The sequence below is a fragment of the Marmota flaviventris genome, chromosome 5, assembly GCF_047511675.1.
Source record: "Marmota flaviventris isolate mMarFla1 chromosome 5, mMarFla1.hap1, whole genome shotgun sequence".
In the NCBI taxonomy this organism is placed as follows: domain Eukaryota; kingdom Metazoa; phylum Chordata; class Mammalia; order Rodentia; family Sciuridae; genus Marmota; species Marmota flaviventris.
The window spans coordinates 10,073,171-10,195,066 of NC_092502.1; the positions used below are offsets into that span (position 1 = coordinate 10,073,171).

At 57.1% G+C, this 121,896-nt stretch overlaps 1 protein-coding gene across 1 annotated transcript; it reads left to right on the forward strand.

Annotated features, from left to right (window-relative positions):
• Positions 1 to 27,141: 27,141 nt before the first annotated feature.
• Sh3pxd2b (SH3 and PX domains 2B) lies at positions 27,142 to 102,926 on the forward strand. Its single transcript, XM_027938754.2, has 13 exons — positions 27,142 to 27,216; positions 50,642 to 50,722; positions 58,580 to 58,655; positions 62,827 to 62,903; positions 70,880 to 70,971; positions 74,709 to 74,734; positions 80,083 to 80,217; positions 83,439 to 83,543; positions 87,110 to 87,227; positions 90,294 to 90,520; positions 91,167 to 91,216; positions 92,323 to 92,448; positions 96,796 to 102,926. Exons 1-13 carry the CDS (start codon positions 27,142 to 27,144, stop codon positions 98,320 to 98,322), a joined length of 2,715 nt encoding a protein of 904 aa, XP_027794555.2. The 3' UTR covers positions 98,323 to 102,926.
• The last annotated feature ends 18,970 nt before the right edge of the window (positions 102,927 to 121,896 follow it).

The following is a 121,896-nucleotide window of genomic DNA, read 5'->3' on the forward strand; positions in this document are numbered from 1 at the left end:
AGGGTCATGGTGGTGTCCACCAAATAGACTGACAGGAGAAGGGAAGATGGCCCACACATTACTTAATACGTCAGCTTGACCATGGGCCAAGGGTCCCTTTTCGAGCTGGTGAGGACCTGCAGGGGATGCTGGGAGATCCTTTACAGCCACCTTTGTGCAAAGGAAGGAGAGCTCGAGCCCTTGCTGGTCCGCTGATCATCTCGGCTGTATCCCTGCATGTTGCATGAGCTCAAGAGAGACGCCCAAGGGCTCGGCCGGTCCTCTGGGACGAGGTAGGAAAGGAGTTGACAAGGATGAATTCGTGCATCGCTGGGACAGCTTCCAGACTTGGTCCAGGACGTGCCTGTGAAACGCAGCTGGCTCCTGGAGAGAAAGCGGATGATGGGGGAGGAGGCGCTCAGGCAGCTCCCTGGCAGCCGCCCTTGAGCACAGGGAGCCCAGCACCACACTAGATCCCCAGGAAAAGTGCAAGGGTGACTTCGCAGAATGTCAGCAGGAGCGGGCTGGGGCTGGGCTCAGCGGCAGAGCGCCTGCCCAGCACGCGAGAGGCACTGGGTCCAATCCTCAGCACTGCACAAAAATAAACAAATAAAACAAAGGCATGCTGTCTGTCTACAACTACAAAAATATTTTTTTAGAAAATGTTACCAGGAGATAAGTGGACACAATGTGTGTCCCTGAACTGTTTCCTATGGTCGTGTATGAATTGGGAATTATCTCAATACAAAGGGCGTGTCAAGAAGAGACGCAGCCCGGAGCGGTGGCGCATGCCTGTCATCCCAGCGGCTTGGGAGGCTGAGGCAGGAGGATCGCAAGTTCAAAGCCAGCCTCAGCAAAAGAGAGGCATTAGGCAACTCAGAGAGACCCTGTCTCTAAAGAAAATATAAAATAGGGCTGGGGGTGTGGCTCAGTGGTTGAGGGCCCCTGAATTCAATCCCGGTACCCAAAAAAAAAAAAAGGAGAGAGGAGGAGAGGGAGGAGGAGGAGAGGGAGGAGGGGGAGGAAGAGGAGAGGGAGGAGGGAGAGGAAGGGGGAGGAGGAGGAGGAGAGGGAGGAGGGGGAGAGGGAGCCCTGAGGAGTGAGACCAGGGGCTGCGGGACCCAGACACAGAGGACGCCATGTGGCAGTAACGCACCTGCCAGAACTGGGCAAGAGAAGGCTGTTGGGGTGGCTTCTTGGAGGAGGTGACAGAGATGAATCTTTTCAAGGTTAAAGCGAGATCAGATGAAGAGAAGGCTTCAGGGCAGAACTTTCCAGGCAGAGGCCCAGCAACATGAGCCCCAGAGGTGTGGAGGGGCAGGGAACTGGGTGAGGCGGGGCCACCAAGAGTGGCCGGAAAGGGAGGCGAGACTGGCTGCAGCATGGAGACCACCAAGGAGCTGGCCGTCCTCTTTGCAGAGTGACAGCGCTGTGACACCACTACAGGTCCTGGGGACGCAGGAGACTTGCTGGAGTTGGGCCTGCGCTGCCGTGGGAGGTGGCTCTGTGGGCGGCCTGGTCAGGGGCCGTGGGGCCTGGGCGCCTGCAGGCTCCTCACCTGCAGATTCTACCAGCTGCACCCAGAAAATATTTTCTTCTTTCCATTTTGCTCTGAGCTGAGCGCAGACTCTTAGCCAGGGTCATCTCCCTGAGCAGCTCAGCAGGCCGGCTCCCCTGGGCACCCAGGCTCCCCTGGGCACCCACACCGCCTTGATGCTAGGAGTCACCGCAGCTGCTTACTCAGGGAGCGCGGGCACAGGGCACTTCAGGGTCCCTGGGCCCCAGGACCCAGTCTCTGTGCACACCTCGGGGTCACTGCAATTGCAATCACACGGAGCTGGAAGTGGAGGCGGAGGCCTGAATCTGAACAGCAGTCACCAGGGCCTGCGAGGGAGGCGGGGGGCCCTGAGTGACCTCAGGGAAGCTGGGGACACCGCAGAGGTGGTGTGGCAGCACAGGGTGGGTCAGGAGTCACTGAGGTGGGAATGCCAGAGACAGAAGCTCAGACCCGAGAGCAAGGGCAGAAGCCGTTCTCAGTGACACCCGAGGAGCAGGAGCAGGAGCCGGGCTTGACCCTCCCCTGGTCCCTGCGTGGCCTGCTGTCATTTTCATTTCAAGTAAATGAGGAGACTGAGGCTGTCCGCGAGGCCACCCCCAGCTGTAAAGGAGCCTGGGAACGCAGAGGCCCCAGGCCTGATGTACTGTCACCCTGAGAAATTCAAGGTTCCGTTAGCAAGGATGACTCAGGAAATGACCATCAAGTAGAAGTTGATCATCTCTGCTGTATAGAGACTCAGAGAGGTCAAGATATTAGCCCAAAGTAGCACAGCTGACAAATGACAACTGGGCTTTGAGCCCCAGCCCATGTCGCAGTGCACCCCTCCCCCAGCCGCACTGTGGTGACCCTTCCATTCCCTCGCCCATTCGATCATTCACGCCCTGGAGCCCCCCCAGCCGTGTCCAGTCCCCCTGTCTTGGCCTGGAGGAGCGTTTCCTGCTGTGCTGTCCCTCTTCTGCCGCTGGCCTCTGGCCGCGGCCACACCCACCCAAACCCTGACTCCTGTTTGGATCTGTCATTCTTTTGGATTCCCTGTCCTCTAGCCCTTCCCCCCACCCCTGTTCCCCCAGAGGCTCCCGGAGCCCCACAGGCCGCAGACTCGGATGGCGTCACCAGCCCTGGACCTCGTGGGCCCAATTATCAGGCTATAAGTGGAAACGCCCCACACTTTCCCACAGGAAAGTTCCCTCCCGGCCGACCCCGCGCGTCTGGGGATCTTGGCAGCATCCGCAGGTTCCTGCCTAAAGAAAACCGAGCTCTCCCCACGGGCACACGGCAGGGCACCTTCCCTGTCCCCACTCCCGGGAGCCAGCATGTGGGGCCCATGCCCTCCTCTGTGCCCAGGATCTCCCTGTCCTCCCAGGAGACCTTGGGTGGTGGCTTCATGGTGCTGCGACCCTCCTGTCTCACCTTTCACTTGGGAACAGTAACAGCATCTCTCATTAAGTCCCTCAAGCAGGTCTCAAGCACGGTTCCCTTTTTGAGATGAGTGAGCAGCACAGAAAGGGTGAGGCCCTTGCCCAAGGCCACCCAGCCACCCAGGAGGGGTGGCCCCAGGCCCGGGCCGGAACCCCAACATGCAGAGGGCTGGGCTGCCAAGGGCCCTGGGGGCCCAGATGCTGTTGCACTGGGGGCAGGAAGGGGTGGGAGACATGGGGGGACCTGGGGTTCCAGGCCCGGCCTGGGGCAAAGGGCAAGTTAATTCCTTAGGGACTCAGCATTTCTGGCTGTAAGATGGGGGTGACTCCTCAAGATTCCACGAGATAGCCCTGGCTGGCCTCTGCCTTCTGGTGAGGCCACAGGGTAGCACCCCATATCGAGCCTGCCTCAGTGACTAAGGATCTTCCTTCTTCCAATGGGTCATGATTAATTATTCAAATATATATAGTAAAAATTGATCTGAAGGAATTTCATGACCCCAAAAGAAAACCAGGCGGATTTGCCATAGCTGAAGGTGACCATGAAGGTGGACAAAATCAGTCACACGTGAGGTTCTGCAGGTGTCAGGGAGGGTTAGGGCACAGGGGACTGCCTCAGTGCCCTTCCCCTCGGCACTCCTGGTCATGTGGGACAAGTTATGCTACCACCACCCCCCACCATTTCCCCAGGAGCCAATGCCTCAGGACAGGAGCTGGACTTCTTCCCCCAAAGGGCACAGTGGCCACAGCACGCTCATATTAAACTCAGATGCCGGCCCCACTACCAGCCCTGCCTTGGAGGAGGCTGAGGTTTGGGGCTGACCATAACTAAATGTGGCATGTGGCATAGGCCAGGCACATTGTCCCTGGCCACCGTCCTGAGCCTCTGACACAGGGGCTGAACCACTGCTGTACCAGGAACCCGGTGCTCTAGAACCCCTGTGGCTCCCAACGGCCCAGCGGGCACCTCCACCCCAGCTCGGCAGCCACGTTCTCCTAGAATTCCCAGGATGTATTCTCAGCCACTTTCCTCTAAATCCAACCCTCCCCTGGCTGTCCTGTAGGCTGAATGCTCTTAGGCAAGACAGCCACCCGTCTGAGTCCCAGAGCCCCAGGAGGGCAAGAACCTTATTCCATTGGCTGGTCCTGGGCCCTGCTGCCCGGCCAGCAGACCCTGGTGAGGTTGTGCCCCCTCTGGCAACCTCAGCATGTGCTCTTCCAGCCTGAACCAGTGTCTCCAATGTGCCAGTCTCATCTTCTTGCCACAGGGCCTTTGCACTGCTGTCCCCGCTGCTTTGAGAGCTCTTCCTCCAACTCCTGGTCCAGGGACTCTCATGCTCAGCTCTCAGCAAGAGCCACCTCCTTCAGGAAGCACCCTCCTCCATTGCAGTCCAGCTCAGAGCCCAGTTACTGCTCCAGAGACATGTGCCCACTTCGAAGCCCTGTCCAGTTATTTGAGCTCCAGTCCCTCCTACCCCACCCCACTCTGCCACTGGCACTGTGGTCCTTCTGCCGCCCTGTGGCCACAGCTCCTCCTACAGAGCCTGGCACAGGATCCGAGTTCAAGAAGAGAGTGTTGCTCTTTCCCAGTCGTAACCCTCCGCTGGGAGGTGGCCGGATGTCCCCCTCCGCCGCTTTGCTCCTGCGAGGCGCACCGGTCCCTTTCTCTCTCCTAACACAGTCCCCACATCAGTCCGGGGGTAAGCAGGGCCTATGGTCACCCCGTTTTCTGCAGACAAACTGATGCTGGCTCCCGAAGTCCAGAAGCAGCCGGGCCTCGAGGCAGGTGGTCCCCGGACCCCTGGGTGAAGGTCAGCGCTGACTCCTCTTCCACCTGATTGCTCTTCCCGGGAGCCCCAGGGCTTGGGACCCCTGCACCTGCCGCGCGGTTCCCGCCAGACAAAGCCTGGTTCAGATCACGGCACAAGCCAGCGCCACCGCAGAGCCACCGTGGCCACTCTGGGCATGCGCGAAAGTGCCTTGCGTCCCCTGGCGCGGTTTCCGGGGAGGTGGTGGCAGTTTGCACCTCCTGGTCCTGCAGCCTGCGAGCCCAGATCTGCTTTTCTGAGACCTCTCCCGGGGATCTGGTGCTCTTCCAGAATCTTCCAGAACATTCCTCCGTGCCCAGCGTGAACAGTTGCAGTGTTTATCAAACCCACTGGCCCACGCCCTGCGCCTCCCGCTGAGGGTGAGACCCTGCAGGCTGGGCCCTGGGCTCACACTCGGGACACTCTCCTGCCTGGCCCAGCGGAGCCACCCGCCTGTCGGAACCGAGCCCACTCCAGTCTCTGGATGGTGCAGAGCCCAGCCGTCCCCTCTTTCCGCCCTTGTTTTTTGTTCATGTCCACATTTTGTACAGTAATTGGACTGCTTGATTTTTTATTTTTTATTTTTCCTGAATAAACTAGAGTCCTCAAAAAGCACCGTGAAGTGGCCACTAGTTCCCAAAGTCTCTGTTTATTAACGCAACTTTCTGGAGAAGTGCAGTTCACTGCCCAGAGAGGCCCAAATGAAAGGAGGCCCCTCACCCCCCACCCAGAATACTGCATGGCCCTGGGACACGGAGCGCTGGTGTCCAACCTTGGGTGTTCTAAAGGACAAAAGCCGTGCCCTTCTTACTGTGGTCTCTCTCTGAACCCAGACAGATGACAGGTGACTGGTAGGTGACAGATGGGTACGCAGGAGATGATAGATAGAGAGAGATGAGAGGCCAGTGGACACTTACAGGCACAGATGAGGGACCTGGTACCATGATCCGGAAATGAGACGTTCCCCAAAAGCTCGTGTGTGACAAAATGCAAGGACTTTCCAAGGTGAAATGATGAGGTCGTGAGAGCTGTGACCCACTGGTATGAATTCACTGGGTGGCCACAGTAGGCAGGGAGGGCGTGGCCAGAGGCAGGACCAGGGGGCGTGGCTTGGGGGTATATAAGTCTTGTCCCTGGTGAGCAGGGCTCTCTTTGCTTCCTTGGTGGCCATGTCCCAGCTGCTGTCCTCTGCCCCCCTTTCTTCACCTGGGGCCAAAGCAACAGGGTCGTCTGTCTGTGAGCTGAGCCTCTGAGACCAGGAGCCCAAATCAACTTTTCTTCCTCTTGTCACAGCGACAAAAGCCGAAGACTAAGACAGACAGATGACCATGACAGGTGATAGACAAGTAGAAGACGAATCATGGAAGATAGATCCACCAAGGACAGATAATAGATCACGATGATAGGCAGGTGACAGATAGATAGATGATGATGACAGATGGTGGCAGATAGAGGATAAGTAGAGGACGGGTAGACCTGGGACAACACAACAGTGCCCAGGGCTGCCACTCGGGTGGCATCTCCACTGCTTGCCCCAGCGGGGTCCCTGCTGAGGTCTCTTCAGGCCATGAGTAGCTGATGACGCGGGGTCCCTTCCGGAGCGTCGTAGTTGCTGGGGAAACAAAGGCTCTCTGTCTTGCCCTCCCTGATGTGGTCCCTCTCTCTGGGTGACTCACCCGTCACCACAGCTTCACCCTGCTGCTGAGCTCAGTGGGCCCCTCGGAGCCCCAGAGAAGAGCGTGGGTGCCAGTGGGCAGGCCTGGCCCTGCAGTGGCAAGCCCAGGCTGGCTTGGGTCAGCTCACCTGCAGAGGCCAGGCAGCCCCACTCCCCAGGCCCAGCCCTGCTGGCTGGGGCCACCCCAGGTCGAGCCCCTGCCCAGGGACAGACCGTCTGTCTGCACTGACCAGGAACAGGCTCCCCGTGGGACACTTCCACATCCCCTCTGCTGCCTCCCAGCCCCACGGAGGCAATGGGCAAAGTCGTTCCAGGACTGGCGAGTGTCTTCTGAGGCCACACAGCTAGCCAGTGACACCTCTCTAGCTCTGCGTCCACCTTCCTTCTGTGGCACCAGAGGCAACCCCAAGAAAGCAGGAGAACTCTAGGATGTCCCGCCCGACGTCGGCTGAGGCCTGGGGCCACCTCCAGCTAGAGGGCCCGTCCTCCCCAGCACCTTCCCCAGCCCCAGGACAGAAGGGTCATTTCAGGGGGACACCAGGGCCCGCGCTCTGCTGGCCTCCCAGCATCAACAGGCCACCCCTGCAGCTGTGGCCTCCACGGCCCTCAGTCTCACAAGGGGCCCTCTTTCCTCACGCCGAGGCTCCCCTGGGACTCAGGGACCCGGCTCTCCCACCCCAGGCCTGCGTGGCTGAGTGGACTTCCTGCTCCCTCGTCCCGACCTGAGGGATCAGGTCTCCCTTGGGGAACCAGGGCCCAGAGGCTGCAACCCCGGGGGACGCACGTTCTTCAGGACAGGTGACCGTGTGGGGCCTCTGCCCTGCCGCATTCCTCTTGCCCCGGGGACCCCCGCAGCCCCCGACCCTCCCCAGCCTCAGTCCATGCAGAGTCGGTAGTTGGCTGACCCCCGCTCTGGGGCTGACCTGGGACCCGCCTGGCCGCTGAACGTGCCCGTGGCCCCGCTGACCTGCCCTGATCCATCCAGGGAGGGCTGTGGCCCAAGTTGGGGGGTCAGCATGGAGCTGGAAGCCTCACTGTCGAGGCCAGAGGCGGGTGTGGGCTCCCTGCGTCCCGTGGGAATGAAGAGACCGCTACCTGGGCGCTGCCAGAGGCTGCCAGGGCCACCGAGGGAACGGCCGTCCAATAACAGGCGTTGTGGCTGGTGGCCTTGTTATTGGAAGAAGCCAACTCACAGGGAGCATGGAGGGGACCAGAGTCCAGGCAGCCCCCGAGCTCCGCGGAGCAGTGGGAGATTTTCCGTTGCTACTTGCAACCAAGGAATTCCCGACAGAGCCCGGCACACAGCAGGTGACCAAGGAGTGGTGTCACCTAGCGTAGAGCGCAGCACCCCACTGTGGGCGGCAGAGGTGGTGCCGGAGGCCAGGGGCCCCGCGCAGCACCCTCAAGGAGGACAGCAGGAGAATGGCCGCAGAGGCCAAGCCCAGGTCCATCTGATCGTGAGCCCCACCCACCAGAGGAAAGCAGATCACAGTGTCCTTTAAGGACCCTCCTTGGCTTTGGTTTTCACTGTGGCCTGGGCCTGGGTTATTCCATGAGGCAGGTCGAGTGCCCCCTCGGGCGGCGCAGAGGAGGCCGTTCTACCCACAGGAAAGGCTGAGGGGGGCAGGCGCAGAACAGAGTGGACTGGGCACTGCAAAGTTGTCTTCCTTGGAAGGGGCCAACAGGGAGACAGGAGAGGAGCGAAATGACGGATTGGCTAGTGTCTCCTGGGATGTCCCCTCTCCCCCAGGTGGCTCCGAGGGGCCATGCCCCTGGCAACACCCATGGGTCCCCCTTTGGAGGCACCCCTGGGAACCCAGCACCTGATGTGGCCACCAAGTGCCCAGACAGGAGGCGCGTCCTGCAGCTGGAAGCCAGACACAGGGGGAAGGAGCTGAAGGAGGCCTACTATGTGCCAGTGGCGGGGAGCCACCCGGGCGACACAGGCGGCACCACGGGGCACTGGGCACTCGCACAGCCCCACACTGGAGCTTCCCAGCCTGTACGGTCCCCAGCCCTGTCCACACGTCCCCCAGCACAACACATGCAGCTGTGAGCGCAGCAATGGGGACACCAGAGCTATGGTGGCCCTGGGGACGAGCAGGAACCACACTCAGGGACCCAGCTTGGATCCAAAATGTCTGGAAGAACTAAATGTGTCTGTGTCTAACACGCAGACTTCTGCGGCGCTGAAACCAGATAGCTGACCCTGTCTACACAGCGCTGCTGTTTGGACCCAGATGTCCCCCAAAGGCCGGGTGTTCAAGTCCAGGTCCCCAGCGCAGCGCTGAGGGGAGGAGCAGGAACCTTTCAGGGGTGGGGCCTGGTGGCCACTGGGGGGCGTGGCCCTGTGCTGGAACCCAGAGCCACCTCCCCAGCACTTCTATATTTAGAGGCAGGGTCTCCCTAAGTTGCTTGGGGCCTTGCTAAGTTGCTGAGGCTGGCCTCGACCTTGCCGTGCTCCTGCCTCAGCCTCCCAGCCGCTGGGATGGCAGGCGTGGCCCCTGCACCCACCAGCTCCTTTCCTTTCCCTCCATGATGTGCGCATCCTGCTCTGCACCTGCTCCTGCCGCAAATGGCTGCCTCACCGTCTGCCCCAAAGCCACCGGAGGCCTGTCGCGGGCTGACACACCAGAGCCGCGCCCAGATAGACCCCTCTCCATAGTTGATCATCTCAGGCGTCAGTTGCAGAAGTGGGAAGCCCACAGCCTTCGCCTCTGGCCAGGCGAGGCAAGTCTCCTAGCTACGGCCAGGGTGGCCTTGGGGACTTCATCCACGGGGCAGGGGCAGGGCTGGGTCTATACCCTGCAGTGCCGAGGGCCTCTGGAGAAGTGACCAGGGCGGCTCACAGGGACTTGAGCTTCATCTGCGAGTGGCTTTCCTTCCCCACGGCCCCCCACCCCCCGGGGACTAGCCGGTGTTTACCTGGGACTCCTAAGGGTGGATTTTTAAAAATAGAATATGTGTGGACCTGCTTAGGACACACACACACCCAAGTGACACCCGGGATCTGCAGCCTGTGGCGCTGGGCTGCAGGTGTCCAGTGGGGGTCCCTGCTCTCCCGCTCCTCAGACCCTGGCTCTCCTGGTTGGTTTGTGACCAGCCGAGAGGGCCCCTCCTGCTCCTGTCCCCCCAGCCTGCCCTGGCTGCCGACTCCTCAGGCTTGTGACAGAAGAGCACGGTGGCACCCCAGCTCCGCGCCTGCCTTAAAATAGCAGCTCATCTCACTCTCAGGTTCCTCTGAGGCAGCGGTGCCCGGTTCTGTCTGGAAATGGAGACAACAGGCTGCCTGGCAGCTCCCAGGGCCCAGGGGCCTCCCAAAAAGGACAAATCCTTGCACCAAATGTTCCTTCCAATCCAGCTGAGCAGGGGGCGCGGGCAGAAGAGAAGCTCGATGGACCCAACTGCAGAGCCCCGCCTCCAGCAGGGGTGACCAGCCCTCCCCTCGTCCCTGCTGCCCCAAAGAAGGGTTGCCTTCCCAAGGCACCCAGCTTGGTTTGCCTCTGCACAGCCCTGCTCCCCAGGAGATAATGACACTAGTCAGAGTTTTGAGTACTTTTTATACATGAACGCAGTGAGCAACACAAAAAACCCATGTCACAGTCTGCTTTCTGTTGCTGTAACAGAATACCTGAGGCCAGATAAGGGATAAGAAAAAAAAATTCCTTTAATTTATTTGGGTCTCAGTTCTGGAGGCCGGGAAGCCTGCTTGGCCTCTGGTGGGACCCTCCTGTTGCCTCCTGTCATGGCAAAGGCAGCACTGGGGAGGCAGGGCAAGCAAACTCCCAAGTCTGTCTTCCTCTTCTTATGAAGCCACGAATGCCATCCCAAGGGCCCCATTCCCAGGACCTCATCTAACACAATCACCCCCCAGAGGCCGTCCGTCAATGCTCAACCCTGCAAACTCTGCGAGCAGGAGCACGACTTGGTGTTTCCAACTCGGGAGCTTCAGGGGACACATTCGAATCACAGCACCCCAGGGGGCAGGTTCCACTCTCATCCTCCCTGGTAGATGGGGAGACCCAACACGGCTGCTTACCAGCAGAGCCACGCACAGGCCCAGCAGCCTGCACCCCAAGTCCTTAACCACACTCCCCAGGACCCACCTCTTCAGGGGGCATGAAGGCTCTCTTCATGCTGAGAGCCTTGGAGATAAGAGGGCTTACCCCAGAGGACACTGCAAGAGCCACCTAGGGACTGGGAGGCATAGCTCCAATGGCAGGCTTTCTTCACCCCAGGACTTTTGCACATGCAGTGTCTGATGCCCAGGGCATTCTTCCCACTCTGCACTCGTGGATGGCTCCTTTTATCTTTTATGTGAGGAGTCGGGGAAGGCCTGCCCTCCCTCCCTCCTCTTATCCATTCATTCACTCACTCACAGATAGGTTTTAAGCCCCTACTATGTGCTGGGCCTTGTGCTACTGACAAGACAGAGGCAGCCCTGCCCTGCTGAGATTAAGACCCAGAGCTGGCAGAAAGCTCTTGGCCAAGAGCCGGGCACACAGTAGGTCTTCACTAGACAAGGCGTATTTGGATGAGTTTCGGAGGCACTGGAGGTGAAGGCTCTGTACCCGGGAGGCCCCATCCTCTGGGCGCCTCCTCCTCCGCCTCCGAGACATTGCACAGAGACGTCGCTGCCCAACCTCCCGGCTTCTCAGGGGAACCAGGCTGCATGCGTCCTCCCGGATGCGGTTTCCATGGTAGCCGAGTGAGTTCCGCCCGACCGCATCCTGTTCCCTTCATCCCATGATCCCCCTGAATTCTCCCAGGCCACTCTGCGCACCCCGAGCCGGGCCCGAGATGCAGAAGAAAGGAGAGCTCTCCCCCTGCTGGGAGGTCCCCCAGGTCCCCAGGACTGGCCTGCACACCCTCATGTGCGCGCGTGCGCACACGCTCTCCAGAGCCTGTCAATCAGGCACGCAGCATCTCGGGGTGGGGCGTGCACCAGGCACTATGACATCTGCAGCTCCTGCCATGTAACAGACAACCCCAAACCCAGCAGCCTCGATCCACATCCCTGTCTCATGTGGTCCTAGGTCAGGGCCCAAGAGCTGCAGCTCCTGGCCACTGGGCAGACGAGAGGCCAGCCAGGGCTGTGGTGGCCAAGGGGCAGAGGACCTCCTCCAGGCACACTCATGTGGCTGTTGGCTTGAGGCCTCAGCTCCTGGCCACCAGGCTGCTCTGTGGGGATGCTCAGGACATGGCTTCCCCCAGAGCAAGTGATCCCAGAGAAGGGAACAGCACACAATAGAGTAGAAAGCTCATAGTCTGGAGCTGTGGCAGCCGTTTTGCAACCATGAGGAGATTCATCACCAATAATTAAGGGCAAAGAGGAAAGACCTGGTCATGCCTGAATCAAGTAATCCTGGACCTGCCCAACCTCCAGACTGCTTGTCACATGAAATGAGAAAAGTTTCACGGCTTGCAACTCTTGGTTCAGTGTGGCACTGTGTGCCACCAAAAGGCACCAGCAGATGGGCACCTTGCCAAGCATTGGGAGGGCAGGGCAGGCTTCCTGATAAACCAGCTGCCTTTATGTTGGACCTCCTGTTTGGCTGCCTGCCACTCTGCCATCACTTTCTCAGTGACATCTCTGACCACCCCATCCAAGGCTGGGTCCACGTCCCCTGCGTTGCCCGCCGTACTTGTCTCCATCTGGCCGTGCCGCTATCTCAGAATCCCTTGCTCTTTCTTCTCTTGCTGTACCTTGTCCGTCTGTCCACCTGCAGCCATGTCACCCACCAAGTCCCCAGATCCCAGATGGCTTGGGCACAACGGCGAGCACGGCCGACGCTCATCCCCCGAGTGCCCGCCTCCTGTGCTCCTGGGCAGCACAGGGCCACCCTGACGGCCCCCCAGTCTGTGGGCAGTAAGATGTCCCTGCATCCCCCAGCTCAGTGCCCACACATCCAAACTGACCCCTGGCCAACTGCAGAAGAGACCTCGAGGGCAGAGCCTGTGTCTCCTAAGTCCCTCAGGGTCTGAGCCCACACAGACACCCAGCCAGCTCCGGCCAGGGCCCGGTGGGGATGGAGACAAGGTGGCCAAGGGCTTTCTATCTGCAGAGATGACCTGGGGACCCATCAGGATGGCCACCATCAAACAGCCAGAGACTGTGGAAACTCCGATATCCAAAGTCAGGCCCTTCCCTAGAAGACTTTATCATTTAAACAGAGAAGGCGACCCGGACACCAGAGATGACGGCACCCAGGGCAGGAGAAGGGGCCCGGCCTGTGGTCAGACGGGCTTTCATCCCAAACCTCAGCTTTGCCGCTTGCTGCTGTGTGATGGGGGAAAATCCTCAACCTCTCTGTGCCTCTTTTTTCCCTGCTTACAGATGAATATAGTCATTCATACTTCAAAGGGTTGTAAAAACACAGCGTAGCATACAGTAGGTCCTCCATGAGTGACCATCGGGCTTACGGCACCGCAGGCTCAGAGGCCAGTCCTGCCTGTGGCTGCCTTCCAACTGCCCGCCAAGGAGCGACAAGCTGAAGAGTTTGGGAAATGTATAGAAATCGTCTTCAAAAGGCCTGGCAACAGGACTCGGCAGCTCTTATCTCAGCCACGGACTAAAAATCCCCGCCCCGGGTCCTGGCCCGAGAGAGCTCTCCAGACTGTGTCTTAGCAGAGAACGCTTACCTTTGAGAGGTAGACATTATAATACTCACAGATAAAATGTCACAATGAGCAGGGTTTGTTTTAAAATAATCCCGTGTGCAGAGGGCACCATGGGAAAAGAACTGGTGGAGAGAAAGTGGCCGGGAAGCTAGAGACCGGCCGAGATGCAGGGTGAGGGCCTGGGCTTCGAGTTGTGCGATTCTCTGTATTTTCACTGGTGTTTGGAATTTTTCATAAGGAAAAGTATGTTTTAAAAGGTCCCCAAAGAACCTTCCAAGAAACACACTCTAATTTCCCCATTTCACAGAGGACGAAGACGGAACTCAGAGAGGTTAGGTCATTGGTCCAGGGTCACACAGAGTGTTTGGCAGCAGAGTGTAATTCAAACCCAGGTCATGGTGAAGCCTGAACCCAGACTTGTTGGTGACACCAGCAACTTAAAAAGAAACAAAATTACAAGATAATGAAAAATACGTACAGATTTTCACAGAAAGATGTATTTAGTCAAATAACTTGAGTAAGAGTCTGAAGAGGCCCAAACTGACATAGAATTTGAAGAACAGAGTTTCCGCCGTCATCAGTTCTTGGGGGGAAAGGAACACCTATTGTTATTGGGGGTGGTACTGGGGATTGAACTCGCGGGTTACACCCGCCGTCCTTTTAATTTTTTATTTTCCAGACAGGGTCTGGCTAAGTTGCTGAGGCTGGTTTTGATCCTCCTGCCTCATCCTCCCCTGTCCCTCAGGACAGGCGAGGTCATGCTCCTCCTTCCCAGATCGGGTCTGAGGCTAGTGGCTAAGTCCCAGGTGTCAGAGCTTAGACGTGTGCCCTGGCTTGCAACCGAGGCGGCTGCTCTCCTGAGTCCCCCAGAGACGCCCCTCTGGGCCTGGGCACAGCATGGACACCCCACAAAGGCCCACCATGATCCCCTAGAGCCTGGGCTCAGCCCAGCCTGCCCCTTCTTGGCTGGGTGCGGTGCCTGCGCCACTCCTGCGGCACCCGCACTCCTCCCGGTCCCAGGCAGGGACGCCCCGCAGCTGGGCCTCCACTCGCCATGCCTGGCCCACAGGGCCTCGTCCAGCCAGGGGAGGCCGAGGCCGAGGTGCACTGTGACCAGCGAGCAGACCTCAGGCTGCGCTGACCGCGCCCCAGGCGCCCTGAGCCCGAGCCTGCAGCCGGCGACCTGCGCACCCGCCCTGCTGCGTCGTCCACCCTGAGTCATGTCCGCGGGAAGGGGACCCCAGCGCGAGGACTTGGAAAGACCAGCTGTCGGGCCCCTAGCGTCACAGGGGGGGAGCAACCCTGAGAAATGAGCTGGCCAGGGCTGGCCAGGCGGCCAGGCGGCCAGGCATCCAGGCGTCCGCACCTGCATCCGACCGTCCGTTCCCGGAGGTGCCTTGGCAGACGGGCGAGCCCCCTGGTGGTGAGACGGCCAAGGGCACGTGAGGAATGGGAAAGCCGTGACTGCCCCCCTCTGGACGGAGTCAGCAGCCCAGAGGTGGCCTCGCCCCTCTCCGTTAAACAGCAGGTCTGACGGCCACCTACTGCGCCCAGGCTCCTCTCAGATAGCGTCTGTTCCGTCCTCTGTCCTCTGAATCACTCCGCGAGACCCCAGACCACAGAAGAGGAAACCGAGGTTCCGAGAGGCTGGCTGCTCGGGTCATCCCCGCTGCTCAGGAACAAAACCAGGGTCCCAAAGCCCAGAGCTCACCTGCCAGGTGGAGGAGGAGGGGGAGGAATGAAGGAGAGGCCGATCTGCGTCCTACTGCGGTGGCTGAATGGCGACCCCACGAAACGTCCCTGAGCCCAGGGTGATGTATTTGCAGATGGGCCTCTGGCCCATGACTGGGACCTTGAGAGTGGGACCCTGGGGCGGCTTAGTGCCCTTGTAGGAAGAGTCGCCGGGATGCAAGGACACAGGGAGAAGGAGGCCGCCCCTGAGCAGAGCCCTCAGCGGAAGCCTCATCCTGACCCTTAAGTCTCCGGGCGGAGTCCTGAACCCCTGCCCGCCTGGCCACGCCCAAGCTCCTGCCACCCGGCTCCGCCTCTGCCTCTGGAGTGAGGTCCATTTCAAGGGTGGCAGCAGGTGACAGCTGTGTGTTAGGGACTGTAAACGAGGTGGCCAGTCCTGTGGCCTCACCTTCCTCCTGTCCCCACAGGCCATGTCCTGCAGAGGCTCAGTGACCTTGGCCAGAGCAACTGCACGTGTCTGTCCCCAGCCCTCTGCCCCCCCACTCCAGCACCCCCACCCAGCCGACCCTGAGAGATTGGAACCAAAGACAGAGCCGGTGGCCCCCTGCACAGGGTGGAGACCCATCCTGGCACAGCGCTGCCCGCCTGCCCTCCAGCCTAGCCCCTCTGTGGCCCTTGCCCTCACCCAGGCCCAACACATCCCCGTCAGTCACTGGCCTGACCTTGAAGCCAGGGGGCGCTAGAGTAAGGACTGCATGTTCTGAGCTAGGAGTCCTGGGTGCAGGTCGCAGCTCTGCCACTTACCAGCCGGGTGACCACGCCCGGTCGCTGACCCTCTCTGGGCCCCCTGTGCTTGTCTTTAAGTTAGAGTGAACAATGGCAGCCTCGCGAGATGTTTCCTCTAGTCAGTTTCCATTTTTCCTTAGATGCGGCTCCACCTGCCTGTGAGGCAGCAGTGCTCACCAAGGGTCCCCTTTGTTCCCTGCCCCAGGACAGGCACAGCCTAGTGAGCGTTTCCCGCCCTGATCCCCCCTGTCCTCACAATAGAGGTGGACACAGGAGGCTCGGTGGTGCTTAAAGACGGGTGGTGAGCGAGTCCAGCGCCGTGCCCAGAGACGGCACCGCACCTCGCAGGGAGTCCCCAGGAGTCTGCGGGGCCCCTACGGTGGACAGAACGGAGACCACCAAGCAGAGCCGGTGTCACCCCACCTCCTGCAGGGGGGAGACAGCTGTCACCACCTTCGAGTGACAGGCTGGGCAGGCAGGGAGGGGGAAGGCTGTCGGGTGAGAAGGGGACTTCTGCTTGGCCTGGCTGGGGAGGCTGGGAGGCTGGGAGGCTGGGAGGCTGGGCAGGCCGAGGAGGCTGGGGAGGCTGGGCGGGCTGGCCATCAGTGGGGTATCCTGCATGCTTGGCTGAGGCATATTTTGATTGCTATGGTGGGTCTTAAATTGGAAGCAGGGACCTGGTGAGACTCTGCTGGGTACTGATGAAGCCCTGGCCCTTGGGGACCTGCGTTCCAGAGGCTCCTGCCCTGTGCCTGAGCCAGCCCAGCTTCCTCCCCTCCATTTTGCCTCCTGGGCTGCCGATTCCAGGCTGCAGCTCTGAGTTGGGCCTTCGTAGGGGATCTGGCCACCGTCCTCTGTATACTCAGTCTCTCACCCCGGGACAGGGTGGACCAGGGAGGGGCATGGACTAAAGGGGGGATTCGCATGGCCGGGGTCAGGACTGGCCGAGGGACCAACACAGCCCCTCCCCAGGCTGCCGGTCCCCACCCCACCCTGCTGCATGTCTGGGCCACCTGAACCCGACACCCTTTCCCTAAGGCCACATCCGGGCTCTTCCCACAGGGAGTTGTGTTCAGGACACCAACTCCCATCACGGGCACATGAATGACATACCACTGCCACCACCGGCTGGAGCCCCGAGCCCTCCTCTAAGCCCGTTCATGATTCAGGTTCTTTTCATCTGTAAAATGTGCCCCCAGAGAGCCGGCAGTCATGGCCCCGCGTGGTCATCATCCACTGGAGGGACATTTGTATCATCCACTGGAGGGACATTGGGAGAGCCTGCTGCAGGGAGCCTGGGGGAGGTCTTCAGGTCACCGTGGACCCTGGCCTCACCCGCCCTCTGCCCCCACTTTGTAGCAGCCTGGAGGTGAGCTCCCTGCAGCAGGCTCTCCCACAGGAAGCACTGCCAAAGCACTGGGACCTCTAAACACGGGCCCAGTCCACCCTTTTCTTGTTCAGTTGGCTTACGGGCGTAACCGCGGTGGGGAGCCAGCTAACTCAGTGTCCAGAGCTTTGCTTAGGTGCAGACATTACCTTGTGCCCACCTGGAGTCCGAACACGTTAGGAAACCATTCCTTCGACAAGCTTTCTTGACTCAACAACGGGTGAGGATTCAGCATCTCCCCCACCCTCTCTGAAGAAGCCCTTCACATTCTTTAAGGCCCAGCTCAGTTGTTACCCCCTTCAAGCCTGTCTTCGTCTTGTAAGACTGAAGTCGTCCTCCCCGCCTCTGGGCTCCTGATGCACATGGCTTTTCTGTTGCTGTAACAGAATACCTGAGACTGGGACTTTATAAGGGAAATAAGTTTATTTAGCTCACTGTTCTGGAGCCTGAGAAGTCCAAGGTCAGGTGGTTGCACCTGGTGAGGGCTGGTGCTGCGTCATAACGTGGTAGAAAAGCAGACAGGGAAGCCGGTGTGTGGGGAGGAGACACAGGGACCTGGGCTTGCTCTATAACGACCCCCCTCTGGCCATAACCAACCCACTCCCCGAGCCCCTCCCCAGGGAAGGTATCAATCACTCCTGAGGACATAGTTGTGTTGCAGAGTCCCCTCCTTCCCACACAACCACAATGGCCATCGATCAACCTTTAACATGAGTTTGGGGGCACAGCCCTAGCCACACCCCAGCAGCTCGCTAGCGTGTGATGGTAACTGGGGCTGTTGTGGGGTCTGGGGGCCGAGCAGGAGCAAGCCCTGTGCACCTGAGCAAGCCCTAGGGAAGCCGCCTGCCGGAGCAGGGCCATGTCTGCATCCCACAGCCTTCCCACCATCATCACCTGAAGCAGACCTACTGTGTGCTGGGGCTGGGGGAGGAGAAGGCAGTGCCACCCCCTGGTCATGCTGGGGTCTCTGCGGCCAGGCAGCCTGGATTTGGATCCTGACTCTGCCCCCCATGATCTGTGACCCTGCTCACCCTGCCTTGAAGATGCTGAGATTTGCTCATTGTAGGTTTTTTTTTTTTTTCATTTACTTTGAATTTTTAAAAAATATTCCATGAAGGTGTCGTTTGTCTTGGGCTCCTTTCTGAATCTGCTTTGACTCAGTTGCACTTTCAGTGACTAATCCAGCACCTTAGGAGAGGCGCCCACCAGAGAGATACCCATCCATTCACAGGCTGCACCCCAGGACACTAAGACTTCCCCAGGCCCCAGCTCAATGCTGCTCTGTTGAGGAATGAAGGTTCCATGTATGAATTGAGGGACAATTCAACCCGTGACACCAGGCCAGGGACCTGCCACATGGCCAAGGGCTCAGGGCCGGTCTTCCTCTGGAGGCATGGTCAGTCTGACCAGTGGATAGGCTGAATTGCTCTTTTTCCACCTCAGAATGCTAGGTGGGCACAGTTTGAAATTGGGGCTGCCAAGGGCTGAGATCTTGGTAAGCCCCGACCGTGTTTGGGGATCTGAGAAACAAGGGTCACTAAGAAAGAAGGCAACCGGAGCAGGGCTGCAGTTTGGCTTTGCAACATCAAGCCTGAAACCTAGGCTCAGAGGTCCCCAAATCCTTTCTAAAGGAAGATAATGTCACCTTGGACCTAAAACTATCTCTACAAATACCTTCTCAAATAAAATGACCAGGAAAAAAAAAAGAAAGAAAGAAAGATAGGAGAACAAGCAAAAATGAATTAGGTGCAGCAGAAACAACAGATGATAGAAACAGACCTGAAGAATCCCCGACGTTGGGATTGTTAGAGAGACTGTGCAATCGCATGTTTTATCAACTCCAAAAATGCTGTTAGTTATCAGGGAAAGCACTATTGTATGTTCCACTAAAAATAAAAATAAGTTTCCAGTTACCCAGCCTCTGCTTTTTTGAAATGTGTCTTACTCATTCATGTCAAGAGACTTGCCATTTCTCTCACCTCCAGCTGCATCGGAGGTGAGGGATGGGCATTCCTTTGCATGAGTTCAGTATCAAAATGTCACACAGATTTCCAGGCCTGGGGGAAGAACAGGGACCAGATTCACCCTCCCTCCTGAACTAAAAAATAGGAGGAAATATAGGAGCGATGACGGCCAGGATATCGGACTACAGACAACCACGGACCGAGCCTACCAGGCAAGAATAGAGAGGTGGATCTTGTGACGCCCACCACAGCACGTGGGAGGCACCACAGCAGATCCCTGAGCCACGGACAACAGGCTGTGAGCACAGAGAAGCCGAGAGAGCGCCCACGTCATTGGAAAGGAGAAGGGAGACAGCAGAGTATTCAGGTGAGTAAGTATCAGCACATGCATAGGAGAACACCCCCCGGGGAAAGAGCCACCGTAAAGATCTCGGGGAAACACGCACGAACCCCCCAGGCCAGGGTACTGCCCACTCTCAACAATAAGAGTGGAAAATCTCAAAACTCACTGGGCATCAGTTGGACTTCTAAGAAGGATCTAGCCTCAGTAATGAGGACAAATGAATCCTAGATTAAACGCAGCTCTGATGCTGCCTAATAAAGTATAAAGGCAAGATCTGAAAGGATCAAACCATTTCCAGACAACCTAACTGTATCCTAAAATAAAGTTCAAGAATATTTACTTGACTATAAATATCCAATCCAATAAGGTAGAACTCACCGTATCCAGAATCCAGCCACATCCGCACATCTCCACTGTGGATAGCCTAGCCTGGAACACTTCAGCTCTCCTCTGGACTACTGCCACAGCCACCTAGCTTGTAGCAGTCAGGGTAGGCTAGCTCACGCTGCAGCAACAAACAGCACCAAAAAGCCCAATCACTCAACCACCAAAGATTTTCTCACACTCACATTCAATGATTCATGGTCCTTCCAGGACCCTGGCCCACAAAGCAGCCTGCCAGGTGCAGAGCAGAGGCCAAGTTCTCTGTGGGCTCCTCTGCTTGGAGGTGATACCCTCTGCCTCTGTTTACATTCAGTGACCATGTGTGTCGCGTGACCGACTGTGAGTTCTGGGCACAGGTGGGGATGGGGTAGAGAGGCAGGCGTGCAATTTGGGCATGAGCTCAGGAGGCCTCTGTGCTCACCTAGCAGACAGAGTGAGCTCCTTAAACAGAAGCCAGGTCATGCTGCTGCAGATCCCTGAGCCATTCCCTGGTCAAAGCCAGAATTCCTACGATCCCCGAAAGGCTGCCACCTCCCCCCTTGACACAGCCTGCTCCCTCCTTCTGTTGGCCTCTCCCAGGAGCAAGCCCCGCAGGTACCACAGGAATGCAATCAGCTGTTGAGCTGGCTGATGTCTCCCCAGCACCAGGTACAGTGCCTGGCACGGAGTAGGTGCCCAGTAAATACTTCTAACTAGTGAAGGCAGCTCTGGGCTGCCCAACTGGCTGGCACTTTAGGGTCATGCTCTGAAACACTTTATCTGAGCACAACAAGGCGGAGCCATCATCTTCCTGGTCTCTGGAACCATCTTACAGCAACCAAGCAGATTCACCTGGGGCTGACTGTGGGGATGGGAAGCGCTGGGAACCATTCTCGCTCAGTACTTGTTGCTCCTTGGTGACAGGCTGCCACCTTGCGGCTGAGTGAGGAAGTGCAGCTAGTCGGCCTGAGAAGCTGCTCAATGGCAGGAGATGTCCACTTTTTTTTTTTTCTTTAAGAATGTTTTATCAGTTGTAGATGGACACAATAGCTTTATTTTATTATGTGGTGCTGAGGATCGAACCCAGTGCCTCACACATGCTAGGCGAGCGCTCTACCACTGAGCCACAATTTTGAAACACACTTAGTCTCTGTGCAGGCGTCAGAAGCTTCTGGGAACAAGTTGGGAATCCCAGGCTTGGTGGTCTCAGGGGCCTCTGGAGCACGTGCCCGTCGACCTGAACCGCAACCCCAAACTTACTTGTGATGAGCATGATCTTTTGCACACGCACACAGCATGGGTTCAGCCATCCAGCCAGCCAGCCAGGGGCTACCAGGGGCCAGACACTGTCCCTGCTCTTTCTGTGCAGAATACAGCCCTCCACTTATTCAGCGACTATTCGCTGAGAGCCTGCTGGCCCTGGACAGGCGCTAATGAGGGGCTGGTCTGTCAAGTTGACGTGCAGAGACAGAGCGCAACGGAATGGCAAGGATCCAGCTGTGAGGGGAGGACACGGGGCCACTGAGGGAAGCCCTCGGGAGGGCGACAGTTAAACCAAAGCCTGAAAGAGAAAGAAAAGCGGAGGGAACGGCATTCCAAGAGGAGGGAAGAGATGTGCGGAGAGTGGCTGGAAGGGCCTGCGGGAAGCTGGAAGAGGCCAGATTCCGCAGGGCCTTAGGGTCCTGGTGAGATCTTTGCAATGAGAAGTGCCCAGTGGAGCTGAGAGGGGCGGAGCGGGGCGTGGTGGGGCGGGGGCTGGTGGGCGGGGCCTGACGGGGCGGGGCCTGACGGGGCGGGGCCTGGGAGATGCCTTCTGACTCTCTTCTGCTGAAGGCCCATCTGGCTGAGGATGGAGAATAGAAGAGCCCCTTGTCGGTGGAGTGCACACAAAATTGGGACGACTGCAGTTCTGTCCCTGGGGAGCTTGCTTTAATGCAAGGAACATAAGGCGTCCAGCCAGGCATTCTGAGTTCAAGTCCCAGCTCCACAATTTTCCTGTGTTGTGACCGTAGGCAACTGCTCTGAGCTTCCGTTTTTTATTGAAATGAGACAAATGCTCACACTGAGGATTTCTGGGGTATTGCCATGGTCTGGATATGTCTTGGTGTGTGCCCCAGGTGCCTGGTCCCCAGCAAGGCGGTGTTGGGGTGGGGGGGTCTCTAAGAGTGGGGTCTAATGGAATGTGGTTAGGCCATGGGGAGCACCCCCAGGATTAGCAGAGTTTTCATAGGACCTTGATTAGTTCCCACCAAGGTGAGTTGTGAGCCTGAGCCTGAGCCTGTCTGGCTTCCTGTGTTGCCCTGTGATCCACCATGAGGTCCTCGCCAGAGCCTGAACAGATGGGGCCACCGACCCAGGGCTTCCACCTTCCAGAACTGTGAGCTAAATAAGCTTCTTTTCTTCAAAAAACACTTGATCTTGGTATTTTGTTAAAGCAACAGAAAATGGACTAATACAGCACATTAGCTAGACAAAGGGAGATGAAGTGTGTGGTACCTAGACAGGGTCTAGTCGGTGCTCAATAAAAATCACAGGGCAACACACACACACATCCCTTTACAGAGCAGGAAGCAGAGAGATACTGCATATCACAGTTGATAAACACCAAGCAGGAGGACGTGATGCGGAGCTAAAGGGTGAGTCAAGCAGGCCTTGAGTGCCAAGCTAAGCCACGATCAGGGCTTCTGAGTGGAGGAGGATGGTGAACCGGGTTCCCCTTTGGGAAGATAATCTTGGCAGCCAGGAAAGAGGGAGAAGATGGAGGAAACAGCTGGTGCTTTCCCTCCAGCTGGGAGGTGAGATCCGGGCCTCCCCTTATCCCTGAGGCTTTGCCTGGACTCCTAGAATTTTGCTTGAGGTCCTGCTTCCCTATGGCCCTGATCTCTTCCCCAAGGCCCATGGGTACCAGGTTGCTAAGCATTTGGGGCCTGGCTGTGTTAATGAGCAGCATCCTGCCATACCAGCCAACCAGGCTGGGAGAGAACTTCCTCAACCCAGCTGCTCGTGTCCTGGAAAGAAGCCCAACTTGGTTCAGAGACAGGTAAGGGGGAGAGGCAGCCAAGGGGCCGGTGCTGGCCTCCCGGCCTGGCTGTCATCCTGGGGACTGGGAGTACAGGAGCAGTACAGGCTCCCAGCCAGGCAGACACCCAAATCACAGAGACCAAGGTCTAGCTCAAGTGGACGGACTTGGTGCCCTTGGATTCTGTAGCCCTCCTCCCAACAATCCCGCCACATGGAATTCTGCAGCCCACCGGCCCCAGCATTGATGTTCTATGGTCCACAGCCCTCGAGCTTGCAGACCGCACTGCTAGAATGGAAACTCAGGAGAATAAAGTCGGCTAAGGCAAAGACCCAGCTGCTCTTCCCCATCCCCAGCACTCCTGCTTCAAGGGAGAGACCACGGCCCCCAGAAGCGGAAGGGATAGTGGGCTGCTCTCTGGAAATGGACCGCCACAGCAAGCCCACCCTGGAGGCTCCATTAGTGTTCGCAAGGACCGGGAGCAAAGGAGCTGCATGGGGTTCGTCCAACACAGCAGCGCTTTGGGGCAAATAAGGCCATTCTGGCTACTTAAGAGCTTGGGGTCTGGTGAGGGGGAGCCAGATACTAAGAAATGATTACATCCCTGAATCAGGGGAAGGCAACTGTGTGTCTGGGAGACACGGCTCCCTGGAGAAAGGACGGGCCCGCTGGGCTTTGAAGGCTGAGTAAGAGGTCACAAGCATTCAGCGTGGGGAAGCACCAGCTCAAGTCAAGACATACTTAGGAAAGTCACAGTGTCTTCTGCTGGAGGGGACAAGGCACTTCCCTGTTGGGACATGGGCAACCAGTCTAGACGTAGAGTCACGGGAAAGAGGTCAGGAGGAGGAAAGGGTAGATGTGGATCGAAGCAGCATGGAGATTAGACTTAGCTTTGGATTTGGAAGCAGGTGACAGGGATGTTTAGCTGTTGTCAGTCTAGGCAGCACCCTGAGGAGCCCGTGGGCAGTGCTGCCTTATCTCCCTGGGGCCCAGACCAGGCCTGCGAGGGGCGGAGGAACCTGAGGCTCAGAGGGCGGAAGTGAGTGCCCCAGCTCGCACACCTGGCGAGGGGCCCAGCAAGAGATGGCACAGATGGACGGCCAAGTTCAACTGTGAGAGTCAGACTGGCCTTAGATGCCTGCTGCACCCTGGCTCTGCCGTCTCAGAGAGCCCTGACTCCTCACGTAGCTTCCATTTCCGTCAGCAAGTGCAAAGGACAGTATGTGACTCGGGAGGCTCCTACAGCCACAAGCAAGACGCTCTGTGGGAAGCCCCTGCCCTGGTCCAGGCCCGTTGGCTAGAGCCACAGATGATATTAGGATGATGACCAGTTCGAGGTAGGGTTAAACACAGGACTCAGGTTCCAGGCGGGAATGTCCTTCTTTCTGAGTTCACCCTCGCATTTGGGCTCCCTGGTGGACTTGAATTTGCAGAAGGGGTTTGTGCTTCTAACAAGGAACAACAATGGTCTAGTCCCTGTGGACTCTAGTGACCACGGGCTTGAGATTTATCTTTGCAGATAATCCTCAGTTCTCCCAGGCACAGCCTACAGGAGCATTTCAGTCTGAACAACCAGCCTAAACTACACCACTGTCCACCACTCAGTCCCCCCGCCCAAAAGATGCTGCCTACTCAGAAAAGCTCAGGTGGGAGGTTAACGGCAGGTATAGAAACCAAGGGGAAGAAACAACTGTTTCAAAACAGGCAGAGGACTCCACTAGACACTTCTCCCAAGAAGACACAAAATGCAAATTACTAACAAGAACTTGACCAACGACTGTTGCTCATTATCAGGGAAGTGCAAATCAAAACCACAGAGAAATCCCTCTCTGAGCCCATTGGCATGACTGTTTCAAAAACAAAGGAACAGAATATCACAAGCCTTGGTGAGGAGGTATGAAATGGACCCCTGTGCGTCCCTGATGGCAGCAATGCTGCCGGGGAAGATGGCAGAAAACAATTAGGCATAGATTTACCATGTGACCCAGCAACTCCTCCTCCAGGTACAGACCCCAAAGGATTGAAAGCAGAAATTGGAGCAGATGCCTGCACCCCCATGTTCACAGCATCTTTTGCCTAACAGTCAAAAGATGGAAACCATCAGCCAGTGAATGTATAAAGAACAGACAATGGAATATTATTCAACCATGAAGAGGAAGGGAATTCTGGCACACGAAGTGAATTAAACAGACACAGAAGGACAAATGCCCTCTGGACCCCTGTTTGAGCAGCGCCTGGAGTAGTCAAACTCCCGGAGACCGGAAGTGGCAGGGTCTTTGCCAGGGGCTGGGGGAGGGATATTGGGATTATTATTTAATGGATCCAGACAGAGTTTCAGTTTAAGAAGAGCAAATGAGATGAACGTTGGTGAGGGCTGAACCATGATGTGAACCTATTCAAACCCCATCACTGTTGACTTCAATGGTGGAAATGTTAAAAATTCATGTTATGTATATATTACTACAATTGTTTTAAAAAGACAGACCATGTGGGAAGATGCAGGCACAGCAGGTCGGGGGGAGATAGCTTGGTCTCCCGGGGCCAGGCTTGCCCCTGTGACTGCAGGAGTGGACACACCCAGAGGCCTGAGCTCCAGCTCCACCCTCAGGGTGGGCCTGGGGCAGGTCTGCCTCGCTAGAAAATCCGGAAGCTGTCTGGCTTACAGATTTCCTCCAGGACTGCCTTCTGGGCTCTGCCTTATTAGGAAGGCTTGGATGGTGCAGAGGAGGAGGTAAAGGGAACAGAAAACCAGACCTTCATCACCCTGGACATTCCAGGGAGGCCACAGGACCCTTTGACTTGGCAAAGAATCGGCCTCACAGGAATCATGACATCAGTGAGGGTCCTCGTTGCAGATCCTGCCCTCAAACTGGGTCAGTGAGGACAGTGCAGTAAAGAATCCACTTACAAAGAGATGGACAAGGACAAGGGAACCAAAGGACAGGGTTGTACAGCGGCTTGCAACAGCAAGACCCTTAGTGCCACAGTGCTTACAGGAACCCTGAGAGAGTCTGTGTAGAGAAGGTCACCTTAGGTAAGGACAGTCCTGCAGGAAGGGAGCCGGGGAGGGGGGAGGGGTACCCAGACCTCTCTCTCCATGCCAGGGCCTCCCAGTAGCCAAGTCCAACAGGAAGCCAGAGGACAGGGAGCGTGGTAAGGTGCATTCAGGCCACTGCAGCCAGAGCAGTGTGGCAAAGGCTGACAGGGAAGTCCCAGGAGCAAATGGGTGGGGGTCGGGGGTGGTGGTGAATCCAAGTGAATCACCACCACTCTGCACTTGGCCTGAAAGGGTGGCCAGGAAACGTCCCCTTGGCTAGTCCCCACCCTTTTTCAATGGCTGATCTTAGAGGTGCTGGGGAAGGAGCCTTGGGCTCTTTCAGGCATGAAGGGAGAGATGCTGTTTTGTTGAAGAGCCTCCACTTACTGACAGAGAGCAGTGGCTGGGCCTGCGCTTCCCACCCATGCACCGTGTTCTCATTCACTCACTCGGCCAGCGTCTCTGGAAAGTGAGTGCCCAGGCAGTGTTGGGAGCCACTAGAAAAAGAAGCACGGAGCAGCCTACCAGCAGCAGCCCTCACCCTGGCAGTTGTGCTTGGAGTCGGGCAGCCCTGGGCTTCGCCTGCCAGCTCCCAGGCTGTGGGTTGCACCCTCTGAGAAATCGGATCAATTACCTCCCCCTCCCCACTAGTTGTCTTAAGGATGCTGAGTAAAATTCTCTGAAAAGCACTGGGTGCAGAGCTCCTGATGCAGAGTCAGAACTCGGCAGGGGGGACGCAGCGCCTTGTTAAGCATCCCCTGGTTGGCTCATGTTCACCCATCTGCCCTTCTGAGCTGCTTTCTTTGGGATGATGTTGTAGTGAGTTTGTTTCCGTTTTCCTCTTCCTCTCTCCCCACCTCCCAGACCTGGAAGACCCGGTCAGGAGCCTCTAACTCCTCCCTGCCACCCCAGGGCTTGGAGGGGGCTCACAGTGACCAACATTCATACGGTGGCTGGATCCTGCCCATGGCTGGCTTGCATGCACTCGAGCTCGAGAACAGCCCGACTGGTAAACGCAATGCTGGGCCCATTTTACGGATGAGGAAACCCAGCCCAGGAGGCAAAGAGCCGGCGCGGGGATGGAACCCGGCAGTCGGGCTCTCCGAGCCGGCCCAGCACTGCGGCTCCCGGAGCAAGCGAGTGCGAGAACGCGTCCCGGGGCACTCCAAAAACGGACGGCGGAGGCCAGTCCCCACCGCCCGGGGCGCGAGTGCCGCGCGCCGGGACAAAGGCCGGGCGGGGGCCGGACGGGGGCCGGACGTGGCCCGCGGGGGCCGCGCGCCGGGACCTTTAAGGGGCGGGTCCGGGGCGGGGCCTCTCTAGGGGCGGGGCCTTCCGGGGGCGGGGCCTGGACTGCGGGCGGCTGGAGAGCGCGCGGAACGAAGGGCGGCGGCGGCTCGTGCTCGGCGCGGGCTCCGGATCGCGCTCGTCCCCGCTCCCGGCTCCCGGCTCCGGTCCCTCAGCCCGCCCCGGCCCCGCGGATCAGCGGCCATGCCGCCGCGGCGCAGCATCGTCGAGGTGAAAGTGCTGGACGTGCAGAAGCGGCGGGTGCCCAACAAGCATTATGTGAGTGCGGCGCGGCCCCCACGCCCCCTCGAGCCCCTGGCGCCCAGGGCCAGCGAGAGCCCCGGCCCGGGGACGCCCGCCCGCCCGCCTGCCTCGTGCCTGGTCCCGCGCCGCCAGCCCGACCCCGCTCCCCTCCCCCTCGCCTGCTGGCCCCGTCCCCTCCTCCTCCCTTCCTCCCGCCTGGTCCCCTGCTCCCCTCTGCCGCTCCCCTTCCCTTTCCGTCTCCCCCAGCCCTGCAGCTCCGGTGCTGCCCATCCGTGAAAAAGTCCGGCCCCAGCCGGTGTAGGGGACAGAGAGGAAAAGGGAGAGAGACAGAAGCGCCTGCTCGCGGGTCGCCCCTCATTGTCCAGAGGTACCTGACCCGCAGTGCCCAGCCAACAGGTAGCCCCTCTGAGCATTGCCGCGTTTGGCCCCATCCTTTTGGGACACCCAGCCTGAGCGAGCTAGATCTCTGGAAATGGCTCATTGGAGTCAACCCCCCCCCATAACTTCCGTGTAAAACTGTAGGAAAGTTTTCTCTGGGAATCTCCCTCTGTGAAATGAGAGTCGTATTTGGAGCTGGCGAGGACTAGAGAAAATGGGCCAGTAGTGTCCTTTTGCAGATGGGAAGGGTGAGGCTCTGAGGCTGCGAGTTCCAAATCACAGAGCTGTGTTCAGGCCTTCCCTCCTTCTGGAAGGTGAGCTTGGGGCTCCTGGTGACCTGCAGGTGGAAAGAGGCCATGCCTGGGTCCAGGTAGCCCTGAGACCACCTCAGAGCTTCTGGGTGGAGAGATGATAGGTGGAGAGGAGGTCTTGGGGAAGGCCTCCCTCCAGGAGGAAGGGGCTGTGGTGTCTCAGGGGATGAAAAGTGGGCAGCAGAGAAGTTAACCAGGAAGGGGAAAAAAAGCAAGAGGGAGGAAAAGAATCCTAACAAAGAAGTGGAGAACAATGACTAGAAAAGGGCGTTGGCTGTCTAAATTCGGCTCCTGGGCCTCCCTGGAAGCCCTCTTTGCATCTATTTTTTAAAGAGACTCATCCTTACAAAGCAGAGCTACATGCCTTCCATGAATAGCCTATAAAATTCTGGAGATAGTGGGGAATCCACTGTGCAGTCTACAAGAAAGGGCGTGCTGTGCGGGTCTGTATTGTTATTGGCTGGGCAGCCAGCTATTCAGCCCTCAGCTGGGCGGTGGGAAGCTATTTCCTGGACCTGTGGCATCTTTAAATAGAGTGAAGTTTCCCTCGATCCAAGCTGAGCTAAATTGTCTCCCCCCTCACACCAACCTTTTTTTTTTTTAACTGCTTCAAGTGCTGCCAAATCTTGGTTTCTTGTTGGAGCCTGTTGAGTGTGTTAACTGAGTTGCCTTTTTGGTATGAAGATAGTTTTCACCAACATGGCAACAGAAGAAGTCTGGAATTCTCCATGCTGCCTCCCCCCCAGATCTGTGAGCTAGTCGAAGGGAATAGATACAGCCACTGAGGACTGGGCGCCATCGTCCTCCCTCCTGTCCTCACCTTTCACATGCATCAAGAGACCGTTCTCATGCCCCCTTGACAGATGAGGAAACCAAGGTTCACAAAGTTGAGGTTCTGTGCCTGAGGTCACAGTCAGGAGCAGAGCAAGTATGTTGATCCAGGTCTGTTGGGCTCCCAAATTGCTGTCCTATCAGATCACACAGCCTCCCAGATCCCCAATCCCCACACTTTCCCTGGGCAAAGTCCACTTGAAAACTGGGAAATCGGCCATGTCATTTGAGATAAGCCAGAAGTCCTTCATTCTCTGCTCCAGCAGATGCCTTCTTGCTACACGTTTTTTGAAGGGTTTGCAGGTTTGGGGACATCTTGCTAAGCTCTCAGCCACTCTTTAGGGGTCCCTTGAAGCAAGTCTGTGTTCCCACGTTTATTGGCTCAGATCTTGGTCTCCCAGCTTGCTGTGTGTGCTCTGCGCCTCGGTTTCCTCATCTGTAAGATGGGGACGATGGTGCCCTCTTCCAGGGTAGCCACCCTGTGACTGGCAGGAATGGAGTTCCTTAGCTCCCTGCAGCCTGCCTGCCGCATGGTGGCCACGTCACTGTGCTTGGGAGCATGCCGAAGTCACATGGGGGAGGGGAGTCCACCAGGGACTTGTTTCTCTGCATGTGGTTTTAGTCACTGGTGTGATTCAAGGGGCCAGCTCCCTTCTGGCCAGCGTGTGGGGGCGACGTGGCTGAGCTGAAGCTGAGGCATCTGTAGGGACAGAGAGTTTGGTGCCATGAGAGCAAGGGGTTCAGACCTGGAGGGACTGGAGTACCACCACCCTGGTTCCCGAAGCCTGCCCCCATCCCCACCCTGAAAGGAGCCGGTGAGGGAACAGCTGTTAGAAGGCTTGGACTTGGGCTCCCATTTAGTGTCCCTTTAGGAAGCCACCGTGAAGAGAGCGTGAGCTGGGGGCTGGGCAGTCCTGGTCTCCACCACTTCCTGCTGTGTGACTTTGCACAGGTCGGTTTGCCTCTCTGAGCCCTGGCTTTCATGATTTGCAGATTGTGAACACTGCTGGTTTCCTCTGGGACCAAGTTTCTCGACCTTAGCACTGCTGACCTTTGGTCCAGGTCGTTCTTTGTTGTGGGGCTGTCCCTGGCATGAAGGGTGTTTAGCAGCAGCCCTGACCTTACCACCGCTCACCAGGCCCCACTTCTTCAAACTTCCACCCGCCCCATGTGGTATGAACTTCCACCACAGGAACCCCTGGGGGACACTCTACCTCCAAACCTCAGTAAGGAGCGTCTGTCAACAGAATATGCAGAGCAGTTTCAGAGTGTCCAGTCACCACACACCCAGTCCCCCTTCCTGTCCCCCCATTTGCAGCTACCTCAGCCACCATCTGCTCATCAGCAGTCACCTGGGAGGGACAGGTCATGGTGCTGCAGATGTCATTAGAGAGCATGCCTGGAGCTCAGGTCTGGCCACAGGGGCTAGCCACCTGTTCCGCCCCGAGTGGCATCTTCCCCATGTCAGGATGGCGTCCTCTCCAGCCCCAGCCCGGCCTGCCTCACTTGTGGGCAGAGGCTGCCTCAGTGTGCCCAGGGCTACAGGCCAGGTGTGGGAAATGCAGGGGCTGACACTCCCGGGGGGCCTCTGAGACCCCAGCAGTGAGGCTGAATTGACGACGATTTTGTTTGAGGAGGGCTCCCCTGGAGCTGTGGCCTGCTGCTTCTCTGCCCACACCCACCCTGCCCACCCCAGAGCCCCAGGGTCTGGGAGTGAATGGGAAGGGGGCATCTGAGTGTGGCATCCTCTGGAGCCCCTGATTGTGCCCTTCCAGCTCAGGGAGGAGGAGGACTGTGGGACTGGGTTGTCTGGGTTGCCGGTCTCCGGCACTGGCGGGTACCTGGGGGCATTTGGTTTAGCAGAGTCTGGTCTGCGGGGCCGGAAGAGGCTGCCTGCTCTGCACGGGAGCCTTCAGGTCACGGGGAGCAGGACGGGTCATCCTCCTGGAGCCATCCGAGGACAGTTGAAGTGCACCCACTGCTGTGGCCAGGCACCGATGAAGCTGCCTCTGTGCTCAGTGGTCACCATGGCCCTTTAAACTGGGCATGTTGTATTATATGAATCCAGTGCTTCAAATACATAGAACAGAGACCAAAGTAAACACGGGTCAATAGCCTTCACTCCTCCTCTTGGCCAGAGCGCGACGTCTCCCATGTACGCTGCAGATCCGTTTTACTTTTTAAGAAATAAATCATTAAACTGGACATGGTGGTGCACATCTGTAATCCCAGCTACTCAGGAGGCTGAGGCCGGAGGATCGCAAGTTCAAGGCCAGTGTCAGCAACTTAGTGAGGCCCTGGATCAAAATAAGAAATATAAAGGGCAGGGGCTGGGGCTCAGTGGTTAAACGCCCCTGGGTTTAATCCTCCGTACCCCAAAATATACACAGGTAGAGACCAACGGACAGGATTTTTCTTTAACAGCTTTATTGAGGTCTCATTTACGTGCCACAAGAAGAACTCACTGATCTTTTTCGTGGGTTTCTAGAGCTCAGTAGCCATCACCACAATCTGGTTTTAGGACACTCCCATCACCAGCCTCCCCAGGTGCCTCCTGCCCCTGCAGGAGCCCCTCTGCCCAGCCTGCATCAGTGTCTTTGCCTCCCACCTGCCGACCAGCCACCTCAGATTGTCCCGAAAGTTTCAAACCGTGCGAGAGCAGCTGGCTTTAAGAGCTGTGTTAGCCCCGCTGTCCTTGGCGGCTCCAGAGCTGTTCCCTCCTCGGCCCCCATGCCCTAGCAGCCAGCCTGGGGCTTCCTCGAGCCTGTTCAGGGACCTGCTGGGGCCTGGGCTCTGTGTGTGTCTGTGTGCAGATCTGTGGCCTTGCTTCGCCCTGAGCTGTCAGATGTCTCAGTCACACCAGTCTGCTCCGTCCTCACGCCTGCATCAGTCATGTCAGTCCTCTTCTGTGAATTGCCCAATGTCACCCTTCTCCCCTTTGCCAGTGTGGTTTGTTACTTTCTTCTCTAGTTTTGAAGGATCTATTTATATATCAGGATTCTAATCTCTCAGGTAGTTTCCTTAGGGTTCTTTCTTTCCCCTACGGAGCTGGGGGCTCAGAGGTAGAGGCACATGTCTGAGGTCACACAGCAAGGAGTGGCTGCAAGGGAACTGAGCTAGATGGCTTTGTGTTGGTGGAGACAGAGCAGCCCTGCCATCCCACCACCCAGCCAAGTGACCGTGGATGGCTCACTTTTGCTCCTTGGCCCCAGTTCTCCCTTATGTGAGATGTCAGAGCCACCCTGGGCCCTTCCCTGATCCCCCAGTCCCTCCAGCCTAGAGAGACACAGTGAGCGTCACTGCCAACCTCAGTCACCCTCACCCGGGGAGCTCTGGGTGGGTGGTGGCCTGGGGTGCCAGGTGGGCCCGGCCTGTGAAAGCTCCCTCCTTGGTTAACCAGGCTCTGGGAGGCTGCAGTCACCGTGCCACACAGTGGCGTCCCAGGCAGATCTGAGTGTTCGGCTTTCCCGTCCCCGTCCCCGTACCCGTCCCCGCCCTGCGGAGGCCCCTGGCTGGTTGGCTCAGAGGTCTGGAGCCAGCTGTGGCTCTGCTGCCCGGAGTCCCTGTGTGTTTCCAGCACCCCCCCTTTCCCTGGCACCCCGCGGTGGAAACCCGGGGGCCGCGGCAGACACAGGGAAGAACTTGGATGTTGGAGGCGGCACACTGGGGAGTTCTGCGTGGCCACAGCCCCAACCTGGTGTCCACGTCTGGAGACCAGGCACAGCCAGTGCCCTCGCAGCTGTTGCTGGTCAAGGGCCCGAGGGTGCCCACCCTCAGTCTGCCCCTGCGGGCTGGAGGCCAGGGGGTAACTTGTCCCTGGAAAGACCAGCGTCCGCCTCCAGCATGCCTGGGCATCTGTAAATGGGCGGTGGCCCCTGCCTGCAAGTAGGGTGGTCAGCAGGTCCGGCTCATGACACGGGCCCGAGCCTGGTAGCTCCTGCAGTGAGTGGTGGCCATGAACACACTGTTAAGGGTACTGACAGCCACAACCTGAGCCATGTCCCTCCCTGCCTGCTGTCCCAGGCTGGGCACCAAGCTGTAGCTGGACAGACCATGAGCAAGGCTCAGCCCTGGGCTCTTATATCTTGGGGCCCTTGGGTGTGACGTTTAAATGGCAGGGTGTGCCTCCCGAGAGGCCAGCGGAGGCGGGCGGAGGCGCACAGAGGGCCCTAATTGGCGCTGGCCTTCCAGGATGCCCGCGGGCCTGACAGCTGTGCTCCACGTCCTGATCCCCCTCCGGCCCTCTAGTCCCCTCCCCTGTCCACAGTGTCACCTCTCCTACACGCTGGCTTCCTGCAGGTGTCCCAAGGCCAAAGGTTGTGGAGCTGCCACATCCTCAAATTATTTGGGCTGTCAGTTGAGTTCAGACTTTGGATCCGGGCCTTGGGTGAGCAGCTCAGGGTCCAGCCCCGCCGTGCCACCTTCCACCCGAGGCCTGTCTGTGCCTTGTTGTCCTTGGTGAGATGGGGATGGCAATAGCTCCAATTCCGTCGGGCTATTGTGGCACTGGGGGCGACTGTCTCAGGAGCACCGCCGCCCGTCACCCACCGTGGGGGTTGGTAACTCCTTAAACCCCATCAGGAGAGAGCCAGCTGAGGGAGGTGACCGTCTTCCCATGCCAGAGTGCCACCAAGGTGGCCCAGACGCCTTCCCTCTCTGTCTCTGGAACAGTGCGCGCAGCAGCTGGTGAGAGCAGCGTGTGGCCGAGTCCCACCTGGTGGCCGAGGAGGCTGGGAACGGGCGTCTCGGCCCAGGAAGAGAGCTCTCAGAATGGACGCTCTTGCTGTTTTTCGCTTGTCTGTGCTTTTTTCTGTTTTCCAAACGTTCTGCAGTGGGCACACCGTCCTGTTTTTAGTAAAAATAAGAAAATAGGAATGCTCGTGTCAAAAAGGAGCAGTGCCAAGCCGCGCGCCCCCAGCCCACATCCTGCCGCCCGGCCCCCCCCGCAGGCTGCCCGGTTGGCTGGCCAGTCCTCCCAGGCCACCCGCTCTGCTCCCCCAGCCCCGCCTGAGGGAGGGCTCAGGATGTGGCTTCCCTGTCTGGAGCTGAAGAAGCAGAAAGTGCGAGTGTCAGTCCCCAGGGGCGGCAGGCGCCCTCCTTACCATGCACCTCGCCAGGCCCCTGCCCCTCAGCTGAGGCCTGCAGCCTGGCCTGGCCACACCCTGAGGTCACAGGAGCACTGGAAAGACCCTGCAAGTTAGAGTGTGTCCCACACCCGTCCCCTGGGCTTTGCACTCAGCCACTGTCACCACAAGGGGTGCCCACAGGAGCAAGAGGACGAGGCTTCTCCTAGAGGATGAGCTCCCTTTAGGGGACTTCTTCCCCTCGAGGACAAGGCTCCCTCAGGGGACTTCCCCCCGCCACGTGTGCCCTGGTTGCAGGTGACGGGTTCCCTCCTCTGGAAGCTGCTGTAGGGAGAACGACTCTGTGCTCCCATCCTCTGGAGACGGGGCCAGCTATGAGTCTCTGCAGCCTCTCTGTCCCCAGGCCCAGTGGAAGCTGAGGGGCTGGGGAGGCCTGCTCAGAGGCTGTGGCTCTGGCTGGGAAGTGGGCTCAGCCTCGTTCCAGGCGCTGGCCCTGAGTCTCCTTGAGGAAGTGGGCGGCACATTGGGAGATTCAGGAGCTTCTGTGCAGAATGCCTGGGGACACGCACTGCTGGTCAGCTGTCCCTGGAGTTTCCCAGCCTGGGGTCATGCCCCAAAGCCATGTGGAGCTGGCATCCCTTGCCCCCTGGGTGTGTCATGGGAACCATCTGGTAGGAGAGACCCAGAGGCTTGGAGCCTGCAGCAGGGGCACCGGGCTCAGGGGTGGCCATCCCCTTGGGACTCTCCCTCGGGACCTGCGTACTCCCTCTTGGCCGCGGTGGGGTTCTTCTGCCCCAGCGCCAGGCTGCAGGGCACTCTCCCCCATCACTCCCACGTGCCTGAGTTCCTGGCCTGTGGCCTCCTTCCAGTGATGGCCGGAGGCGGGTGGGGCTGTGGGTCTGCCACTCCATCTCCAGCCACCGGAAAGTCCAGGGTGCCAGATTAGCAGATGGAAACCCAGGGCACCCAGCACAACTTGAATTTCAGATAAACACACAGTATCTGGGACACGTTTATGCTAAATGCCGTTTGGCTGCTTCATCATGTCTCTGAAATTCAGATTTTCCTGGGCATCCCGGGCTCCGCACTGTGCTCCCAAAACCACCACCAAAAAAACTCCCTGCATTGTACGATCGCAGTCCTTTCTTGAGAATGTGGGGCACAAACACACGGCGCTCCGGGCCAGGCGTTGCGCAGCTCGGGTGCTGGGTAGGTGATGGCCAGGAGACCCCCAAGTAGGACCTGGGGTGAGTCTCACACCTGTGGCCTCAGCTTCTGGGGAGACTTGGGGACAGCAGCACCTTGAAGGCTGATGTCAAGCATGGGAGGGGTGTTATCGAGGGACAAGGGCAGCGCAATGGCAGGCACCGAGGGCAGGAGGGCAGGACAGGAGAGACTAGAGGGGGGCCTGGGCTCCTGACTGGCCGAGAACCCCAGGGGATGGAGGCAGGGCCGCCCTGGGGAGCCCTGGCCTGGGGCTCAGGAACAGAGGCAGGTGCTGGATGGGAGGCCCTGGAAGAGCCGGCGCCCAGGCCTCCCCAGCTTGATGGGCGGGCAGGGCCCCCCCCCCACAGACCCGCCCTGAAGCAAGTCTAGCCCCACGGCTGCGTGTGGACAGTGGAGCTGATCAGGGAGGGAGGGAGGCCACGAGGGGGGGGGGGTTAAAGAGCTCCAGACCTGTCCGCTCTCCATGTTTAGTGATAGTGTCCCCCGCTGGAGGACAGCCACTGTTGGAGGGCGTCTTCCGTGCCCGAGGGTCTTCTTGCTGCACCTCTGCGAGGCAAGAGCCAGTGTGCAGGTTCTGGATCCAGTGACAGAAGCCACCGATGTGCTGGGAGATGAGGCTGGCAGAGGCAGCGGAGAGCTGGGCACCCAGCCGTGGAAAAACGGCGGGCAGCTGGAGCCCCTGGAGTGGGCATGAGGCTGCCCAGAGGCCACCTTTGGGCCAGCCACTGGGTCCAGTTCCAGGAAGAGAGATTCTGATTGGCCCAGCCAGGTCAGACTCTCCAGTGGGTGGGTGTCATGATTGACAGCGTCACCGACGTTGCTAGTAAGGGACGTAGAGTTGGGGGTCTGCCACTGGGAGGAGGGGGCCTGGGGAGGCGGAGACAGCGCGCGCTCTGTGGGTGCCGTCAGAAGCCCATCTCACAAACGTGGAAACTGAGGCCGAGAAGGGAGCCCAGTTTTCCGGGGATCACGCTGGCCCTGCTCCCGTCACTGTCTGAAGAGGGGCACAGCCCGCCGGCCACCCCCACTGCACACCCTGGGGTTGCCTGACGCACAGGAGGATGGGAGCTACCCTGCAGACCCAGCAGAGCCAAACTGTGGCCCTCCCACTGGGCCCTGGAGCGGGACCCACCAGGGGCATCACCGTTTCCGCCTCCCGGGCCAAGGTGTGAATCAGCAGCCCAGGCTTGGGGCCGCCCTTGGCTTCCGGACAGTTCCACAAATGTGGTTTATTGTCAGCACTTTGGCCCGGGGCCTGAGAGGCTGAGATGACCAGGCTGCATCCTGTCCTCAGAGGGTGGCCCTCTGTTCAGCAGGCCTTGGCCCACAGGGCCTGCAGCTGGCTGCGGGCAGGGAGGGCCAGAGGCTGGGCTGCCTGCCCACTGCTGGGGTGTCCTCGGTGTCAACCGGAGACCCGTGGTTGGGGTCGGGAAGGCCGGCCTGCAGAGCGTTCTCAGCATGGCCCTTGAACTTGGAAGGGGGAGGCTTGATCTGAATTCTCACCAACCTCCAGCTGAAACTTGGCTTGCCTTCTGTTATTAACGAAGGCTACTGCCCATGGTGACAGTAGTGACGCGTGGGACTTTGCCACCTGAAGAAATCACAGTGGCTCCCTGGATCCTCACAGGTCATTTGTGCATCGCACTGCTACTAGTTACTGTGTCCTGTGACCTCCCCCCCCACTGGATTTTTTTGTGACTTTATTGTTTTAATATCGTCCTGGTTTTGTTTTTGAGACATTTTAATGACTGTGGTTCTGTTAAATTCATTTCATTGGAAGTCCTGTGTGTTTCACTCATTTGAAATCATTCTGAGGCTATATCAGATTTCCAAAGGGGTCCTTGGCTCCCCAAAAGCTGACAGGCCCCTGCAAAGAGGTTTCAGAGGTTGGGCTTGGATGCCCCACGGAGTGCCTCTCGCCTGGCTCTGCCGGCTCCTGGCTGTGCAACCTTTAGTGAGTGGTCTGCCTCTCTGTGCTTTTCTGTAAGTTGAGGCAAGAGTAACTGTGAACTGGCCCTGGAGAGGGCTGAGCCCCGACCTGGCTTGGGAAAGAGAAGCGTTGACAGACGGTGGCCTGTAGTCGTCATTCTTATCATCATCTGACTAAGGATGCCTGCTTAGCCAGTGGCCTCAAAGGACCCGACGCAGGCGGTGTGGAGCGCGCTGAGAAAGACACTCCGTGAGCAGTCCAGAGGCGCCCCCCGGACGTGAAGGGGCTCTCCTCACAGGTGGGCGTGTCTGGAGTCGCGGGTGGTGATGGAGACAGTGTTCCAGGTGGACGTCTGTCGTGGCGGCCTGAGCGGGCACTGAGGACCCCTGATGGCGGTGTCCGGAGCGTCCCTGAGAGGCCGCTCAGCCGCCCCTGACTGCAGGCAGAGCAAAGGTCTCGGAAAAAGCCGCCCACCCGCTGCTGCCCTCTGCGCACACAGCCTCCATGGCCGTGAGTCCTGGGCAGGGCAGGGCACAGTGACCGTGGACATGGCGTCCACAGGGCAGAGTTGTAAGTCGTCTGGAGACAGTTAAAGCAGCAGGGCCGCGCGTGCAGGTGTCTGTCATTTATAGAGGGGCCTGAGCACCCAGGGTTGGGGTGTCTCAGGGACAGGGTGGAGGGGTTCCTGGAGCCAGTCTCAGGGGCACGGAGGAATGACCTCTGGGCCACCTCAGCTGTGAAAATGTTTCTGTGCCTGAGAAGGTCTGCGAGGGAGCCCCCAGCACCCAAGCGAGAAATGAGGCGTGGAGGACCTCGGTCCCCACAGACCACTCGCTACGGCCGGGCTGGACAGGTCCCCTGACCTCCTGGGCCTTCTCTGTTCCCTGTGGTACAGAACAGCGATGCAGGATTGGAGGGTGCTAAGATGGGGTGCATCGAGCTCCTCCTAGACCCTCAAATGCTGGAGAGCACATTAAATTCTACGTATGTTTATCACTGTCCAAGCCTTCTCCGGGGAGGAGAGGACAGTGTGAAATGACATCAGAGTCCACTAGGGCCCTCCCTGGGTGGAGGGATGATGCTCTGCCTGGTTGGGAGCTCAGCGAGGTGCAACCCAGGGGCGGCCCAAGGTGCCCACATAATCTGACCTCAGGAGCCACATGCATTTCATGTCTTTACAGAGTTGGCAACCCACACGGGCAGCCACTCCCCTTTACCCAGTACTGGAGCCTGGTCAGTCGTAAGGAAGTGCTTGTTAAATACGAATCCACGTTTTCTTTAATGGGAGGCACTGAGAGGACTCAGGCTACGTGCTGTTGGTAGTAATCAGTTTTCCATTGCTACAACAAAATACCTGAGGTTTGGTAATTTACAAAGAAAAGAAGTTTGTTTAGCTCAGTTTTGGAGGCTAAAAAAGTCCAAATAGCCTGGCGCCAGCTCTGGTAAGGTCCACCCGGCTGTATCATGTCCTGATGGCTGGCACTATAATGTTGGGAGCAGCTTAGAGAGGGAGAGATCACCTGAGGAAGGAAGCCGGGAAGTGGGGAGGGGTCAGCTTGCCCTTCGGATAACCACTCATTCTTGTAGACCTGGCCAGGTCCCTCCTGAGGGCAAGGAGGACTCAGTCCCCCTGCAGCAGTCCAGCCTGGACCCTGCTCCCAACACGAGCCCTTAGGGCAAACTACATCCAAACCATAGCCCTGTGGCAGAGCACCTGTGCCAGGTGAGCAGAGGGGCTGAGGTGGGAGGAGTCTGCTGCCCACCAAGGGCCAGTCTGAGCCGAGGTGCTGGGTGCAGGGAGGGAGACGGCGAGGAGCAGGGTGCGAGGCTCCTCGCTCTGACCCTTCCCACCCCTGACCCCTGGCTCCTCCCTGGGCCCCTGCCACCGGGGGATCCCGCCAGCTCCTTTACCTCCTAGTGCCAGGCTCTGGGGTCTCCCCCGCTGGCTGGGAGGTGTGTGGCCTCTGTGCACCTGTGTCACCTGGCTCTGCAGAGAAGGGTGTGGGAGGAGGACAGCAGCACCCTGTGCTGACACCTGCTGCACACGCCTGGCACTGTGCTGGGGCCCTGCACATCCAGAGTCCCCTGGTCTGGTCCTGGCGGCCACCCCGCCAGCTGGTCCCTTGTACAGCGGGAGTTGGGCTGGGTGGGACTTGCCTCCCTCACAGCTGGAAGTCCAGGGCAAGGTCACGGCCGGGGTCAGCTCCCCCCCCCCCCCCCGTCCCGAGCATCCAGGTTGGAAAGCGCAGCTGGGGCGCTGGCGTGGCTGGTGCCGTGTGGCCCGGGCACTCGGGTCCCTGCTGCCCGCCCGCCCTGGCTCAGGCCCTCAGCCCCTGCTGCCCCCCCTGGCCCTGGCACTCGGCCCCTGCTGCCCACCATGGCCGGGCACTCACTCGGCCCCTGCTGCCCACCCGCCCTGGCCGGCTGCTCCCACCACCGAGGCCCCCTGCTGCTGGGTGGTGGTGGCTGTTTCTGAGGTTTCTCAGTTGACACGTGACGAGTGTCCGTTCGTATGGGGTGCGCCCCGGGATATTTCAGTACAGCGTGACCAGGTCGTGACCCGCATGCCGTCACCTCAGCGTTCATCATGGCTTTGTGTTGGGGACGTTCAGAACCCTTGAGTTGCGGTTTGAATCTGCAGCTGGTTGTCCACCAGGGTTGCCCTACTGTGTGGCCAGGACTAGGAGCTCGTCCTCCTGCCCCGCTGACCGTCCCCCGGCCCTCCACGCCCCCTCCCAGGGCATCCCTGGTGCCACCTTGCTGGGTGGCAGGGTTCATCCTTACGGCTAGCCCACGGACGTTGTGAATGCTCTCGTGTCCTTCGTCCACTCATCCCTCGGTGGTCCTCCCGGCCCCACCTCGGCCTGCTGACTTCAGTTCCTCTGTATACCTGCCTGAGGTGCTGGCGCTGGGTCACACAGGGTGCTGCTCCTAGGTGGTGGTGCTGGGTCACATGGTGGTGCTGTTCCTAGGTCCTGGTGCTGGGTCACATGGTGGTGCTGTTCCTAAGTGGTGGCTCTGGGTCACACAGCAGTGCTGTTCCTAGGTGCAAGTGCTGGGTCACACGGTGGTACTATTCCTAGGTGGTGGCTCTGGGTCACACGGTGGTGCTGTTCCTAGGTGCTGGTGCTGTTCCTAGGTTTCTGGGGCTCCTCCCAGGCTCTCCATGGCGGCTGCACTAATCTGCGTCCGGCTGACGGCGCGTGGCAGCTCCCCTTTCTCTGGGCCTTGCCAGCATGTGCTGTTTTTTGTCTTTTTCTTGATTCCCATTCTAACTGGAGCGAGATGCTGTTCCATTGTGGTTTTGAGGTCTGCTCTGCTGTCTGGGAGGAAACCAGTGCAATTGCTGATGGTCCACGTGACCCTTTCTCGCCTGGTGCCCTCAGTTAGAAAGGGGCCTTCTGGACTCAGGCAAGCCTGAGTTCCAGTTCTGGCACCCTCCCTAACCGCTGTGTGACTTTGGGCAAGTGGACTGACCTCTCTGAACATCTGCTGGTAACATGGGGTGGAAAACAGGCTGCGCTCCGTAGGGTTTCCTAGAAGCAGAGCGCTGGGGATGCAGCCAGTGGTCACGAGGTGCTGGTCCCCAGCTGGGGAACAGCTCCTCCCTCCAGATACCGAGCTGTTGTCTCCTTGTGCAGAAAGCCTCCGCACACAAGGAACAGGACCCTTACCACCCCTTGCCCCGCAGAGGGCTGAGGGGCTGCGGCCTGTGACAGAATCCTGTCTCTGTCCAGTGCCTACCACATACCAGGCTCGTGCTGGGCCTTTGGGTGTGAACCAAGACCCCTCCTGGGCTTTTCCTCCCACGTCTCCTGAGTCTAATTCCTGGCCCTGTCACTTGCTGCTGTGTGACCTCAGGCAAGCCAGTCGCCCTCTCTGACTCTCCAGTAATATACCCTAAGGGAAGCACTTAGTGTCCTTCACAGTAAGACTGACACATGGGCTTATTTTGGTCCTTCCTGGTTGCCTGGAGCGGGCTCCTGGGCCATCCTGACCCGTGCACCCTGGGTACGGGCTCCTGGGCCATCTTGACCCGTGCGCCCTGGGTACGGTCGGGGCTGTGGTCTCTGTGGCTACACAGGGGAGGCGGCCACCTGAGGTCTGGCCCGGTTCCTGCCCGCCTTGCCGGGCTCCTCCGAGGCTGGCACCCCCAGGATCTCAGCGAGGCCCGAGTGCCTGCCCTGGAGGCTTTCCTAGAAAGCCGGCCCGGGCGCCGCTGCCAGCACCTCTGCTTGCCATTGGAAGCTCCCAGTGCCGCCCGGGCCAGATGTGTGGAGAGGTGTGAGCTGGCCGCGGCGCCCGGCTGTGGTGCTCGCCAGTGTGGCCACCCGGCTGCATCTGAGTGCGGGCGCTCGGCCACCAGCCGCCGTGGGCACAGACCTGTGTTCGAGGCCGTGTCACGGAGTCCCAGGGTGACACTCCTGACTCCTCTTAACTCGCCCCGTGTCACAAGGTGTGAGTCGCCCGCGGGGACAGTGGCTGAGTCAGGCAGAGCCTGGGTCTCATCTCCACAAAGCCGATTCCTGGTGGCTCTGGAGCTTTCGGCGGGCAGTGTGCCCGGGCAGCTGTCAGGCCTGCGTCCTCGGTCCCCTGCCAGCCCTGCTGCTGTTCTCCCCATTGCTCAGATGGAGAGAGCAAGGTCGGAGCCTGGGGGACTGTCCCCGCCGCGTCCGGCCACAGAGCCCCTCCGTGTCCGGGCTCCAGAGCGCTCTGCTGTCAGGTTCCTGTCGATGGCTGTAGCAGTGAGGGCTGGTTTGGTTCTTTACCTTCCGAGCAGAGTGGCCCTGCTCCTGGTGTTGTGTTCCCTGACGCCAGGTTCCATGGGGACTGCTGTGGACAGTGCCCGCCTCAGGGGAACGCCCGCCCTCCTGCCACCCTGGGGTGGGATGGGCCTCCTGGAGGAGCGGAGCAGCTCCTGCGTCTTCTCCGCTGCTCCGTCGCTGGCTCAGAGCAGCCCTGGAGGGACGGGGACTCCTCCAGGTCGGGCCAGGCCTGCCTTCCCCTGTGACCAGGCCAACTCTGATGCTGGGCCCCTTGGCAGCTGAGCTCTGCATTCGGCCATTTCAGGAGTGGTGTCGCTGTCCAGGCAGAGAGCCCTTGAGCCAGGTCCTGTGACGGTGGACCGTGTGGGACTATTTGCCTGTCTATTTGTATGGGCTTTTTGCCTGTCTGACTGCCTGTCTGTCTGTCTGCCTGTCTGTTTGCCCGCCCCAGTCATCTCCCCTATCATGGTCAGGAGGCACCGAGGGGCAGGGGGTGAAGGAGGCAGACCCGGCCCTGTCCTGGGAGGGCACCAGCAGAGTGGGTGGCAGCAGAGTAGCCACAGACTCTGGGCTGCACCAGACCCACACGCAGGGGCCTCGCAGGCAGGGGGAGGGGACTCCTGACCAGCACAGAGGAGTGGATCTAAGCGCAGGAGGGAGAGAAGGTGCCCACCAGAGGCAGGGCGCGTGCTGGGTCTAGGCAAGGGCAGCTGGCCCTGATGGGCCCCCAGGCCCCACGTGCTGCTCGCTGTCCTCCTTGGCCATGGGCATCACCCAGCCCATGGTAAGGAGCCGGTACGCAGTGGGTCTCCTGATGCATGTGCCACGTGGGCAAATGACGGGAGAGCGTGGCATGGGGAGCTCGCCCCTCTCCTGGCTGCTGCCCCCTGGCCTGCCCACTGCACCTGTGCACAGTGGACCAGCATCCCCAGCCCCGCCTGCCCCACCTTGCCATGTGCCACGTGGACCAAGAACGGCCGGACACAGCCCTGGCTCCCAGGGGCCTGCCTGATCCGAGCACCACACACTCGAGTCTGGGCCCCGATCCAAGCATTCACTTAATTGAAAAAAAAAAAAACTGGAAAAAGAGAGAACTGGGCAGCCGGCCATCCCAGTGGGTCACTTGCCGTCGCGCCTGAGCCTGGTGATTCCTGCCGCTGATGTGGGCAGGAGAGCTGCAGCCTGGCTGGGGGTGGGGGTGTCCCAGGCCTGTGGACCGGGGTCTGGCCTTGGGCGCCCACCCCCAGCTGCTCTGCTGGGCAGGTGCCACAGGTCCTCGCGTCACGTCCTCCTCCCCCGCCTGAGGCCTCCGCCTTCCTGCAGCTGGAGGGGCGCCGGGTGTGCGGGGAAAGCCCCCAGCACAGACCAGCACGCTGCGGGCAAGGCCACTGCACAGGGACATCGTAGCAACCCCCACCCCCGGCCACCTCCCCAATCCCGGGTTCCTTCCCAAAGGCCCGAGCTGGGCAGCGGTCTCTCCAGGAGGAAATTCAATGTGCTTCCATTTAAAAGAGGAATCCACGATTCTCAGCACTTCCGGTGGCCGGGCTGCTGTGGGCTGTTGGGAATCAGACAAATCGCAGGGTGTTGCAGCTCCAGCAGAGGTGGCAGTCTGACCTACACAGGCAGATGCTGGGCGGATCGAGGGGACCAGGCCCGGGCCCGGGAGGAGCTGCGCCTGCTTCCCGTTAGCCAGGGCCTTGCCCTCCTCCCTCCTGGGCTGCGGCCGCTGCTCCCCCTTCTCGCTTGCTTCTCCCCCACCTGGGCCTGCACATCCACCTCGGCCCGTGGCCAGGTCAGCGCACTGCTGCATTAGCAGGCTCTGCCTGGGACCTGCCAGCCCAGAAACAGCCAGGTGGGAGCTTCAAGGGTGGGGGTCCCAACCGTCTATTAAAGATGGTGTCTGATGCCGGGGTCTGTCGGGCCCCGGACACCCCTGGATGTGTTCCCCAAGACTCTCCGCAGGAAATGGGTCCATCTGCATCTTTTTGCTTTTAGTTAACTTTTCTGATTGACAAACGTAAGGTGTGTGCCCAGGGAGAACAGCGTGCTGTTCAGTCCTGGGTGACGCCTGTGCCCATGGTGTAGGGTCACATTGGGTAATGAGCCTGGCCGTGGCCTTTAGCACTGGCCACTGCTTTGTGGTGAGAACCTTCAGAACCTCCTGGCTATCTTGAAATCTGCAGCATCCCTCTGCTGTGCCCTACGACACCAGAGCAACTCCTCCCTGAGGGACATGGCACCCCTCTGCAGCCTCCTGCCTCACCCCAGCCTCTGGTGGCCCCAGCCTCCTGCCTGCCCGGCCTTTTCACCGAACATGGTGGCCATGGGTGCTGATGTTGAAGTTGCCAAGCAGGATGCCCTGGGGGGCCCAGGCCAGTGACCACCACGGACCTGTTCGGCCCACACAGAAGCCAGCCCCCTACTGTACTTAGAGACTGGGGTCCTCCTCCCTCCATCAGGAAAAGGCCATGTCTTGTCTCCAGAATGAACAGCAGTACCCGAGGGAGGGCCACAAGTCTTCCCCTCCCAAGGGGAGCCTCAGCTTCTGGTTTGACCTCCTCCCTAGTGGCTGGGAGGCTCAGAGGTCTCTGGCCTCAAATCCCTAACTATAAAAGAAAGACCAGACATTCACACATTTCCGTCTCGCCTGAGGCACACAGGGCAAGCCTGTGGGCAGTGGAGCCCAGGCCCTGACTCGGTCTCCGTTAAATGGTCCCCTGGTGTCCGATGATGGCCTGCCGGCTGCAGGGTCCACCTCTGCCATATGCAGAGGAGCTAAAAGCGGAGCTCTAAAAGTGCTGTGGAAACCAGGGTGGACACCCAGACGCCTGCCCACTTAGCTTGTGCGGGATTCTGGAGCTTCTCAGAGGCCAGCTGGCCTCAGTCAACTCCAGAGCTGTCCAGATTCAGTGTTCTTTTAGGTGGGTCCTCGCATAGGAGGCCAGAGGGGCACGGGGAACTTGCAAGAAAATCCAGACACTTGCAAAAGTCGAAAGTGTCCGCAGCTAAGAGCCTAGCCCTAAGCAAGTCACTACGAGGGGTTGACCAGATCAGGAATGTGGTGGGCGCACGGCCACTTAGCACTGGCCCCCCACAGCAGACACTGAGCCATGCCCGTGGTCCCCTCGGCCCTGCGGGAGGCACCCCCCCCACCTGTGCCCTCTCTTCAGGGTTCTCTGCTGCCACCCAGATCGTGGCCACAGGCTCCAGGAAGAGGGAGGTGGCCAGCAAGGCTGCGCATGCCTCCTGTGCTCTTGGCCCTGAGGCCACTGTCACAGGTTTTAGGGCTCCTCGGTTCCCTCCACCTGACACAGCACTGTTCTTGAGCCTGACTCACTTTCGACTCAGCTGCTCTTGAAGGGAAGCTCCAGCCGTCCACCATAAATGGCAAAGCAGTGCCCCAGCTAGGCCCGAGGGAAGTGGCGTTCCAAGGCAGGAGACAGCCCGTGCCGATCTCCTCCTGAGGAGCTCGGCCGCCCAGGGATCCTCTCCCCCTTACGGAAGGAGCCAAGCGAGTGTAGGAGGCACTGTCCCCACCAAAATCAGACACTGCCAGTGCACCCCGAGTGGGATACCTGTCACGTGACTCCTCAGCAGCCCTCTAGCCGGCATCGTGGGGAGATTCAGCCAGACCTAGACACTCTGGGAACCCACCGGACAGGTTTGCCCTCAGGGATTTTATCAGCAGGGCAGAAGCCCCTTCTCATGCTCCGAGTCCACACGGCGGAAACCTGTGAGGTCACTGTGCTCCGGGGCCAGGCGCAGCTGTTTCGCATCGTCCTGGCAGGAGCGGCCTGTCTGGGGGCCCTGGGCCTTTGCAAGAGCTGCAGCCACAGCCGGGATCTGGGTTAGTGGGTGGCAGGAGCGAGGCTGTCTGACCCCCTGGGGCTTTGGGGATCTTGCTGAGGCCTCTTGCTGCCTTTGGCTTTGCCCAGGCCTGGCCCCTCCTGCCTCTCAGGGGCCGCTCAGCTTGATTCTGGCTTCAGTCTTTACTCCTGGCAGAACTGACCCCCCTGACTGGCGCTTGGAAATGGAGCCCAAATTCCTGGTGCTTAGTGGGGCCTCGGTGCGCTGGCCTGGGGTTGGACCTGCCACGGGAGGTGAGGGTGAAGGACGGGACGAGTCACAGAGCATTTCCCTTCAAGTCCCAGTGTGAGCAGAGATTCTGACCAACATTTCTTCCATTTCTGGAGCTTTACAAAAGTTCTCGTTCAGTCCTGTCGGTGGCCTGTGGGTGGGAAGGACCGGCGTCCAACACGGGGGCGTGAAGAGGCTGAGGTCTCACCCCAGCTCCATGAGCTCAGGGGCCTGTCTTCCTGCACCCCACCGTGTCCCCAGCCTGTGAATGTCCTCCTACCCCACCCTGGAGAGCCCTCTGCCCTCAGCTGAACCAGGCCCGGGGCCTGAGCCAGGGCCCAGTGAAGACACGGCTGGGGCTCCTAAGACATCGTCCCCAGGCTGGTTCTTCTGGTCCTAGGAGGTGATGTTCTTTTCTCTGGTTAGAAATAGACTGTTCCTGACTTAGGACGGGTTGACTTGCCATTCGACTATAAATCACACTAAAAATTCCAAATTTGGACCTTTTCCCAGGCTAGCTGTGCCGTCCAACACCCTCGTGACGCTAGGCGGTCCAGAGAGCCACGGCCCAGTCAGCCCCACAGTCATGAGGGGAATGACAAAGTCACGCAGTGTGTGTCACGAGCGATCATTATTGACTCCGTCTGAGGCGCAGTTAGATGCAATCAAGCCTATTTTATTAATGTCCATCACACTCCAGATACACATCTTAATTCTAAGTCCCAACTGAGTCTACACCCAAGGGGCCCAGACGCTCACCTGTGATGTGTCTTAAGTCCAGGTCCCTGGAATACCACCCGGGCCAGGGGAGTCTGGTGCGGGGTGGCGGGGGGAGGGGCAAAAGTGGCAGAGGTCTCAGTCTCTCTGTCCGGTTCCCTGCCGCCCCCCAGAAGTCTGGGTTTTCAAGTCCGAGTTCAGTTGTGCTTGCAACTGATAACTGGGTGGGGTCCGGGGTGGACGCCCTGGGGTGGACTTGCACACCACTCCCTTAGGCCTGAGCTCTGCAGTCACATCCTTGTGTTGCTCGCAGCCTTCTACCCATCGCACACTGATTGGTCCCGTCACATTCCTGGTGCTCCTATCAGTGTGACATCCGACAAGGGGGTGGGTTCGCTGGGCACGGCCCCATTGCAGGTGGAGGAGCAGCTGTACCCGCCACAACTCTAGAAGTACAGAAGGCATCGAGGTCAGAGTCCTCGAGGTCCTGCGTCGTAGCCTGCCGCCCTGCCATGAACCTCGGGCCTGCACACACATCCGGACACGGCACGGTCGGCGACCTGTGTGGGAAGACACGTATCTGCTCGGGTTCATTTATAGCCCCAAGTGAGCACTTGTGACACTCTCGTGAGTGCCCACTGGCTCTAAACAAGTGTCCTCCTCCTGGTCCCTTCAGGGCCATTGTCACCAGTGCACTCTAATGACACAGACTCGCAGGTGTCACGGCAGCCGTGGGAACATGCATACGGCTTACACCACAGCCCGGCCCTCCCCCCATCCCTGCCACTCTCAGATCATCTTTGTCCTCCTAGATTCGCACGTGAGGAGACACTTGCGACACTTTTCTTCCTGAGTCTGGCTCCTTTGCTCAACATGGGGCTCTCTGGCTCCCCCACTTCCCTGCAGATGACTGGTCTTGTCTCCCGCAGGCGCCTTCCCGATTTTCTTTCCAGGCCTGGGGTTGACCCCAGGGCCCCCACATGCTGGGCAAGTGCTCTTCTCTCCACCAAGCTCCCTCTGCAGCCCTGGTTAGAATCTCATCTGAGGCAGGGTCTTGCTGAGTTCCCCTGACTGGCCTTGAACCTGCAGTCCTTCCGCCTCAGCCCCGAGTAGCTGAGATTGCAGTGTGACTCTGCCAGCTCCTCCTCCTCCTCCTCCTTTTCCCTTGGTACCAGGGATTGAACCCAGGGTGCCCAACTACTGAGCCGCATCCCCTGCCCTTTATATTTTTCATTTTGAGACAGGGTCTCACTGAGTTGCTGAGGCTGCTGTGAAGTCATAATCCTCCTGCCTCAGCCCCCGAGCTCCTGGGATCACAGCCAGGGCACCCAGCCTAGCTCATTCTTCTTTATGTCTGATGATGCTCTTCACGCACATGTTTCCTTTATCCATGATGTGCTGATGGTGCCTTGGCTCATGCCGTAACCTGGCCATTGAGCGCGCTGTGAGGGACGTGGCTGTGCAGGTGTCTCTGGGGTGCCCTGGCTCTAATTCCCTGAAGCACACCCCCAGGCCGGTCTATCGGGATCGGGTTTGTTTGACTTCCATGCTTCTTCCCTAGTGCTGTACTGGTTCACACCCCCCAACAGTGTCGTGTGGTGGTTTTCTGTTTTGTTCTGTTTTTGGTGACTGCCAGCCGTTCTGACTGGAGTGAGTCAGAGCCTCGGTGCAGTTTTGATTTGTATTTCCCAGATGGTGAAAGAGGTTGGGCATTTTTCATGTATTTGTTGGCCGTCCCTACTTCCTCTTTGGGGAATCACCTGTTCAGTTCATCTGCCCACTGATCGAATCGTCTGTGTTTTGGTTTTCGGTTTCCTGAGTTCTTCACGTGTTCTGGACATTGAGCCTCTTCTGGAAGAGCTGAGCAGGGACGGCCCCCTGCAGGCCGTCCCTCCACTCTGCTGATGGCCTCCTGGGCTGGCAGACGCTCCTCAGCTGGCCGGCCCCACTTGTCCATCTCAGTCCTTGCTGTTGTGTCCCGAGCTGTTGAGTCCTCTTCAGGAAGTCCTTGTCTGGCCCGTGTCCTGAAGTGCTTCCCTGTGTTCTCCAGCAGTTTTGGAGTTTCAGGTCTTAATCTCTAGGTCTTTGACTCCTCTGGAGAGATGGGGACCTGGCTTCCTTCTGCCTAAGGAGCTGCAGCACTCTTGGCCGGGAGGCTCTTGCTCCAGCCTGTTTCTGGCACCTTGGCCCCAAGTCGATGGCTGTGGCTGAGTGGGCCTATCTCCGTGTCTGTTCCGTAGGTCACGTGCCCGTTGCTCTATGGTGGGTTTTGCAGTCGGGCCCTGTGATGGCCTTAGCATTGCCCTTTTTGCTCGGGATTGATTGCTTTAGCTACTCAGGGCCTTTGATCTTCCCCGTGAATTTCAGGGTTACTTTTCTAGATCTGTGAGTGGTGTCCTTGGTCCTTCAGTGGGGCTCGCACTGAATCCATAGGTTGCTTTCGGTAGCATGCCATTTTTCAGCACCCCGCCAGCCCACCACAGGGTGGGTGGGGCTGCCGTCCTCCAGGTGGCTCTCGTTCCGTCTTCAGCTTTGTGATTCTCGTAGTCGAGGTCTTCCACCTCCTTGGTCAGGGTTAATCCTCTGTGTTTTTTTAAGTTCCTGATTTCTTTCTTAGGAAGTTCATTGTTGGTGTACAGAAAAGCCACTGGTTTCCCTGTGTTGATTCCGTGGTCTGCTATACTAATTTGCTAAATTTATCAGATCTACTGTGCCATTATTTTTTGCACTTTTGGGCTTTTTGTTGGTGGTTTGTGATTTACGATGGCCCCTGCACAGTGCTCAGGTGCTGTCTGGGTTCCTGATGGGCCCCACATGTGTGTGAGAGAGAAGCCTGGTTCAGGCACGAGTCCTGGAGCCACGGCCGTGAGCTCAGAGTTTGAGGATGCACAGTGCGTATTAAATAGGGCTCCTTGCACAGAAACACATATGCAAGAAAGCCGCGTAGGATCACATGATGCAAATGAGCAGGAATCGTAGGACCGCGACCCTGCATCTCTCCAGGGGTAATGATGGAGCATCTGTCAATCAGTATTCTTGGTGACACTGTAGAAAGTGGGTGCTGGGAATCATGAGAGGTAGGGGTGTGAGTGTGTGTGTGTGCATGTGCCTAGATGTTTGTGTAGGGTGAGTTTAATTATATGCCGCTGTTCCTTGGTCTCTGTTGGGATTGGGTCCATGAGCCTCGAAGCTATCAAAGTCCTCAATGCTCAGATGAAAGAATGTAGTATTTACACACAATCTTCGTGCTTTGACCCACCCCCGCAGGGCTTGTGGTCCCTAAGGTCAGTGTCGGTGCTGTGTCAGTTCTTGCCATCTTGTGTCAAGAGAGTAAGGACAGTATTTTCCGTCTGCAGAGGTGGACCCTGCGGACACACAGGGCCAGCCGTGATGCGTTTGAGGTGGAGAGTCCATTGTGTCCCTGGTGAACTTTCCTCGTAGGTCAGAGTTGTCTTACTTGCACAAAAGCCCTCAATGCACCAAAAGGGGAATGAGGCAGAAAGCCCAGGCCCTTGTCATGCGCCATAGAAGCCACAAGCTTGGGTGACACACGATCCCCATCCTTGATTCTGTCAGATCCCGGGTCTGTCCGGGGAAGGGGAAGAAGCCGGTCTTGTCAACAACCCAGTTCACAGAGACACTGGGATGGGAGGGGGACAGTGACATGGCCGCGTCCTCACTGATGGGCAGGGCAGCATGGCTCTGCCCGCAGGGACTCTAAGGCGGCCAGGTGCCACCCCTGGGCTGCCACCCCCCACACTTGACGCCACTTCATCCTTGGCACCAGTCTGACCCTGCAGTTGGTACCCTCCTTCTGAGGGGGCAGCTGGGCTCGGAGAGGGCCAGGAGCCTGTAGCCCACCTTGGCAGGGCTGCCGTGGAGACTGGGTCTGCCCTGGGCCTTGAGCTCCCTGGGTTCCCAGGACCAAGGACCCTGGCTCCCTTCGTTTTGTGGGTGGGTCATTGTCACGGGGAAGATTCTGGAATCCCAGGAGTCCAAGGTGGAGGAGCTGGCGTCTGGACACCCCTGGCGGGAGGACGAGGGCAGGAGAGTCGGAGAGCCACCAAACTCCGTCTTAAGACGCCTGGTGTTGACACTGTCTGTCCCTCCCCGCAGGTCTACATCATCCGCGTCACGTGGTCCAGCGGCTCCACCGAGGCCATTTACCGGCGCTACAGCAAGTTCTTCGACCTGCAGGTGAGGACTCGGGTCCTGCTGGGCTGCGAGTGGGCAGGGGTCCCTTGGTCACTGTGCACTGTGGCTGGAGGGTCTGGACTCTCTGCTTCCTAGACTTAGACGTGCGTCACTTCCCCCGTCGCCACCGTGCCTCATGCTCTGTGCTCTGAGAGGCAGCGCTGTGGTCTGTTGCAGGAGGACCGGGGCCTCCCCATGTGGCTCTGCAGCGCCATCTTGACCTGGGTTTTGAATGCCAATTCATTTGCTGGTGAGCTCAGCTTGTTGGGTGCAGCTGGGCTCTTGGGGCCGCTGGGCTCTGAGTCCAGCCCCATCTCTGGCCCACCTCAGCCTCTCCCTCCACACTCAGCTCCTGAAATGCCCCGTGTTCCCTGACCCGCCCTCGCCGGGCCTTTGTACCTGCAGAGCCTCACCTGGAACATTCCCAGCCCCTCCTGAGCTTGACTTGGGCAGCTCCTCAGGGCACTCGTCCTCTGGAAAGCCTGTCTGACTCTCCCCAGCCAGCAAGAGCCACCTGCGCCCCACGGGCCTGCGGGCTTCTCTGTGTTGACTGCCTGTCTGGGGGCCCAGTGTCCCCAGTGATGTTCCCCTCTAGACGACAGCAGTCATGGGCAGAGGCACAGTCATGGGCAGAGGTACATCTGCCCCAGCCTGTCTCCGTGATGTTCTACTCAATGCCCAGCAGGCAGTGTTTGGTGGACGGATGGACGGATGAGTCAGTGGACCAACACCACGTGCACCTGTGGTCTCAGCGTCCCCCATCCCAGGAGGGCAGAGCAGTCCTGACCTCTGGGCCAGCAACGCCATCTCAGCCAGGAAGGCAGGCAACTCAGAGCAGGTGTGAGAAGCGCTGGCCCTCAGGTCAGGCTGGGACAGAGCTCTTTAAGAAGCGTCTGCCTCAGGGGTGAGGGCCGGGGGAGCTTGCCCAGCTTTCTGTCTGCTGCAGAGAGGCGAGGTCTTCCCTCCAGTGTGTCACTCAGGACACTTCTGTTTTGAGTGGCAGAACCAACTCAGATTTGCCAGAGTGAGCGGGAGGGCTTTAGACTGGTGTAGCTGAATGACCTAGCAGCACGGGGCTCCTGGACTTCAGGCACGGCTGCATCAGGAGCTCCCACAGCGTTCGCCTGCCTCTCCCTCCTTCCACACTCCCTCTTCTGCCATGTAGGCCTCGTGCTCAGACCCCTGGGGCTGCGAAGTGGCTCCCGCAGCTGCAGCACACACTGGGTACGAGGGAGAAGTAAAGGTCACATCTCAGAGGCCCAGCAAGCGCGCCGTGTGTCCCAGGCTTATCTCCACCCAGTCAGCATGAGAGAGAGGTTGGACAGCCAGCTTCCCTGAGTCCCTGGAGTCCCAGGGTGTGGACTGAGACCTGGACAGAGGTGGCTCCAGACACAGCCATGATCAGAGGTTAGGTAGCTGGGCACCAGAGGACAGGCCCCGGCCCTTCCCCATCTTGTCCCTTCTCCTCGTGGGTCTCTGGCAGCTCAGGTGATGTTAATGGCAGACATCCTTGCTCCTGAGAATGTCACACAGACAGCTTTCAGAGCCCGTGTCCTACCCAGGAGGGGAGGAAGGATGTGCTGGTCATGGGTTTCTCCAGTACCACTGGGCAATCCTGCCGCCTTCAGAAGACCCCGGACGTGCAGCATCCCACAAAGCAGTTGAGATGCCAGTTGCTTAGTGATTTAAGATGGAGTGAACTCGGTTTTGTTCAGCAGCGAGCAGCCAGACCAGACATCATGATTCTCTTCTGCTCTGCTGCAAGCATCAGGTAAATATAACAACGAAGAGGACCCGTGGTCGTGATGCTGGGGTGCCATCTAAAATGACGTGGCGGGACCAAACCCCAAGGCCAGAGGCCCGGGCCCAGGGTCAGCCCTGCACAGACGCGCCTTGCCCAGTGACGTGCCGGGGAGGGCTGAGCCAGGGTCTGACCGCAGCTCTTCCTGACCCTGGCCCCCGGCTCCCCGCCAGCCCTGACTCAACTTTATTCCGACCAGAACTTGAAAGTTAGGTTTCTTCCCAGCTCAGCATAATTGGTGGCAGTTGGGGGTTTGCCGTCACGTAAATGGCTGCCCAGCCCTCTGGCCCCACCACAGCACTGTCCTCCAGAGGCCGCGCCCAGCCGAGCCGGCTTTAAGGAGTCCCAGATGGGCAGCCGCGGTGGAGAGTCACGGGATTTCTGGGGTCCTCGTCACCCTGGGAACAGCCTTCCCCACCCACAGGGAAGCAGACGAGGTCAGCCAGGGCCGCAGCTGTTCCTCATGATGGGCGGGAGGCAGCCCAGAGGGGCCACGACGCCCCGTAGATGATTTCATGATTCCGCCACCCTCCTCCCCTCTGGCCCCGCGCCTTGGTGTTTCCAGAAGTAACTTGGCTCAGAGAGAGTGGGGGGGGGCCGAGGCCTCGCCGAGGGGCAGCCTGGCCAGCGTGTTGTAATGGAAAAGCAGAGGGTTCGGTCAGGAGGCCCGGGCCCAGCTGCCCACTAGCTGTGTGGCCTTGGGCACCCCCTTAACCCCTGTGTGCCTGATGGCAGCAGAAGCAGCTGGCATTTCCAGAGCACTGGATGAGGGACCCATTCTGCTCGATATCTAGATGTAGCTACTCATTTAATCCTCGTGACAAGCTTGTCACATTACACAGACGGGGATCTAAACAGCCGGGCAGCCCCTCCGTCTGCAGCCCAGAAAGGTGCCCTCATTTGCCCAAGGTCACGCAGCTGGTGAGCGTCGGAACTACTCAGACTTGGGGCTGGATGGGTGACCCCAGAGTCCACCCTCTTGGCCACGTTGGTCCCCACTGCTGCATCCCAAGGTTCTGATGAGTTAAAATTGACAGTTGTGTCCAGGACAGGCCAAGACCAGCAGATAGCCAGGAGTCACCAGGGGCTAGGAGGGGGACAGGGAGACCCTGCTTACGGGACCTTGGGGGTAATGAAATGTTCTAGACGCAGATGCCAGGCCTCATGTGTGGACATGTGGATATACTAAAGACCACTGCTCGCTTCTAGAGGGTGACTTTAGGGTACGCAGCGTCCCCATTCTCTGTGCGGTGACGGTGTACACACAGGCTCTCCCGCTCTCCCACCAGCGGTGTCCGCTGTTGGGACTGGCGGTGGGCGCGGTGGCTGCTGGGAGTTAGCTGCAGGCGGAGCGGGTGGTGGTGCAGGTTGTGAAGATCCTGGGCATTGGAACGAGGAGGACTAGGCTTTGATCCAGACCCTCCCTTCCTAGCTGCCTCGAGGTCCTGATTTAGTCAGAACCATCCCGGGGCAGATGACGGGAGCCCAGTCGAGGTGGGTTATTCAGACAGCACCTTCATTACCCAGTGGACTGAGAAATCCTGGGGCCCTTGGCTTCAGGTGTGGCCCAACCCAAGGGTCCTTGGCTTCAGGTGAGGACCAGCATGTCTAGGAGGGCTTGTCTTCCTCCACTGTTGATTTTCTCATGCCCAGGCCAGGAGGGACAGCATGGTGGCAGCCACAGCTCTGGGCTCTAGCTAACAGACCAGCACAATGATGTCAGGGAACAGAGAAGCCCCTCCCCAGCAACTGGAGCAAATCTTATTGGCTCATCTTGGGTCACATGATCAGGTCATCAGGGTCAGCCAGGGACTGAAACAGAGTCAGCTTCCTGCCTTGCCGATGTGCCTAGACCCAAGGGTGGACATCAGGGATTCCCCAGTGGACATCAGGGAAATAGGCGGTAGGTGACAGAAAACCATAAATTGTCCTCTCTCCCTACAGGACGGGCAGCGTCTACTCTGCAGAGGGTGCTTCTGCCCAGACCATGAGTCTTTGCAAACAAGCCTTAGACATGTGAGGACCACTTTGCCCTTTGCCATGTAACCTTTGACCTCTGTTGGTCAGAGGTCTGTTGTACCCCCAGGTCATGACCATCGGTGAAGCCAGGGCCTCCCTCACACAAGGCAGCTAAAAATTTGCTGACCTAGACCCTGGACTGGCACGGGGACCTGATGAGCTTCTACTTTCTGAAGCTCTCTGTGCAGTGGGGACGTATTACCCCAGTAGAGCCAGGTCAGGGTGCTCCCAGGGGGCCTCTGACCACCTTCACCAGGTCAGGGTGCTCCCAGGTGATCTCTTGACACCTCTCATCAGCGGCCTTCTTAGAGGACTGGCCTCCTGGTGGAGGTGCAACCTGAACCAGTCTTGACAGTGGATAGGGAGTTGGCCTCCACCTAGTGGGTAGGACACTCCCAGCAGGGCGGCTGGAGTCTGAGCTGGGCTTCTGCAGAGCGGGTGGGACACAGCCACTGCGTCACTCTGTTTGCCAGGGAGCGCTCTCTGGGGCGGAGTGCCAGCTGCATCTGTAGCAGGAGCACACCTAGGGGAAGTCCCTGCATGGGGTCCAGAGAGGCCCTGCAGCCCCCTGCTGCCCCCATGCCACGCCGCAGGGCAGCGGGCAGGCCAGGGCACAGGTGCAGCTGTCTGGAGGGCATCAGATCCATCACACGGCGCAGCTGCCTTTTGGTCTATGCCTTCCTCCCATGGGGCACAGAGAGGCCTGTCCCCAGTCATTCAGCCAGCGTCATGTCCTGTCTCACTGGGAACAGGACTGAGAGCCTAGTTGTCCCAAGCTCTCAAGAGTGTGACAGTCCCCAGTGCACCTTTTGGAGGGTTTTCTTCTGTCGCTCTGGGGGCGGGCATGGGGCTGGCAGGACCCGTTCTTCCTCAGCAGGCAGCTTGGCCCTGCTGGGCGAGTCCCAGAGACCCGGCCAACACCAGCCTGAGGCGCTGGGGCCACATCTGTCCCCAACCGCCTTTCCTTGAGTCAGATGCGCTCTCCTCCCAGACAGCCCTTCTGAGATGGGAGGTGCCACCAGCCCTCGGTGCTCCCTGGAGGGAAGTCTTCGTCCCCTGGAAGTCCCTGCCTTAGTGAGGGCGCAGAGCTAAGCCAACACATGGTCGTCTTTTTCCACCCTCTGTGCGATTCCTTCTTTCTGAAACAGCAAGAGACCTGATGGCCTTGGGCAGTGGCGTCTGGACGCACAGCCAGGCCTTGGTGTGGCTCCCTGGCAGCTTCTCTTCTCCTGGGCGGCGGCTGACCAAGCCAGCGAAGCACGTTTTGAAATTCTGCTCTTCTGTTGCAAGAGCTGCTTTTCGAGTGCTCGGAAGCTCTGGGGGCCAGTGGCCACGTGCTGGAGGGTGCAGACGAGGCCAGCCCTTGGCTCCCTAGCCACGCTCACCTGGGCCAGAGCGAGTCAGAACAGGCCGAGGGTGGCTTCCCAAGACCAGTCCCTGGGGGAACTCTGGATGGGCACTCAGGGGAGCCCCAATCTGGGAGTGGTCATCTGGATGCGTGGGTAGGGAGCCGTGCATTCTTTAAAAACACGTTTCCCCTGATGGTGTCTCCGCACTATCTCCACAAACAGATCCGCGGAGGGAGAAGCACTTAGAGCAGCAGGACCCACAGTCTGCAGGCCCTGCCCCCGAGGCCAGCGGATCCCCGTGCCCTGCCCACAGGCTAGGGCCTGGAACTGACCTCAGTTCCGCTGGGTTTCGTGTTCATATGACCCCCTGAGGCCTCCTCAGAGTGACCTCGGGGAAGGTGAATGGGCCTCAGGCAGAGGTGCTGGGCCGGTTGCACCCCTGCTGCATCCCATGACCCTGGGAAGGCCACTGCCCTCTCTGCTCCCCTCGCCCTCACCTGCGACTTGGGACCTAGGGTCCGTTTCCTGGGCTTGCTGCAAAGGTCAGATGAACTCGTGTGTGAGTTGCTCGTCGATGGCTGCCCAGTGTAGCAGTGGTCACTGAGCACCATTCTGTGTGAGTGATCTGAATATCATTCATCAGGGTTACTTGGCAACATCTCTTGAAGCTGCTGCCCCAAAACTTGTCTCTGTTGCAATCATTCATTAGCCTTTTTAAAAAATTAATCAACTTTATGTTTTAGAGTTGCTTTAGGTTCATAGCAAAGTCCACTGGAAAGTGCAGAGCATTCCCGTATCCCTGCCCCCTTACAGTGCCCCCACTATCAGTATCTGGTTCTCCCAATTTTTATTGAGTTCCTACTATGTGCTGGTGTTGAAGAGCTCTTGAACTCCAGAGAGGAAGCCTGCCTCTTCCAGACAGGGCCCTGAGTGGCCTCACCAGTCTCTGAAGGACAGTGGACCAAGTATTACCTGTCACCACGCAGGACAGAATAGGGCCAGTGATTGAAAGCTACAAGTAAAACCACAGGCTACAGGGCTGGGAGGGTTTGCCCAGCACCCCTGAGGCCCTGCATGCCGCCCTCGGCACAGGGAAAAACCCACAGCTGAGGTGTCGAGCCAGGCTGCTGGCCAAGCCCGTACCTCCCGGCAGCCCTGCGATGCCCTGCCAGGCCGAGGCTGGCCACCTCTCCGGGGCCAGGAGTTAAACAGCTCAGAAGGGCAGGGACCCAGCCTGAGAAAACCAACCAGCTTCTTCATAACTGTCTCATAGCTCCAAGAGTGGGGCGGTGACCGTGGCACATGAGTGTCAATCTCTGGCCCTTCTGCCTTGTTGGCCACTGCCTGGGCAGATTTCTTCCTGGATATTAATGTCCATGCTCAGGGTGTGCCCTGAGGACTTCATGAGGGCGTGTGTGTGTGAATGTATGTGTGGGTGGGTGGGTGTGAGTGTGTGTGGTGCTGGGGATCGTACCCAGGACCTCACGAATGCTAGGCAAGCACGCTACCACTGAGCCACGTGGCCAGCCAGGGCCTGAAGACCTAGTGCATGCCTGGCTAGGGCTGATGCTCAGTGGAGCCTTCTGTTCCACCTGGGGAACTGCTGTTCCTTCCAAAAGGCCTGCAATTAACTAACCTCATTTCTCCTCGACTTTTCCAAGCTTCTTTGATTCTATCAGAGAGAGACAGATCTGGAGAGACAGAGTGACCTTTTCCTTGAAATGCAAGGACAGGCACATTTTTCACCTGCCAAACATTACTTTGGGAGGCTTAGGACTCCCTCACCGTCTGCTTTGACTTCTTGACCCATGTACTAGTCAGGATAGCTCAGGATATGCTGCTACAACAAGTGACCTCACGAGACAACTGGGCGTATTGTTGGATCTTACTCCAGCAACATGGCCATCAGAGGTGTTGGGGACTCTGGACCCTCCCTTCAGGACCCCAGCTGGCAGAGAAGTCATTCTCAGGAGTGTGGCCAGTCCCCCTGGCAGAGGGAAACAGAAAATGGTAAATAGGTACCAGTTAGTAATCTCCACCTTTGCACAGAGGGAATCAGTGGCAGACCCTTGGGTTTGGGATACTGGGTGAGGTGATCCACATTCACGCCTCAGGGCACTGAAAGGCTTCCATGTGTCACAGTCTGTCCCCATTCCTGCTTCTCCCCACCCATCCCATGGTGCCTCCAACACTACCTGCAGTTACCAGTGTACAGCTCAGTCTCCTCCAGACCCTGTGTCTTCACTGCAGTGCCCACACGTCCAGCCCGGCCAGGCCCGATGCTGTCTGCTGAGCCACTGGGCAGCTCTTGGGTCCTGCGGACATGATCATAGACCTAACCAGTCCTATTGTGGTTTGTTCTTCAACACAACCTGGCCGCTCTAGGAAGCAGGATGATTCCCGTCCCTGAAAATTCTGGGGCCTCTGAGGGTGCTGTTTGCATGTCCTTCAAATCCCAGGGCAGGAAGCCCCAGGGAAACCAAGAAAGGTCCTGCAGCCCCGAGCCTTCACAGTCTGCAGCTTGGATGTAAAGAATGGTTTGGGGGCCCCAGACCAGCTGGAGTGGCCTTCTCCGTGGGGTCTGAAAAGCTGGACAGAGCAAACTCTGGGTCTCACGTAATTCCTTTGAAAGGTCAGAGGCTCACGGATTGTGCTCCGAGAGGTCTGAGGTTTGGTGTTCTCTACCCTCAGATGCAGATGTTGGACAAGTTTCCCATGGAAGGAGGGCAGAAGGACCCCAAGCAGCGCATCATCCCCTTTCTGCCAGGTAGGCCACCTGCACCATCGGAGGGGACGCCGGGGCCACAGAGCAGCTCCAGGCCTCTCAGGGCGGCTCGCAAGCTCCTCCTCCGTCATCAGGGAACACTGTCCCACTGACCAGAGTGCCTGGGACATGGGCCCCACACACCGTTTCCTAGGCCCACGACTGGGCCTCACATCCACCTCCAAACGGGAATGGCCGACGGCGCTGCCCTGGAGCGCGGCTCCCTGCTTGGCTGCCGGGCTCTTTTCTGCTCCGCATCTCAGACGCAGCTCAGCAGCCCTGAGCGACCCCATTCACCCCTCACAGCTCAGCAGGCGGCGACCAGGCTGGCTCCTGGGTTCTCTGTTTAGGGCCTTAGGAGGCCAACGTCCAGGTGTCGGCTGGGCTGAGGCATGACCTGGGGTCTGGGGAACACACGGCCCACCTCGGTCACCTTGTGGCACATCCCACTTGCCTGTGGGCTGTCTGCTGACCCTCGGTGTCTCTCTGTCCTTGTTGGGCCCACCACAGGGCAGCAAGTCTTTGTTGTGCTTCAGATCCCTTCGACGTCCCCGTCTGCCAGTTGGAGAGCGCTGTCCGCCTAGAGGGCTTGCGCCATTTATTGACTGTCCAGGACGGGCCAGTTGCTGGACACCTTCAGTCCCCAGCCACCCTGCAGGGCAGGCATTCCTGAGCCCAGAGCACAGATTAGGAAACTGAGGCTCAGAAGAGGGCAGAGCTGGGGTTCAGACGCAGGTGGGCCTGGCTGGCCACCTGCACTTGGGCCACCTGGCCCCACTCCCAGGACCCCCTACTCACTACCTCTTTTTTTTGAAGGGCACGAGGTTTCCCTGTTTTGTCCAGGCTGCTCTCAAATCCTGGGCTCAGGAGACCTTCCTCCGTGTTCAGCCTCCCAGTGGATAGAGCTACAGGCCACCGTGGGGCCTCACCTCCTCTGAGTGACAGCTGTTGAGTTTTATCTCTTCATTCACAAGTTAGAGCTGATAAAGGGACTTCAGTGATGGGACAGGAGGTGTAAATGCATGGAGGTGGCCAGGGGACATTGGCCAGGGGTCATTGACTCTCATGATTGTTTCTACACACAGATGGTCAGCAGCGGTCACCCCCCAGTCACAGGGGTTACAGCTAAAGGGCTGCATAGGTCTCCTTCTTATTTCAGATGAGGAAACTGCCACTGGGTCACATGAGCATCCGTCCTCCCGACCCTCCGTCCAGGGAGCCAGTGGTCTTCAGAGGCCAGCAGCCTGGGCAGGTGTAGAGACAGGGCTGGACGGTTTGCCCGGCCCCCTACTGGGAGCGGCGTTGCCTGAAGCTCACACCGTCTAGTCCCACCCCACCCTGGGGAAGCCCACGGAGCAGGCGCATCTGACAGACAGGCCTCCAGCCTGTGGCTTAGAGCAGGGCCACGCCCGCTGGGCCTCAGTTTCCACTGCTTTAAGGCTGAGCCTTGGCTTCACGAGGCTCAACTCGTGGCTGGGGTAGGTTCCCCGTAGACAGGGTCCTGGGACGTTCCTTAGGGGTTCTATGGCAGCCTGTGTTGGGGCTATCCTTAAGTGACCAAGACCTTGAGGGATAAGTGACTTTCAAGTTAAACTGGGCTCTGAGTACAGGGATTTCTTCAAGAAAGGAAAGGAAAGAGTCAGCGCTTTTTTCCTGCATGAAAAGCAAAAGCAGCTCTGGAAAAGCTCCCCAAGAAGAGGACTGGCCTGGCCCCCAGCTGGCCCTCTCCCAGCTCTAGAGCTTTGGTGGTTACGTAAGCCTGTCCCACCCAAGAATTAGCCAAGACACTGCTCTCCACCACTTGGCCCCTTTGTCCCTGCTCAAGGCACCCCTTGTAGCTTGCAGAGGTCCCCTTGGGCCCCAGAACCCTGGCACGTCCCTTCTGAGCCCATCTCCTGCTCCTCCCAGAGGCCCGGGCCCAGGGCAGGGGAGCACAGTCCCCTCTCCTTGGGGTCACTTTCTGTGCAGACTGCCGTGTCAGCAGGACAAAGGCAAGTCTCATGTGAGCACAAAGGCCGGGGGAGGGGCCAGCCCCGGTTTCCATCCCAGCAGGAGCCCAGAGCCAACTTGGCAGAGGAGGCCGCTTGAAAAATAAGAAGTACAGTTTGGCTTCCTCCACCAAGCGAGCGAGCGAGCGAGCGAGCGGAGTCCTCGCCCCAGAACACCCTTTCCACGCCAGCGAGGCAGCAGGCGCCCCTCTTCCCAGAGCCACACGGTCGCAGCAGGTGCCGCTGCCCCTCAGGCCCTCCACCAGGGAGGTGCTGGCCCAGGAGGCTCTGGCCGCAGGGCCCTGCCCCTGTCCTGCACACCACTCTGCTGTGGGGAAGGGCCCTTGGCCTGCCAGAGGCTGGGCTCAAGCAGTCGGGGGCAGAGGAAGATCACATGCTCTTAATTGCCAAGTGCCACGCAGCGTCCTCCAGATTGCTTCAAAGAAAGAAAAACCAGTCATGAGTCCTTTGTGTGCACCTACTAAGGGCCAGCCCTGTGCCGGGAGTGTCCTAGACCAAGTGTCCTTCCAAGAACAAGGGCTGCTTTCCCATCTTACAGAGGAGACAGAGGCTCTGAGAGGACCACACTCCTCAAGGCCTCAGCAGCAGAGGCTGGGATGGGCCTGTGGCCTCCCCAGCAGGCCCTGTCCCATGCCCTTGCTGGGACTGGAGTGGAGCTTTTGTCCTGTGTCACACGCCCAGGGAACCCTGGAGGTGCCTGGGGTTTCTGTCCTGAGCCGTGGGTAGATCCTCAGCCCTGAGTTTTTTTTATTGTTTTTTTTTTTTCTTTTTTGTAGCTGTGATGGACACAGTACCTTCATTTTATTCATTCATTTTTATGTGGTGCTGAGGGTCCAGCCCAGGGCCTGACATATGCAAGCCAAGCGCTCTGCCGCTGAGCCCCCGCCCCAGCCCCACCTTGAGTTCCTAAGTGGTCAGTGACCTGGGGACGAGCTTGTTTTTCTCCAGGGGCCAGCAGTGGCCCCGTGCTGGTTGTCAGGGTCTGAGCCTGTGCACAAGCTGTCAGCAAGAGGCCTGGTCACCGCCCTCTCCGTCTCCTGGGCCACAGTGTGGGCCAAAATGGAGCCACACTCTTTGGGGCGGGGTGTCCCCCCTGCCTGGAGATACACGGGAGGGCACTTGGCACGCAGGTTCCCCACACGATCCTGGTTTCTCCCAAAGGTGGGGACACTCCTAGGGGTTCTGGATGGCAAGAGTCCCACCCACGGGGACCAGTGAGATGGGGAGTGGGTCCTCGGTGGTCACAGTGAGGGCCCCGGCTGGGCCTGGGTCTGAGCCTAGGGTACTGGACCTTCTGCAGGGTGGGGGCCTGAGGAAGCCACCACAACTCCGTGCCCCCCGTCCCTAGGAGGCTGGCCCTCAGGATCCTTCCACGCATTTCCTCCTGAATTCTTACCAGGAGGCACGGGTGTGCCAGGGAGGCGCAGGAGCATGAAAGAGTGTGAAGTTTGGGGACCGGCAGGCAGGACAGAGGGGGATGGTGGGGAGGGGCTGGACTGTCAGGTTGTGCAGCCCTGGGCCGTCCCCTGGGCTGTCCCCCGGGCCACTCGCCCAGAACCCGCCCACAGGTCACTGTCCTCGGTCAGCGCAGGTGGGGGCCTCCTTCACGGCTGCCCCCGCCTCCCTCCATCAAAACTCGCTGAGGTGAGGCCCCGAGAGACAGGTGCTGCGTGTCCTCAGGGACAGGGAGGCTGAGAGGCTGGTCCGCAGGACAGAGTAGGAAGATGGCCAAAGACCGTGAGGCAGAGGGGAGAGGCTAGGGGAGCCAGGGACCGCAAGGATGACTTCCCCCACGTTCTGCGGCACAGAAGGACCTGCACGTCTCAAAAACACTGTTGGAGAGGACCTTGCACACTCCTAGGGCAGGTGTCTGGGGTGGTGAGTGGGCCAGGGACCTGCTCTGTCCCCAGCTAGTCTGCATGTGTGGAAATGTCACACCGTCCCCCATAAACATGTATAGTTACCACGTGTCGATAAAAATGTGTTTATAAAACTTCCTCAAAACTTCCTGTTAACCCGTTCCCCAGTCCCGTACCAGAGCTGCCAATGGGGCGTTGGGGACACTGACAGGGTTACCAAGCCGGGTCAAGCACAGGCAGGCAGCCCCCACAGCCCACCCAGGACACCCTCCGGGCTGATGCTCAGCACACTCTCCCCTCCTGCAGGCAAGATCCTGTTCCGGAGAAGCCACGTCCGGGATGTGGCCGTCAAGCGCCTGGTACCAATTGACGAGTACTGCAAGGTAAGGCTGAGAGCACACGGCCTGTTTAGTTTGTTTTTCTTTTCTGGCTACAAGATACTTGTTATGAAAATTTTTGTACAATTGGAAGAAAATGTAAAGTAACTAGAGAGAAAAATCACCCATGATCCCTCAGCCAAGAAGAATCTATCAAGGGTTTTATATGCGTCTGTGCCATTTTTCCTTTGTGTGAGTGACTCTTTGTGGTGTTGAGACCATCCTGTGTGTATACTTTTTTCTGCTCTTCATCTGTTTACTTTGTGACATAAGAATTTCCTCATATAATAGAAATCCCCTTGAGCCTACTTTTAATGACTGTATAGTATTCTACTGTGTGTGAATGTTTGAGAAGTTGTTCAGCCAGCCCTGCTGTCAGGTGGTACAACTGCTTTCCTGTCCCTTGAGTATTTGAAACAAGTGCCTGCCTTAGGTTGTATTTCATTTAATTAGAGGCTGTGGTCAGGAAAGAAATATTGTACACACACACACATATATATATACGTACATATAATATATATGTATGTATATATAATATGAAACATGGATAATATGTATTAATGGATAATATATATTTATATTTCATGTGTGTAGTTTCTCTGAGTTTTTACTTCTTCAGGTTAAATAGCTTTAAGAGTAGAAATAAGCAAGAGATGCCTTAAAAATGGAGGGCTGAATGATTTCTACCTTAGATGGGTAACAAAGTGAGTATGTTGACCCTCACCACCCCCACCTCCTACTGGAGGGGCAGGCCAGTGTAAGCACACAAGAAAGGAAGGAAAGGCAACCGGACTGGAAGAAAGGAGTGCAATTGCCATGACCCACAGGTGGTGCGAGTCTCTATGTAGATAATCAAGAGATCCATGCACAAAACACACAACTAGGAAATGAGCTTGGTAAGACACCAGGATACAAGATGAACATATAGAACTCGCTTGCATTTATATGATCTACAAATGAACAATCCAGAAATGGAATTAAGGAAACAATTCCACTCATAATAGCCTCATGAAAGAATAAAATACAGGGCTGGGGCTGGGGCTCGGAGGTGGAGCACTCACCTGGCATGCCGGGGCACTGGGTTCGATCCTCAGCACACACATAGAAGTAAAATAAAGGTATTGTGCTCACCTACAACTAAAAAAAAGTAATAAAAGTTTAAAAAAATACTCAGGAATAACATTTAACAAAAAGAAGTGCAGGATTTTACACTGAAACTACAAAGCATTGCCAAGAGAAGTCAAAGAAGGTCCAAACTAGTGGACAGGCATCCCATATTCATGGATTGGGAGACTCAGCATCTCTGTGTTGAGTGTGATTCCTCTTGAAATCCTAGGAGGGTTTGTTTGTTTTTGTTTTGTGTTGCTTTTTTTTTTTTTTTTCTTTTTAGAATTGACAAGCTGATGCTTAAGGGCAGTTAGAGGAGCCGTGCTGGCCATTTCCAGAGCTCGTACACACTGCAGTATTGGAGATGCCTGGTACTGACACTGGGGTGGCACATAGATCAGGGCAACAGCACTGAGGATCAGAAATGAGCTCACGCAAAATAGTATGCTGTCCTTATTCAGTGAAGATGCCAAGACGATTCGGTGGGAAGGGATCGGTAGTCTTTTTATACACAGTTGGGACAGCTGTGTTTACATTAGTTTCCTAGGGATGCGTAACAAAGCGTCCCAGACAGTGTGGCTTGAACAATAGAAATCCGTGTCCTCGTGGATCTGGAGGCCGGAATTCGGAGCAGCAGGGCTTCCCAGGGCTGCTCCCTTTGGCCTGCAGACAGCCTCATCTCCTCCCTATGACTTCAGGGAACCTTTCTCTGCACCTGTCCACGCCCTGATCTCTCTTCTTGTAAAGATGCCAGTTACATTGGGCTGCAGGCCATCCTCAATGACTAAGATCACCTATTTAGAGGCCCTGTCCATCTCCAGGTGAGTCACCTCCCAGGCCATGGGGATTGGGGGGGAGAGGGTCAGAAATAAGGAAACTGGACCCTGCCCCCACCACGTGCAGAAATCAACTCAGATAAATCTAAGAGCTCCCAGGAGGAACCCTCCATGACCATGGATAGGGAAAGAATTTTTTGATATGACAGCAAGAGTATCAGGCCTAAAAGAAAAATTGATCAAATTGAACTTCACCAAATCCACTTAAAACTTTTTTTTTGCTTCAAAAGATGCCACAAGACAATGGAAAGGCTTGCCCTCAGTGTCTGGTAAGAGACACTGAGAATGCACCAAGAAGTCAAGGGCAAAGGGCAACCCAGTTTTAAAATGGGAAGAAGACTTTCCTCTTACCTAAGAGACATCGGGGTGACTGTAAGACCACGCAGCCCAGTCTGGTCAGTCATCAGGGCAATGCGGACAACAGCAGGCCGTGCCGGGCAGCCTGGGCAGTGGCCACAGCAGCAGGGCAGTGGGCGTGGGTGGGGACGCAGACCCTGGAGCCCTCATTCTGGAGAGGAAAAGCCGCTTTGGAAAACCCTTGGCAGCCCCTCCACCCCTCCTGGGCATGTGCTCCAGAGCATGAAGACCTAATGGCAAAGCTTAGGTGCGAATGCTCGTAGCGACCGCAGCTTGTGGTAGCCAGACCCTGGGAGCAGCCTGCACGCCCGTCAGCAGGAGAGTGGACAGAGGAGTGTGGGGTCCGTGCCGCAGAATGTGCTTGCTCGCGTGTCAAACAGCAAAGAGCAGTGATGGGCGCCCCAACCCGACGGATCACCCAAGCACCAGGCTGAGCAGAAGCCGGAGGCGAGACTCGGACCGTGTGGTTCCGTGGGTGTGAAATGTGCAGCAAAGGCAGATCCGCAGGACAGAACAGACCTGGCCTCCTGGCCCCGGGCGGCAGGGTAAAGATGGAGGGCAGATTAGGCTGGAGGAGAGGCTGGGGCAACAGGAGGCCCCAAGGCTGGGTGGAGGTGATGGCCGCACAACTCTGCCATCACCAGATGTCACCAAGTTGATTGTGCATTTATAATGGGTATGTTTTATGGTCTATAAATCATACTGCAATAAATCTTTTTAAACATTTAACAAGGGGCCTGGTAGGGACCAATGACCGCCCCTCCACCCAGCAGGGGACATCGAGGAAGGACAGACAACCACTCCTGAGGGTCTGTCTTGGCGGGGCCTGACCTCACCTTGTCCCTCCACCAACGCTGATGAGATTTTACTACTGTGCAGAAGAGGAGATGGAGATCAGAAAGGTCATTGAAGGTCACAGCCACTCCTACACCCTGCTGGTCACCTTCCACGTGGCTGAGGAAGTGCAGGGGCGGGGGGCAGGGATGTTCAGCATGTGCTGGGAGCAGAGTCAGGCCGTGGGTGGTTCGTGTGTCCCCCAGAGACTCCAGAGTTGGAAGGGTGGTCCCCGGTGTGTTGGTGTGTAGGGGGTAAGCCTTTGAGAAGGGGGCCTGGTGCAAGATAACCAGGTCCTGGGGACCCCAGGAAGGGGTGAGTGCTGGTTTCAAAGGGAGGTGAGTTCTCTGAGAGCAGCTTGTTACAAAGCGAGGCTGCCCCACCCGCTGGGCCCCTTCTGCACACAGCTGGCTCCTTTCCACTTCTCCATCACATCCTGATGCAGCAACAGGCTCTTGCCAGGATGCTGGCACCATGCTGTTTGGACCCTCCAGCCACCAAAATTGTGAGCCAAATGAACCTCTTCACCTTATAAAGTACCCAGCCTCAGGTATTTTGCTATAGTACTACGAAAAGACTGACATAGGCAGATGATTCAGATTCATCTCTCTCATGTGTATCCTTAAAAAGGGGTGGGGGTGGGGACAGGGACAGCATTCCACCTCAAGGATGTCTTTGCTGCCTTCCAACTTTCAGAGGAAAATTCACGTCTTCACTTTGTCCTTTTCCAAACCTCTAAAGCTTGAAGTTCCCACTCTGGAGACAGCCCTCCTTGCTCAGGCCCTGTGGGGTTGCCTCGCCCAGCTAGGAAGCAGCAGTCGCCCCTCAGCCCAGCTTCCCCGGCCCACGCTCTGTAGAGTCAGGCTCCCTTCCTATCTAGGGGGCCCAAGCCTCCGGGGATTGGATGTTGGAAGGGAAATTTGAGCCCTCATCCTGGAGAGATCCTTAAGCAATAAGGGGAAGCAACAGCTGTGTGCAGCTGTCTGGTACCTGGAAGAACCAGAGATCATCGGGATTAGCCACAGAAGAGACGGCTTGTGTCACGGGAGCCACATGGAAATATGCAGCCCTGCCAGTAGGAATCGCAAGAGAGAGCAGATATCCAGGGATTGGAGCTGGCCGCCTAGAGGGAGTGGAAATATGCCTTTTGTCACCAGATCTGCCGTTCTTCCCAGGCTCCGCAGGATGGTCCTGGCATTCGGGTGTCTGCTGGCGACTCGCTGTGAGCCAACTGAAGCCAGTCTGGTCCCAGGGCTCACTTCACAGCGGTAGACGTGGGCGCGCCCAAAGGTGCAGGTGGATGGGGCTACGTGTCCCAAACTCGCCCTGCTTGTGCACACAGCGCGCTTCCTGCTCCACCAGGCAGGCACTCCCCCGGCAGGACATTGGCACCCGGCAGAGGAGACACTGGCCTGGAGCTGAGGACCAGCAACAGGCCTCACGCACCTTCTGACACAGCAAAGGCCACTTTCTGGGTCACCGAGGAAAGACGGGATTCCTCGGTAGAGGGGCACCCAGGTGGGAAAAGGCAGTGACAAGGACTGACCTCCCTCGCGTCCCACGTGGTGTCATTTATAAAGTCCTGACAGTGAGAGGCAGTGCCATAAAGGATTTATACACAGGACAGTATCTTCATCATCTCTAGGGACAGGGGGATTTCCAAAGATGCAAAATGTACCAACAGCTAAAGACTGGTTTATTTGACCCCGTTACATTTAAGAACTTCTGCTCATCAAAAGTCACAACGAGAATCTGACTCTGCTGCGGGCTGCCCTGCGCACCGGCCGCTCGGGCTGTCCTGGGAGCGTTGAAATACCCACCGTCTGTGTGATGCCACTTGGCATGAACGGTTCCTGGAGGCAGACACAGGACCAGCTAATCCTAATCCCGGGCTGATAAGAGGCCAGTTCAGGGTCCTAGGCCCAGGGCCCGGTTCTGAAGGATATGTGTGTGACATGCATGAGCTGCCCACAGTGACCTCAGCAAGCAGGACTCTCTCTCATCCCCGCATTTGTGGGGAACAGGGTTCCTTCTGGAAGCAAGCACACTTTGGCTGGAACCTCGGAGCTCTGTCAAGCCCAGGACGCCTCGCGGTGCGCAGAGGTCACGTCTGAGGATCAGCCAGCCCACGACACCAGAGGGTGTCCTTGCACATGTGGCGCTGTCTTTCACTGGTGCCTTGGTGTGTTTCCTGGTGCAGATTGGGTTTGGCTGTTCGTCCCAAGGACAGCCCAAGACCAGAGGAGACTCGGCGCTGTCCGGAAGTCTCCATGGGCCTCCCTGTCCCACCCCTCGCTGGTCCTCCTGCGCTTCTGCCTTCTCCAACAAGAGCACCCGGGACCCTCCAAGCCCAGACACCCACCTCGGAGCTCACACCCCACACCCACCTGCCGCCCTCCAGCAGGCCCCGTGCCAGGGCCAGGCCTCCCCCTCATGCTGCTCATCCAGCCTGGTGTCATGGTGTGCCCAGCGCTATGGAGGAACGCAGGGAAGGCACGCAGCCTCCACGTCTGCCCTCTGTGGGTTTGAGGTAGAGGCTGGAATCGGCCAGGCCTGGTCCTTCTTGTCCAGATCACCTCCTCAGAGTCTCCGCTTCCCCGGCCGCCCAGGGTGACATAGGGAGACCGTGCGTTCAGGAGCCAGCGGTGCTGAGCCACCCTCAGGAGAGCAGGGATCTCAGCGCGTGGAGGCCACACCACACTCCAGCATGTCATCAGCTCCTTCGTCATGGGCCTGCAGAGGAAGGGGAGACCCAAGGGGCGGGGCACAGGCAGCAGCTCGTCCTGGGCAGGAGAATGACACTGGCCGCCGGCACCAGGACAAGGAGGAGGCTCAGAAGTAGGAGCGGCCTGTCCTGGGACTCTGCCTCCAGCCTGGGACAGGTTAGCCCTGGGGACAGGCTGCAGAGAGTAGCTACTTAATGGCCAATAAAAATATCAGCGAGCCCTTTAAGTCATTGTCCTCTACTTGAGAAGTACGAAGAGTGTATAGTGACAGGCCAGGTGCCCACTGTCACTTCACATCTTTCCACTCTAAACCTGGGGCAGGTCACACGAAGGGAATTTGGCAAAATTAGAGCCTGTGACTCTGACCACATAGGGTCAGCAGCCCAGCGTCCATCAATGGGTGAGAAGCAGCACGGGGCATCCACAGACAGCGGGGCAGCCGCAGCCCCAGGAGACAGGATCTCACATGCTGCAGCAGGGGTGACCCCGGATGGTGGATGTGCTGAAGGAAATCAACTGGACAGAGAAGGACGGGTTCTGTGCATCCCTCCAGGGAGGGGCCTCAGGGAATTCACAGCAGGTGGAGAGGGCAGGGCTAGGGGATGCTGCTGTTCCATGGCTGGAGTTTTTGTTTTGCAAGATGAGAAGAGTTCTGGGGACAGGAGGTGCTGGCAGTGTGACAATAAGAATGTGCTAATGTCCCTGAATGCACAGTGGGGAAGATGGCAGGTTCCAACCCTGTGTCTTGCACAACTAAACATTTCTGATTGGAGGAGAAAATCACATAGGGTCAAAGTATCCCCGAGCCCTGTGTGAGGTGCCTGTTGGAGACCTCCAGCCTCTCTCCAAGTGGCCCCTCTGCGCCCAGGCCCCCTGCAGGTAGTGCACTTGGGTGTGGGACAGTGGGCTTTTAAGGGATGTTAGAAAACACTGGCATGTCTCCACCCCAGACAGCAGAGTGACACATCCCCACCCCAGACTGTCATCATGGCCAGGGTGTACGAAAGGAACCAAGGAGCAGGGCCTTCTAGGGCAGAGCAGACAGCCACCTCACTGCAGAGCCACCACTTGCAGGGTGACAGGGCTGGCTGGGTCACCTGTGATGTGTGAGGGGAGGGGCACTGGGAATTGGGCCCAGGGCCTCACACATGCTGGGAGACCCTCACCCCCAAGCTACCTCCGGCTCTCTGTGCAATTTAAATCACATGTATGCGTGTGCAATCCCCCCCACGGGCTGTGATAAGATGTGCACGCCCCAGCTCCACTGCACACAGACCTGTGTCCCCGTCTTCCCGATCCAGGACCTGGGCCAGAGGGGCTTCAGTCAGTGCTGGTTGGACTGAGCAGCTTATCAGGAGGTCTTAGTTTCAGATCCTTCATGGACGGGACATACGCTGCACTTCTCTCCCATGTGGCGGAGAACCTTGCACAGGGCCCACAGGACATGCCTGGTGACACACTGAATGGAACCTGTTGGTGAAAAAACCAGGATGACGATGCCCAGTCCCACGCTGTGCCCTCCTCGTGCAGCCCCCTGGCAGGTGTCCTTGAGGCTTCTTCCTGTCCTCATGTGGCAGAGTGACATGAGGTAGCCAGTGGGGGACCCGGGATGAGGCAGCCCCCCGTCGGCCTGGACACCTCCATCTAGCCTCTGTCCACATTCTGAAGCAGCCCCTTGTGTAATGCTCCAGTCGGGCAGTTCCAGCACACGCACACGCATATTGGAAGCTGCATGATGTCCACCTGTAGGCAACCCAGTCTCTGCACAGCGAATACCCAGTATCCAGTGCCCGCGGTCTAAATGCCGGTTGTGGTGAGATCACCACTTACTGTTAGTGACAGCATCTCTTACAAACTGGTACGCAGGGTGTGGTCGGATACTGTGTGAATGTGCCCATACAGTTTGTCCAGATGTGCCCACTATACCTCTGGGCACATATGCACATACACTGTGTGTGTTTCTTAACCCAAAATACCAGCATCACCACTTGACAAAATGCACAGGCCCTGCCCCCGACCTGCTGAGTCAGGACCTCGGGGCTGGGGCCACCGGGTGATCCCAAGACCCTGGTGTGCAACCCGTCACACCTGCTTCCTTCAGACCCCCCTCTCTCCTCTGCAGGCCCTGATCCAGCTGCCCCCCTACATCTCTCAGTGTGATGAGGTGCTGCAGTTCTTTGAGACAAGACCCGAGGACCTGAATCCCCCCAAAGAGTAAGTTGGTCTGTGAGCCCCCTGCATCCTGCCCCGCCTGCCCTGCTGGTCCAGCCAGCCTGGGGGAAAGTAATGTCCAGCCAGAGTTCACTGATTCCTCCCCGCAAGCCTGGCCTCAGGGGGCCTCGAAGTCACTGTGAGGGTCATACTGGTCCCCTTTGGCAGGTGAAAGAAGCTGGCAGGGTTCCTGTAATCCCATAATGCTCTGCAGCACTTGCCAAAGTGTGTTGGGACCCAGTGGGGGGTGGCCCTGTATGGCAGTGACTCTGGTCGGGTCCCCTCACCTCACCGAAGAGCCAGGTGTGCTCAGGAACTGCAGGCCTGGCCCTTCCCCAAAGTGCTTGGGACCAGGAGTGTTGGGATTTCAGGTTTCCTCAGATCCTGCGACGTCACCTCTTCCCAGGGCGGGCAGCCATGCTGACTTTGCCAGGAGGGAGGCTGGCTGGGTCCCTGCGGCTCAGCCCTGCCTGGCTCAGGAGTGCAGCTTCCCCGGCTCTTCCTCCTGGAGTCGGCCATGGTGCTGGGATCTTCTGCGGAGCCATAATGGGGAAGGGATTGATCTACTGGTTTGCTCCAAGTCTCCGGGCGGAGTTGGGTCCCCGAGAAGCTAATCTCACACAGGAGCCCTTCCAGGAAGGCTAAGGAGGGGACTCTCATTGACTGGGCCTTCCAGACAGGACCCCTTCCCCCAAGTCTCTGAGCAGAGGCCACCGTGGACAGCGTCTGCTCATTCAGATGCGTTCATTACCCAAAGTTGCCCACAGCTGCCGCGCAGCCTCGGGTTGTGCTGAGGTCTGGTGGGCGCTGCTGGAAGGAAGAAAGGGTTAGCTTGACCTCAGAGTGGTCTCAGGAAGGGGAACCCATTGAGACACCCACATGAAACACAAAGCACTGGGCTAGAGGAAGACGGCAGAGCAGCCAACGGCTTCCCGAAGGAGTGTCACCTGGTCCCAGGAGGCTTCCTGGAGAGAAGGATTCAGAGTCTGGCACCCCTTCCACCTGTGCGACCTTGGGCAGGTGACTGGGCTCCTGAGAGGGTGCAGCTCCCCTGCCCGTGGCCAGCTGTGAGATGCAGCAGCCTCCCCCGGGAAGGACGGTGCAGCACCCTGGTTGCGCCTTCCTGGCTGAGCCAGGCTCTGGGGGACGGAAGGAAGGTGGCAACGCAGTTGTGGGCAGCTCTGGGGCCCCACAGGCCATCTCTGCTGATCCGGTTGCTGGTTCCGGGTGTGACGAGTGGCCGGGTGACTACACGGGCTTGGTCTCCTGGTCAGGAGCTGGAAGCTCAGACCCAAGTTGGGCTTGAAACGGGGTCTTCTCTGGCAGTGTCTGGCGGGGAGACCAGGGCCACAAAGGTGCTGTTACAGGAGGGTTTTGCTGCCGGGATAAGCACGCGGGAGCCCCCAGGCAGGCCACAGAGCAGGTCATGTGCCTGTTCAAGGGCCCTGCTGCCGCTACTACATGGACCCATGGGCCCTGCTACCCGCACTGCCTGCTCCAGCTGGGACGGCGGAGGCACAAGCAGGGTAGGAGTGGCCCTGGTCACAGGACCCAACACCGCTCTGGGGGCAGCATATGCAGAAGCAGCCAGGGAGGACCTCGTGGTGCATCCTGCAGCAGCCACCGAGGGGGACTCTACCCACAAGGACGTCCAGGGGACTGGCCAGGCCGCGCTCTAGCTCCCTGGGCCTCAGTGTCTCCTCCTGCCAGATGGGTGTGTAAATCATGAGGTTTCAGTGAGCAGTGCAGCACAGCTTCCTGACCAGGACCCGGGGACCTGAGGGTCAGCTGGCCCTCCCTGCACCACAGCTGTGGAGTTCCTCCTCACGGAGAGCATCCTCCAGGCCCTGCCCAGTGGCTGCTCCCAGATGCTAAGAACATAGCCCAGGGTCCTGGGGTCGGTTTAGCCCCCTGCCCTCCTGAGGATGCCTCAAAGCTTCATTCCATGGTGGTTAAAAACCAGACTTTCAAGTCAGACCTCGAGTGGACGTTCCTCCAAGAAGACCCCGAAGGGCTGGTAAGCGTATCAAGATACATGAGATCGTTAGGAGGGGATGCAGTCCAAGCCTCCTCAAGGTTCCCCTGCTCTCCAGGCCACTGTTGTCAAGGATGCAGAGAAATCGGGGCTCTCACACGTCGCTGGTTCGAAGGTGAAATGGGTGCCGTGGGAAACAGTCTGAAGGCACCCAAAAAAACTAGCCCTACATTTATGACACGACCCAGCATTTCCACCCCTCGGGATTCCCCCAACATGGAAGCTCACAGAAGCATGACTCATGATAGCCAAAGAGTGGGAGCAGCCCAGCTGCCCACAGCCGGAGCACAGATGGACCAAACATGGCCCATCACACGTGGGATGTCCCGGCCATAAGAAGGACGAGAAAACTGCTTCACACTGTGACATGGGGGAGCCTTGCAGACACGCTGAGCAGATGAATCCAGACACAACAGCCACCGTTACGGGACTCTGTGTAAATGAGTGTCTAAGTAGGCAGGTCCGCAGAGACAGCAGGAAGACCTGTGGTGGCCACCACCGGGAGGAGGGGGACGGGAGGTGACTGCTACCTGGGTCTGGGTTCCTTTTTGGGCGATGAAAGTGTTTTGGAATGAGATAGTAGTGATGGTTGCAAAACCCTCTGACTCCATGAAAAACAAATCAATTGTGTACTTTCCAAGGTTGAGTTTTATGGTTTGTTAATTATCCCTCAAAATTTTTTTATTTTTAATATATTGATTTTATCCTATTTTTGGTGCTGAAGGTTGAACCCAGGACCTCATGCACAGAGCTATGTCCCAGCCCTTTTTGGATTTTATTTTGAAACAGGGTCTCACTAAGTTGCCCAGCTGGCCTTGAACTTGCCCTCCTCCTGTTCCAGCTTCCCAGGTAGCCGGGATGACAGGCATGCACCACCACACCCAGCTGTCCCTCAATTTTTAAAACATTTAGGTAGACCTGGCTTACCTTACCAGCTGTGTGACTCAGGGCAGTTACCTGACTTTTCCTGATCCCATTTTCCTGATCTGTAAAATAGAGACAAAGTAACACTTATTTCCCAGGGTTGTCCTGAGTTTTAAGTGAATGAATGGCCCGAGCCACTCAGGGCCTGGCAGAGGGCTGCATTTCATGATCATTGAATGATGGCACCGGTGCCACAACGCCCAGCCCAGCCCAGCCACTGGAACCTGCTCATTGTCACTAATGAGATATTAAGTGATATGTGAACCCTGATTTTTAGTATTTGCAGTACAGTTGTACCTACAAACTCCGACCTGTATGTACAAACGTAAGAGCCGTCAGCCTCATTCCCTGTGGATTCCAGCCTCAGCAGCATCCCAGGTCACCTTCAGGGAGATGCACTGTGAGCGCTGCTCTCCCCACTAAGGGGCAGAGCCTCTGCTCCTCCAGCGAGGCAGGTGCCAGGCCCTGTGCACTGTGGGGTGTCAGGGCTGTTGCAGACTGTGTGGCCCTCCAACTCTGCCTGGGCCCCTCCACTCTGCGAATGCTTGGGGACACTGGTCCTCAGGGCACCAGAGCACTTATCAGGTAAAGGGAGATAATTAAGAGGATTCTTTCTGTTTTTAAGAAATCGTAGGTCCCTGGGGTTGGCTTGGATTTCATTCACTCACTGACGGTGTTGTGGGATGGAGAATTCATTTTCTAACAGAATTTTCCTGTCAGTACATGACAAATACTAACTATTATTCATTATTCTTTCTTGCCCCCATTCTTTCCTGTACAGGGAGCACATTGGAAAAAAGAAATCTGGTAAGAATATTTTCCATTTTCCTCCCCCCTCCCTCCCTCCCCCTCCCTCCCTCTCTCTCTCTCTCTCTCTCTCTTTAATTGAAACCAAGGGCATTCTGCTACTGAGCTATATCCCAGCCCTTTTTATTTTCTTTTGAGACAGAGTCTCACTAAGTTTCCCAGGGTGGCCTCGAACTTGTGATTTTCCTGCCTCAGCCCCCTGGAATAGCTGGGATTACAGGCATGTGACATCGTACCCTGCTCATTTTCTTCTCTTCAATCAGTGTTTAGCATACTCCTACTAAGTACCTGCCAGGTGCAAGGGCTGTGTTCCACACTGGGGATGTAGCCATGTGGATGGAAGGATGGATGGAGGGGTAGCTGGGTGGATGGATGGATGGATATCTGGGTAGATGGATGGATGAATAGTTGGATAAATAACTGGGTATCCATATAAATGGAAGGGGACTGGCTGGCTGGCTGGATGGCTGGGTTGATGCTTGATTGATTGGTTGATACTCCAGCATGTTTCCTAAAAGAAAGATTTGGGGTCATTTCACCCTACAAAAAATTACAAAGGGGATGATGTCTTTTCCTGAGATCCCTCTATGGAGTACAGGGTAGGCGTCTTCCTGGCCACACTATCAGGGGTTAGAGGCCGTTACATAACAACTTGGTAAGCTCAGAGTGTTCTTCAGGTGCTGGAAGGTCAGAAAAGAGGAACGCTAGATTATAAGGAATGAGCAGAGGCATCCACCCAGCAAAGGGCATTCTGGTCGGAGGGGACAGCGAGCCCCCAGCTGGCAGGCAGGAGTGAGCCGCGAATCTGGACCTGGTCCCTCTGACACCGCAGCACCAGCCCAGCCTCTGCTCTGCTCCAGTCAGCCACGTCTGGACCGTGGCTCACGCGTATCCAGTAGTCCCCGTGCTCACTTCCCTTTCCCTGCAGTGACCTCTGCCCTTGCATAACAATCTTCCCGTTTCTTGGACAACACAATTCTTCCACCAGAATCAACCATGGGAAAGGAGAAGGCAGGGGCCCAGGGCAGGCGCTGAGTTCCCACGGGCCTGGGCTGAGTCAGAGTCGACATCAGCAGCAGCCCTATTTTGTCTTCCCACCACCCAAGATCACCCCTGCCTCTGCAGAGGCTGACCCATGCCAGACCTGGAGCCAGTGCATCTCCAATGCATCCAGAATTCTAACCTCTTTAATTTCCTAGGACTCCAGGGAGGTAGAGGGGGTTGGTGGGGATGGTGGTGGGGCTTGGCACAAGCAGAGATCTCAGACGTGAAACGGAGGACTTCTCTCCTGGGCCTCGGTTTCCACATGTATTATTACGGGACATAATAATACTGTTTTCTAGGATTCTTATAAAATTTACAATATGCATACAGTACTTAGAGTAGGATCATGTCCAGTGGATTTGTATTACTCCTGCTCTAACTGAAAGCATGTGGATGCCCCTGCCCAGCATCAGCAGCGGCTCTAGATTCCGTGGCACTGGTCAGTTGCCTCCTGGGTCTGGGGCCTGTGGTCAGCTTCAAGGGCTCCAGGCCGTCACTGGAGGAAGGTTTGGGAGCCTCGCCTCTGGAGTGAACCCTGGCATCTGCTCAGCCAGTGTCCCACTTTCTTCCTGGTTTAATAGGCACTGGCCAGGGCTGTGGCATCCTGCTAAAGCTGCAAATAGCTCCCGAGCCCCAGGGATAATTACCTGTTTCTTAGAAAAGGGCAAAGAGGGGCTGCCACTCCTGGGCTGGTCACAGAGTTCCTGGCTTTGACTATGCGGAGACTTTCCTTGGAAGGAGCTGGTGGGAGGGAGGGAAGAGAGGAAAGAGACAGCTCTGGTTTGTGAAAACCAAAGTGCCAGTTGGAACAGGCTTGATGAAGGGAATTGTCTGGAAAAAAGAGAGACGGCTCTAATTTGTGGTAACCTCTGTTGACATCACTCACCTGCAATGGGGGGGGGTGGATTTATTTATAGTCCAGCTGGGTGGAAAATGGCACCTTTCTTCATTCACACCAAGAGCCCACGCTGGGCTCAGCCTTATGTTTTATCTGACCTTTGAACACTGCCCTTATTTTAGAACCTGCCTTCTTGACTGAATTTTAAAGGATTTAAGATGAGCAGACTTAACTCCCTGAGATTTCTGAGCCAGCACCCTGAATTGGAGGAGGATTATCTTCTCAGCATTTCCCAGTCATGACTGGCTGGCTGGCTCTTGCAGACTTTGGCTAATGTGGTTTCGGATTCTGCTCATCCTGTAGGAAAAACATCTTCTCACCACCATTTAAAAGATCCTCTGATTGCTTAAGGGGTGTCTTTCTGCTTGATTGTTCTATCCTTTACTTATTAAGTATTCTCTTGTTTATGGATTTTTCCAGCAAGCCTAGCAAAACAGCGAATTTCTGGAAGGAAAATCTCACTTTGCCTTTACTCGTCATTTTAAAAACTCAACACATGTCATCACAAAGGAAAAAAATAGGCACTATACCATTTGAGAAAGATTTTTAGCACTTAATGATAAAAATCATCCTTCTACTGTCAAATCTTCTTCCTCTTGACTTCTTCCCTCTGTTCTGTTTCCTGCTGGACTACGTGACATTTCTCACCTGAGAATCCTCTGATTTCACACTTGGCATGTCCTGGAACTTAGCTGCTTATCCCAGCTTCAAGGTACTGCAATTATCATTCATTGTAGAGCTTGGCTGCAATGCCACACTCCACCAGGAGGTGTCTCCATGCAACACCCGAGTGGCTTCTGGAGGTCAGTGGAGACCGTCAGACTCCTGATCTCAGGACCCTATGCAAGGGGCACAGTTGGCTTGGGAGTACTGTTGTCCTGGAGGCTAGAAGAAGTCAGCCCTTAGCCTGACCTCTGGGGAGGTGGCAGATGAGGAGAGGGCTGCCAGTAATGAAGATGACCTTTGAGAGCCATAAGGAACTAAGGCTTGGCTTGACTGGACCCTGGGAACTCACAGGGAAGGACAGCCAGCAGGCCTCAGGCCATCCTTCCTTCCCTGTCATCTTTTCTTTCCTCGCCCACCTCTTAGCCATGCCCTCCCACACTGGAGAGCGTTGGAGCCAGGTGCACAGTCTGGCTTTGACAGTAGCCAGCTACATGACCCAACTAAGTCACATCATAACGCTGAGCCTCTGTTTTCTTGAGTGAAACACAGGGCTGGTGGCACCATCTTCCAGGGCAGCAGTGTCGGGACATCGGTGCGCAGGGTGCAGCTGGGAGAGACGTTCTCTGGGGCTGCCCCGATCCCATCTTCTAACCCTCCATCTTGCATCTGCTCCCTGTCCTCCTTCCTCTGTCCTCCTGCTTTCTCCACCCAGGGTGCAGGTAGCAGGGTTCTCTCTGCCTCCATTTCCCAGGCAGTGGGGACAGTGGCTGGAACACAGTCACATATCCAAGAAGCAGCACCCTTTGCCAGAGGAGGCCCACACCAGACTTCACACCACACAGGGCTGACAGGGGGCTTCCATGCTCCTTCTGGGTGCCAGTGGTGTGCTGGCAAACACCCCGCCGCAGCTCTCCGCAGAGGAGCCCAGCTCTGCAGCCTCCGCCAGTTGCCGCCATAGCCAATTTCAAGCTGCCAACAAGATGTCGCCCCCCCCAGAGTTGGAAAGAGACGCACAAAATCAGCTCAGGGTGCACGACTCCCACGGCACTCAACTGCTGGGTGCATTTGGACAGGAAACAGGGATCCTGGATATCTACATGATTTGTGGAGATTTATTTTGTTGATTTATGTTTACGTGGTGCTGAGGATGGAACCCAGCGCTTCACACATGTGAGGCAAGTGCTGAGCCACTGCCACAGTCCCCCTCCCCCATCATAGGAATATTTTAAATCTGAACTGTGGCCATGAATGTCCTGCTGTCCTCCCCCAGAGCTGAGCCTGCTGCTCCAAGTCACACCACTGTCCCCTCTCTTTGGAGTCCCTGAACTCAGGTGTCCCTTCAGTTTAAATTGCCTGTATCCTATGGTGTCTTTCCTGTGTTTATCGGCTCTGTCCTGGCATGGAGCAGGGCTGCCCACTCCAGGGGCACTGGGGCCCCTCCACACCATTCCCTTCCCACTGCCACTGCCCTGGTCCAAAGCCACTGTCACCTCCTGCCTGACCTCTGCCTGGTCTCCATTGAATCTCCTGCTGTCTTTCTTGCCAGCCTGGGCTCCGCCCTCCACGAGGCAGCCAGTGGGTGCTTTCTGTCCTTCTCTTCTTACCACCCTCGATCTCCTTTCTCCTTCAAAGTGAAAAAAACAAAACCCTCTTAGCTTGGCCCTCCAAGGCCCTGTCCAAGCTGCCTGCTGACCTCAGCACTGCCGCGGGCCCCAGCCCCTGGCGCTCACCCACTTGGTGCAGACTCGCCCGTGCTGCTCCTCCCTCTCCTCGTGGCTGGTCCTCCCCAGACCTCCGCTCTGTCACCTCCTTCAGATGCTCCTCTGACCACCTTTGGTACAGCATTGCCTTTCCCAGTTGTCCCCTGCCTGGGTCCTGGCGGTTTCCAGCAATTCCTCTCCCTTGGGTCCTGCGTGTGTCGGTCTCTCCAACCAGCCTGAGGGTTAGAGGCTGGACTCACACCTACCTCTTCCACTTTGGTACCCATGGTGCCCAGTGGAGTATCTGGAACATCACGGGGACTTCACGAGCTAATAACAGATGAATAATTTGGGGCAATCAGGTGTTGGGTGATGATGAACGGATGTTGGCTTGATGGCAGTGGGCGGCTAGGCGGTTGAAGGCATGGTGGATGGATGGATAAGAATGAATGTGTCCTAGTCCATGTTCAGATGCTATAACAAAACCATAGACTGGGTAATTTATAGAGAAAATATATTTCCCAAGTTCTGGAGCCCAATATCACAGTCTGGCACCTGGTGGGGGCCTCGCCGCAGCATAACATGGCAGAGGCATCGCATGGCAAAAAGAGAGTTGGCCGGTCCCCCGTCATTCACCTGGTGCCATGACAAATACCTCCGTCCATTCTAATTATCTGCTAAGGATCCACCTCCCGACACTGTCATAGTGGCCGTTACATTTCCACTTGACTTTTGGAGAGGACATTTGAACCACTAGCAGTGAGCTCCTGCTGGGCCGTCAGCTTCTTGGGGGCAGGTACCATGTGTCAGTCACCTTGGGACCTCCAGGGCTTGTTCAGAATGGGCACTTGATGAGCTTTGGTGGCTGAGTGAGCAGATGGATAAAGGGATGCATGGATGGGTGGCCCTGGAGAGGAGTCCTGTGACAACTCCCTTCTCCGTTTGGAACGTCCTGCTGACCCACCGACTCCCCTGGCTCCTGCTCCTTCACACTTGGGTGGTGGCCAGAAGTGACATCTGATTGCATTTCCTGTCCACAGGGGGAGACCTGACCTCGGTGGACCCCATGGTCCTGGAGCAGTATGTGGTGGTGGCCAACTACCAGAAGCAGGAGAGTTCAGAGATCAGCCTCAGTGTGGGGCAGGTGGTGGACATCATCGAGAAGAACGAGTCAGGTAGGGACATAGGCCAGCTCCCTCCCACCCTGCACTGTCAGTGAGCCCCTTGGCCTGAAAGTGCCTGGAAACTCAGGGACAAATCACCAGTGCAGGCCGGTGCATCTCCCCAGGTCCAACTGAGGCCTCCCAGGCCTAGGATTGATCATAAGGCTCAAGTAACCACTTGGCCACCACTTGCTAGCATCCCACTGGGTCAGGTGTCAGTGATTTGTCCTGAGGTTCACGTTCCTTGCACACTCCTGGTCCTCAGGCACCGGGAGACACAGCTGGGCTTACACTGGAGATCTGCTCATTGATTCCTCCATGGGAGTCCAGGAAGGGTCCAACAGCTCTGGGCTCAGTGTCCCTCAGCATCGCTGCCCTCAGGGGGCTGCAGGACACTTGGCTTATGATTCCTCCTGACTGCCACGTCTCACAGTTATCCGGCCTGCCTCATTCATCTGGCCATCAGGTTCCTCATCTGCAAAATACAGAAAACTCCCCCAGAGAACCTCTGTGAGGATTCAGGGGATATGCAGACAGAGGGCCTGAGCCTGCGCCTGGCCCACAGTAGGTGCTCCCAAAATGTCCGTGGCCTCAGGGCAGCCTTGCATCATGACGGCAAAGAGCGGGAAGAAGGAAGGGGCCAGAGAGGCCTGTGTCCTCCCTGGGGGCTGTGGCAGATGGTGGCAGGGCTGATAATGTCATCAGGGGCCAGACTCTGTGATGCCCCCGTGGACAGCTGAGGTCCAAGGAGCAAAGGGAAGACATATGTGGCCAGCGTCTGTGGGTCACGTTACCCTTAGTCATGTTGGGTGTGAGACCTCAGCTACTCAATCTAGGAATTGTCCCTGCTCCAAAGAACAGGGGATGGCAATGTTCCTGGCATCCCCTGGATCACGTTACCGCTAGCCATGGGACCGCGTTTGCTGGCCAGACCTCCTGAATTACGCAACCCAGGAAGTGGCCATGAATGCAGGACCCAGGAACGTGCTGCTCCCAGCTCATCTCGATTTCTCCTGTGACTTGCTTACAGTGCACGTCACTTCTGTGACCTCAGAAGGTGTGGGGATTTCTCCCACCAGCAAGCAAGCAGGCGGTCCTGCAGTGGACACCCACTGGGTGTCCTCTGACCCAGTTCATTCTGTCCACCCAGAGACGGTGTCAGATCCCGCAGGCTGCGGGCTCCGTCACTGTGACTGCCCACCACGTCTAGGGCCAGGTTGTCTCGACTGTGCATCCAACTGACAGCTACAGTCGGGGTCCCCGAGACCTCCTCCTGGGGTTGGACTGTTCTGCTCAAGTGGCTCACAGACTCAGGGACCCGCTTCACCAGTCTATTATAAAGACCCCTCAATGGGAAGAGGGGACTGGCCAGGCGAGGCAGTGGCAGGGCACAGCTCGCAGGTCCTCTCCAGGGCACCGCCTTCCAGGAACCTCCAGGGGTTCACTAAGGGAGCTCCCCTGTCCCCTGGGGCCTTGGGGAGACTTCACTGTAGGCATGAATGAAACACGGTTGGCCCTGTCAGGACGGGACTGTGTGGAGGGGTCTGATTGACCTGTGGGGACCCCGCAGGCTCCCGGGTCAGAGTCTCCGTGGCCGCCCTGTGTAGCCTTCCCCACTCCTGGCACAGGGCAGGACCCTTCCAAAGTGGAGCTGTCCTCACCTACCATTAGCGTAGGTCACAGAGCACATGGCCAGTAGGAGGGACTGGTCAGTGGACAGTCCATGGGTGGTAGGAGGCAAGAGGGTGGAGAGAGGCCTCTGGGTCACCTGGGGCCCGACGGCCCAGCATCCTTCTGGACTGAACACTGGAAGTACCAAGGCCTGCAAAGCAACAGGTCAGGAGCCACAGTGAGGACCAGGACCTGTCACCCCCTGTCATCCCTGCATCGTAGCTGAAGAAGCCACGGCTCCAAGTGACCAGTCACTCACCTCGGCCTGATGCCAGGCAGCCCGGCCAGGGTCCCAGACCCTTCCAGCTGCCCTCAGGCTTGTGACTCTGATTCCTGAGGCTGGACATGCACAGAACACATGGGTGGCCAGGACACGCCCTCGGGAGTTCAGCATGACGTGAGCCCTGGGCCACCTGCTCAAGTCAAGTCAGGAAGGACGGCCTGCCGGGAACAGGAGCAGGGTCGGGATGGGGGGTTGGTGTATCCACAGGGGTGGATGTTCAGTCCTCAAGCAGACAGCGGGCTGCAGACGGTCACCCCTCAGCATGGCAGGGGACTGGTTCAGCACCCCACAGGTTCCACACTCCATGGGTGCCCAAGGCCCTTGGATAGAATAGTGCGGACTGGCATGTCACCTGGGCACATCTTACTCGAGTTGTTCAGGGAACAACGGTGAAGGGCGTGGTCCTTATGGACCTAGGGGGCCAGTGTCCAGGTGCCGGGGGACACCACCTACAGGCTCAGCACAGACGCAGGCGTGTAGTTTTGATTCAGTGGTTGGTTGAATCTGTGGATGCAGAGTTGGCAGGTGCAGAGGCTGACTGTTTTCTGGTGTGAGGCCTCTCCAGCAGTGGCCCTGGCAGCTGGACATCCCTTGACATGCACAAATGCAGAATCCAAGTCCTGGAGAAGCCATTAGGCCGTGCCCCAGTGGCACACAGCCCTGCCCTGCCACCGCCTGTGGATGTGGACCTGGGTTCGCCCCCTCTGTGCGGTGGGCTGGTGGGTGCTGGCTCTGAGACGGTGGGGTGAGGGCCCGGCCACGGTGAGCCTTCTCCGTTCTCCCTGAGCTGCCCCTTCACTCCCTGTCCCAGGCTCGGGAACAAGTTTCTCTCCGGCCTGTTTTTGGCGGTGAGCTGCTGATCTGGGCCGTCGTGTCCTTCCGGGATTCCTGGCTCTTCAGCCTCCCTGAGCCTTAACTAACGCAGCGGCTGAGGCTCAGCGGCCTCCGTGTCCCTGGCCCGCATCCTCAGATTCAGCCAATGTTCAGGGCAAAAAGGCATCGAAACTGACCACGTCCATACCGCTTCCTGTCACTATCCCTAAACAGTTCCTGGAGCCACTATTCACATAGCATTTGGGTCACGTGAGGTCTTGTAGGTCCTGCAGAGGTGATCTCAAGGGGACCAGGAGGTGTGATTGGTCATGTTGTTACTGCCCCATCTTGTATATAGGACTGGACATCCTCTGGACCCTTGGGGTGCTGTGGCCAGTGCCCAGGTGCTGGGGGACGCCTATGATCCCATTCTGAGACCACTGACGTCTCTGCTCTCCGTCCCCAGGTTGGTGGTTCGTCAGCACGGCTGAGGAGCAAGGCTGGGTCCCTGCCACCTGCCTGGAAGGGCAGGACGCTGGGCAGGATGAGTTTTCCCTGCAGCCTGAAGAAGGTAGGGAGCCTGGGCAGCTGCTGCCCCGGATCACAGGAGGCCACGGGCTCGGCCCAAGGACAGCCTGTGGATGAAGCCCACTGTGGGGTGGGCGGGAGGCTGTCCATCCTTTCTAGGGGCCTTTGAGAGCCCCTGGGGTGAGCGTGGCCGAGCTGGGCCTGACATCTTCATGGACCCTCAGGAGGGCCCCAGACTGATCCAGGTCCACCCTTCACTGTGCCTCTGGAGTTCTTGTGGCAGGACACTCAGATTCGAGATCTTTGACCCCGCCTGCTTAAAGATGTCAGCTCTCTGCAGGTGTAAATGGCCCTGGCAGTGCCCATGCTCCGTCTCCCCAGCACCCTTCCCTACGGGGGTCCTGACACCTGTCACACTGCAAGGCTAAGGCTCCCTCTCCCCCAGTAGCTTCCTAAAGCCAAAGCCCCCCTTTACCTGCATCAATAGACAGGTGCCATGGAGCCAGGCAGACTGGACCTGAATCTCAGCTGTGCCACACGCTCACTGAGTGGTCTTGAGATGGACATTTGACCTCTCTAAGCCTCAGCCTCCTCATCTGATAGTGGCAGAGTGATATCTACAACATGGAGGTTTTTAAAAATTAAAAGAAATGCTAAATGCAAAGCAGCAGGAACAGTAATCATGGGCAGGCACTGGACCAGCTGCCCTGTGCCTCAGCTGGTCCTGGACCCCGGGGAGAAAGCACAGAGCCATCTTAAGTCTATATGTATCAGAAGAGGGGGCAGGGACAGTGCACACCTGTGACCCCTGCGACAGGAGGATCACAAGTTTGAGACCAGCCTGGGCAACTTAGCGAGGCCATGACTCAAAATAAAAAATAAAAAAGACTGGACTATAGCTCAGTGGTCACTGCCCCTGGGTTCTGTCCTCAGTATTGCCAAAAACAGGGTAAGAAAAAGGAGTGGTGCCCTCCAGCTCAGAGGTCAGCAAGAGGGGTTGCACGTGGCTTTCATGTAGTCAGACCGCAGCCAGCACACCTCAGAGTTGCTTTGCTCTGTGTCTCAGGGGCCCACCGAGTGGTAGGGGCCAGCCAGCTCAGGCTGAGGAAGGCGGTCCACTACATGGGACCTGGAACCCCTCAGGCAGTCCATGATATGGCGTGTGCGTGCCTCTGTGAGGGACTGAGTACTGCTCCCACCTAACAGACGGGGAAAGGGTTCAGGGAGGTAGAGCACTTGCCCCAGGTCCCACAGCTGGAGGGAGGCAGAGAGGCCATGTTCTCCCTCCTCTCCCACAAGGATTTCCCTTGGTGCCATCTCCACTTGTGCTAGGGATAGAATCGTGTCCACTGGTCCCCTCTCCACTCAAGTTCAAGGTGATAAGCAGGTGCTCGGCCTCCCTGAGACTCCAGGGCCTCAGCACTGACTCAGGATTCCTCTCGGGGAACAGGGGCCTGTGCCCCCTTGGCCCCCGGACACTTGGGTACCTTCTTCTCACCTCTGTCTCTGCCCTCCCCTCCACATGCTGCCCGTCCAGTCTCCTGGAGGTACTGGTCTTTGCCCCGGCCCGTGGGCCGCCGCCGGACGCTGGGGGACTTGTACTCCTCCAGCTGGCGCCAAGGTGCCTACCGCGGAGTTGTCTGCCCGTTGGGTGCCTGGACATCTGCATGAGCCTCTGCCCGGCACTGCCCGTGCCTGTTGCATGTGAGAAGCGCTGGTCTGTCCTCCTGTGTGTGTGTCGGCATGGGGGTCAGGGAGGGGGAGCCCGAGCCCTGTCAGCCCCGGGCCCGGAACTTTCCCAGCTTAAAAACCGTAACACTGACCCCGCAGCCTGCTCCTGCCATCAGGCCTTCTGAGTTGGGTGGGCAGAAGCAAGGTCTATTCACTCATGTCCCTGGAAAGCCCAGCGGAGGGCTAGCTTCAGGCATGGCTTTATCCAGGGGCTTGAGAATGTCCTCAGGACCTGCAACTCTTGCCACCTCTCTACCCTGTTCTCTGCCTTGTTGGCCCCATTCTCTGTGGTGACAGTAGTTCTAGGCACCTTCAGGGACATCCACCAAAAATAGGGCTTCTCCTTCAACTCAAGCCCCAGGATTGGGTCCTGCTGACCCACCTGGGTCCCATGGCATCCCTGAACCAGTCACAGAGGTGGGAGGGTGCAGCACTGAGGCTGGCCGGGCTCACCTAGCCATTCCCTGACCCAGGAGGTGGGAAGCCTGGCCTCCCCAGCCTCCCCAGCCTCCCATGGGCAGAGGCTAGCAGACCACCAGGGGAGGGCCTATGGGTGCCAGACAGGCCACTTCAGCACCCATGACACTCCTACAGGGACTTCACTGCACCTGTCTGGAATTGCTCGGCCTCCGTGGTCCCAGAGAGAGCCTCGTGGGTGCTGGGGAATCCCGTGCCATGCAGCCACAGGGTGAGGGGACCCGGGAGGCCAGGGTCAAAGGGCTGACTGCGCCCACACTCGGGCCCACACAGCAGCCCTGCAGCCCAGACCAGGCAGAGCCTCTGTGCGGCCTTGAGCACCCCCTTCTGCTGACCACGGCCAGCGCCCAGCCTCGGCTTCCGTGGACCTGGGAGCTGCTAACTGCTGAGGAACCGTGCACCCCCGCAGAGCAGGTCACCTGCCAGGTCCTCACACAGACCCCAGTGCTCCCACCTCCCTCTGCAGCAGGGGGTGGCCCCGATGGCTTGTAGCGTTTCTCAGAGTCACCGAGGCCACGCCAGCATACAGCCTTGGCACCTGGCTCCGTCACCTGGTGACTGAACTGTAACCGGAGCAGGCAGCCTCCCCTCTCCTTGCCAGGCCCCAGGATGGCATCCACATCTCTCCACTTCAGCCCCAGGGCTGGCCTTGCTCTCTGGAGCCCCTGCCTGGGCAGCAGTGAGCAGCGCCCCGAAGCCTGGTCCCGGGCTGCCCGCTGCTGGGGACCCAGGGCCTCGAGCATCGTTAGTGAAAGGTCAAGACCTGCTGCCAGCTAGGGAATGGACGTGGCTGGCCGTCCCCACCTCGGGGGTATTTCAGTCTGAAACTTCTGCTGCCCAAGTCCAGCTCATCTCTGAATTCTCCCCTCTCCCAGGCGAGGAGCCCTGAGGGTGTAACTAGCCTTGTGTGAGCAAAGTGGCTCCAGCTGGCCTGGGGACTTGTCCAGTTATTGAGTGCTGGCTACTTTACCCGTGAGCAGCGATATCCCAGGCTCATGCCCAGTGCTAGGGGAGGGACTGGCCGGGGCGGACACAGCTCGGCTCCTGGGTTCACAGTCCAGCGGAGCTCACAGACGCAGGACAGGACGCGCAGTGTGTGCGTGTTAGAAAGCCGTCCCTGGACGGGCCATCAGCCTGAGGACGGGGACGCGGATGCCACGAGCTGGAATATTGCATGAGGTGGTCGAGGACACTGACCTTGAAGGACAGGCCTGGGAAGGGAGGGGGGAAGTGCTGCTGGTGCTTTCAAGGGACTGGACCTGCCCTGGGTCCTGGGTCCTGATGCTGCTGGCACCTTGGGAACCACAGCAGGTGAGGCCAAGTGTGCCTCCGCGTCACCCCAGGGATCAGAGTCCTGGGACACTTAGTCTGTTTCTCACCCGATGTCCTTTCTCCCTGCAGAGGAGAAGTACACGGTCATCTACCCATACACAGCCCGCGACCAGGATGAGATGAACCTGGAGAGAGGGGCCATGGTGGAAGTCATCCAGAAAAACCTGGAGGGCTGGTGGAAGATCAGGTACCGCCGCTGGCTCCCGCTGTCGCGGGCGGTTTCAGGGTCATGCAGGCTCCAGCCTCCAGGTCTGTAAGGGATTGCAGATGAGGGAAGTTTCTGCCTGGGCTGTGGAAGGACGCTTCTCGGTGCCGTTGGCCTCCTTCCCTACCCACGTCCTTCCCTAAAAACCCTTAATAAGCAAAATTGCCTTCTCCAAACACATGGAGCCAGTCAGCGGGAGCCCTGTTAAGCAAGACTGGTCTCCATCTCCAGATGTTCTGTGATGAGTGACCGGAAGCTGAGGCTGCCCACGTGAGTAGTCGCCTGCTGCAGCCCCACTGAGACCATGTGGTGCAAACCCCGCACCACGGTCACCCTCCTCGGGCCTCTGGTTTCATTTATCCCCAGATCCAGCTGCAGGGCGGGAGGCTGCCCCCGGGCACTTCCTTAGCCTGCGGTGGAGCCGAACAAGCCCCACTGGTTCCCCAGCAAGAGCGAGTGGGGACAGTCACCACAGAGCAGGGCGGCGAGGCTGCCAGAGTGCTGCAGGGACGTGGGGGGCGCTGGGGTGCAGAGAGGGGGTGCTCCCCCGCTCAGGGGCTTCCTGAGGGAGGGGACCTCAGAGCTGAGACACGAGGGAGTGAGGAGGACAGTGTCAGGACGTGTGGTCACGAGCCACACAGCAGGGTCGCAGGGACAGCGGAGACCACAGGGACACCAGGAGGAGCGCCCTGCAGCTTTCAGCGGAGGTCCCATCCTCTGGTGGCGCTGTGACCCTGATGGTCGCCTGGTGGCGCTGTGACCCTGACGTGGTAGTGATGCGCTGTGCCTTGGCCATTCCTGTGAAAGTGCAGCACGGCCGTGGGACTCCACGGTACTTGGCAAAGGTCACAGACACCTGTTGTGCTGGCCACCGTGTCCCTGTGCTCGCTGCTCTCAGTGCCTCCACGCCAGGCTCGCTGAGCCCCGGGCACCTGTGTTTGCACCATCTCTGGAGTCCCCGTTTTCTCTTGCTGGTGGCCCTGGGAGCAGGGGGCTGCATGGTGCGTGGCGGCTGCACCTCCTGGTGGGCTTCGCACAGCACTGGGGCCACTGGGCACATCCCCGGTTCCTGTCACCGTGCTGGGAATCCAGTCATCCTGGAGCCAGGGGGCTGGCACTCAGGAGCCACTGGGTTGCACCTGGTCTCCCAGGAGGTTATGGTAGGATGGCCGACAGGGCAGCCGAGCCCGTGACTGAGGCTCAGAGGACCCTGGGTAAGCCTGGGCCTTGGCCACCCGCTTCCGATTGCGGGCTTCCTCCCCGTAGCTTTTGTCCCTGCGTGACGACCTGTCTGCAGCTGAGGACGTGGATCATGTGCAGCCTGATGTGGACCAATTAGGTCAGGTTTTATTCCTTCTCAGAATACTCGAAGGCTGAGGGACGCTGAGCGGTGGCCTGTGGTCATGGAGGCCTGTTCTCATTGAACCCAGGGCTGTGACCCTCTAAGTGGCTCTTGACAGGAGGGCGGCCTCCCACTGGTCTGTTGGGTCTGTTCTGCTTTCTCAGAGGCATGGCTGGCTGCCCCCTCTGTGGGTGCTGGCCAACGCCGAGCCCACGTGCTCCGAGCTGTGATGCTCGACAGTTTCCACAGTGTGGCTACTTCCACTTTGGCCAATTTCAAGCTAACGGCGTGAAGTCACTAAGCATGGAGTCCAGAAGGAGTGTGCACCCAGCGGCTGCCCCGGCACACCTCTGTCCAGGAGGCCCCCTCCGGTCATGGCTGTTGATCTCAGCCCTGCCGCGCAGAGGACTGAGTGGCCACTGTACTTGGTGCGTTTTGTCTGGGGGCCGTGAGCTGCTCCGTCCGGGACCCGAGCAGCCCACAGTTGAGTGGCAGCTGGCCCAGGCCGGCTCCTCGCCCCCTGGACAGGCATCTCACCCAAGGTGAAGCAGCCTGGGTGGGGCCGAGCTCTGCACCAGCACAGGGCTGTCGGGAAGAGACGGCAGCTAAGGGGTCTGGATGCCCACCTGCCAGGCTTGCCCGCGACGTCGGCTGGGCGCTTCTCCCCTCGGCACTCGGCCTCCGTCTGTAAACAGACCCCATCCCAGTGCTCGGCACCGGGCGTGGGGAGGATTTCAGAGGTTTGAGTTTTGGAATAGTGGCACGTGCGGACTGAGGTGACTCAGGGACACACCCGAGTCTGAGCACGGAACTCGTTCTCATCTCAGAGGCACCTGTTCACAGAGCCGTGAGATTTCGTACGGTATTTTGGGTGCACCTGCATCTCCACTGTACTCCTCCATCACCTGAGGGCAGGTGTAGACATTTAGGCTTCAGACTCTGGAGCATGTCACCCGGGGGGGGGGGGGGGGGGGGCGCTCAGCCTGCCTCCCTGCCCCCGGGTCTGCTGGTATTAAGTACAGAAGTGGTGCGAGGGCGAGGGGCAGGCTGCCAGGAGAGTGCCCACGAGGCCAGCCTCCTTGCCACGCTGTCGTCCTCACCGCAGGGTTGCGAGGGGACCACTGTGAAGCCGTCACAGTGGTGGTGACAGGTCTGTGGCGGTTCCCTCAGCACCATGCCCACTGGCATGTCTGCCGTCCTCCTGTTCCCCCTCAGCTCACACACCCAGGCACCAGTGTGGACTTAACTTACCGTGCCCTCCCCAGCACTTCATTCCAACTGGTGGTGCCACCGCGTGTCATGGCGCTGGGATGGCAGAGCCTGCCGGAGACATGAGGGCAGCGTGGAGGTGGGCCTCCTCCCCAGGAGGGTGGGAGAGGCTCTTGTGAGGAATGGAATCGAGCAGAGCCAGGAAGGAAAGGGACAGTCAAGGATCACCAAGGGCAGTATGCACCGGGGTCAGAGGCTCGGGGCGTTTAGGAGACTGCAGCTGGGCAGAGCAGTGGCCTGGAGGCTGCTGTGTGAGGCCATCAGAGGCCCCGTTGGAAGGGTCTGCAGTGCCTGGCAGAGGGCTCAGTGTCATCGGAAGGCCTGGCCCCGGGCAGTCCGGCCTGTTGTTCCTACCCACTGGGGCCTGAGAGTGACTCTCAGCAGGAGCCTGGTGACCTCCCATGGGCCTGACCACATTCCCTTCCTCCTCCTCCTAGGTACCAAGGCAAAGAGGGCTGGGCCCCCGCCTCCTACCTGAAGAAGACCAGCGGGGAGCCCTTGCCCCCGAAGCTGGGCCCCGGCTCGTCTGCCCCCTCGGGCGCCCTCGACCTGGACGGCGTCTCCCGGCAGCAGAGCGCAGTGGCCAGGGAGAAGGAGCTGCTCAACAACCAGAGGGACGGCCGCACCGAAGGCCGCGTGGCGCCCGATGGCGATGTCCGGCAGAGTGAGTGACTTTTCCCCTGACCAGAGTGGTCTTCTTGTGGACCCCGAGTCCCAGAGCTGGGCAGCCTGGCTCCAGGGTGAGGCCCCCAAGCGCAGGTGTGTTCGGCTGTGCTCACCTGGGGCATCGCTCAGTCTGGGCTTCCCCTGGCCACGAGCCAAGCCCAGCAACATCTGTTGCGTGCCCACCGCTGGCCAAGAGCCTTGGCGATGTTTACGTCCCCTGCCCAGGAGGTGCATGCTGTGCCTGTTCCACAGGACACAGCCTCGTGGTCCAGAGAGTCCAGTCACCCATTTGTCCTGTGCTGGAGGCCCTCGAGCCTTGGAGCCAGGCCGGGACCCTTCTCCACGTGGCTCTGAAGCCTGCACTTCTTGCCCTTGCTGGAAAGCTCTCTGTTGCTTGAGGACATACTCTGTCTCCTTTGGTTCCTGAGTGGAAAAGATCCAGGCAGTGCCACACTGACAGGGTCCTGAGCCACCCAGGGAAGAGCGCAGACAGCCCTTCTCTCCCGGGAGGGTCTCGGCAGCAAGCTGACTGGTACGGAGCTTGCGCCCCACCCTCTGCAGGACAGCTGGCCCCTCCTGGTGTCCACGTCAGGAACTTCACACACGGAGCTCTGCCGTGATGGAAATATGTCTCTTCTCCACAGGATCACCAAAGATGAGGCAGAGACCCCCTCCTCGCCGGGACATGACCATCGTAAGTGGACCCTGGTCTGTGGTCATCAGGGATGCCGCAGGTCTCCCAGGCCCTTGCCCTGTCCAGAGCTCTCTTCCTGTCCACGCAACAGCCTCGTGAAGCAGGCAGTGCAGATCACTGTCCCCTCTGCAGGTGGAAAGACGGGTCCAGGCAGGGAAGCCATCGGCCCAGTGTCCTCTGCCTCTGTGTCCTGCTCTCGCCCCACTTCTCCAGATCCTCTGCCCAGGCCCAGGCTGAGGAGGCTCAGGGATGGCATCTGTGGTGCCGTTCTGATGTCCTGCTCCACGTCTGGGGTTCTCCAGCTGCCTTGTTAACAGGTGGAGCCTCCCTTCTCTGAATATCCAAAATCAAACTTTTTAAGCACCAAGATGACACACTACGGAAAATTCCACACCTGACCTCACCTGCCGGGCTGCTTTCAAAACGCAGGCACACTAAAAATATAGTCTAACGCCATCATCAGGCTCTGTGGATGCAAAACACGCATGAGAGAATTTCACGCTTGGACTTGTGTCCCCAAGACTTCCCGTTATGTGGTGCTGGTGATCCCAACCCAAAGCTCTCCTGGGCCCACGCGTTTTGGATAGGGGTTGTCCCACCGTGCCGTGAGCTGCTGTCCTGTTTTGGAAGGCCTGCCATTCACTGAGCACCATGCAGTGCACTGGCCACTCACTGTGGTGACTGGTGTAACCCTTGCAGCCGGCCACCAGGCTGAGACCTTCCATGTTCCCTCTGCCTGAGGCCAAACTGAGGCTCAGAGGGGAGACCACTGCCCAGGGCCACACCGTCACCAGTTTTTCCCACCCAGATAGCCTGGCCCGCAAGCCTGTTCTTCCCGGGCCCTGCGGCCACTTCACCTCAGACCTTGTCCTGCCCCACACTTTCATGGTGCAGCCAGATGCCCTGTGTGTCCACTCATCTCCGAGGTTGGAGGGTCAGTGAGAACTCACTGGGAGATGCCAGTGGTGTCCTCCATGTGTCCGTCAGAATTAAGTCGGTCCACCAGCACCTTCCATGGTGACCGCGTGTTCCGGGCCCCTCTTCTCACCCCAGTAATGTTGTGGTGCTTGTTCCCCCTGAAATGAGCCCTGTGTGTGTCCTCCCAGCCTCGGGGTCTCAACCTGCCCAAGCCGCCCGTCCCGCCCCACGTGGAGGAGGAGTACTACACCATCGCCGAGTTCCAGACCACCATCCCCGATGGCATCAGCTTCCAGGCCGGCCTAAAGGTCGAGGTGAGTCAGCCACTAGAGTCAGAGTCACTGCAGAACACCCGGCACCCCCACCTGCAGCCCTGGCCGCCCGCCCCGGCCTGCCGTCTGCGGGTGGCCTGCCTGGACACTTCACACAGGTGGATGCGTGTGCCACATGCTCTCAGAGGACCACTGAGCCACATCCTCAGCCTATTTCATATTTTAGTTAGAGACAGGGTCTTACTGAGTTGCTTAGCGCCTCACTGTTGCTGAGGCTGGCTTTGAACTTGAGATCCTCCTGTCTCAGCCTCCCGAGCCTCTGGGATTACAGACGTGGGCCACCGCACCTGGCTAAAGTAAAGATTCTTGATCCCTTCTGTGATTTCACTTTGCTCTTATTTGAGTCAAGAGATAGAGGGATGGAATTTGGAGGAATCCTGAGTTCTGTTTTAACAGAAAATCTGCCCCGATATCATCATTAATTATGCACATGTGTACCTAGTGCCTCCATGTGAAATGTAAGGGACATCAAGATGTCATTTCCGTGGGACTTGGTGGAGATGGGCCTGGGAGGGAACATTATGTGGCTGGAGCTGAGCGTGAGGAAGCCGAGCAGCCTGAGGGTACCCCGTGGAGCTGCCCAGGGGGGTTGGACATCGTGTTTGAAGAGGAAAGTGACCTATGATGGCAAACGGAAGCTGTGGCTTCCACTTGAAGGAGCAGGTGATTGACAGTGTGTTTGTGACACAGGAAGGAAGTACCCAGTGGAGAGGTGGGAGCATCAGCCTGATCACAGGGGTGGGAAGCACCGGGAGGCAAAGGAATGGGGACACTGGTCGCAGGACGCTTTAGGAGCTCGGCTGTGGAGAAAGGCAGGAGAAGTCGGGGACAAAGGCAGGACGTGAGCAAGTTGACACTGGCTTCTGAAAGCTCGGTTTTCAGCATACTGGGAGGAATTCTGCTTTGAGGTGCCAGTGTGCTCAGGCAGCCCGAGCAGGGGTCCTCACCGTCACCATCATCATGGCCACAACACAGTCACCATCACCACACAGGTGCTGTAGGTCTGCTTCAGACCTGGCTGGCAGAGGCGCCTGGTGTGGGCGGGGCTTTGTCTCTGCTTGTCGCCACTGTCCTCCAAGCCCAGTCCATCCAGACCATTCCCAGGAGCAGGGAAGACGGCCCCAGCGCCCCAGCTCCAGCCTGCCCGCTCAGCAAGCCCAGGGGTCCCTAGGGCCAGGGTTCCGGCCATTCCACTGGCCTTCCCACTCCTGGACCTTGGATAGGACAAGAAGCCCAGGGAACTCGAGGCTGCTGTTCCCAGAAAGAGGCTCAGCTCCAGGCACACAAGAGCAGCAGAGGGCCCAGCCCCGGGCGTCTCATCTGCCCTCTCTGAGGCTGGTTGGGCCTCCGAGCAGACCACACCTGTTCCCTCTGGCTCTCCTCCCCACCTTCACTGGCGCTGACCAGCGAACGCCTCATGCACAGCCGTCCTCCCCAGCAAGCGCCCTCCAACTCAGCCTCGAGCCTCTGCCCTACTCCCCATGACATCAGGCCCCGCCAGAGGTGACCTGAGGGACGTGGTGGGAAGGAGTGGTCTGAAGATGGTGGCTTAGGCAGAGCTCTTTCCTTCTGATAAATCCCACATGCTCTGTTCTCCCTTCCCATTTTTGCCTCCTGGTTCACTTGACAATCACCAGAGTCTTCAAGATGTCTTCACGGAGCCACAGCTTCCTAGCAGTAGGGCTGCCGCAACAGCTGGGCTCCTCGTCCAGGCTGCCGGGGGCGTGGTTTACGGTGATGATGGTCACGGTGGTGGTGACAGTGATCAGGTGGGGGGTGGTGTCAGTGGTGGTGATGATGATGATGGTCATGGTGGTGGTGACAGTGATGGGGGTTGATGTCAGTGGTCGTGGTGATGTTGATGGTCGTGGTGGTGGTGATAGTGCTAGCGATGTTAGTGATGGTTATGATCATAACAATGGTGGTGATGGTGATGTGGTGGTAGTGATGATGGTCATGGTGGTGGTGGTGACAATAATGAGGTGGTGGTGGTGGTAGGGATGATGTCAGTGATGGTGATGATGATGATGATGTTGGTGATGGTGATGGTGACAGTGGTGGTGATATTAGTGACGGTGACAATGATAACAGTGGTGGCGATGGTGATGGTGGTGGTGGTGATGGTGGTGGCGATGACGATGTTGGTGGTGGTGGTGGTGGTGGTGATAGAGGTGGTTATGATGATGACTGCAGTAGTGATGATGATCATGACAGTGACGGTGGTGACGATGTGATGATGATACACGTGCCTCTTCAGCGCATGTATCTTGTCAACTGACTTGATAATGAACCTTTACAGAAGTCCTGCGAGGTCATAATCATCAGCCCCTTTTACAGATGAGCCTCAGAGGAGCTGGGTAAATGGATCCCCAAGGTCACACAGCTAGTAAGTGGCGGAGCCTGGGTTGGAACCAGGTCTCTGTGCCACAATCCTGTGCGCAGAGCAGAAGCGTAACAGATCCTCCTTGGTGCAGTCTGTGGTCCTGTTTCTGCTGCCTCGGGTGTGGGACTTGATCTTGGCACTGCGGGTTCACGCGAGCGCTGATGAGGACCCTGTGCCCAGCGCTGCCCTCGCGGTCAGCGCTCACAGCGCTCATCCTGTGCTTGTCCAGTGCCGCCTGCTTTTTCCCAAGGACCTCCGCTCCAACTGAAGGACGGACCACACTGGCTGCCAGCACTTGCCGGGCGCCTGCCTGCGGTGCTGTGAGCGGAGTTCCCAGGTGGATGTTGCTGTTTTCATCATTATCCCGGCTCGGGTTGGAATCTGGGGCACGAGGCTTGCCCAGGCCGTTTGGGAAGCAGGCCATGAGCTAAAACTGACCTCAGGACCACGGGCAGGCCCAGCCTCCTGGCTCCGTCTGTTGGTGCCATCCCTTTCCAGCCTCCGCGCCGCAGCAGCAGAACCACGGCCACAGTCCTCTGCCCCCGGCAGCCTCTCACCCAGGCCTGGCTCCTCCACAGGGTCTGGCTCTGGAGCCCGCCTGCCTGCCTCCTCAGTAGGACGACCGTCCCCGTATCACAGGGAGCTGAACGCATAGTCAGACCTCCTGTCGCGTTCTGCCAGGGAGGGCAGCGTGTTCGTCTGCTGGGGTTGCTGGACACAGCGCCACAGGCAGGCGGGTTACACAGCAGTGGTTTGCTTCCCACAGTTCTGGAGGCTGAAGTCCAGGATCGAGGTGTCAGCAGGTCTGGCTTCTCCTGAGACCTCCCTGCTGGGCTCTGGGTGGCTCCCTGTGTCCTTGTGTGGTGGGCCCCCAGCCTCTGTTTCCGAATCCTCTCCCCCTATGAAGACATCAGTCACTTTGGACTTGGGCCTCCCGTTGTCACTTAGTTACCTCCTTAAAGACCCCGCCCAAGTACAGTGACGTTCGGACATACTGGGTAGGTTAAGGCTTCAGCGTGTGGATATCGTAGCACAGTTCAGCCATAGTCTCTGGGCTGTGCACCTTCACCCATGTGAATCCAGCCATCTGATCCTGCACCAAAAAGAACCAAGAAACCCACGATCTTTCAGACTGTGGGTGATTCCAGCCACCGCTGCAGTCGGTGGGTGTGTGGGTGCCAAGGAGGCTGGACAGGAAGGAGCCTGCTGACTCCATCAGCCTCGGCACCCTGGGTATAGCGTGAGGGTGTCCTGGAGCCACTGGGTGACTACTTCATCCGGTGCTCAACCAAGGAAATGGGATCAGGGTAACTTGGGCTCTGTGTGACATGTCCCTGCAGGCTGGCAGCGTCCCACCTCCCAGACGGCAGGGGAGTTGATGCCCTTGTTGGGAGATGCTGGTGGCCACAGATCAATGCCCCACCCCCGAGGGACCCTTCTGAGCACTGTCTGCAGGACCTTCAGGTGGTCCTTGGTGGCTCACGCCCCAGTTGACCTCCCCTCTCCCCTGCTCCACTTCCCTACTTGAAGGCCCTAGGCTTCCCTCTCAAATTAACTACCTGCACTCAAGTCCAGATCTCAGTGACTGTTTTTGGAGGAATCCAAAATTGTATAAGAACCCGCTAGGTGCGGTGGCACACGAGTATAACCCTGGCTACTGGGGAGGCTGAGATGGGAGGACGGCTAGAGCTCAGAGTCCCAAGGTGGACTGGGCAACAAGGCGAGACCCTGTCTCAAAAACACACACACAAATCATATTGGATGAGAACCTGCCCTCTGTAAGATGTGCTAAGGCAGGGGAATGGCTCCATAGGCCTTTAGGAGAACCTGCCGAGTTCAAAGGCACAGCTGCCAGTGCTGGGTGGCATGTGGGTTCTTCCAGACCATTCTGATCTGCCTGCCCTCATGTCACACTGCCACCGTGCTAACCTCTGTCGCCCTTACAGGTGATCGAGAAGAATCTGAGCGGCTGGTGGTACATTCAGATCGAAGACAAGGAGGGGTGGGCCCCAGCAACCTTCATCGACAAGTACAAGAAGACCAGCAATGCCTCGAGACCCAACTTCCTGGCTCCCCTGCCCCACGAGGTGGCCCAGCTCCAGCTGGGGGACGCAGCGGCAGTGGAGAACAACGTGGGCAGCGAAGCCATGGGCCCCTCCCGGCCCCTGCCTGATACCCCGCACGGTGCCCTCGACTCTGGGATGTCCTGGTGCAAAGACTGGAAGGGTGGGAAGGAGGCCCTGAGGAAGACGTCCGCAGACGCATCCTCATCGGCAGGCTACGAGGAGATCTCAGACCCCGGCCTGGAGGAGAAGCCCAGCCTCCCTCCGCGGAAGGAGTCCATGATCAAGTCGGAGGGGGAGCTGCTGGAGAGGGAGCGGCAGAGGCTGGAGCAGCTCCGCGGCTCCTCGCCGAAGCCTCCTGGCATGATCCTGCCAATGATTCCGGCCAAGCACTCCCCGGCCCGGGACGGCAGGAAGCCAGAGCCCAAACCTGAGAAAAGCAAGTTATTCCAGCTGAAGAATGACATGGGGCTGGAGTGCGGCCACAAGGTCTTGGCCAAGGAAGTGAGGAAGCCCAACCTCCGGCCCGTCTCCAAGTCCAAGGCTGAGCCCGAGGAGAAGCCAGAAGCCGTCCCCCAGAATCCATTCCTGAAGTCCAAACCTCAGGTCAGGCCCAAACCAGCTCCTTGCCCCAAGACAGAGCCACCTCAGGGCGGAGACCAAGTGGATATCTGCAACCTTAGGAGTAAGCTCAGGCCTGCCAAGTCCCAGGAGAAATCCTCACTGGACGGGGAGAGTGCCCTGGCTGCTGGGGGCCAAGACATGGCCTTCAGCCGAAGCTTCCTTCCAGGTGGGGAGGGACCTGGCCATGCCCAGGATAGGCCTGGCAGACAGGACGGACTCAGCCCAAAGGAGCTGTCCTGCAGAGCCCCCCTGCGGCCAGCCAAGACCACCGATCCTGGGCCCAAGAATGTGCCCGTCCCTGTCCAAGAGGCGACCCAGCAGAGACCTGTGGTCCCACCCCGGAGACCACCGCCCCCCAAGAAAGGCTCCTCCTCGTCTTCCTCCAGACCCCTCCCGGAGATCAGAGGGCCACAGCAGGAAGCCAGCGAAAGCAGGGCGGCTGCTGCCCCCGGCCGTGCCCTCCTCGTGCCCCCAAAGGCCAAACCTTTCCTCTCCAACTCCTCTGGGGGCAAAGGCGGGCTGGGGCCGCGGGCAGCCGGCAAAGCAGAGGACCACAGAGAGAGGGCAGCTGCGGCCTCCTTGCCCGACATCGACGGCCTGAAGGACTCTTTGTACGTGGCCGTGGCCAACTTTGAAGGAGACGAAGACACGGGCAGCTTCCAGGAAGGGACGGTGTTCGAAGTCCGGGAGAAGAGCAGCAGTGGCTGGTGGCTGTGCCAGGCCGTCAGCGGGGCCCCTTCCTGGGAGGGCTGGATCCCCTCTAACTACCTCAGGAAGAAGCCCTAGCGCCCTCCTGCCGGAGGCCCACTGCTGCCCACGTCCTCCCCACGTATTTAATGGCCTCTTAATTTATCCGACTCCACAATTCAGCTCCTCCCCTGGGAGGCTGGAGAGTGAGCGGCTGACCCGGAGCCGGGTCTCCCCCTGTGGTGGCATCCCAAAGGTGCACGCCACGGCCCCCGCTCCATGGGGGTCCTCGCCAGCACCCTGCCTTAACAGACCTGCTCCTCTTGACCAGTGGCGGTGACCCTCCCAAGCCTCCAGGATCAGCTCCTGTCACCAGGAGGAGTTCCACACTGGCTCCCCCATTGCCTGGAGAGGCACAGGACGGGGCAGCCTGCCCGGTCCACCATGACTTGCCCTGATTCTCCATGTTTCTAGAAGTCCAGGCGCTTTGCTCACTGTCTCCCAAATGCCTGGTGCCAGGAAGAGTGGTGACCGGTGGGCATCAGCTCCGTTGCCAGTCCCCAGGAAAGTGGCCTCTTCCCCGAGCCCCAGGCCCTCCAGCTTCTGAGGCCCCAGCAGATGCCTCTCTCCCAGGAGGGGCCTGGAGGTCCACCAGCCACCCTGCTCCTGTCTTCTGCCTTGGACCTGAGCAGCGCCACAGGCTGGCCCTGGCCCCAGCACGCTTCACTTCCTGCTGCAGGCTCTGCGCCACCTGGGGCTCTTCAAGGAGAACTCCTGTCCCCTGCTTGGGACATTTCATGTTTGTCTTCCTAGGACCAGAGGCTCGAGTTTGTCTGAGTAAGGGTCCCTTCACAAGCCACGCCCCTTGTGAGCACCGCCCCCTCCCCCAGTAGCCAACAGGTGCCAAATATGAGGTGGCACTTAGCCCTCATGGTTTAGTGCTCACAGAGACCTCCGTCACCAGGCCCATTCATAGATGAGGAAACTCAATTCAGCCAAGGACGTGCTAGCCAGGAAGAGAGCAAAGAGGATTTCTGACCAGGCTGCCCGAGTTCCCCCACAGGGAAAGGCAAGCCAGTAAGATGGAGGGGGCCGCCAGGAGAGGTGGCCCCGTGGCTTCCTTGTGGTGTGAGCAGGGGACGCCTGCTCCCCCACCTGATGTCCCTCCCAGGCCCCTGCAGCATATATAGCAGGCTGCCCGGAGGTGAGCAGCTGCTGCCCCAGCTTGGGGGGACTGTGGGGTCCTGATTGGCTGGCACAGACCCTATTCCCTGCTCCTGTGCTGGTGCCCCTGAGGGGATGAGGCCGATGGGACAGAGGGAGCTGAGGTGGCCTCTCCCCTGCCAGCCACAAGGGGCTCTGGTGGCTCACAGGCCAGCAGCCGGGTCCCTGCAGAACGAAGCATGGTGATTAGGAGCCCAAGAAGGAGGCAGGCGCCCAGGACCAGGCAGAGGCCGCCCGTCCCTCTCTGTCCCTCCCTGCCGTGGCTTCCTGCTCTCTCTGGCACATGGAGGAGATCTTCCTGTGTGTACACCCCAGGAGAACCAGGGCCACCTTCTACCGATTTGACTGAAGAGGCACCATTCTGCAGAAGTAGAATCGGGACCCAGGCTTTCCAGCTCCCATCCCAGAGATCTCTTCTGTGTGCCGGCTGCTGGTGTGTGACGAGAGCCCTAGAACCCAGCCCACTGCCCTGCCCTGCCCCAGAGACCTCCGGTGCACAGCGTTCACCTGCTGCCACGTCCCAGTGTCCCTCTGCTAGAGGGAATGCTTGCATCTACCTGCCGTGCCAAAGATCTGTGCAGAGAGCCTTCTTCTGCACCCCAGCCCCGGGCGGTACCCTGGGCTCTGGCCACTTCCACAGGCGTCCCACTCAGTCCACGGTGGCACGCCAGCCCTGCGTCCTTGGCTCAGCCTGAGCTCTCTCTTGCAGGGCTTGATTTGTGCCCCGACCTGGAGGAAGGTGGCAGTGCGGAGAAAGGGAGGTGGGAGAGGACCACCCCTATGTGAGGCCCTCCGCGTGGGAGGCCCAGCATGGTTTTCCTGCGGTTTGGACCCTGTTGATCACCCTGTTTGTGGAGCTGCTTTACGGGGTTGACTACCTTTCCAAAGACACAGCTGACTGGTTTTCTTTCTGACTCGCCTCTGGTTTCAGTGACACTTTCAGGCATTTTGTAAGCACCTACTGCGTCTCAGACGCTGGGTAGACCAGGGTGTGGGGGCTCCAACACAGGCTGTGAAGAGCTCCACGCTTTGTCCACTGAAGGAGTATCAGTGGCCTCGCATCCCTCTCCCACCGGGGTCAGCCAGTGGGACCAGACCTGCTCTGCCCTCCTGTGGGTACGACGTTTTCCTGCAAGTCAAAGAACTTGCCTTTTAGACTATTCTAGCGCTGACGGGAACTGTGGCCGTGGAAGCCCCTTCCTCCATGGTGGCTGTTCTTTGCTGGGGTCACCTCTGTGGCCTGAGGACTCCTGTGTCTGCTCACTGCTGCAGTGGTGGACATGCCCCCAGGCGACTAAGCTGCCTGGGTCTCTATGGCAGAGACCCTCCTCGCTGTTCTTGCTTGGGGACTTAGGTTTACGGTATCCCGGACGATGCTCACTAGTCTGGGAGCAACTGATGAAGCTTATGCAGAATTCCCTGGAGTCTTGGCCGGGAAAACATCTGGGGCCATCAACGACACCGTGCCACATACCAACAGGTCACCTCACCGGCTCTTCACCACGTCCCCTCCTTTATTCTCGAGACAATCCTGCAAGGGGAACAGGAGCCACTCGGTGCACAGCGATGCATGGAGGGTGGAGTCCCGTGCCCCACCTCATGCAATCAGTGCCTCACTGGGACTCAGGTGGGGGGGCTTGCTCTTCCTCGTGCCCTGACCTTCCTGCTCCTTCAGAGGTGAAATGTGCACTGGGCTCCCAGGGGGCCAGTCTCTGAAGTTAGCTGTCACCACCCCTTGGTCAAACATTTAAATAGGTCACAAGAGAAGTGCCAGCCAAGGGTGGGCACTGGTGGGTTTTTGCCTACTCACTTCCGCTCACTGCCTTGTGCCGGCCACTTTATCTTACAAGCTGGGGCAGATGTGCAGCTTGTCCTAGTGCCACCAAGTCTGAAAAAATCTGAATTTGAGAACCACCACTTGGTAAAACAGGATTTTGCTCCAATTCTCTGCTGAGAATCAGTCTTCACCATTTGGTGACATTGGCCTTTGTCCCAGGCTGAGACTTGGGGAAAGCTGAGCTCCAGCTCGAACCACTTTTCATGCCCCCACCCTCCTAGGAAACTGCTAGAGCCACACCAGGCTTTCAGGGGTCATTTGAGCCTCTGTCACAAGGTGCTGCATAGAGTACGTTTCTAGGGCAAAGTTCTTAGCCTTAAAGTGTTTCTGAGCCCCCAGGGATTTCAGTGCCAGGTGGAAAGTGGAGGAATGAATAGATGTGCCACACTGAAGGACAGGCGCCAAACTGCCCAGGACTGGGGAAGAATATTGGGCCGAGAATTGGACAGTACTTATTACTAAGTACTTATTACTAAGTGTAGTACTTATTACTAAGTGTCCACCCCTGAGTGGGCTACAGAGGAAACCACTCCTGCCCTCAAATAGTTGGCAGCTGACATGGTTAAGAAGAGGGCTGGGCGTGGCACGGTGTGGAGTGCCTGCCTGGCACGTGCGTCCCACCCCAGCACTGCAGCAGCAACCCCACAACCTGACTGCCCTCCTTCCACTGTGCCCACCTCTTAATGGGCACCTTGCAGCCTAGCCATGGGTGACCTCTTTGTCCCATCCTCTCAGGGCTCTTGTGTGCAGTGCAGACAGCCGTCCATACCTTAGACCAAAGATTCCCCAGCAGCAGCGGGACCTGGCCCAAGTGAGCAGGAGATGGGTTTGCAAGGAGGCCTGAGGGTGAGGGCACTCTGCTTCCCCTGGTAGGAACTGCTCCCACCTGGAGTAGGGTCCCCTGCAGAGCTGCAGAGGTCCAGCCAGGCTCCACCCCCTCACCTGCCCATGGACCACCCTCTGAGTGTCCTTCCGCAGCGGCTTCCCCTGCTGCATGGCCATCCTGCTCTGGTGCTAGCCTGCAAGGCCTCCAGCCCCCCGTGGCTCAACATTCCGCCTTCCTGATTTTGTCTCTCCTGCGAAGGAAGCCTTCTTGGCCCCAGAGAGGGGGCTCAGCCTCTTTGGTCCTTGGAAGGACCAGATCGTGCCATAGCCGGTGGCCTTTGCTTTCAATATTGAAAAAAAAAGGCCCCGGGGCTAACATAGCAGTAGCAATTCTAATGCAATGGAGGGTTCTAGTCTACCCCAGCTTGCCTGGCTGTGCCTTGTGCCCAGTAACTAATAGCACCCCACTGGGTAACTAGTAGCACCCCACTGAGACAGGACCTTGAGTTACAAGCCACGCCTTCTGCTCCAGGAAGCCTCAGGTCACTAGGTCACTTCTCATCCCTCCAGGGCTCTGGGCAGCATTGCCGCAGCTGGTGGGACGATGCTGGGGATCCCTGGGTACCTCAACACCGCCCATACCCTTGTGGAAAAGTGACAGGTTCCTTCTGACACAAAAGCAAACACTGAGTGTCTGATGTGAGGGGCACCTAGCTGTAGCATGCAGAGACTGTCACCTGACCAGTAGGCTTGTTCTTTGGTTTTTGTTTTTAATAAATAAAAAGTGCTTGACTGGTTTCAAGCCTCGCTGTGAGAATGACGTGTCTGGGTTTTATTGGGTGAAGGGTGCATGGCTTCCCACCCCGGCATCTTGTCCTGTGCAGGCTGCGCTGGGGTGTTGTCCAGACTTGGGGTGCCTCCTTTCTGGGCCCTAGGGTGCCTTCTTTTAGCTACAGTGTCCACAAACCCGGGGAAAGTGTCCTCTTATTTGCTGGCTCCCAGCTGTTCCCAACTCTGCCTAAAGATGACAGCTTCCCTGTGGAGGAGTCTTGACCGCTCTCTGGCCTTGTCTGCTGCTGGGCAATGCCACGTGCCATGGGAGATGGAGCGTGTAACCAGATCCCAGCCTCGGGGACTGCTTGAGGAAGCCACCTGCTCCCAAGCAATAGAGGGTACAGGCTGATGTGGGTTATTTTATTTTATTTTTTACAAGGGTGCTTAACCACTGAGTCACAACCCCAGATATTTGTATGTATGTATGTATGTATTTATTTATTTGTTTATTATTTATTTATTTTGAGACAGGGCCTTGCCCAGTTTCTGAGGCTGGCTTTCAACTCGCGATCCTCTTGCATCGGCCTCCCAAAGCCCACCAGGATTACAAGCAGGCATAGTAGCTAATGTGTATAATTTTGCAATGGCAAAGTCAACCCCAAAGGTGGAACTCCCCAGTCACAGGTGAATCTTTGAACAAAATGACAGTGCCACCCATCTTCTAAGGAAAAGAGGAAAACCAGCAGAGACCCCGGATGGTGGACTGCAAAAGGGGTTCACAGCTGGGCACAGTGGCCCACGCCTGTAATCCCAGCAGCTGGAAGGCTGAGGCAGGAGGATCAAAAGTTCAAAGCCAGCCTCAGCAACTTAGCAAGGCCCTAAGCAACTCAGTGAGGCCCTGTCTCTAAATAAAATATAAAAAGGGCTGGGGGTGTTGCTCAGTGGTTAAGCACCCCTGGGTTCAATCCCCTGTACCAAAAAAATGGGGCTGGGGGCTTCACATACAACAACAGAGACACCTTAGAGAGGAATAATGGCCATTAAAATGCTGATCTCTGTTCCCTTAAGGAGGAGGGAAGCGTGTGGCCCAGCCCCTGGGAGCAGGCTGAGATCAGACTGAGCGCAGAACAGGACGGCCAGAGCCGTGGACTGCTGGGGTGGCTGGGGGGCCACCTGCCCTTGAGCAATGGGGCGGGAACTGTGGGGGGAGGGCTCCCCTTCCCCTCCGGGGGCTGTGAGCACCACCCCCAGCCTTCCTTCAGGTGGCGCCTGGGACAGACACACACCATGCCCAGGCCTGCTGTTCCAGAAAAGCCAGGGCCTCTTGACCCAGCCGTCCACCCTCGCACCTGCCAGTCCCCCTTGCCAAGGGCCATGGGTGTCTCTGGGTCCAGGATCTAGGCCACGGGACCCTCTTCTTACAGCACAGCCTCTTTCATGCCCTTTCTTTCTCTCCCAGTGTGGCTCTTCCGCCTCTCGTAACCCAGGCTGCCCGGTCAGTGGCCCAAGAGTCCATGGCCATCACGATCTACCAGGGAGCTTGTCAAAGCAGATTCCCAGGCTTAGCCCCCCAAAAGTCAGAATCAACAGGAATCGGCATCCCCGAGGAGCAGGTTCTGAAGAAGGGCTCCACTCCTTGAGAGGACGAGCCATCGAGCAGCCCCAACCTGGTGTGACCCGGTGTGTGATGAAGACGGTCACCATCAGCACCGCCACTGTGGTCTGGGCATTCACCGTGTTCTGGGCCTGTGAGGCACGGAGCGAGCACTGACCTCGTCTCAAGCTTCCTTGGCAGGGTCACCATGCTAGAGGCTCGGTCCCCAGCGGGCAGTGCTGAGAGGAGGTGGGCCTCGCAGGAGGTCCCCGAGAGGGAGTTGTGCCACGCCTCTCACACCCGCAAGCAGGGGCCTGTACTGGACCCCAGGTCCACATAGCCCATCTGTGGGGTCTCTGATCCTACAGCCAACCCCCTGCACTGAGTCCCTCCAGACTGTTGACCAAAGCACACCTCTGATTAGAATGACCTAATTATTCCCTGGGCTTAAAAACCTTATTAAAAAAAAAAAAAAAATACTTCCCAACCCTAACTGTAATTAAAGAAAAAGATTTAAATTTGTTGAGGACATGATGTTAGTTGGATACCTTAAGATGATCTCTTATAAACATCACCACACTTCTTCCAATTGGGAATTATCATACCCATTTTAGGAATGAGGAAATTGGTATCTTGAGAGATTAAGCAATTTACCCACAGTCACAGCTACTAAGAGGAAGAACGTGGAACTATAAATCCAAAGGCCATTACCTTGACAGTTCCCAGATCCATAATCTTTCCACTCAGCATTTCCCAAAGTGTGTCCAGAACAAACGCCAATTAGTGTTCTGAAATAATCGTTTCATGGACACATTAGATGAGAAATGCTGTATTAAATAAGGTTCAACAGTGTCTTTATGGCAGATCTTATGTAAACATAAGCAGCCTCATGTAATTAAACGCAGTGTGAATGTTACTCTTTACAGTGATTTATATTTACATGTTAGCTTTGCCGTCACTGTAACAAAGTACCTGAGAAAAACAACTTAAAAGAGGAAACACTTATTTTGGCTCATAACTGCGGAGATTTCAGTCCATGGTCATTTGGTTCTGTTCTTTCTGGGCCTGTACTGAGACAGGATATCAAGGCCAGAAGAGTATAAGGGAAGCTACTCACCTCACAGTAGCCGGGTAGCAGAGGGTGGTAGCCAGGGACAAGAAAGAGTCCCAAAGGCACACCCCCAAGGACCGACTCCCTTCCACTCTGTCTCCTACAGCGTCTACTACTTCCTAATAGTCCACAGCCAGAATCTGTCCATGGATTAATCTGCTGATGAGGTCGGAGCCTTTATGATCCGTCCCTTCCCAGGAGCCCCACCTCTGAACATTGCCACGTGGGGGACCAAGCCTTCAACACATGAGCCTTGGGGGAACATTCCAGATGGAAACTCTAACAGGGTTTATGTATATTGGCTTTCTCAAATGTACTGGCCCCCAAATCATTCACAGAGCCTCTCACGGGAGCAAGACCTCCTATTGTAAACCCTGGGAAGTATCCAGGTTCACACTTGAGTCTGCCCTGAGTTCAGTCTGAACCCCGACCCCCGCCTGGCCTGATGCTTCACCCCAGTCCCTGCTGTCACGCCCCTCACTGCCCATGAGCTCCAGTGTCACCATTAGCACTTCAGGGAGTGCTGGTGGACAGGGCTTCTTGTGCTGCTGGTCTACCCTGGAGCCGCCCCTGGACTTTCCCACAGTGAGGCTGCCCCATGCGGGGGGGCTCTGGGACACTCCTGCCAGGAAGGGAGTTTTTCTTCCTCCCACACAGTTTTCCTTAAGGGACCTGTAAATTAGAGACAGTGTCCAGTGCTTCAAGCTAATGAATCATCTAGTGATCCAGAAGTTCCTCCAATTACTATGTCCTCTGACCCCCGTCCCCCTGGTGGGGCTTCCCACGGTCATCTGCAGTGCAGGACGAGCAGCCGTCTTCCACGTCTGCCCTGCGACCTCGTCGCAAGAGCTCTTGGAGGACCTCAGGATCTCTGCACAATTACGTATTTAATGTGCATATAAAGTACATGAACCAACGGACATGGGGAATATCGTCAGGTGGGACACTTGCGCCTCTGGCACGGTGGTCTCCTCCCTGGAACAGGGCTCCATTAGAGCAGCTGTCCAGCCCAGTGTGTGTCCCCGAGGAGGAGGGGGAGGAATTCTCTAGATGGTCGATGTTTAGAGAGCTGGGAGCTGGGCATGCACGGCTCAGGTTTGCCCTCTCCCGTCTGGGGTCAGATGTCCAGGGAGCACACACTGTCCTCGGCAGGAGCCTTAGTATAAAAGGGCCTCAAAAGGGTGCCCCCGAGGGCCAATGGGCATGTCTGATGCTGGATTTCAGGCTCAGGAACCCCATGGCTGCTGCAGGCCATGCCTGGTCCAGATTCTCCCTGCACCCCTTCAAGAATCAAGTTGACCTTTTGTTCACATCTCCCTGATCTCCCTGTTTCGAACCCAGGCAGAAGGAGGGAGAGAGCCCTTTCAAAACTGTCAACAGCTTCTGATTGGTAGCTGATTTGTTATAGAGGATGATAAGATATTCAAAAGTTAATGTGTCTAAAGGAGAAACCTAAACCAAATAATGAAATAGAGATTACAAATATAATGAGGGGCTGGGGTGAGGCTCTGTGATAGAGCACTTGCTCAGCGTGTTCTAGGGCCTGGGTTCCATCCCAGCACTGCAAAAATCAGTCACATCAATGACACATACGTGTGTGTGTGTGTGTGTGTGAGCTAGTATGCAGGGGGGCTTGTCTTCCATGCCCCCTGGGATCCACGTTATAAACCCTGACCGAGGAACAGATAGACAGGCACTGGTGGTCAGACCTGGGTTTGAATCCTGGCTCTGAGATCCCTTGGCTTCTGTGAAATTCAGTGTCCTTAGGCATGAGACGGGGACGACAGTGCCCTTCCCAGAGTTGTGAAGGCTGATGAAGGCTGATTGCCTAGCTCACAGCAGGCACTCCTAATAGCACTTAATAGTCCTTGTTTCTATGAAGAGCAGAAGTAGAGATGGACAGTCTTCAAGTATGTCCATCGCCTTGCCCAGGAATTGACAAACAGTTGCTTGAAGGGTCGGCTTGTAAATATTTTGGGCTTTGTAAGTCAAGAGCAAAACCAGAGGGTTACGCAAGCCCTTGCATAACTGTTCAGAAAGCAGCCGTTTGAAAATGGACAGCCCGTTCCCAGCTCTGTGGAAAATCACGCAGCTGGATGGATTAGCCCCGCTGCCCCCGGCCACTGCCCCAGCCCAGGGCACACGGACCTTCCATTTTGTTACTTTTTCCTGAAATGAAAGTGTTTCCGGAGTGTGTTCATGGGACCTCCATTCCTCCAGATGACCAGACACAGTGTTCAGTCCACTTGGCAGACGCTTGTGGGAGGACCCTCTGAAGCCCCCTCCTTGGAGTCCCGTGTCCCCACGGGCACATCAAAGAATCCTGTGGTAAGTAAGCTACTTCACCTGGCTGAATCCATGGCTTCCAGGACGTATTGGCCACAGAATCTTCTCACCCACAGAACATACTTGGGGGAGTACTGTAGTCGATCCTAAATTTAAATCGTTGTTCAGAACGTCACTGTATGGAATTGAGTCTGTGCCCCTGAGCACGAGTTGCAGGGGTCAGTGTGGGCACATGTTGGTTCCCATCCTCAGCAGAGTAACAGGCCCAAGTGGAACTTCGGCGTGGAGAGGCCTTCAGATTTGCTGGCTTTCCTCCCTGTGCTCACCTCAGGACCATAAGGATGCTCACCTGGAGAGCCCTGAGGATGTCCCTTGGAGAGAATGTGGCAGCTACTTGGCAGACTTGGAGGAGATCTGAGGACTGGCCAAGTCCCTGCTGCCGTCGAAAACCTGGTGTTGAAAATCAGGATCCATACTAGTGTCTGTTGTGTTCTGCTGCCTTTCCTATCCTCTACTATCCCCCCTCCCTTCCCCTCCCCTCCCCTCTTCTCTCTCTACCCCCTCTACTGCAATGGATGTGTAACTGATGTGATTCTGCAATCTGTATACGAGGTAAAAATGGGAGTTCATAACCCACTTGAATCAAAGTGTGAAATATGATATATCAAGAACTATGTAATGTTTTGAACAACCAACAATAAAAATTTAAAAAAAAAAAGAAGAAAATCAGGATCTGCCCGTTCCCTGCCCCCCACCCCCATAGTAGTAAAGACTGAACACCTGAGAGAGAGGGAGAGAGAGAGAGAGAGAGAGAGATTCTTCCATAGAAGAGGGGGTCCAAAGATTTCAGGTTTTCTGTCTTCTCGTGCCCCCTCCTCCCATCCTGCCTACATGACCAGAAGGACAGGAAGGGATTGCAGGGGGGCAATCGTTTGTGTTGGAGAATGGGACCCCTCCCTGCCCTGTAGGCTGCTAGCAGCCAGGTGGTGGGAGTGTTATCTGCCATTTCCTGTCCTTTGCCCTGTCTCACTGTGAACATGGATTTGCTGAACTACTTTTATTGTACTTTTTTTTTGGGGGGGGGAAATAGGAGGGTTCCAGGAATTGAACCCAGGAGTGCTTAACCACTGAGCCACATCCCCAGTCCTTTTTATTTTGTATTTTAAGATGGGGTCTCACTAAGTTATTTAGGGCCTCACTAAGTTGCAAGTTGCTGAGGCTGGCTTTGAACTTGTGATCCTCCTGCCTCAGCCTCCTGAGCTGCTGGGATTACAGGCGTGCACCCCCGCCCCTGGCAGAATCCCCACACTCTGGAATGGGGACTGTAGCTCAATGGTGGAGCACCTGCCCAGCACTCCAAGCATCACAAAAACTAGAAAAACAACCAAAGAAAAGGATGTTCCCATTCCCACAGGAAGCCTTGCCCAAGTTGGGACACCCGGGGATGGGCAGACTCCCCGAAGCCAAGTCTTGTTGCCGCTGGCTGCATCCCTTCCCTTCCTGTAGAAGCCTCCTCTCAGGCAGAGGGGAGCACAGAAGTTTCCTGTACCTTCTGGATGCCAAAAACTGCCAGGATCATGGAGCCCAGTCCCACACAGCAGTGCCGTGTGGGGACACCCAGAGCAGCTCCTGGAACTTCATTTTTACACCAAAACTAGCCACGGGAGGAGCCGGTGGGGGGAATAGAGACCTGAGCACTTTGGCCGTCATGCTTTTTACTGTGTTCATATTAAAACACGCAGGAAGAGGTCACGCAAGGGGCTACAAACCGCACCTGAATTTTGAAGATAAAACTTGAGACAAAAGAAACGTTGGCTTCCCTGGGCTGCTGAGGCCAAGCCAGGCCCCGGAACCCAGGAAGGAACTGAGAACAAGTCCAGTTCATCATTCTGCTGAGGCTCCACCCGCTAGGTGCCACCCCCTCCCCCCCCCCCCCCCCGGGTGCCTCGGTCCCCCACGTGCCACAGCCCTGGGCTCAGCACCAGCCCCAGCCTGGTGCCCCAGGGGCTCAGGGAGAGAGCAGCCCTCAAGCGCTCCTTGCAGGGTGGACAGGAAGGAGAGAGGCAGGTGGCCAAGCAATTCCTGTTTCTCGAAGCTTCTTCCTCCTCTGGCCACCTGGGGGGAGCCCCTCTGTGAAGGGCTGCCGGTGTTTCGTTGCCTTTTTGTTTCAACCCTCAGTAATTTTTTATCTGTAGGAAGCGAGATGGAGAATGTCTGGATGCCCGAGGTGAACCTCAAATATTCAGAATCAGGACTGGGGAACGGGGAGGCTGAGGTCCAGCATTCAGGGACCAGCATCCCCTCCCGCCCCTCCCCCGCCTCATAGGTTCAAGGAATGGGGCAGGGCGCCCACCTCGGCTCCAGACAGATAGACATCAGTGTCCTCGTCACTTCTGTAAGCATGGACTGTGTTCCAGGCCTATCGGCTCTTCACACGTGTGGCTGACGTCATCCTCAAAATGCCCCAGGAAGGCACTAGGCCCAGGCAGGTGAACGTCAGGCTGCAGCCCACATAGCCAGTGGGCACCATCATGGCCCCCACAAGACACACCTGCCCTCCGGGTCCAGTCGTAGGACAGCAAGCAGCTTTGTTGGCAGCAGGGAGAGCGCGGGCACTCCCTTGAAGACAGGTAGCTTCAGCCCGTGGGGCAGGGGGGCAATGTGCCCCCTTCAGAGGCCAAAGCCAGTCCTACCCCCCAGCAGTGAGTCAGCTGGGCATGCCTTCTCCAGGGGGTCCAGCGTGCCTCCTCCAGGGGGTCCAGTGTGCCTCGCTGAGCCCCCTTGGCCACTCAGGCCCTCCCAGCAGAGGGACCCCGAAGAGAGTCTTCCCAGGGGCAGAAATGCCTCAGAAGAGGGAGCTGGGCCCAGAGCCTGGGGGGACAACCAGAAGCTTCTCTTTTCATGCAGGAGGGCTCAGGATCAGCCATCTCATTTCTGGAACCTTCTCTAGGCCTGGTGTGTTGCTGGGAAGACAGAGAAGTTCGTAGCATGGCCAGGAAGCCTCGCCTGCAAGTCACCACAGGTGATCTGGGAGGCTCATGAGGGAAAGTCTGGAGAAGATGTCTGAAGGGGTGAAGGCTACAAAAGTTGCCCAGAGGGCGGAACCTAAGGTAAGGCTCCCACATCTCCAGCAAAACCACCGCACGCCTCACCCCCGTGCCACCTTCACTGACCAAGTTCTTCTAACTTAAATCCGTTTCCTTAAACACGTTCATGTCCATGATAACACCTGGAAAACTTTGTTAATTGTCCATAAATAGAACTTGCTCTAAGCTGGGTACCGTGGCGCGGGCCTATCATCCCAGCACTCAGGAGGCTGAGGCAGGAGGATCGAGAGTTCAAAGCCAGCCTCAGCAAAAACCGAGATGCTCAACAACTCAGTGAGACCCTGTCTCTAAATACAATACAAAACAGGGCTGGGGACATGGCTCAGAGGTTGAGGGCCCTGAGTTCAATCCCTGGTACAAAAAAAGAAATAGAAGGTATCTCTAAAAGTAAATGCATTTTTGAAAGAGAAATGGGACCGTGAGTTCCAGCCAGGTAGAGTTAGTTGCCGACTAAATATTCCTCATCGGAGGCCTGCCCCTGCTCTTGCACACTCTCTCTCTCTCTCTCTCTCTCTCTCTCTCTCTCGGGAGAGAGAGATTAGTCCACATTAAGGAGGCAGCAGAGACAAGCTAGCACCAACCTGGGGGTTTATACTTCATTAAAGCAGAAGAACCGCAAGAGCCCTGGGGACGGTGCCCATGTGCGCACTGTAACTCGGGGCCGCGTCGTGCCTTGAGAGTCCTGCCGTCACCTTTCCTGAGCTTTTTAAAAGACCAGATCCTCTTGAATGAGTTCGCTGGGCCTCGGGGTCCCAGGACAACTCACCAGCCCCCAGACACGATGGGAAATGTGAGCGATGGTGGACGTGGCACTCTGCAAGTCTGCAGCCGGGAGCATGAAGTCCCTGTCATAATCGCAGGGTGACAGGAGACCAAGGCCACCCCACTGGGCCACCTTTTCTGGAGCTAGAAGTGCTCGGGGAGTTCTCTGGTGGAAATGCTCTTGATTTTTAACTGAAATTCCTTGACCTTTTTCATAACACCACTGCATCCTGATAAAATTGAGGCCTTTGTGTGAAAGGAACAAAAGGGAGAATTCTCTACAGGACTCCAGCTCTCAGCACTTGCGCTCGGATTCTGATTTTGTGTGTCCGTCACCCCCAGCGGACTGGGAACCCTCTGGCAGGGGTCTCATGTCACTTTTCTTTTTCTTTTTTTTTTTTAACAACATATTTTTATTTTTAACTGACACATAGTAATTGTACCTGTTTCGGGGGGACATTGAGGCATTTTAATGCATGTATCCAACATGGACTGATCAAATCAGGGTAATCGGCACATCTGTCACCTCCGACGTTTGTTATTTCTTTGTGTTGGGAACATTCAAACTCCCAAGACCAGGTGTGGTGTCCCACAGGAGGCCAAGGCAGGAGGATCACAAATTCAAGGTTGGCCTCAGCAACTTAATGGAACCCTGAAGTCATACTGCTTGTAAGTCGCCGGCAAAAACTTCACCTGGGACCCACGTGTTCAGCCCGTGCTCTTAGCTTCTGTGCAGACTCTGTGTTCGGTGCCTCAGGGGGAATCGGAGCCCGAACCTTGCTCTGGCCGTCAGTGTAGTCATCCTCTCCCAGCAGACTCTTGATTAGGGTTAAACAAGCCAGGCCCGTAGGCTTTCAACAGCTCCGTGTCCCCGGTGTCCGTGGCATGTCCTCAGCTGCTTCTCTGAGGCCCTTTCTTGGTCATGGTGAAGATGCATTTTCTGTGTTCAATGCTGCAGGGCCCCAAAGCTCCTGCTCTAAGTGATCCGCATACTCGTATCTAGGGGTGTCTCAGCGACAGGAACTTTCAAACTCTTGGGAACCGTATACCTTTCTTGGCATCTAAATTCCTTCAGGTGTCCCTAGAGGACTACCTCACTGTTCCTAATAGAGCCTCCCTATCTGCTGTCCACCGATCACACGAAGCCTTCAGTTGAAAACTCATCACCACATTAAAAAAAAAAAGTAAGGAAGAAAATTTGCCAAGATACCCTTCCTCTGGAAGGCTCATCAAGGATGTTGGGGACACTTGGGTCCTGCTCACTGAGGTCTCCCAGATGCCTCTGTAGCAGTCTGTCCCCAGAGCAGCAGAGCATGACACATATTTACAGGAGGAATGAATGAAGGGCCGGGAGTAACGTGAGGGGACAGTTGGTCCCCACTCACCCTGGACTGACCAGTTTCTAGGTGGGTCTTATTTCTCTTTTGGTTTCACGGTTACTACGGATTGAACCCTGGCTCCCTGCTTACTAGGCAAGCGCTCTGCCACTGAGCTGCCCCCACCCCGCCCTCATGTTACCTTGTCTCCCGAGGACCCGGGAGGAGACCGCACACTGTAGTGCACGGGGATTGCTGTGTGAATGCCCCCCCCACCCCGGCAGGTTGCTGGGAGAAGAAGAGTAAAGTCAGATGCCCTCTGTGCTTCTGATTTATGTCTCCTTAATGTGAGGCAGTGGACATGGGAGTTCAAATGAATTCAGACATGAGATTTAGCCTGAAAAATGAGGAATAGCTACTATGATAGGGTCGGGTGGGGCGTGCAGTGGGGGGTGTGAGCTGGGGGAGGTGGGAGTGCATGAGCTATGCGGGGATTGGATTGGGGGGTAACGCTTTACACAGAACCGGGCTCTGGAAACGCTCAGCAGATGGTAGTCTCATTATTATTGCTGATGTCGATTTATTTGATGGAATCAGCTTGTATCCAATTACCCCACAACTACGTGCATTAAGTAGCAAGCTGAGTGTCCCTTATCCCAAAGCTTGGGAGCAAAAGTGTTTTGGAGGTCTTTTCAGATTTGGGGCTATTTGCGTCTACATAAGGCCATATCTTGGAGACGGAGCCCAGGTCTTAACATGAAATTCATTGTTTCACATACACTTTATACATGCAGCCCGATGGTAATTTTAAATATTGTTAATCGTTTTGTACGCGACACAGTTTCACAGTGTGGAATTTTCCACTGGTGGCATGATGTTGGCACTCAACGCGTTCAGGATTTTGGAGCATTTCAGATTTTAAATTTTCAGATGATGGATGCTGAATCTGTGTGCACACACACACAAATTGTCAGATATTCGTGTTTATTTGTGGACATTTTGCAGCTTGAGCTGCCTGTGATCTATTTTCTTCTCTTCAGGTAGTATCCCCCCATTTTCCTTTGAGGACAACCTTTTCTCTCTGTGTTAGTCCCTGTGGTTTGGACGGGGCTGGCTTCACTCCTTATGCCAAGCATGGGCACGTGACCTAGCCCTGGCCAATGAGGGCAGCCCAGTCTCTTGGCTACAGTAAGTGGCTCAGTTATGGGCTCAGGACCCAGGCCGAGCCAATGGACTTGATCCCAGGACCTTTGCTGGAGATTTTGAGGAAGAAATTTTTTTTTTTTTTCCTGCTGGATCTACAGAACTGGCAAAATGTAGCCTGTAAATCTGGTGACCATATTTGTCATCCACGGCCAAGCTTGCCTGAGAACAAAGCCTAGTACTAAAGTAAGGCAGTAGTACCAAAGTAGGAGAATTTGGGTGACACTGTTGGAGACTAGATCGAGCTGTGCCTGTAGGCTGCCCAGGGAATCAGGGAGCTTTTTCCTTAAGTCAGTTTGCATTGAGTTGCTATCACTGGTCACAGAAGAGTCCTGGTAAACATGGGGGCTCAGAGACTAGGTTGCCTTCCACCATCTGGATTGGACCTACTTAGATGTGATGAGTTTTACTAATTCATTTCAACGACTGAGCTCTAAAGGCATCATGGGAGATCTGGGGGAAGCAGGGACCTGGAATGAGGTCCATCTGCATGGCCTGGGTCCTGAGCCCACGACTGAGCCTCTTGCTGTGGCCAGGAGGCTGTACTGCCCCTGAGTGGCCAGGTCTAGGTCACATGCCCATGCTTGGCACCGGAGAGAAGCCAGCCCCTCCCAAGCCACATCTCACAACTGAACTCGAGGCTCACTTCTAGAAGGGAACATAGACAAAGTCACTCTACTTTGCTGGCGTGTCATGATACATGCTGTCATAGAGAGACTGTGACGCAGTGGGACAGGGGCCCCAGGAAGATCAAGCCTGCCTCGGGACGTGCCTGTGGGTGCTTCAAGGTAAGATGATTTGCATTTGCCGGTGTCCTATGACCTGGGCCCCAGACACAGGACTCCTGCTTCACGGATCTTAGTCACACACGGGTGTAGTCCTTCAGTGACGGCCTGACATTCCCCGTGCAGGGTGAAGCATTGTTACTACAGACCCTTCCGAGGTCACCTCGAAGTCTCCTTCCACACACAGCCCAGGCACAGTGAGGGGAGCCTGGAGGGAACAGAGTCCCCTCCCCCAGGTCCCTGGAGAGGGGCACAGCACCCAGCTGGGCTCCATCCTGCCGTGGGGGGTGAGAGGTCACTGTGGAGGGGCTCTGGGGAGGGTCCACGTTCACCGTTGCTTGCTTTGGAAAGCAGCGGACACTCCGGGCCTTTCTCACCAGGGCTGATCCTGTCCCTCACCCCGGCTGTGCCTTGGCCCTTCACCTGCCACATCAGGGGTTGGCACCCAGGCACCGTTCCTGGGTGCTGAGGAGACGAAGTGAGCAAGACGGCGCCAACCCGCGGTCAAGGGAAACTCAACTCCAACAGGCCCAGTGGCAACACCATTAAAATCACTGACAGGAAACTGAAAATCTCCAGCGTGGAGACAGCATAGCCAGACCCAGCTCTGGGGACCCAGCTCCGGGGACTTCAGGGCTTGATTCTTCCTCTTTCTCAGTGTGATTTCTTGGGTTGGCTTTCCACTCAAGCGCACCCACCTGATGGAAATTCGCCCTGATTTTTCCCCTTATGGAGGCTCCAAGCAGGTCCTCATTTACTTCCTCCCCAATCCATGAGCAGAGGAGAGAGGAGATGCTTTCTTTTAAGTTTTTGTTTTAAAAAGAAAGTCCTAAATCTGTCTCGTGTTGGCCAAATGGGCCACACCCCGTCCTAAAGCAATCACGGGCTTGGAGCTCGAGTCTGGGTCTTAGGACAGCCCTGGCCCCCACTAGCCCCTAAGATTCTCAGGTGGGAGGAATCGGTTCTTCCAGGGGGATTCAAGGCGCCACCATCCAGTGTGCAGGCCCCCCGGGTCGTGCGCTAAAGCCTAGGCTCCTCCAGCAGCTGCACTAAGTCCAGGCACAATGCGGGGCTGCACGGAGCCAGACAGAAGACTCTGACTTTTAGGTTTGCTTCCACGTACCCAGAGAAGAGCCCACCTCTTGCAGACTACAGAGAAAAGTCACAAGCCACCACAGCATCTCTTGGGAGCCAATGACATCTGTTCCAATTATCTGCTTAACCGGCAACTATCTGAACTGTCGTTGGGCCTTTTGAAATGTCCCGGCTGCCACATCAGGAGAGCGACCCTGGCTGTAGTGACAGGCCTCCTGTGTGGTCACCTCCCGAGCATTAATGACCGGCGTGGCCTTCCGTCCTCCGTGGTGACAATGCCCATCGCCTCCCAAGCTCGTTCCCTTGATGAAAGGATGAAACCAGGTCCTTGAACTTGGAAGCCTCCTTGCCATGGCTCCCCAGGAGGTGGGGAAAGTCTCCATGGATGGGCGACAGGGACCAGCCTGCCTGCCAGCTGCAATAATGTCACAGGGCTTTTTAAATGGCTCCACGTGTTTGTGTTGGCCACCCTGGTAGTTTGAAGAGTCTTGGTCCCCTGTTCCCTCTCCCTGTGTCCACAGCCTGGGACTTTGCACTTTCTCCCCATCCCCTGACTTGAGACTTGGCCAGTAACTTGCTTTGGCCAACGGGTGTTGTCGAATGTGACTCTTCAGAGGGCTCAGCCTGGTGCGGCTCCCTGTGCCTTCTGTGCCAGCTCCTTAACCCTGCGGAGAGCATATCCCGTCCGCTCCCCTAGACCACGGGGCTGAGAGACAGCCAGGCAGCCTGGACTCCACCCTGGGCCTGGAGTGACGTCCATCAACCCCACGGATATCAGTCAGCCCGAGGACCTGGAGACACGAGGTCACGCCTCTCTTGGAAATAATTACAAACATGTGATAATCCAAAGAGCAGGTTCATCTGGGTTTTCCTGTGACACGTGCCTCCTTTGCTGTCCTGCGTGGTAATTGCTTAAGGAAACACTTGGGAGTGAGTCACACACATCAGGCCTGTCCCCCTAAGCTCGCCAGGCTGTTTGGCCTGAGCGCAAGGACGTTCTCTGTCAGAGTCACAGAGCAGCCATAAACTTTAGGAAATCCCGTTATTTTTCTGCTCTTCCATTCACACTCTGTTCTTATCCATTGACCCAGTGATATTCCTCTTCATCTCCTAACTGGGGGCAGTTCTGTCTTTTGACCTTAGTGACCTTGGTATATGTATGAACACAGACCCTTCCCCTCCTTATTGCTGAAGGTCCCCATCCAGGTTGGCCCCCGGCCTCCTGCTGGGCTCTGTTGTGTCTCCCCAGTAGGAACGCAGCACAAACGCGTCCTGCCCCCTCGGGGGACACGCTTGGGGGCTGGTGAGGCCCGTGGTCCCACTCTGGGTCATCTGGTAGAAGTACTGTCTGTTTTTTTCTTTTGTATCCTCACTATTTTTTCTCTTGCAACAGGTGATCTGCGGGGAGCTATTTTAAGATAATGTAACAATCCGGCTCCACTTCAAAGTTTCCCTCACATATTTGGCGTCCCTGGATGATTTCTGTCGGACCCAATCTGACTTCTATGGTTGAAAAATGACGGTTTTCCAACCCAAGTCTTCCTCCCCTGTGCTCCCCCTGAGGCTCAGCACTCCCCGCCAGCCTGAGCCCCCCCTTCCACCCACTTATCTGTCCACTGTGGACCTGTGTGTTCCCATCATTCCCACCGATTTATAATTTGTCATTGTCCCTAATCATTTTGGTGCTCGGATTGTCCTTGTTTGGGCCAATGAGAGCCCCTTCTAGCTGGCTCCTTGTCCCTGTGACAAATGCTCTTTTCTTTATTTTTATTTTTTTTATTTTAGTCCTTCCCTGTTCTGTGGCATAACAGGTGCCTCAGGCCCATCTTGAACTTCCCCTCCTCCAGCCCTGGGTGCTGCCATTTCTATAAGGAGTCCTGGTCCTCGCAGTGGGGATGGTATCAGAGCCCAAGGGCCAGGCGCTAGACATGTTACTGCATCCCTTCAGGCACATTGTCACATGCACACACGTATGTGAAACACACTCATGTAAACATATGCATATGTGAACGCGCATTCAAGCAAGGCTCCATGCACGTGTGCAAACTCACGTAAATACACATGCACGCACATTCCTGTGCACGTCTTAGCAATGGTGGCGTCACACTCGCTGTCACTGCCCCTCGTCTCCACGGGCTCTTCTCTGTCCCCATGTTCGTCCCCCACCAGTGAGGACTTGGCACACCTGTCCATGGGCTCCCTTCCACAGTACGCCTGAGGTGCTCTCCGGATTGTCTCACTCACATCAGAACAAAACCCAACACTGCTGAAGGCGGAGGCACAGCCTGTAACCCCAGGGACTCCTGGGGCCGGGGGAGGAGGGTGAGTATGAGGCAGCGGGCACCTGGTGAGAGCCCGTCTCCCAATGAAGAATAACGCAGCCCGGAGGGAGGGTGCAGCTCAGGACGGAGCATGCGCTTGGCATGAGCGAGGCCCAGGGTTCCAGCTCCAACTGCAAAAAATGACAAAATCCAACCTGAGAGAATTCTCATTATCCCTCCAGCCCCAACCCTGAGCAAACCCGGGGACGTACACACCGAATGCTCAGAAGTCACTCAGCTGGTACTTTGCCTTCTTTAGGATTGACACTATTATTCATTTTATTCACTAGAAATGCTGCCACGGCCATTTGCTCCGAGCGTCAGGTGTTTTTGGTCTCCTCATTCTTGTTGATTCAGTCTGTTGTTTTTTTTTCTTCTTTGTATACCAGGGATTGAACTGAGGGGCACTGGACCCCTGAGCCACATCTCCAGCCCTATTTTGGGTTTTATTTAGAGACAGGGTCTCACTGAGTTGCTTAAGGCCTCGCTAAATTGCTGAAGCTGGCTTTGAACTCGCAATCCTCCAGCCTCAGCCTCCTGAGCCGCTGGGATTACAGATGTGCACCACCACGCCTGGCCGGTTTTTCAATCTATAGAACATCTGCAAGTTTCCAGAATAAAACCACACATAAAAGTAGTCAGGTGTTCCCGCTCACCCCTGCTGCTGACGACCATTGCAGCGTGTCCCAGCGTGTCCCATGTTCCACTCACTCTCTTCCTGCCACGCATTTTGCTCTGTTTCTCAGCGACGTATCTTGGAAAGTCCTCGTGGTAGTGCGCAACGCTGTTCTCCTTCTCTCTGCAGCGGCGGGGTCTGTGTTACGTGCACCATGGTTTATTCAACATGGAGGTCTTTTCTGGTATTTTCAACCGTGAAGAGCACAGCACTGAAACCATCTGCCTCTGTCTTTTCCTACTGCTGGAGGAGAGTCTCAGGCAGATCATTAAGTGGGGCTAAGTTACAGGCTTGGTGCAAGCCATAGTTTGTGAGGCATGGCGATGGTTTCAGTTGGTTTGTCCCCTGGACTCCTGCTGAAATGTGATCCCCACTGAGTATTAAAAGGATAGCAATTATTGTATAATGGTGTATTAAGAATTGTAATGCAAAATAAATAAATTTTAAAAACAAAAATGAATAGATAAATAATAAAAGGGTAGCAATTTAATCTGACTACGGTGTTTAGAGGTCGGCCTTTTTGAGGTCGTTAGGATTAGACAGGACATTAAGGTGGAGCCCCCATGATTAAAACAAGGTAGCTTCATAAAACAGAGGGAGAGAGGCTAGAAGACAGATGAACACACAGGAATTATCTTTGTCTCTTGCCATGGGATGGCCTGTGCCTCCTTAGGACTCTGCCAGGAAGAAAGCCATGCTGAGACACCAGCCCTTGAATCTCTTGAACTGTGAGCTACATAAACCTTTTTTCTCTTTATAAAGTTCACCTGAGTCGGGAATTTAGTTATAGTAACAACAGCAACAACAGGGCTGGGGATGTGGCTCAAGCAGTAGTGCGCTGGCCTGGCATGCGTGTGGCCCAGGTTCGATCCTCAGCACCACATACAAACAAAGATGTTGTGTCCACCGAAAACTAAAAAATAAATATTAGAAAATTCAAAAAAAAAAAAAAAAAAAACAACAGCAACAACAAATATATCCCCTTTCCAGTGTTCGTACCATTTTGCATTCACACTGATCATACATGAGAGTGATTGTTTCCACATGACTTGGCCGACAGAATGAATTGTCAAGGTTTTGAATTTTTGCCAAGTATGAGTTTTAAAAACAAAACAAAACAAAAGAACACTTGCTGAAAGTTTTTCTTTTAAGAGGACAGAGGAAGAAAAGTTCACAAAAGAAGACCAAGAATTAATGATCTGAGATACAAAACAGAATCAGGGGCGCACCCAGCATGGAGAATAAGAGGTGGGGAAATGCTAAAGGAGACAGGGGGTGTGTCTTCAAAAACCACAGAGAAATCCAGTCAAGGACCAAGAAACACACACTGGCTTTCTCAGTCAGTAGGCCACCGTTGGCCTCTCCAGAAGTTTCACTAAGGTCGTGAGGACAGAAGCAGATTACAGGAAGCTAATAAATCAGATGGGAAGAGGCAGAAACTCTGAGGACTGCAGCACGCTGAAGGTGATTCACTGAGAAGCAAAGTAGGATTCAATTTCAGGATTAGGAAAGAGAGATTCTTTCTCCATGAGCGTTCAGGTCTGAACCCCGTGAATTACTCTAAAACTTTTCCTTCTTCAACTAGTTCAGTTGACTAATTCTTTAGCCAGGGAGTCGAGTCTCAGCCGCCTTAGGAAACGCCTCCTTTCTCTACCCCATCGCTTCCTCCTGCAAAAGGAGACACAGGGCCACAGTTGGCTGTGTTCTACTCCAACCCCAGGGCCAAGTGAGGCGGGGGCTGTCTAGCTGGGAAAGGGACCAGAATAAACTCCACGCTTGTTTATGGAAACAACCTTGTATTGAGACATGACTCGCACACCCTAGAATGCACACGTTTAAAGTGCACAGCTCTGGTCTGGGGCAGGGTGCTTGCTTAAATTGCTCAAAGGCCTAGGTTCCATTCCAGCATCACAAAATAAATGGGTTTTTTTTTTTTTTTTTTTTTTAGTATCTTTACAGCAGGGAAAGCATCCTATAATCTAATTTTAGAATATTTTCATCACCCCAATAGGAAATCTCATGCCCTCCCTTCTCCTTTCCCCGCAGCCAAGGGCAACCACTAACCTTCCATTTGTACCAAGTTGGTAGTTAAGAACCCTTCATATCAGTGGAATGTCATAAAAGGTGGTCTTTGTGATGGCTTCTTTCACATGTTTTCAAGGTTCCTTCATCTTTCCTTTGCATGACTGTATAGTGTTCCACTGTGTCGTTCGACCACTTCTGGTTATCTCTCATTAGTTGATGGGCACTTGGATTATTTTTACTTCTTGGTTATCATGAATAAAGTTGCTACAAGCTGGGCATGGTGGTGCACACGTGTAATCCCAGCAGCTTGGGAGGCTGAGGCAGGAGGAATATGAGTTCAAAGCAAGCCTCAGCAACTTAGCAAGGCCCTAAGCAACTCAGTGAGACCCTGTCTTTAGACAAAAATAAAATATAATTTTTTAAAAAGTCTGGGGATGTGGCTCAGTGGTTAAATGCCCCTGGATTCAATCCCTGGTACCAAAAAAAAAAAAAATGCTGTTGCAAATATCCACATGGAGGCCTTTGTGTGGGCACATTTTCAATTGTCTTGGGTGCACACCAGGAGCAGAATTGCTGGTGGGTGTGGTAACTCCATGTTTAGCTTTTCGAGAAATTGCCAAACTCTTCCAAAGAAGTTGGACCATTTTACATCATCACCAGCAATGTATCTGGATTCCAATTTCTCTGGATTCTACCCACATTTTTACTGTCTGTGTTCTTTTTTAGCTACAG

What these genes read in the sequence shown, in the direction of transcription:
- Sh3pxd2b (XM_027938754.2), top strand. Translation starts at nt 27,142, where the DNA reads ATGCCGCCGCGGCGCAGCATCGTCGAGGTGAAAGTGCTGGACGTGCAG. An exon ending in GAGGGCTGGTGGAAGATCAG is followed by an intron (nt 87,228 to 90,293) that starts GTACCGCCGCTG and finishes TCCTCCTCCTAG; the next exon opens with GTACCAAGGCAAAGAGGGCT. An exon ending in CTCGCCGGGACATGACCATC is followed by an intron (nt 91,217 to 92,322) that starts GTAAGTGGACCC and finishes GTGTCCTCCCAG; the next exon opens with CCTCGGGGTCTCAACCTGCC.